General features: G+C 31.7%; 13 protein-coding genes across 18 annotated transcripts; 7 read left to right on the top strand and 6 right to left on the bottom strand.

Annotated features, from left to right (window-relative positions):
• Positions 1 to 15,513: 15,513 nt before the first annotated feature.
• LOC119687163 (titin homolog) lies at positions 15,514 to 26,316 on the bottom strand. Its single transcript, XM_038101371.1, has 4 exons — positions 26,145 to 26,316; positions 18,673 to 24,327; positions 18,008 to 18,610; positions 15,514 to 17,944 (listed from the first exon to the last, which is right to left on the bottom strand). The coding sequence occupies exons 2-4, from the start codon at positions 24,305 to 24,307 to the stop codon at positions 15,657 to 15,659; spliced, it is 8,526 nt and encodes a 2,841-aa protein (XP_037957299.1). The 5' UTR covers positions 24,308 to 24,327; positions 26,145 to 26,316; the 3' UTR covers positions 15,514 to 15,656.
• A 3,461-nt stretch (positions 26,317 to 29,777) lies between these two features.
• On the top strand, positions 29,778 to 45,168 carry LOC119689207. Of its 2 annotated transcripts, XM_038103985.1 has the most exons (4): positions 29,778 to 30,016; positions 43,622 to 43,862; positions 43,906 to 44,300; positions 44,685 to 45,168. In XM_038103985.1, the coding sequence occupies exons 3-4, from the start codon at positions 43,926 to 43,928 to the stop codon at positions 45,078 to 45,080; spliced, it is 771 nt and encodes a 256-aa protein (XP_037959913.1). In that variant the 5' UTR covers positions 29,778 to 30,016; positions 43,622 to 43,862; positions 43,906 to 43,925; the 3' UTR covers positions 45,081 to 45,168. The 2 variants fall into 2 exon arrangements, with proteins under 2 accessions (XP_037959913.1, XP_037959912.1); XM_038103984.1 differs by having other exon boundaries at positions 43,622 to 44,300.
• A 12,128-nt stretch (positions 45,169 to 57,296) lies between these two features.
• Positions 57,297 to 58,629, bottom strand: LOC119689985 (lysosomal aspartic protease-like). The gene is made up of 2 exons (XM_038104954.1): positions 58,601 to 58,629; positions 57,297 to 58,515 (listed from the first exon to the last, which is right to left on the bottom strand). Exon 2 carries the CDS (start codon positions 58,509 to 58,511, stop codon positions 57,378 to 57,380), a length of 1,134 nt encoding a protein of 377 aa, XP_037960882.1. The 5' UTR covers positions 58,512 to 58,515; positions 58,601 to 58,629; the 3' UTR covers positions 57,297 to 57,377.
• A 9,878-nt stretch (positions 58,630 to 68,507) lies between these two features.
• Positions 68,508 to 69,874, top strand: LOC119689165 (lysosomal aspartic protease-like). The gene is made up of 2 exons (XM_038103930.1): positions 68,508 to 68,575; positions 68,647 to 69,874. The coding sequence occupies exon 2, from the start codon at positions 68,651 to 68,653 to the stop codon at positions 69,779 to 69,781; it is 1,131 nt and encodes a 376-aa protein (XP_037959858.1). The 5' UTR covers positions 68,508 to 68,575; positions 68,647 to 68,650; the 3' UTR covers positions 69,782 to 69,874.
• Positions 69,875 to 78,412: 8,538 nt separating this feature from the next.
• Positions 78,413 to 79,845, top strand: LOC119662408 (lysosomal aspartic protease-like). The gene is made up of 2 exons (XM_038072013.1): positions 78,413 to 78,519; positions 78,620 to 79,845. Exon 2 carries the CDS (start codon positions 78,625 to 78,627, stop codon positions 79,771 to 79,773), a length of 1,149 nt encoding a protein of 382 aa, XP_037927941.1. The 5' UTR covers positions 78,413 to 78,519; positions 78,620 to 78,624; the 3' UTR covers positions 79,774 to 79,845.
• A 4,604-nt stretch (positions 79,846 to 84,449) lies between these two features.
• LOC119689642 (lysosomal aspartic protease-like) lies at positions 84,450 to 85,742 on the top strand. Its single transcript, XM_038104514.1, has one exon. It carries the CDS (start codon positions 84,515 to 84,517, stop codon positions 85,646 to 85,648), a length of 1,134 nt encoding a protein of 377 aa, XP_037960442.1. The 5' UTR covers positions 84,450 to 84,514; the 3' UTR covers positions 85,649 to 85,742.
• Positions 85,743 to 86,889: 1,147 nt separating this feature from the next.
• Positions 86,890 to 88,335, bottom strand: LOC119661878. Of its 2 annotated transcripts, none has more exons than XM_038071382.1 (4): positions 88,187 to 88,335; positions 87,468 to 87,600; positions 87,044 to 87,396; positions 86,890 to 86,988 (listed from the first exon to the last, which is right to left on the bottom strand). In XM_038071382.1, exons 2-4 carry the CDS (start codon positions 87,529 to 87,531, stop codon positions 86,938 to 86,940), a joined length of 468 nt encoding a protein of 155 aa, XP_037927310.1. In that variant the 5' UTR covers positions 87,532 to 87,600; positions 88,187 to 88,335; the 3' UTR covers positions 86,890 to 86,937. The 2 variants fall into 2 exon arrangements, with proteins under 2 accessions (XP_037927310.1, XP_037927312.1); XM_038071384.1 differs by having other exon boundaries at positions 87,468 to 87,534.
• A 2,387-nt stretch (positions 88,336 to 90,722) lies between these two features.
• LOC119687034 lies at positions 90,723 to 91,441 on the top strand. Its single transcript, XM_038101178.1, has 3 exons — positions 90,723 to 90,865; positions 90,926 to 91,247; positions 91,316 to 91,441. The coding sequence occupies exons 1-3, from the start codon at positions 90,825 to 90,827 to the stop codon at positions 91,337 to 91,339; spliced, it is 387 nt and encodes a 128-aa protein (XP_037957106.1). The 5' UTR covers positions 90,723 to 90,824; the 3' UTR covers positions 91,340 to 91,441.
• A 557-nt stretch (positions 91,442 to 91,998) lies between these two features.
• On the bottom strand, positions 91,999 to 102,875 carry LOC119687778 (putative uncharacterized protein DDB_G0282133). 3 transcript variants are annotated; one of them, XM_038102264.1, is made up of 8 exons: positions 102,794 to 102,875; positions 101,981 to 102,043; positions 100,422 to 101,189; positions 99,411 to 100,352; positions 98,094 to 99,353; positions 93,794 to 98,031; positions 92,682 to 93,714; positions 91,999 to 92,622 (listed from the first exon to the last, which is right to left on the bottom strand). In XM_038102264.1, the coding sequence occupies exons 2-8, from the start codon at positions 102,039 to 102,041 to the stop codon at positions 92,204 to 92,206; spliced, it is 8,721 nt and encodes a 2,906-aa protein (XP_037958192.1). In that variant the 5' UTR covers positions 102,042 to 102,043; positions 102,794 to 102,875; the 3' UTR covers positions 91,999 to 92,203. The 3 variants fall into 3 exon arrangements, with proteins under 3 accessions (XP_037958192.1, XP_037958193.1, XP_037958191.1); XM_038102265.1 differs by having other exon boundaries at positions 98,094 to 99,284; XM_038102263.1 differs by having other exon boundaries at positions 98,094 to 100,352.
• Positions 102,876 to 106,213: 3,338 nt separating this feature from the next.
• LOC119687998 (secretion-regulating guanine nucleotide exchange factor) lies at positions 106,214 to 108,684 on the bottom strand. 2 transcript variants are annotated; one of them, XM_038102591.1, is made up of 5 exons: positions 108,209 to 108,684; positions 107,875 to 108,126; positions 107,038 to 107,804; positions 106,836 to 106,960; positions 106,214 to 106,772 (listed from the first exon to the last, which is right to left on the bottom strand). In XM_038102591.1, the coding sequence occupies exons 1-4, from the start codon at positions 108,224 to 108,226 to the stop codon at positions 106,870 to 106,872; spliced, it is 1,128 nt and encodes a 375-aa protein (XP_037958519.1). In that variant the 5' UTR covers positions 108,227 to 108,684; the 3' UTR covers positions 106,214 to 106,772; positions 106,836 to 106,869. The 2 variants fall into 2 exon arrangements, with proteins under 2 accessions (XP_037958519.1, XP_037958518.1); XM_038102590.1 differs by lacking the exon at positions 106,214 to 106,772 and having other exon boundaries at positions 106,808 to 106,960.
• Positions 108,685 to 112,476: 3,792 nt separating this feature from the next.
• LOC119688238 lies at positions 112,477 to 113,343 on the top strand. Its single transcript, XM_038102918.1, has one exon. The coding sequence runs from the start codon at positions 112,477 to 112,479 to the stop codon at positions 113,341 to 113,343; it is 867 nt and encodes a 288-aa protein (XP_037958846.1).
• Positions 113,344 to 119,824: 6,481 nt separating this feature from the next.
• On the top strand, positions 119,825 to 121,945 carry LOC119690273. Its single transcript, XM_038105294.1, has 3 exons — positions 119,825 to 119,952; positions 120,038 to 120,238; positions 121,632 to 121,945. Exons 1-3 carry the CDS (start codon positions 119,863 to 119,865, stop codon positions 121,731 to 121,733), a joined length of 393 nt encoding a protein of 130 aa, XP_037961222.1. The 5' UTR covers positions 119,825 to 119,862; the 3' UTR covers positions 121,734 to 121,945.
• An 11,743-nt stretch (positions 121,946 to 133,688) lies between these two features.
• Positions 133,689 to 135,730, bottom strand: LOC119690272 (rutC family protein UK114). Its single transcript, XM_038105293.1, has 3 exons — positions 135,401 to 135,730; positions 134,767 to 134,996; positions 133,689 to 133,942 (listed from the first exon to the last, which is right to left on the bottom strand). Exons 1-3 carry the CDS (start codon positions 135,463 to 135,465, stop codon positions 133,824 to 133,826), a joined length of 414 nt encoding a protein of 137 aa, XP_037961221.1. The 5' UTR covers positions 135,466 to 135,730; the 3' UTR covers positions 133,689 to 133,823.
• Positions 135,731 to 144,179: the final 8,449 nt, after the last annotated feature.

The following is a 144,179-nucleotide window of genomic DNA, read 5'->3' as shown; positions in this document are numbered from 1 at the left end:
ATAAGCGAATACAAAAGAAATTAAGAAGATGATATGATATCTTTAATGCGTTTACTTCGAAATCAGTTTAACTGCTTTAAATAATGCGATAATACTTCTGCTGCCACCTCAGTAGTTCACAAGTATGTATTTGCATAGTTTTCATAGAGTTCATAGAGTTTCTTAGGTATACGAGTGTAAATGCTTTAAGATTACAAATATTATATTAACCAAGTGACTTACTCCGTAGGTGGCGTATATAGGACAGTTTGCTGGGTCACATTAAAAGCGAATTTCAACAAGATATTTGCGAAATCCATAGAAATTATTTTAAAATTACTTCTAAGACCTATAAAACAACGAAACTTTATGTAGAAAAGAAAATATTTAGAGTCAATGCAACTAGCAATAATGGTTAATTGATTACAGATTACCAATTAATGTGAAGTATTTCAAGTTCTGAATCGGAAGCTTTAAGCATGGACAAAAAAACTATTTAGACTTAACAACTTCATGAAGTTATACATTCTAGTATAATAGACGAATGAAAAATTAAAAGGTGTTAAAATGAAAGTCAATAAGACATTATTAAATCATTTCCTTATTTTTGAATTTTTGGATAATAATTTGTATATTTTGCTTATTAATACCATATATTTTAATTATAACAAATTTTGCAAAAATTTTGCTTAATATTTTGCGTCTCCACATATCATTAAATCCATGTTTAAATAAAATTGTTCCTTCAAATATGGTTGGTTGGTTGATTGCAGTGCCAAGCCAGCAGATAACCTTCCATTTTCCGCCAATAAACGTTTTTTTATGATTTTTCTAACGCATACCTCGAAAGGAACTCAAATATAGAAAGATGCAGACTAAATCTATCTCGTCGAATTAAGATAATTTAATAGATCTTTTGTCTGATAATCTGAGACGAAAGAAAGTACTTTTCAGATAGTCTATTTATATTCACCTGATGTGCACTCCAAATAAATTTTAAACCTTAACAAAACGTTAAGTGTTTTCACCTACAATTAACGTTTTCACTCCTTGTTATGCTAGATTAGAAACCCAACTGTGATGCCACTTATTTTCCATACCATGATTAATGCAATATGATTGAAAGCCGGTCTCTTTTTGTATATTAATAACTTGAACCCTTACGATTCATTGTTAGAAGGTGTTCTTCTTCTTAATATGTTATAATTTTCGATGTTTTCCACTATAACGAAAACATTTTGAAACTAAATTTTATAGCTACAAACTACAGAGTTCTTTCTTTTAATATACACATTTTTTTTTTTCAGAAATTTAATGAATTCTTCTCCCACCTCTGTTCCATTTGCAGCTACTGTGGCTTCCCTAATAGCAGCTGGAACTTACTTAAAAACTAAAATTAAAAAAACAGCAATTCAGCAACAACAAAATCCTTTAAAAGTACAAACATTGCCTGAGAACGTAGCGCTTTAAGTCCACAGCGTACAGCACTGCATAACCACACACACACACACACACACTCCTGTGCGCACTCACAATTATGTGCTAAAAAGTGAAAAATGTGCTCAAGTGTGAATGTTGCATTTGAAGTTTTCATTTTCATTTTTATTTTAATTTTTTAATTTTTTCACTTTTCTTTTAATTTATTTTTTCACTTTTATTGCTGCATAGTTTGTGTTTGTATATGTGGGGACGCGCATTTATGTGTATGTATGTGTGTATGTGAGCTTCTGTGTTGCCTGTTTGGGCTCGGGCACGCAATTTCATAGCGTTTGCCATTCAAAGAGATTTTTCGTGATTTGCGTTGTTCGTCATATAAACACACAGACATATTATTTGCATGTATGCTCACACCTCCCCTCAAGCACAAGCTGTTATAAAAATAAGATTCCAGCTTAACATAAGTATTAAGTATACGAGGAAGCAGCAACAAAGTGTGGACATGGAGCTATTAACATTTTCTTGATTGAATTGCAAATTTACAAGCTGACAATATTCTTACGTTCAGGAATTTCAGGTGTTTAAGTTGTTGTTTTTAACAACAACACAACGTTTGATGATAATCCCCTTATTAACACATGTATATGCATGAAGCCTGTCGTCACAGTAGTAAGCTTTGGTGTGGACATATGTTCTACGGAAGTCCTTTGTTATATTTTGTTCCGAAAAAGAAACGAAATTAAAATAAGAATCATTTTAAATTAATCAAAATAATTTCTTTATGTACATTAGTACCAGCGTATGATTATCTTATTTTTTTTTTTAAATTAATAGTTAAATAATGAAAAAAAAATAGTTTAAGTTTGAAATGCTATAACACAGGTTGATCGTGCAAGGGAGAGTACACACCTAAATATGTTCGATGCTTTTATTATTTACACTAGAAATAATAATATAATATCCCCTAATATCGTAATGATAAGAATAAGTTATTAAAGGTGTAAGATGACGCTTCGCTGATTGATCAACGCCATACATACATCTAATAGATCTGTAATATCAAATAAAAATCGTTATAAGTAATTAGTGAAGAAAGACCATTTCTTTACAATTAGGAGACTTTCTAAACTCAACAATAACGATTTGCTTTAATTTTTTTTTTATGAGATTTTGTAATTGAATAAAAAGGTTCGTATCTCAGGAACAAATTCTTAAATATTTTTTCTAAGAGTTATGGACCGATTTACTGTATGGCAGTATTAAAACTATACTACCAAAAATCGGTATATTCTAAACCAGTTGAGATATTAAAATCAAATTTTTCTTACATAAAATTTTTAAAATTGAATTTCTTTAGAATAAATTTTTAGTTCAGGCAGCTTACTGGAACTCTTTCAAATTTGGGTCCAAATATGGTAAGCTTTTGCACTTTATTGATTATCTCAAGAACTATAATAGTTAGATATATAAAATATGAAATATCAAGTTCTTGTTTTATATTGCTAAGGTTCAGAAAGTTTTATTATATGTCATTACATATCTTCTAGATATCTTTCATCTTCTTACGGATTTTAGCAAGCCTTTCGTTTATTAGTGTAAATATTGAGACCAAATTTCTCAAATTCCGGCTTAGAAGAAGAACTGTAGAAGATGATATAATGTTCTCGTTTAGAGCATCCTTATCACGTCCGTCGCATTTCCTGGAGGGCGGTAATATTAGCAACATATATTTTTTTTGTATGGATACACCTTCTCTGTAAAGAGTTCGGAGATTTCAGATGCATATTCTAAAATCATGTTTCTTATAACGTTTGCGTATGTCGTCAACAGTAAACGGTTTCCGTATCCGTGGCTGACTCTTCGTTTTCAGTCTCGAACCTCATATATGATGCATAACCTCATATATCCAGGGAAAGCGTTTAGTTGCACACATTAGTTCACTACGCACGGTTGATTGTAACTATCCGGAGGGGGCCACGTGGAGGCTGTGTGTCAACTTGGGAAGAACAGTGACAAGGATTGCGCTGGCACTTTACCTTGTATGTTCACTCCCTCCCCTCTATATTAATATTAAGATTAAGATTAAATAATGTATGGTTTCATTCATTTTTTACCGCTTTTTGTAATTTTATTGTATTTTGTGAAAGAATTTGGATGTTGTTATCGAATTTCTTAAGGCTTTAGGTTCTTATATGTGTATGAACTAAGAAAAGGAAAGATATACTATATACCTTCCCTTTTGTAGGATGGATTTACTATATGGAAGGTGATTGATTTGGATATTGAATTGAATCCATCATTAATAAAACTAAAGCTAAAAGAGTTTGAATGCTTCTATTGAAAAGAATATTCAAATATTTTTACTTAAGAATTTTTTTCTAACTGCTACTGCCTATTACTTATATAAGTCCACTACTGCATTTTTTCTGTAAATTTGGTGAATTCTTGGCAAAAAAAACTTGTAGGTTGCGCGAATCAAAAGGATGATTGCAAAAAAACCTATATACGATAAAAAGAAAAATTGTTGAACAAAAAATATTTACAAGATAATAACGTTTGGGTACACGAAAAACCAATCAAAAAAGCTAAAAAAATTTTGAAAAAATTAAGTTTCTGCAGAAAAATCAACTTTGAGCTATCACTACTTTTGAATGCATTTGGCACAACGACATATTATCAAAGGTTATTATGTTAAATGTACTAAGAGCTAATAGATGAATTCTTTGATATGCCATTTTTGAGATATTAGATTTTTATTAACACTATGATACATAACATTCAAAAAGTATTAAGTGTTGAAAATTTTTATTATTATTATTATTATTAAATAATAGGTTATAAATGCACCGTGACCTAAAAGATCTATTGTGCGTCTCAATGCCGAACTAAAACAATTCTAGATTATTTATAAATATAATACTGTGAGCTTAATTTTACCTATTTGATTTGGAACCAATATTCTGTTTCCAAGGTAGTTAAGTCTACGTCTTGCCTCCTCTGGGCAAGACTGAATTTACAGTGTTGTGCAAGTAGTTCAGTGTAGATTTTGATATCGTTTCTGTCGTAGTTAAAGATAGCGTCAACTTTGATGTTTTCAGGATCAATAAATCTTCTTAACTGCCACATGTACTTCGTTTTGCCGTTCACATATTAAATAATTTGTTAAGGGTTCTGGATCAGTGAAAGGAGTACATGCACCCTTTTTTGCTAAGAAGTCCGCCATTTCGTGAGACAGAGTTGCGCGATGATAGAGATTTTTGGAAATAGGGCACCCTTCATTTTTATTTTTATTTTTATTTTTCGTTCAATTAATTTCAAAATTAATGGAAGATAAGTACTCTACATATTATACGTTTTAAGGAAGCTATTGTACTCATATAATATTTTAATGACAAGCTCGTTTACTCAATTCACAGTTGTTTAATGTCTATAAAAAGGGAAAACAATGTTTTGAATATTTTGTATAATATTTCCCACACATTAGTTAGGGATAATTTTCAATATTATCCTTTAGTGTAACACAATGACTCTGTTGAGTTCAATATAAGTTCTATTGGTTGCTATAATGTGCAGAAATCATAATTAGCACAGAAGTGGTGATTTATTGAGTTCCATTATTGACTTTTATAATAATTACTAACGTATATAATTTCAGCTATTTACACTTGTACACAGACGTTCACATCTACAACTGAACAAACAACGTACGCGGAGGTCAGATTTAAATTAAATTGAAACCTCAGAATTCAATCAATGAGTACGAGTTGCCCATATACACATATCTCAGTTTTTATTGAAACTATATATACCTCGTACCAGTTAAACTTTGTGTATTTGCGGTTTTTACTGCTATTATTTGCAGCTCTGCCTTTGCGTATAGATTTGTATCTGATGTATTTGAAAGCAAACCATATATCTAGAATATACACACGGACGTACGATGCAGAGAAACAATTGGGTAGACTTGCTTTGAAATAGATTAGGTTTGAAACTCCCAAACAAATATAATTTAGCAGCACATCCTTTGCGTTTGTGGGCTAATACGAGTATCTATGTGTTTGTATATGGTGTAGGCGTATGTGTGTATGTTAGTAGTTTTGTTACAAACGCATTCATTCATATTCGTTGCATACGAATATTTGCATCTGTAATTGTTTTGTATCTGAGCTTTATTTTATGCGGAGTGTTACTCGCATATCTCTATAAACAACAGTGGGCCTTGTGGAATTGTGCTTTCAAGCGCATTGAAGTACTGCTTATTAGTTTTGTTCGCCTTGTGATTATTTTGCAACAGAAGTTCATAGTTTTGCCACATATCAAAACAAGATATAATATTGCCTGTTGCAATATCAAGAATGATTACACGGACTAGCTCTTATCTACCACATAAATATATCGAATTGATATAATAGAAGCAACAAGTACCAAAAGCAGATATTTTACATGGCACACATTTTGTTATCACACATATACCATATAGTATTATTATGCTTAAGATAAAAAAGAGAGAAATATGAAACCAAAATGTTTCGAATGACATTGATGGTAAGTAACGAGTGTGTAAAAAAATCAAGTATATATTACAATTTCGATAGTTTATAGTATTATAAAATTTTCTATATTTTCTCTATATTTTCTCTATATTTATTTCATATTTTAAGTGCATAAAATTCAATTTAAATGTGTGTCTGTGTTGTGCCATTTGAACAAAAATCAAATATTGGCATGATAGTCGGCTCATGCACATTTTCACTGAGTGCACATTCAAGCAAATACAACAGATGCATTCGGCTCGTATTTGCATAATGCAGAAATCACGTACAGACTTTGCATTTCAAAGAAGTCTACATTATTAAATAAATATCTAGTATTTATTGTATCATATTTAGATATCGCTAGGATATTCGAAAGGTTTCTCTTGAACACGTATTTCGACTCTTACTGTTGGAATTATTGTTTTTATTTAACTGTATCTACTGCTATATGAGAGTATGAGTTTATTTTGGATTTCGATAAAGTGGTTTTCACTTTAAAATCAACATTAAACAAATATTTAATTTTAAGGTGATGTTTTTATTTAATACATATATATTATTAACTCATAAAGAAAATCATTAAGGTAAGAATTATGTGTGTTCTGTATAAATTACAATATCCGTAATCTTTTCTTTCAGAGTAACAAAAAAAGTATTCGCAATTTACGAAAGAAAACATGTGAAGCAACAACAATGCTCTGAAAATCTTCAGAGTTAGGATTTACTCGGAAAAAATGTTAAGTTGTAAATTTCAGTGTAATCAAATTCAAAAACCAAACTATTGTGAATGCTCATTGAAAATATATTGCAAAATTCCAGTCATCTATTAAAATCATATAAGCATTTTATTTACTAATAAATTCAAATACATATATAAATAAATTAATCTATATATATAAAATAAAAATGCTAACCATTGCTCTTCTATTATTCATTTTGTTTTTTTTTTATTCAAATATTCAAATTAATTAATTTTTAGTGTTTATAATTTTTATATTTCATATTGTATACAAACCAACAAAAAATATATATCATAAAAAAACCATTTGAAACATTATAAAAATGATGCCAATTTGCTTCAACCAGACTTAATGATGTTTTTTTACAACTCTGAAAGAAAAAATCACGGCTAATATTTGTGTAGTAACACAAACTAAATTATTTATTTAGTCCTTTTTTATTTTTATTATTTATTTATTATTTATAATAAAAATATTAGGTTAGGTTACACCAACGATCCCAAGGGATCCACTTAGACCAATTGTGTTACCGTATTATTAAAAAAAATCATTTAGAACCTTTGGCAAAACCTATGATGCTATTCAGAGGGAGGTCCTGAAGTTTGACAAGATCCTCAAAAAAGAAAGCCCCTAAAGTATTAAGGCGGCGACCTGGTATATGCAGGACAAAAGCAAAACAGATAGGAAGCACTTTCATTGTTCTCATAATAAACATTTTATTTTTCTACATAATCACCTTTTAGCTCGATACATTTAGTCCAGCGTTTTTCTAATTTTCTTATTCCCTCCAAACAATAAGTTTTCTCAAAGCTCTCAAAATACGCGTTTGTTTCGGTAATGACTTCTTCATTCGGCTCAAATCTCTTACCGCCCAGCTATTTCTTTAGGTTTGGAAACTGAAAATAGTCGCAGGGGGCTAAATCTGTGGAATATGCTGGATGGAGTAGCAATTCATGTCCCAATTTGTGGATTTTGGCCAGTAATGCTTATCAGCACACGAAATTCATTTTTTTCCATTTTTATAAAAATTCACGAGGTTGTCTGCTTTGAATGGCTATCAAACACCAACAGAACAACGTAGATTGTTCAAAATTAGAAAGTTGCCCACTGGTAGATTACAGCTGAAGGCAGCACTGTTGCATTTGGAGTAACAGCGCAGAAAATTCAAAAAGTCACTGACTTATCAAACCACTCTCGTATATATATACAAAATACACATAGTTATTTGTATTTATATATTTTTGTATATGTGAAACTGTGAAATTTATGTCTGATGCAAACTTTTACTTAACATATGCTCTGCTCATTAGGTTTGCAACGTCACTAGAGGCTAATCTACACAGTCAAATGTTCCAGTGGACATATGTGAGAGAAAGTTCTTTTTTGCAAGAGAAAGCTTTTTAAAAATTTTGAACAAATTTTATGCTTACTTTAGACATCTGTGAGAGTAAGTTCTTTTTTACAAGAGAAAGCTTTTTAAAAATTTTGAACAAATTTTATGCTTACTTTAGACATCTGTGAGAGAAAGCTCTATTTTGCAAGAGAGAGCTTTTTAAAAATTGTGAACAAATTTTGTGTTTACTTTAGACATCTGTAAGACTTATTAAACTTCAAATAAATATAAATATACATTAAAATATATTGTATAAAAAAATCCTAACTTCTGAATTTTAAAATTTTAATTCATTAGTTAATTATACCTCAATTAATTTGAAATTTTATATCGAAATAAAAACTTTTCAATATACATAATATGTGAGTACAAAGTTGAAAAAAGTATAAAAGTATGTACTGTGTTCATTTTCGGTTTTAACAGTAGTTAAAAACCTTCAAAGTTATTTTTCATGTTAACATTGGTATAATTTCCCTTGGCAGTTAAAAAAATTTGATATATACTTTATATGCTAGTATGAATACATATTTATTTTTTTTTTATGCAAACGAAAACTTTCATTGATTTCTGGAATAATAAAATGAAAAACCTAAACATTTACATGTTTTTAAAAATATTTTTATTACTTTGACTGACTGACTGAAGAAGGATAAACAACAAATAAAGTTTGTGTAATTTAAATAATAGAAAACGTTACATATTATTTTAAAAAACTTTATCGCTATTATGTTATTTTATGGTATAAACTTTTTATAGAACATTTTTTTCTATATAGAATTAAACCATGATTTTATAAACTTTTCTAATCTAAACAACACTAATTCTCTAATTGGATTCCAAACATAATTTTATATATTAATATATATAAAAAAAATATATATATATACATATATATATATATATATATAAAATCATGTGTACATATATATATATTTATTATTTCACTATAAATAACCCTAATTCTATGATGATAAAGCCAACTAAATTCAAAACCATCACAACTTTATAGAGAAAAGGATATATAAGAATAAAGTTTATGTAATTTAAATAATAGAAAATGTTAAATATTATTTTAGAAAACTTTATCGCTAATATGTTATTTTATGGTATAAACTTTTTATAGAACATTTTTTTCTATATAGAATTTAACCATGATTTTATAAACTTTTCTAATCTAAACAATACTTATTCTCTAATTAGATTCCAAACAAAATTTTATATTTTAATATATATAAAAAAAAAAATATATATACATATATATATATATATAAAATTATGTGTATGTATATATATATTTATTATTTCACTATAAATAACCCTAATTCTATGATGATAAAGCCAACTAAATTCAAAACTATCACAACTTTATAGAGAAAAGGATATATACGAATAAAGTTTATGTAATTTAAATAATAGAAAATGTTAAATATTATTTTAGAAAACTTTATCGGTAATATGTTATTTTATTGTATGAACTTTTAATAGAACATATTTTTCTATAAGGCAAATAATTTCGTAAAGTTCAATTAGAATTAAAACATGATTTTATAAACTTTTCTAATCTAAACAATCCTAATTCTATAATTGGATTCAAAACATAATTTTATATTTTAATATATATAAAAAAAAATATATATTTATACATATATATATATATAAAATAATAATTCACTATAAATAACCCTAATTCTATGATAAAAAAGTCAACTAAATTTAAAACTATCACAACTTTATAGAAAAAAGGATGTATATATATATATACACATAAAGAAAACTTTTTATAGTCCATAAAAATAAAAATAAATACAAAAACTATATAAACAGTTTTTTATTTAAAAAGGTTACGATAATAGCCTTTAAGTTATTAATAAATAAATCATAATTATTATATTTTTTCAACTGACCTATAATTGAGTGCGCCAAAAATAATTGTGTGTTCTCATGATGGCATATCTCTTCTCAGAAAGGTTAACGTGCACATCTTACATATCCTTGGAAAATGCCAAGCTCTTTTATACTGGTTGATTAATTGATTGCAGTGGCAGGTCAGCAGATATCTTTTCGCTGTCCATAATGAATGATTTTTCCATATTTGCAGGAAACCTTAATATAATAAGCATAATATAATAATATAACAAATACAAAACACATCGCATTGATTTGAGAAAGTGATCTTTTATATTTTGCGATGAATAATTGTTAGACTGTTAAAAAAGTATTTCCCTAAAAACCTGTTACTTCTGGCTACCAAAAATGGGTATTTAGAGGCAAAATGCATAATTATTTATTTTTCCTTTAAGTTTTCATAATTTTTAGCACTGCTACTATTGATTTCCTGAACTCCTTCTAGAATATAGGGCCTCCAGTGTAATTTCTATAGTAAGCATGAAAAGAGAAGAGTTTTTGATCCTGTCTCGAACCCTGCCTAAATAATAAAAACTTGAAAAATATGTTGGTTTACTGGATACTCGTATTACTGTAGATTCAGATAAAGTGGTCGACAATTTCACTAAAGAAATTTAATTAAAAATTACTTTTATTATTTAGTTTTGAATTTATAAATCCTGCAATTCAAAAAATTTGGTTTCGCGGCTCTTTTCAAGCAAAACACACACACAATTATTTGTTACTCATACGCACCGTTGTACAATTTGAGACCTCATATTGTATATTATTTTTTTTAGATTTGAATCATTTTACTTCTTCATGAACAATATTAAACCTATATGTTAAAGAAAAATATTGCAAAAAAGTAAAATTTTTTCGTATAACCCGCAATATCTCAAAAGGAGTTCATACAGCAAATTAATATGTTGGTTTAATCACTGTGGGATTTTAATAACATATTCCCGCCCATTGCACCGGAACAACACCTTAACTGCTTAAATTAAATAAAAAAAATTATGTTTAATGTTTGTTTTGATATAAACATAAAAGTAACAGAGATTTTTCAAAATATACAAAAAATAAAAAATAAGTAAATAAATGAAAATAAAAATAAAGGTTCCTATTCAGTTGTTCGCTTCCTTGCCAGTAGTCCCTTTTTCCGTAAAACATTTCCGTAATAATTTATTGGTGGCGCTTAAGTAACTTGCTGTTTCCTTTTCTTTTTGAGATTTTTTTTAAAGATACTTTTTATTCACTTTATTACTTTTCTATTGACTGCGGTTTCATTGTTTTCTTCAGTTCAAGAAAACGAAAAAGAGTAGAAATGCAAATTTATGTTCAAAGTGGGATTTTCTTTGTGGAATATTTATTTTTGAGTACAAATCGTTAGGATACCAAACGCATGGAATATGCCATTTATACTTCGAATAGGTTTGTTTGTAAGATTCCACATGAATGAAATGTTTTTAGAATGTTTTGTAGTCGTAGCTACGTAGCAGTTTAAAACCGTATCTCTCTCTAAATTTGTAATAAATTGGTCCAGAGTGTATATTATCTCTTGTTTATTTTTTTGATATGTAAATTTATTTGAGCACTTTTATTTATATATTTGTTATGTGTAATTATTATTAAATAAAAATATGCTTGGTGGTTTTTGGTTTTTTCTTTTTTTATTTTTCTTTATATTCTATTATTTTTCCTTTTATTTCTTTTTCACACTTTCTTTAAGTTTTACTTCATTGATTTTGTAGTGTTAATTTTCTTTATTATTTTTAGCTTAATTCTTTTTATTGAAAAATATTATTCAACTAAAATAATTCAGGGTTCGAATAGCAAAGAAAAGACAAGGATAAAATTTTTATTTAATTTATTGAAATTTGGCTGACCATACAACATGCACTTTCGGCATAAAAACGCGTCACTCTTGCCAAGAAAAAATTGACATTGATTTTTTTTAATTTATTATTTAAAAAAGAGGTTCTTCAATTTTTAGTAGAATTCATTTATGCACACACAAAGTGTCCTACATTTAATCAATACAAATATAATAGGTTATTTGTTAGGATAAAGGGAAAAAAATTCATAACAGAAATTTTTTAGTTATCAGTTTCAAATAAGATGCAAGTAAAAAAGCACCCCTCCCCCCCCAAAAAAAAAACTATCTCTATCAATAACACAATACATAAAAAACAGCAAATCCGAAGATAATAATGTAACCAAAAACAGAAAAGAACCAGAAGAAGAAATTTTGGTAATACATAGTTTTCTTATTTGAACATAAAAAAATCCTAAAAAGTCAAGCAACAAGTAAAGATAATACATATCCAATAACAACTATGGGAAAAAATTCTGGGAAAAAAAAGCCTTGATGTAAAAATTCTTCACCGGAAGAAAAATTACAAATGTATAACACTGCTAGAAATCCTTCATATATGTTAATTGATGTACCAGATGGTCAACAATTGAATCACAAGAGAGATATTGAAGACTTAGCTCAAATTTATACATCATTAATTAAAAATGTGATGTTAAGTATATACCTACTTATTTCTATTTGTACAATTTTTAAAAATTTGTTTTCATTCTGACTGCGACAAGACTGGTTGCCATTCTTATTAAAAATTATTTTCCTCTTTTTCATACTTTTTTTGTTGTATTATTTATGTGACTATTGACATTTTTTATATTAAAAAAAATATTATTTTTTCTTTACACTAAATAAAGCATAACACAGAAGATGGTATACGAAATGTATCGAAATATCTCTTAATAAAATATACGAGGGTCATTGTATTTTAAGCCTTAGTAAAACTGATTGTTGTCATGTATTATCTGACAATGTAATGTTTCCATACGAAAATTAACGCGCGAAAATTTTCGTACGATTTAGATGATTTATTACGACTTTCGACGTCGGACGTAGATCATCGGGACAAGAGTGTATCGATCAACTTACTTTCACATTTGGCGACGAAGTAAAATGTTCATCCTTTGCCCCTGCGAAACGCTGATACTCGTACCATGACTTTAATCATTGCTGCAGTGTGCTAACTGACCTCACTGAAATTCGTGAAGATCGTCCAAAATCAGCTATTCAGATGTTGTGCCAGAAAACATTGATGCTGTACAAAAACTGATACGAGTCATGCAAGATCGTCATACAACTGTGACGATACTGTGAGCTTGAGATTAAGGCGAAACCCTAGATATTAGTTCCACCAGCATACATAAAATATTGCACGATAATTTAGCCGTGAGAAAGGTTGGTTCCGTTGGAACCCCCAACAATTGACAAAATCTAAAAAAAATGCTCTCGTGTCGATTGGTGCATACAAATGCAGAAGAAATAGAATGATGGAGGGCGGTATTTCAAAAGACATATATAATATTGTAATGTGACGAATCATGGATATAAGCGTATGAATTGGAACGCAAACAGCAGTTGACTGTATGGGCGTTTCAGAGGAAATTGAAGGAAATTCAGCAAGAGTTGTTTCAAATAATTTTTTATCTTAGTGCCCAAATAAGTAAATTACTTTAATATAACTCATCTCTATTTAAAAGTAAGTTACACTTTAATGTGATATAAAATTATTTCTAAATTAAAGGAAATTTAATAATTTTATACAAAATAAAAATTTTTTAAAGTCCTAATAGTTTAATTTCTTTTTCTAATATGTTAAAAGATTTTATGAAAAAAGGTTTCAAGTTGACTTTTTTTTCGGTATATCTGTGATTATTGAAAATAGGTTCCTTAAAATCGTATTCTTTGAGCCCACGAAATCAAATAAATTCGTTCTAATACGAGACCCCATATAGAACATATTTCGAATCAATGTATTTTAAATTTAGACAAAGAAATGAAACAAAAATTGTGTAGAAATTGTGGTGTTTATTAAAATAAAAGTTAAGAAATTGACGTACAATCAAAAGATGCCACCAGTCAAAAAATCTGTAATTATAACTTTTAAATAACCTATATACAATTATTTAGGTAACCATAGATTTAAGAGTGATAAATTACGCTTTTATGTTGAAAATAATATCTGAAATTAATTAAGGACTTTGAAGTTAATGTGTAGTCGCTTTAAAATGTATAAACCGAAGATACACAAACTTAAACTGCATGCTTTGCACGAATATTAAGAGGATACCAGCGCACTCCATTATGCACAACAACTGTTAGGATAAAGGATTTTGTAGAGAACCACACGGAATGCTGACACACTATATTTTTGCTCTCCTTCTATCTAATGCAATAAATTAGAAATAATGTGTATCACCTAAAAAGCTACTTACTGTCGGCAACCAAAAGGAAATGGAATCGTATCTTCACTTCACAAAGCTCACCATAAAGCCATATCCGCCACTTTTCCTTAGCCAAATGTGTTCGCTTAATAAAAATATGTAATACTTGTATGTAATTCCAGTGTTTAAAGTTTTAATATTTACCAGAAAGAAAATAATGAAGTACATTTTTGCAAAAAAAAAAAAAATTATATGTAATGAATATTAAAATGTATATCTAAAATATGTAAACTTCAGAATAATGACATTTTCTGTCTAATCCACTACAGCAGAAATATGACAAATAAATCATAGTTACTCCAGTCATCATAATTACAATATCTATGAACACAAAGGTTTTTTTAAACATTTTAATATTAATTTTAATTGCAGTTTTTTTTTAATATACTTAACACACATGTGGTCCCGGTTAGGTTAACATTGAATTGAGTTTTTTTTTAACAAAAAAAAATCTTTCAGATTTTTGCTTCTTTCGTTTTAGAACTATTAATTAAAATCGTCTTCTATTATTCTACAAATCGCGTTTTTTTTTGAATGCCAGTATTTTTTATTATATGAATTATACAAATCAACACCCGCGGCCTTTTAAATCCGGACTCTGCTCTTGGTTTCACTAACGGCAGAATCATGCAGTATTATCCGATCGCCTAATTGCCACCAAATGAAAAGTCCCGTTTGGTTTACAGAGCTCTCAACTAGACAATTGAAGCTCGTATTTTAATTTTACAGGCAACTAGACTCGGTCTTATCTGTAATATCTACCTATAGTACAAGTTTAACAGCGCTCGAAGAAAAGAGCCTATTGTGTCTATATCCCGGCTTGTCTAGAACCAGGTTTAAGTTTTTGTGAGCCCTCATCTTTAACACAATAAGCGGTATATTTAACATTAGCATTGGCCAGACTCTCGCCACTATAAATGCTTCTGGTTGGTTCTACATTGAGCATTCTACTACCCATTATTTCGAGATTGAGGATTGAAGAAGAATTATTGAAGAGGATTCGATCCTCTCTCCACTTTACTTCACCAAACCTTAATCATCTAATCACAAGGTACGTATACAGAAATTCATTTGAGGGATAAAACAACTTAAAATTCACATAAAAACATTTAATTGAAAAAAATTAGTAATTTCTAGTCTAAAATAGTAAAAAAAATTTTTTAGAAATGTTGAACTTGTATAAAAAATTAACCCAAGGTTTTTTTTTTATCAAAATAGAAGCTTTATTAAAACACATTCTAACAAGAGTAAATTTCGGGTTTGTAAATTTTGATTCAATTTTAAAATTTTGATGATTTAGAAAAATGATAAAAAGTTAAAGAAATAATTTGAAATTTTAGTGCCTAATATTAGTTTTTTTTATTTTCCTAAAGTACTTTAATTGAGTATTTGCGCAGCTTTCTTTAGTGCCCAATACTTAGCAGTATCACAAAACGTATCGAACATTTCCACAATTGCCGGTTTTGGAGGTTGTATTCCACTCAAATGCAATTTGTAGCCCGCAGTTGCAAACACCGCCGCATATAAGAACGCACTCACATACCAATAATATTGAGGCGTCGGTGTAACGACCATCGGGCTAGGATCGTAAACAGGCATATCAAATATATCACGCTTGGCGTAAACCAACATGTAACGTACTACTGCCAACTCTGGATTCGTAATTCGTATAGTAACTTTTTTATTGCCAGGATCTTTTATTGCTTCCACATAGTCAGGATCAAAGATGAAATTTGTTAGCCCGACAATAGTAAATGATGATCCTAGCATTGATTTACCCCAACCAGCTTTTGTGTTTTCAATATCTGGTTCCAAATCCTTGGTTAAAATTATGTCATCGATCATTGAATCATCATCTGATTCATCTTCATCTTCCTCTTGATTTTTGATCTCGTTATCCTTCTCCTTTTGGCTATCACTTTGGCCATCACCTTGTCCATCATCTTGACCATCACCTTGGCCATCACATTGGCTATCACCTTGGCTATAGCCGTGGCTATCACCTTGTCCATCACCGTGGCCATCACCTTGGCCGTCTTTTTGGCTGTCTTTTCTGGCATCCTTTTTGGTCTCTTTTTGGCTCTTCTCTTGAGTCTCCTTTTGGCTTTTCTTTTGACTTTCGGTTTCATTTTCATTTTGCTCTTCGTTTTCTTTTTGGCTTTTATCTGCATTTGCATTTTCACTTTCATCGTCACTTTCTATTATGGATTCTAACCAAGGAAATCCATTGTGTAGAAGATTGTGGTAGTTGGAGACATGAGTATTATAATAACCAAGTTTATGTTCAAATAGTTCCTTATTCTTTTGGAAAGTCATTTCCTGAGGGGTATTCAGACTATAATTAACTCTAAAAATAAAATTGGGAGCCCGGTCTCTGTCGTTCTCAAAATTAATATGCACTATTTTTTGTACCTTGCTCAGAAGTACTGATTCCAAGCCGACATAATCATGTTCAACTAATACAAAATGCAATAAAAACAGCACATGTGGTTTAAGTCTGTTGTACTCATGATGCTTTAATATCTCCCAAACTCTCTGTAACTTTGGAACGTCATCTATATCAGATAGAAGTCGCGTCTGATCAATTTTACCATCGTATCCTTTATATTGTGCTGGATAAGGATTGAGACGAATATCGCAATTATACGAGTAGGCTGCTGCTACAAACATAACCCATTTACAATCAGCAGCATATATATCTGCTTCCAATTTTAATCTAAGTAAAGCAATTTTTTCTAGATATTCTGTGTCATGATTTGGTAAGGATTCAATTATTTTCTTGCTAACGAAAGCCTTTGGTAAAATAACTTCTGGAACCGGCTCTGGTTCTGGTTGAACTAGAAGTATTGGTTCAGCTTCCATTTTTTTTGGTTCGATTTCGTAAATCTTCTGTTTGAATCTTACGAACTTTTTCTTATGTATTGTAGACAAGCGTGTCTTGTCAGGTTTTTGTTGGGACTCCAAACTATTAACAGAACGAGAAGGTTTCAAAATACCTGGCCTTGCTTTGACAACATTGGAAGAATGCGATTTATCGGTTTTTAATCCATAGTATTTCTTTGTTGATCCAATATTAACTGATCCATTAACAACTGATATTCTGTTGTTTTGATTAGAATTAAGATGGAAACGTTTCTTCTTTTGCATAGAAATGCCTTTAGCATTCAATGAGCTTAAGTCTACGTTTGCATTCAACATAAAATTTGTCTTACGTGGTGATGTTTTCGGACCCTGACTCGATAATTGACGTCGTGGACTTTGACTTGCAGTTTTAGATTTAGTTGAGGATATTTGTGCTTTCTGCTTTATTTCAACTGTTTGACTCCATTTAACGGTTTTAGTTTTACAAGCTACAGTAGTCTTCACATTATCATTATCTAATATCCGTTTCGTTGCACAAATTGGCGTAGTAGGTTTACTTTTCAAATTTTCATTTTTAGCACGATTGTACGGTGGAAATTTTTTTCCAACAGATGTGTTCCTATCAAGTGGTGGACGAGGTTTCGGAATCAAAGATTTACGATTGATATTTACCTTATTTGTCACTGCAGCTGCTCGTGCTGCTGAGACATTAATACGAGGTGACGCATTGGGATGTATCCCTTTAGGAATTGAACCTTTAGCGCTTGTTTGCTTTTGTGCTTGCTTTAATTTATTCTCTGTGACTAAATATAAAAAATTTAAATAAATTAAAAGACATTTAAGTTTTCATTGAAATATAAGTTCACCTTTTGATATGCCTGGCTTTTGTTTAACTAAATCAGGTTTAGTATTCGATTTTGGAAGTCGCCCTGGAACATATGGCTTTTTAACTGCACCATATGTTGGAAGCTCTGCCAAAGATTTTTGAAAACCTGCCCGATCTCTTAAAGGAATAACTGGCTTTGCATATTGAAACGGTTGCCTTCGCGTCTTATTAATAGAGGCTGCTTGTATGTTTGAGATAGGTTTTGTGGTTTTGCGTTCTAATTTTGAATCAGGCTCAGCAACAGCATCCTTTTTATCCATTTCTGGTTTTTGTACATCTGTATCATTTTTGACTGAATCACTGGGTTCTATTATGCCTTCATCAATATCAACCAAACCGTCAACACTGGGAGAAGATTTCACGAAAGTTGTAGTTGAAATAGAACGCTTACCAAAAGTTTCTTCAACTTCTGAACCATCTAATTTATTGGTAATTTTTTCGTCAGATTTATTGATCCCATCACCGTCAGGTGTCCCATTTCGTAATTCAATAGGAATATAATCAAGTTCCATATTCAGCTCACGGAGAGCATCAAACACTGCTTTTGTAATGTCGTCCTCTTCCTGTTTCTTGGTTTTCAAGCCTGCAAAGAAATCGCATTACAGATAATATGTATAGAAAATATAAATAAATCTTAATGCTTACCTATATCACCTGCTGCAGATGCTTGCGATGGCCCTTCGAGAGACTTTTTTAGCAGGTCATCAGAACCCGTGTCATTCGATTCACTATCCATTTTTTTGATTATTTTCGTGAAAGTGGATAATCGTCTTGAACTCGATTGTTTGCCATGCAATGAAGTACTAGAATGTTTATCTTTCTGTTTAGAATGTTTTGATTTCAATGAACTACTGCGTGATGGTGAGTCTGAACTCTCGTCTCTATATTCAATGATTTCTTTAGATTTCGCGAAAGTCACAACACGTTTTGCTGCAAGTGGCTTAGCTGTATTATTTAGCCGAATCGCTGGTTTTCTAAAGACTTCCTTTGAAGGTTTATTCATGTCTTTAGGTGCATTCAGGTTTGTTTTTTTTAAAGTGGGCTTTGAACTAGAACTTGCAACTATATTTGATTGAATTGTGGTCTTACGAGTCAATGCTACTTTAGATCCCTGCGCAGATATTTTTAAATCACGAAATGAATCACACAATTTTTTTTTCTCACATTCATCTTGTTTCCGCTGCATAGGTGGTAATTTAGTTTCATTCAAAGCAATATCTTGCAATGGTTCGTCCGTTTTACTTTTTAAATTCTCACTTGAATTGTCTGGTTTTGTAACAATAACTGCTTCGCTATCAGTATCCTTTGTGACCAGAGGTTCTTCAATCTTCTCTTCAGTTTCAGCGATACTCGTCATGAAACCGTCATGAATAGATGATTGCTTTGCACTTAATACCGTACAGGACTCTACTTTCTTGCTGTTTACTTCATCTCCTGATGTGACCGATTGCTGTGGTTGTAATGAATGGGAAGAACTTTCTTTCATCAATTCACTTTCCAAGGTTTTATAATTTGTTGTAACTGCTTGCTGAGGTTCCGTCAAACCACCTTTCATTAAGTTTGGTTTTCTTTCAGTTTCTGAACGCTTACCACTCAATGATAACTCTGATTTCTTATTTCCCGGCATAGCTGAAGATGGTTTCACTGAAGACTTTTGGAATGGCCCCGGTTGCTTTTCAACTTTCTGGTTAGATTCTATTTTCACTTTAAGTTTACTATAACTAACTGCACGCTTTGGAATAATTACCTTTTTAGATTCAATGCGTTTATTAGTAAGACCTGCTGCAATTCCTGGAGTAGATTTCATCACGGTTTTCTGTATTTGCTTTTGTACTTTCTGTTCAGTTACAATTTTTAATTTTGGTTTAGTATCAGTAGCTGCCCGCTTTGGAATATGTATCTTTTCAGACTCAATAGTCCGTTTGTTTGATGGAGTTGTTAAAGATCGTTGCAGAGGTTTCATGACATAATCTTGCAACGGATTTGCAACAGATTTTTTCTGTTTGCGTTCAGTTTCAAGTTTGTCTTTCAATTCAGTAGAACTGCTTACCCGCTTTGGAATATCTACCTTTTTAGTTTGGGAAGTTACCGGAGATTTTTGTGGAGATTCCACTAAAGAATCTGGTAGTGGCTCATCAAGTTCTTTCTCTGTTTCCGGCTCAGTTTCTGTTTTAACCTTTGGTTTAGTAGAAGAAAGTGTCTGTTCTAAACTTTTCTCTTTGCGTTCAGTTTCAAGTTTGCCTCTTAGTTTAGTGAAACTGCTTACCTGCTTTGGAATATCTATCTTCTTAATTTGGGAAGTTACCGGAGATTTTTGTGAAGATTTCACTAATGAATCTGGTAGTGGCTCATCCGGGTCTTTCTCTGTTTCCAGCTCAGTTTCTGTTTTAACCTTTGGTTTAGTAGAAGAAAGTGTCTGTTCTAAACTTTTCTCTTTCCGTTCAGTTTCAAGTTTGCCTCTTAGTTTAGTAGAACTGCTTGCCCGCTTTGGAATATCTATCTTTTTAATTTGGGAAGTTACCGGAGATTTTTGTGAAGATTTCACTAATGAATCTGGTAGTGGCTCATCAAGTTCTTTCTCTGTTTCCGGCTCAGTTTCAGTTTTAACCTTTGGTTTAGTAGAAGCTAGTGTCTGTTCTAAACCTTTCTCTTTGCGTTCAGTTTCAAGTTTGCGTTTTAGTTTAGTAGAACTGCTTACCCGCTTTGAAATATCTATCTTTTTAGTTTGGGAAGTTACCGGAGATTTTTGTGGAGACTCCACTAAAGAATCTGCTAGTGGCTCATCAAGTTCTTTCTCTGTTTCCGGCTCAGTTTCAGTTTTAACCTTTGGTTTAGTAGAAGAAAGTGTCTGTTCTAAACTTTTCTCTTTGCGTTCAGTTTCAAGTTTGCGTTTCAGTTTAGTAGAACTGCTTACCCGCTTTGAAATATCTATCTTTTTATTTTGGGAAGTTACCGGAGATTTTTGTGGAGATTTCACTAAAGAATCTGGTAGTGGCTCATTACGTTCTTTCTCTGTTTCCGGCTCAGTTTCTGTTTTAACCTTTGGTTTAGTAGAAGCTAGTGTCTGTTGTAAACTTTTCTCTTTGCGTTCAGTTTCAAGTTTGCGTTTTAGTTTAGTAGAACTGCTTGCCGCCTTTGGAATATCTATCTTTTTAGTTTGGGAAGTTACCGGAGATTTTTGTGGAGATTTCACTAATGAATCTTGTTGTGGCTCATCAAGTTCTTTCTCTGTTTCCAGCTCAGTTTCTGTTTTAACCTTTGGTTTAGTAGAAGAAAGTGTCTGTTCTAAACTTTTCTCTTTGCGTTCAGTTTCAAGTTTGCGTTTCAGTTTAGTAGAACTGCTTACCCGCTTTGAAATATCTATCTTTTTATTTTGGGAAGTTACCGGAGATTTTTGTGGAGACTCCACTAAAGAATCTGGTAGTGGCTCATCACGTTCTTTCTCTGTTTCCGGCTCAGTTTCTGTTTTAACCTTTGGTTTAGTAGAAGCTAGTGTCTGTTGTAAACTTTTCTCTTTGCGTTCAGTTTCAGGTTTGTGTTTTAGTTTAGTAAAACTGCTTGCCCGCTTTGAAATATCTATCTTTTTAGTTTGAGAAGTTACCGGAGATTTTTGTGGAGATTCCGCTAAAGAATCTGGTAGTGGCTCATCAAGTTGTTTCTCTGTTTCCGGCTCAGTTTCTGTTTTAACCTTTGGTTTAGTAGAAGCGAGTGTCTGATTTGAAATTTCTACCTTTTTTGGTTCAATTAACTTTCTGCTCATAGAAAATCTTGTGAACCGTTGCAAAGGAGACTGTTTTTGTTCGATTTTTTTTATTTCTTTTTGTTTAGTCTGAGTAATAACCCGCTTAGGAAATACTTCCTTTTGACAATCAACATCCTTTGACTTTTCAGAAATTGCGGTAGACTCTTGTGGAGATTCTGGCTGCTTTTCTTTTTTCCGTTCGATTTTTTCTTTAAATCTAGTACACGTCGCTGCCCGCTTTGGAATTACTATCTTTTTAGACTCCATAGCCTTTCCGCATGCAGGAGCTGTAGTAGATCGCTTTGGACACACCACAGAAAGATCTTGCAATGGCTCATTGGATTGCTTTCCCGCTTTTTGTTTTCTTTCATTTATTTCTTTCTGTTTAGTGGAAGCACCACTTCCTAACTCCTTAGAAATTGATCCCTTGTCGGATTGAATAGTTATTTTACTTGCGGAAGTTGTTGCAGATTCTTGCAGAGATTCCATCAGGGAATTTTGCGGTGACTCATCTAATTGTTTTTTATCTTTTTGTTCAGTTTTCCGTTTTATTACATAAGTGTCAGCTCGCTTTGGCATTTGCTTTACTGAACCAGCCGCAGTTTTTGGCAGTGGTTCCAGTATAGGATCTTGTAGTGGTTTATTAAGTTTCTTTTCTTGTTTTTGTTCAGTTTTTCCTTTAAATTTAGTGTATGTAACTGCGCGTTTTGGTAATATTACCTTTTTGGAATCTGTACCCTTTCCACCCACAGGACTTGTAGTTGATCTCGGTGGAAGTTTTACAAAACATTCATTCACTGCTTCATCTCTCTGTTTAGTCTTTATAATCTCCTTCTGTTTAGTGGTAGTAACTGTAGCCTTTCGAATCACTACATTTTTAGACTCGATTTGTTTGTTTTCAGAAGTTGCTGTAGATTGTTCTGGAGACTCCATAAATTGTTTTTTATCAGATTTTTGTTCAGCTATTGTTTTTCCTTTGCGACCTTGCAATGGTTCTTCAGCTTGCTTTTTCTCTGCTTGTTTAGTGACTGACATCCTTGGAGTTACTACTTTTTTGGATTCGACATTCTTTTTGTTTGTAGAAATTACTACTTTATCAAGTTGCTTTTTTTCTTTCTGTTCAGTGATTTCTTTTAATTTAGCATTTACCGGCTTTGTAGCTATTCCAGGTTTAGCATCAATATCTTTCATGTTTATGTCACCTTTTGTGTTTACTTGCGAATATTTAGTTTTTTCTATTAGTGTAGTAGCCGTAACCGCTCGATTAAGAATTGCCTTTTTGGATTCAATATTCTTTATATATGCTTGAGCTGCAGCAGAGGTGGAAGGTAGTTCTAATAAAGGTTCTTCTAATGGCTCATTCGGTTGCTCATCTTCTGTCAGTTTAGATTTCTCTTTATTAATATTGGAATTAGCTTGCTGTGAACGTACTACTTTCTTCAACTCAATATCCTTTTTGTTTGATTGAGCTGTTGTGGATCCTTGTGAAGGCACCACCGCACGACTGGTGGCTGGTTCCTCAGCTTGCTTCTTTTCTGCCTGCTTGGTTGAGCCTTTCATAACATTAGCATTTGCTTGCACTGGATTAACCAATTTTTTGGAACCAATATTCTTTTTGTTTACTGAAGTAGCTTGTAAAGGTTCCATCAAAGGATCTTGCAATGGTTTATCAGGTTGCATGGTTGACCCTTTCTTAACATTAGCATTTGCTTGCACTGGATTAACCAGTTTCTTGAAACCAATATTGTTCTTGTTTGCTGAAATAGCTTGTGTAGTTTCCATTAAAGGATCTTGTGATGGTTTGTCAGGCTGCTTTTCTTTTGTAACTTTAGTTTGCCTTTTGTTAGTATTAGGATTTGTTCGCTGTAGCTGAACTGTTTTCTTGGACACAATATTATTTTTGTTTGCCTGAGTTGCTGTAGATTCCTGAGAAAGGTCTATCAATGGACCTTGCACTATTTCAACAGGTTGCTTTTCTTTAGTTAGTTTAGTTTGCCATTTTTTAGTATAAACATTGGCACGCTGCGAAGTACCTGCATTTTTCAATTCAATAATCCTTTTCCTTGCGGGAGCTGCTGTAGATCCTTGTGGTGTTTCCTTTAAAGGACCCTCTAATGGTTCGTCAGCTTGCTTTTCTTCTATCTGTTTGAATTGTTCTTTTTTAGTATTTTCGTTGACGCGTATTGGATCAACTACTTTCTTAGGGCCAATATTTATTTTGTTAGCTGGAGTTACTGAAGATCCTCCTGGACGTTCCATCAAAGGATCTTGCAACGGTTCTTCAGGTTGTTTTTCTTCGGTGCATTTAGTTTGCACTTTTTTAATATTAACATTTGTTTGTTGTGGATAAACCACTTTCTTTGATCCAATATTAGTTTTTTTTGCTATAGTTGTTGCAGATTCTTGCACAGCTTGAACTGCAGAGTCTTCTTCTGCTTTTTCTTTCAATGTTGGAGATATGTTTGGTTTTGTTTGTGATTGAGAAGTGTCTGTTGGTTTTCCACCAAGGGACTTACCTTTTTTCTCTTTTTGATCCATTATTGCATGTTCTCCTCAAACTGTAAATAATATATAAAATTAAATTTTTTTACTTATTTTACTTATCTTTTTAGCGCTTCTTATTTAGATGTTGACTGCATCAGAAAAAAAATTATTATGACACAAAATTTTCTTCTCATACATAAGTAAATTTTTTAAATCTTCTAAGCCAACTATTTAAATATATCTATTTTGCTTTTGTCTAAATTTTGACAAGTTCTAAAAAAAATTTTTTTCATAATATATACTTGTTATACATTGGCATTCTTCATGAATGAGGAAAAAAATTTTTTTTTGCTATATACCCCATAAACGTTTTAATACATATATATATATATATGTATATATATATTCTTGCGAATATTCTATCACAAAAGCTTGGCATGGTTTATCTGGTTGCTTTTCATCTGTCCGTTCGGTTTTTTCTTCAAGTCTAGTGTATGTTACGTTTTGGAACTACTATGTTTTTAGACTTTATAAGCTTAGATATATCTTATATGCATTGAAACAGCACCTTTTAGTGCGAATATTGAAAACCTCATTCTATTAATAAATAAAGATTTCAAGCTAATAATGAGATATATGATAGTCTACCAGTTATTGTTTTTCTAATAGGATTCATAGTTTTATGCATGGCAATATTTACTATTCCCGTTTAAGTTTCTAGTAATTATTTATATCAGTAATGGTAACACAAAATAAAATGTATCTACATTGGCCTGTCTCCGCCAACTTCCAGAATAAAAAGTACAAACCAAATATGTGTCAAAATTTAAACATTACTTTAATTATCTGACAGCAGCAATTTACCCAAGGGCAAGGACATCCGATATCGAAATGAAACATTGATACTTTTTACTAATACCTTACTCATATAAAAGTATCGAATACTATAAATACTTGCTTAGCAAAAAAATGACGGGTATTTACTCGTATTTACTCGTAACGACATATCATTATGCAGACCTCGCATTAACCCATAAATAGCCAAAACCTTATATTAACATATAATCAGAATAAACTTCAACTGGCGGTAATCTGTAATTTATGTGTTATGAAAATAATATAACATTAATGAGTAGTTGCATATTAATGTGTAGATTAGGAGATCAACCCCCTCTTACCCCTTCCTCTTCTACCCCTTCACTATGTCTCTCACAAATCAAACTACAGATAATAGAAAAATAATGTCAAAAAAAAAATATTTATAAAAAATCCCATCGCTATAGTGAAAAATTGTCTACGCGACTGGTTATGAGTCGTGGAACCATTTGATGACATTAATTTTGAAAGAAAAATTGACATAAAATTCTACATTGAAAAATTTTCTAAAATGTCAAAAAATTTGTAAAAAATGTTTTTTATAAAATTTTATGTCATTTTTTTACGCGAAATAAATGTTAATACTAGACTCTATTTTGTGTAAAAAAACACAATTATTTTTTCTATTTTGCAAAGCTTCAAGAACACAGCATTATTTTAAATAAGTTTAATCACGAAAAAAGGTATTATAATTTTTACAACCAAAAAAGCCTGAGTACCGAATTTGCACAAACAAAGCTCTTAACAAAAAAAATAGAATTATCTTAACACGTCCGATTAATGAATATCGAAGAAATCACGAATGAATTTGTTTGAAATCAAGGAAGTAGGAAAAGAAGACTTCCGCGGAAGTAAAGAGTACAAGATATAGAAGTAAATATGTTAAGTCTGCAGATTGCAGATAAAAATCGTTAGACTATAGACATCAATACTAGTTTCAGAACTAGGTGCTCGGATCATATAAATAATATATATAAAAAAAATTGGCTAATATATAAAAGGCTTCACCACTTACCTTTGAAAAAATTCTATTGGTGTTCTATTGGTATTGCGTTCTCAATAATTCTTCAGTAAAGTTTAAATAACAACAATTATGTATACTCGCGTTTTAAGTTCTGTTGCACTAAGTTTTAATAATAAAAAGCTTTAACTAAGCGTAAGTAAAACTGCTTCTATTATATTTAACTTTCAACTGAATCTATCAAAATTTTATTTATAAGCTAGATTTTTAAAAAAAATTAATTTAATTTCCGATTACTAAGATTGCCTGGAAGAATATGATTTGATTTAAAAGTGCAACAAACTTAAGAATGACAGCTACAGTGACAATACTTTCCATATTTAGTCAAAACAGTGTTGCTCACGAGTAAATGTCAAAATTAGTACCTTTTAAGAGCACATTACACTAAATATTAGTATATACACAAATAAAATAATACCTTTTGAATTAAGACACAACCAAAGAGTATCAAAATCGTAGCATTCGTGATAGATTAGAAAGATATCGCGGGCCGAACAAATATTAACCAATGACCGCAAGAGGCCCATGGGTCGTGGTCCGTGCGGTGGAGAGCACTTATTTAGATGCATACAGCGAGTGTAATAGATATTTCATTATCTTATTGTAATTAGTGTTCACTTAGATTTCATTATCTCAGTAATAGATATTGCATTACCTTATTGTAATTAGAGTTCATTTAGATGCATACACCGCATTAGATATTTCATTATCAAATTGTAATTAGTGTTTAATTAGGCGCATAAACTGTAATATAAAATCATGAGAAAATATATAAAAGAGACAGAAGTTATACTGAAAAAAGTAGTAATTTGCATGTACTTACACTTATATATATACTTATATATATATACTTATATTCTACTCCATTTACTATAACTGGCAGTTCTGAATATTGAAGTCTCAAGCAATATACTCTTTTAGTGTTTAAAATTTTACAGTCTAAATCAAGTATTTAGCTTGGAAAAAGAATCATTGTCTCTTCGAGAAATATATAGAATAAAACAAACAATCCGAGGTGCGCTCAAGGATAGATCAAGACAAGAGCCTACTATAGTTGCGGTGTATAGTATTCCCTACATAATAATAATAATAATACAACAGTTATATTAGATGGATTCATCATAATTTTTTTTTTGTTCTCTTTTTTTTTCTTGTGTCAAAATATATAAAATTGCAGTCTGATTTTCTTTAAGTGATTAAATTTGTAAATTTGAATTTGTTATAGTAAATCTTTTGCAAACCACATAAAAACTTTCGCTGAGCCGTACTCGACATTATGCTTCCTACTTTACATTCAACTCAATTAGTAACCATTTTCACTTCTGTGCCCTTTTCCGCCATTCTCTGAAATTTTTTGCCCAACTTTCTTTTGTAATTTTCAAAACATTCGCTTTTAATGGATGATTCAATTCTCTTATGCAAATTAGCAACACTGATTATGCAAATTTTTCATTTCCTCTGATTTTTTCTTTTTTTTTGTTTATTTTTGAGTTTTTTTTTCATTGTTTTTATATAATTCGTTTTTCGTCTTTATGTGTGTGCTTCCCCATTTTTTTCCACAATTTTATTTTTTTTTTGCTGCACTAATTTAATTCATCTTTTGTTCTCTCTCATCTCCTCTTTCAATGTTTTTTTTCCTCTACTGTAACGAAATCGTCACCGTAATTTTTGTTTCAATTTAACACAAATAATGTGCATCCTTATTCAATTGTAAAATTCATTTAGTTCTACTTGATCCTTTGCACTGAATCTTTTCCTCAGCTTCTGAGTTTTCCTTCTTCTGCCTTTAGTTTTACAGTTTCTGTAAGTTTTGGAAATTTTGCTTCATTGTTCAAGTCTTTAAATTTCCATTTTCCTAAGTCAATGTGCAGTTGAACACTAGTGTCTAAGCTTGCTCTCCCTTCATTTCCCCGAATACTGCAACTCCATTTTTTTCCGCATTTTAAAAATATATTTATAGCATACGTTGAAGTGCCCCATTTTCGTCACTTTTCTGACACAAATTATATATTTCTATAATCATTTTCTTGAATACTAATAAAAAAACTATCAGAACTATGACATTCGGAGACTGGGCATACATACGATTATATGTTAAACTGTAGATTCTGCGAAGGGAATGAGGTGTCAGTCACTCATCTGCTGTTAGAGATGAGTGCCCTGCACTATTACACATACGGAAGAGACAATAAAACTCTGTATAGTAAGTCCTATACTACTTTTTATTGACGCAACAGTGCTGACAGACCTACTCTGAACCCTAAAGGGGGCACAATAGATCCGACGGTCGCAGTGTCACATCCCCTAAGAATAATAATACATGACATTCGGAAAATGTCAATTCACTTTGATTTTTTATCAAAATGCTGCTACAATACAGTATTCAGGTCAGTTAGATAGAATTAAAAATCTTATAAAATAAATATTTTCATATATATTAAAAAAATACTGAAAAAGAATGATAATAAATTATCTTAAAGTCAACAAGTCCAACAGAAAAAAAAACAAAAACTCCAAAATAATAATAAACTACTGAAATATATTATATATAAATATTATATATATATTATGTATAACAAATTTTAAAAAGAACCAAATTACTTGGAACAAGAAAAACCTTTTTTGGACAAACCAAAATCGTCTGGTAAAGCGTGTGCGTTAAAATGTTATAATGTTAATAAAAATTATTTGAAATAAATCAAAAAAGAAAAATAAGAAAATAAGAAAAAAATATCTTCATATATTTTAAAAAAAACTGAAAAAGAATGACAAGAGATTATCTAAAAGTCAACAAGTCAAACAAAAAAAAATACAACCACTCCTAAGTAATACTGAAATATATTACATTAATAATATATGAATATTTACTTCGCTACTCAAGTAATTTAAAATTAAAAATAATTTTGTATGCAATAATATTAAAGATTTCTTATATATACAATGAAAACTAACAGAAATCCCACTTGGTTGAACAAATTTTAAAAAGAACCAAATTACTTGGAACAAGAAAAACCTTTTTGGACAAACCAAAAACGTCTGGTGAAGTGTGTGCGTTAAAGACTGTTGTCACAGTATTTAGCAATATTTACAAACAATTTAATTATTGTAAATAATTTAAAATATATTATTCTGGTGTATTGTTATGGGAATATAATTTTAGTATACAATAGAACTGTTTCACGAGTTATCTGTTTCACTCAGATGAAAGCATCTGAGAGACCGTAACATCCCTTTCGAAACTCAAAAATGCTACACTGACTTTACTCGTACAAAACCTTTATGAAACACTTCGTTCAAAGAGGTTCCAGAAGTCTTAAGGCGGTACTACATGTACGCACAACAAGTATACGGACCAGGTATATCATGCTTTAGTGTAAACATAGTAACAAATAAGCTCATTAAATTGCATGGCGTTTATTACATCAAAATATTTGCGACGGTGTAATCTCTGTAAAATCAACTGTCAAGAAATAAATTTATATTATATCGAAACTATAAACGTCATTGAAAAAAAAAATTGTTATTACTATCGGTTTTTATCGATTGGTTTCTGCATTACTTCATTTTGACACATCTACATCTACCATTTACCTATCACCTATTTTGTGATTAGAGTATCTTTGGTTTCGAATAAAAGCTATTAAACAAAAAAAAATTATAATAGTAAAATAATAATAATAACGTAAAACTATAAACAATTACTGAGAAGTTTTGAGATACCGGTGATTAATCGCTAAGATAGAAAAAATACAGGTACTAATTTTTGGATCATTGCCGTTTAACGCATAAGATGAGAGAACTAGTAGTTGTGCTATCAGTATTAATGAGATAACTACATTTAACAATTGAAGCTCTGATCTAAATTGGTAAGTACCCATTTAGTAATGCAATTACTGTTTATAAATTTAAATAGAAATAAATAACGGCTTACGGTTAGGTATAAGTATATTTATAGGATTTTTATATATTAATATATAAACATACTTAATTATAATCCGCGCCTTTTTGCTATATTGCAACAGATTTTTTAATAGGTCTGAAGTGTGAGCAAAGGAATTATTGCTCTAACTGTGGTGGTGGTCTGTAGATTACGATAGTAGTCCAAGATTTATTATAGAACTTTAAGATTTATGGTGGTGGTTTTTTCACTTACGAAACTTTTCCTTAGCGAAAGTCACACAGATTTAAAAAATTTCTTATGATTTGCAAGGTATGGTCCAGATTCACCAACAGTGCAAGTTTACTTAAAAAAATAATTAGAAAAGTACTGTATGTGTTTACTATATACAAACTAGAAGTACAGAATACAAAATTCGTTTCGATATATGACTCAAATAAGAATATTGAATATTTATCATATCAAAAAATAGATGAGGTTATTGTGTGTGCTCAATTTCTAGAGTATCTATAATACTGAATTCATTTGGGTTGAGGTTTTAGCGGTCGTTCCGTAACAGCACTTTGTTATATATATAGCATATATTTGTGATCAAGGAATAGTACTACGTATTTCTTGAATTAAATTGTGTATATATTTTATGTATAAGTTGATAATATTTTAATTTTTTCATTTCTAATTTTAAAACATGGTTTATGTTCCACGTGTTTAAATAATTTTTAAACTGAATAAATATTGAACGTGTAGTCCGGTTAGTAGCCCAAGTAAAAGTGAACGATCACACTCTTGTGGAGTGGAAGCCAAACGGGACTTTTCCAGACAAACAAGATGATGTTCCGTTTAGTAGCAGTCATGCTTTCGAATAATATCGGATGATTACTCCGTTAAGCGCAGGGCCGGATTCAAAAGAAGCAGGTTTTAACTCATATATTGCAATCCGTATGTTTCTATTAGGTAATTTAGATTAGGAACTGCATTAAGCACTAAAAAGTATTTAACAATATAATACGCTTACGAGTTTACGATTACGACACATGACGAGTTGTCCTAATCCGGAGTGGGCAACGTTTCAGTTGCTGTAATCTTTCAGTCGGGTATTTACATTTTTTAAAGTATATTTTAACAAGTTTTTATATTTTATTTATAACAGTTATTTAATTAAACTTTTTTTTTTTTGTTGCTAAAAATAATTTATTATATTTATTTTTAGTTAGTTTTTATAAATGCAAAACTTAATTATAGTGAATTTTTTGTCATTATTTTTTTATTTTATTTTATTATTATTTTCTTTCTTATTTCCTTTTTTCTTTTTATTTTTTAAAATAAAATAGGCTTAAAAATTGTTAAAAAACTGAATCATTTTAAGTCATAAAAGCAAAATAAAATAAAATCATAGAAATACTGTTGAATTACTGATCAGCTTATAAGTTAGTTAGTATATTATTCAATCGCTCATTCAATCAGGCAGTCAGTTAGGCAATCGTTCATTTATTCAGGATATTCTACAAATAAGTGCACCAAAGGATTCCTCCTGATTTGGTCGTTTTTTAATGCACTTCTCCGCATATATTCATGCGATTATTGATTGCTGGTGCTTCAGCACCGCTCAGGACAGGAAGGGTGTGGAATCAAATTAAAAATGCCCATATGTTCATATCCTGTTTGAATTTTCAACTCGTAACAAATACATTTCCGCCATGCAAACAAAAAGTTTTATTTCACATTTTTTAATTTCGTCCTCAGCCCGTTCATTTGCTAATTAATTTACAGAAAACATTCACATTCACATTCACATTCACATTCATTCATAGTTTGTGTTTGTTTGCCGAGTCTGCATTTCATTCTGTAAATGATTTATGGCATTTGTGACATGTTTTTGTCACATTTTGCACATTTATTCAGTTTTCATTTTGAAACAAGCAGTTTAATTAAAATTGATTAAATGTTTCATTAAAAGGTAAAAATTGAATTTGCAATATTTTCAATGCTTTAGCGTTGAATCGTAAGAGCGTACGAGCGTACGATAAAGGACCCTTACCCCCATAACGCCCCATAACGACGTCCGGCGTCGCATTGTGAGCCTTTTTTGTGTGAATGCCATTTATACTTATAATTTGCTCATGGAAATTTCTCAGGGAATCTACTTAAAATTTTAGTATTATTATGACATGGCCAATATGCAGCAACTAATTGAGATGCCAGCACAACAGTCTCGAGGAAGGCACAAGTGGGCCAACTACTATTGAAAGCAATGAAGCCTACAAGGCCATCGGCAAAATGAAAGGATACGGCTACGTGTTCAATAAAATTTTTAAGCTTTTAATGTTTAAGTTAAGGAAAATTTTCATATTAATTAAGTGAGTAATTTACAGTTCATTATCACAGCTAAAGATATTATTTACTGCATTTAAATTGAAGAATAGATGAAATACCTGCCCACAGTTGAAAAATTTTTAATATCAATTTCAGTTTCACTTTGAAACTAATTAATGAATAAGTGAGTAATTTACAGTTCATTATCACAGCTAAAGATATTATTTACTGCATTTAAATTGAAGAGTAGATGAAAAAATTTTTAATATCAATTTCAATTTTCAATTTTCACTTTAAAACTAATTAATGATTTCTTTATATAATTAGTGATAATAATGCGTTTATTATAAATTTTAAAAATGCTACTCTTAGCTAAGTGAATGCCATATAGTTTTATATGAATGCCATATAGTCTTTGGAGACACCTCTTGGTGTCTACACAGTTCAAGCGCTTGTCTGCAGATATTAATCCAATTCAATAGTTGGTACTGATACTATCAAATATAAGTTATTTCTAGTCCTTGGAGACACCTATTGGTGTCTACACAATTCAAGCGCTTATCTGCAGATATTAATCCAATTCAATAGTTGGTACTGATACTACTAAATATAAGTTATTTCTAGTCCTTGGAGACACCTTTTGGTGTCTACACCAATCCAATTCAATTTAAGCGCTTACCTTCAGATATAACTCCATATAGAAAGGTGTTAAACAAGTCCAGCATGCATTTGATCACCAGAGCTTTAAGCCGTGAAAAACAAAGAATTACCAAGTACAGATTGAAATTAATATTTATTCCAAAATGCTGATAAATGTGACACAACTACCATCAGCAACTGTTGGGAAATCAGATATAATAGACATTGTTCACAATGTCCTCTAATAATGCAATTTAATATTAAATTTCGTTAAGTATTAAACAGCATTCAATAGCTTTATGAGACATTTCGATATTATTAGAGAACTATAAGCCTCTCTGTATATTTCAATCCTTATAATCTGTTTCGTACTATGCTGAAGTTTACCACGATAATCTCTTATCCCGTGAGATTGTAAATTTCATAGCAAAAAGGAGATCCTGCAGAGAAAATGTACTCATCGTGCTGGTATAATATTCTACAAATGTGTCCACATTTTTACATACATTGACGATAACAACTTTATTGGTAGAATATCAGAACTCATTATAGTTTTAACTTAATATTAACTCATTTGGCTTTCTAACAAAAAAAATAAATTAAATTATTATTAATATAGGATATGATACTACGATCGTTGAGTCTATTGTGTCCCGTTTTTGGTTTAAAGTAAATCTCTAAGCCCTGTTACTTTGCTAAAAGATAGTATAGAACCAACGTTACAAAGTTTTATTACCTCTTCCGTAAGAATAAACATTACCAGGAGTCTATTCGTAGAATAGACTATGCATTAGCGCAGGGCATGCTAACACTATGTGTGGCGGATTCTTTATTCTCTTCACAGAATCTATACCTTTCATCCGTATAAATTCCCAGTCTTGTAAGGTTTAGTTTACAGTGTCCTGTGATGATTCTAAGTTTTCTTAGTTTCTTTTAATAAGTCTCTATAGACTTATATAGTGGTATCTACTATTGTTATAGGTACCAATAATTGATTTGTATTGTGTTAATTCAGGTAAGTTATGCCAGTAATCTTTTTTGTTCAGGTTCTCTTTCACTTTTATGAAAGAAAGGAGGGTACTGTCTCCTAATTAACACAAATAAAGAACCACATAATTCAATTACTTTTGAGAAGAAATTATAAATTTTGATTCAACATACATACTCCATTTCGTTATATTTTCATACCAAAGTCAAATACATGTGAAGTAACTGAATGAAATGATTTAAATATAAATTATTTTGTTATCTCTTCAAACAACTGATTTAAGAATATGTAGATTAAATAATTTGTCATTTTGCTCGACTTCTTTTTACGAGAACCAATCAAGCAAACTCTGCAGAAATTCACAATTCATTATGTGTCACACACATCAAAGTGAATATCGACACAGGCGCAAGGCATTTCGTATGTTGATAGAAGGAAGATTAAAAGTCCTGCCAAACAATACACTTTGGCTTATGCCTTCAAAGAAAAAAGTCCTTACACTTCGTTAAACAGTTTATTTCCGGTAAATTACATAAACTTTTAATATGTTTTTTTTTTTTGCTTCCTTTGTTAAAGGCAAATTTATTGTACACATTTCCCTTTATGAGGCGTACGGACTCATTGACTTCTTTCTTTCGTTTCTTTGGAAATATTGCAAAGGACATGCCAATTCCAAAGCAAATGCCTTCCTGTTGTTTGTGCACTTACGCATTGTTAATATTGGTATCGTATTATTTTTTATTATTTCATATGTAAACTAGTACAATTATTGGAATAAATTTTATTACTTTCAATTGGAAAATAATTTGAAAGGCCTGTACTAAATAAATAGTTTGCTTTTATTCGTTTTACCAACGGATATTAAAAATAAATTTCATATATAAAATTTACTATTTTAGATTTTTTCATTAAAGAAAAAAAAGATTGCATAATAAAAATGAGACAATGTTGAGGGGGAAAGGGGACCACATTGATAAAATTGTTTAAAACTAATATTATCTCAACAATTAAGATTTCAAAGCAAGCATTCAACAATAGACCTGATGTATCGTTCAGCACAAAAAATGGAAGAAGCCTCAGAACATAAAAGAAGTTTGTTCAGCAGTTTTTCTTGACATGTAGCATATACATAATCTATGAAGCACAGCGGATTAACTATAAAGTTTGAGTTTGCGTTATAAAATCGATTTTGTAAGATAAACACATTCTATCTTATACCTATAAAGATTTTTTCGAATTAAATAAGATCTATAATAGATTACTGTAAAAAAGTTTTTCTTAACCTGTGACCTATTTCCCACACACATGCGATCTTTCTTTAGGAAACTTATACTACGACAGCTTTTGCAGATGATACTATCTAGGTTAGGTTAGGTTAGGTTAGGTTACTGGGGCCGTCCGAAGACTCACTTAGACCATGAGGTCCATTGTGATACCCTAAGAATTTGACACCTGTCCCTATAACCACTTGGTATTGGCTACAAAGCCATTGACACGAGCTATGGAAATAGAATCTAGATGAATAGAAAAAGTGCGACCCTAAGTAGGATAGTCTATGTCTTGCGAAGGCAGGACACTGTAGCAGAAGGTGTGTTGGTGATACTATCTAACTATATGTGAAAAAATACGACAGATATTCTCCTGCAAAGGCTGTAAATCAAGTTTGAAAGTGTAATTAACCAGCTTAGTAGATGTGACAAATCAAATTTAATAGCAGCAAATCAATTCATGTAGATGTTACTAAACTGACAACTATGTCAATAGTAGATGAGAACTATGCAACTATATACATACTCCAACCACAGATAGAAATAGAAATAGAAATAAACAGGGTACTAGCTCCCACTGGAGCAGAGCACTGCGACCAGATTGATCTTTTGTGCCGTAACTGACCCTAATTGAACAGAAGACATTCCGCTTTCCGAATGAAGGCCAGAATGTCGTCCGTTGAGGACCTCCTAATGTCAGAAGGAGAGAGCAGCTCTCCTCCCAGTGATTTCCTCCTTGCCCAGATCAAGGCTGGGCGGTCACAGAGAATGTGGCTCGTAGTCTCGTCTGCCTCTAAGCATAGTCGACACTCTATCTCTTCGGACAGACCTATTTTGTTAAGGTGATAACGCAGTCCATGGTGACCCGTTAAATATCCCACCAGCAACCTCAAATCTGATCTGCTGAGGAGGGATGCCTTGCCATAACTATATGGATGAACCAGCTGTTTTGCCTGACGGTTACCTCGATTGTCACTCCAGTAGCGACCTCTCTCGGCTGAGATCCATTTATCAATTAGATAACTAGTTGTTGACCAACTTAGTCCACAATAGGGTTCTGGTCCACAGATTTTAGTTGCAGAACCTGCCCTTGCAAGGCTGTCGGCAGATTCATTTCCTTTTATACCTGTGTGTCCAGGCACCCAGCAAAGCGTCACCTTATTTCTGCTTGCCAGCTGTTGCAACATATCAAAGCAGTCTAATGAAAGTTTTGAGAAAAACCTCCAGGTGGATAGAGCTTTGATTGCCGCTTGACTATCTGAGTAAATACAGATGCGGGCGCCTTTCAACCCGTTGTTTAAGTTGATACGAGCGCAGACCTCGATGGCGTGAACCTCTGTTTGGAAGACAGTGGGCCATATACCCAGCGCCAGCGAGATTCTGGTGTTAGGACCAAATATTCCAGCACCAACACCTTCCGTGGTTTTTGAACCATCGGTAAACCATGATATCACTTCTGGTTCTGCTCCAGGGGTGCCATTTACCCAATCCAATCGATCGGGAATGAGGACTTCGAACTTTCTACCGAAGCGAAGTTCCATGTTCATGCGATCTGTCCTATCGCAGATCTCTATGCCAGGAACTAGTCTGCAGATAGAGTTTTGACTGTCAAGACTTCCGTGCATATTGATACCAGAGTGTAGCCTAGCTTCACTCAGGGCTGCCGTCTTTTTAATGAAGAGGTGCAGAGGGGTAAAACCCACTATGGACTCCATAGCTGATGTGGGACATGTTCTGATAGTTCCCGTCATAGCGATACATGCGAGTCTTTGCAGTTTATTGCATTTGAGTATTGCAGCTTTTTGTTGTGCCTTATTCCACCAAACAAGAGCTGCATAGGATACAATTGGTCTGACCATTGTACGGTAGATCCATGAGAGAATTCTGGGACTAAGGCCCCAGGTCCTACCATATGCGTTCCTGCATGTCCACATTACCCTTGTGGCTTTGCCAATTACATTATCCAGGTGAGTGTTCCAATTAAGACGCTTATCTAGGGTGATTCCTAGATATTTAACTTCGTCGGAACATTCAATAGCCGTATCTTTTATAGATAGGGACCCTAAGTTCAGTTTATACCTTCTGGAAAATGGTACAATTACTGCTTTTTTTGGGTTAATACTTAGGCCTTCTTTTATACACCAGCTCGAAACTTTGTGTAAGGCCGCCTGCATTACGTCAGTAACTGTGGCCTCATATTTACCGCAAACTATGATTGCCAAGTCATCTGCATAACCTATGGCATGGTAGCCAGATTGTTCCAGTTTGACTAGTAGATCGTCTACTACCAACGTCCATAACAATGGTGAGAGAACCCCACCCTGGGGGCAACCCCGTACTGCACTAATGCTAACGGTGGTATTACCTAACTTGGTAGATATGTTCCTGTCACGTAGCATCCTATCTATCCACGTTATTGTACAGGAGTCTATATCTTTCCGGGCCAATGCACTGGATATGGACTCATAAGATGTATTGTCAAAAGCACCTTCTACATCCAGAAATGCACATAAGGCAATTTCTTTAGATTGAAAGGTGCTTTGAATTTTGCTGACCAAGTGATACAGCGCGACCTCCGTAGATTTGCCTTTTGAGTAGGCATATTGTGTGGGGTGGAGTGGAACCGTTTGTCCCATTTTTTCCCGTATGTGCAGATCAATTAGCCTTTCGACAGTTTTTAATAAGAAGGAAGTAAGACTAATTGGTCTGTAGGACTTTGGCTGGTCCATGGGTTTATTACCCAATTTGGGAATAAAGATCACATTTACATCTCTCCAGGAGTGAGGGATGTAACCCATAATGAAACATGCCCTAAAGAGTTTGATTAATGGGTCTAGAATGATATCAGTACAATTCTGCAATAAAGCAGGAAAGATACCGTCGCCACCAGGCGCCTTGAATGGTAGGAATGAGCTGATCGCCCATTTCACCTTGTCCTTGTCAAAGATAACACCAGAAAGTGCGTATTCCTGACGTGTAGGAGCAGTTACTTCTCTGTTTGATTTTGATGTTGATGCTCCGATTAAAGAGCCAGGGAAGTGTGTTTGCAACAGAAACTCAAGGGTATCTTCACGACCAGTGGTGAAGGATCCCTCGGGTTTTTTTAAAAGGCCTACTTCGTTATTTTTGACCTTAGTTAATGCCTTGTGTAGTCTGGCAGCCTCGGGCAGCTTCTCAATACTTTCACAGTGGCTTCGCCAGCTAGTCCGTTTGGACTGTCTGATTGATTGATTGTAGTCTGTGAGTGCAATTTTATATTCTTCCCACCTACCTGAGCGTTTTGCTCTATTGAATAAGCTCCTTACTAATTTGCGCTTATTAGCTAGTTGCGAGTTCCACCAAGGAACCTTACCCAAAATTGTGGCATTGCCTGCAACCGTGCTGTTATGAAAGGAGGTTAGTAATACCTCACCTAAGTGGTTAGCGGCTAACTCTAACTCTTCTACAGTTTGTAAAGGCCTAGCTATGGAAAAGTTTGCGGAACACACTAAGTCCCTGTACCTATGCCAGTCGGTTTTTCTGGGTCGGTAAACTTTTTCCTGCTGTGCGGATATACCGGGAATTTCAAACCTAATATGTTGATGGTCAGAGAGGGACACTTCGTCCGACACATGCCAATTCCATATAGATTCCTCAATACCTCTGGTGCATAGAGTGAGATCTAGTACCTCTTCTCTAATTGCGTTAATAAATGTGGGTTTATTACCTTTGTTAGCTATATTCAAACCTGCTGATATGATATATTCTAATAGGTACTCACCCCTTTTGTTAATATCGCTGCTCCCCCACACCGTATGGTGAGCATTTGCATCGCAGCCCAAGATTAGCTGCCGACCAGTGGACCTGCAGAAGCTAATCAGCTGCTGGACTTCCGTTGGTGGAACTGCATTTTCATCACCTGGGAAGTAGGCAGAGGCCACGACAATGTCTGTCACCCCTCCTAATGTTGGAACTTCGACAAGGACCGCTGCTAGGTCTCTAGAAATAAAGTTATTTAACGGAAGATGTTTTACGTCTCCACCGATTAAGATAGCTGCACGCGGCACTGCTATCGATCGGTCATAAACCAGCTTACCTGATTTAGAGTTAAGACCCCGAATGTGGCCACCGAACACCCACGGCTCTTGAATAAGTCCTAGAGCAATGTTGTTGGTTTGGGCAATTCTGCACAGGGTGGCTGATGCTCCTTTTGCATGGTGCAGATTTGCCTGGAGCACTTTTAAAGTGCTCATTAGGTCTCGTTAAGAGACTTACGGACGAGACTTTCACGTTTGTCTCGTCGAGAACCCTTGTTTCTGGCACCCTTTGATTGCTCCAGTAAACATTTACTGAGTAAGGGTGGTTTAAAGATAGCGGTCCTAGGTTTACCTGCTACCGTAATCGGGCCCGTGGAGGGCATTGTGGACTTATTTCCTGAGGTGGGAATCTGAACAGCACGCCCACTAGCAGTGCCAACCGCCTTGCTAGTAGATGGACGTGCGTCTAGTTCCTCTTCCACAGGAATAGTCACCGTTGGGTAACTGTCCGTAAGGGATGTTGCCGGAGTCGAGGATGACTGGGTGGTTTTGTCATCCTTAACCACCTTTGAAGCTTTATCCATGGGTTGAGAAAGAGCGGGGGTGGTACCCTTAAGCATCAGTCTCAGGTGACCGAACCGGTATGCAATCCTACCTTTTAGTTCGGACAGCGACCTCATGGATTCGTCATCAATGACGAAAACAAGATGCAGCATCTGATCCTGCGTCAGTCTGCGTATCACTTTCCACCGTTTGGTGGAGAATTTGTTTTGAGAACCAATGGTAGCCAAAACTTTTTCGTTTGACAAAGTCAAACTTTGGGGAAAATAGCCACGAACTACATGAGTTCGTGGGAAATCCTTTTCCTCAACCACGTTAATGGCGAGCCCGCATTTGGCCCCTATGTGACCAGAAAATCGCTTGACCCACTCTGCGGTTTTGGCATCACTGCAGATGATAAGTAGCCACCCCGTTCTGGGCAAACACCCTTCGAACTCCGGCTGCATATTTTCACATTGGTGCTCTATGGCAACATCAATAATCGCCTCCTGGAGACGTGTTATTTGCTCTGTAGAGAGCGAAGTGCCAGCTGGATCAGCCGACGTGAAGCCTAAACGTACGCCTTTAACAGCTAGGCTGTACGATGGCTTGGCAAGTCCCACATGGCCTACCTTAGGTTTTTTAACGGTGGTCAAACCGGGAGATTGTTCCTCCGATCTGCCCCGCTTAATCGCAGTCGAAGACTGCGTGGCGATTTTTAGAGCTTCTGCTCTGCTAAGACCTGATGCCATAGCCGCCTTGAACCTTCTTTTCTCACTTCTTTTGAGGTGAGTGAATTTAGGAGACTCCAAAGTGAGGTTACCAACTTTGGAGCCAACGACAGTTAGACCGGACTTCTGAGAGACCACACTGTCGTTGTCGGACTCGCAAGAATCAGCAGCTTCGGAATTTGAAGACAATACTTCAATTATTTCCTGTCGCCTATCTTGAGGTCGCGACGAAGATTGACCTGGTACGATCACCGTTTCCGCGAGCGGAGAAAAAGACGGTGGCCCATCCGGATCCATCTTGATGCACACAGTAGCGCTGTCAAGATGGGTGGTGGCTTCCAGCCCAGTGGCCGGCACGTACACGGGTGAGTGTTCCGTAAAGGAATCATTTGGAGATGCCGTTAGAGTGACATCAAGCTCATCAATGTTATTTGAATTTTTATCCATGAAAAATTAGTTTAATGTTCGGGAAGAGAGGTCACCCACGACATAGCCCGTTTATCGTGGGAAGTCTAATTTAAACTGGAGGTCGACAGGTATCCAGAGTTCGCATATTAAGGACCAACTATCCATGGCCATTCATCCCTCGGCATATGCTGTTCCACCTTGGATTTGAGCTTTAATTTAAGACGCTTTTGCTTGCGTCCGCCCGATTACAATTAGCCAGCATCCATAGTTGAGACATGACCATACTATGGATCTGTTTCTAGCCGCCCCCACGTAGAGGATGTAATCACACTACCGACAGTATACAACAGTTACGGCACATACACAAAGTACGTGTTTATCCCCCTGTGTATCTGACGGCGGACGGCCTACTCCAACCACAGATAATCACTAATATTTTGAAATGTTACCATTCAATCGCTATTCTAATATATATAACCAAAATATATATTTAGGTATTGCGTCAAGCAATACTCCGAGGGAAGGAGCGTGTCACGATGAAGCGAAAAAGCATGTCACGAATCTGACATAAAATTTCCGAAATTATAATTAAAATTAAGTTAAAATAAAACCGTATTAGCGAATTCTACAGTTAATCTTAACATACGGAGTTCAACTTAAGGGTTATGTTAGCTCAAAAACTCTGTATATCAGTCAATGTTTTCCAAAATTCTTATGACATGCAATTAATGTTACATAGCATTGTAGTAGATTAGATCTACTTACTATAAAGATACAGGTATCAATAAAATTGTAAGCTAAATCTTCAAATTTGCTAATCTCTCACAATAGGAGTCTTAAAAGTCAAATTAATGAATAAGCTAAAAAATATCTCCATATATCCTGGACCCTAGAACTTTAGAACTAAGTCGGGCAACAGTAAATGGAGACATATTTTAATATTAGTTTGTATGTGTAAATCAATTAAATATTTGTAAACTTTAATTGTTTTTGCGTGTATTATAAAATTATTCGAATGAAAGCATCAAAGAGTTTCCGTCTATATAAAAAATATCTTTTGTAATATAATTTAACAAAAAAAGATGCTCAAATCGAGAATATGATTTTAATCGCTGCATGCACATAAACGCATGTCTTTAACTAGCCAATGTCAATGCTGTTATATTAGAACAAAATTTTTTTTATTATAGATAGAACACAACAATGTCTCCATTTAAAATGGAGAGCTCGAAATATCAAAGATAGGAAGCGCTATCTATTTCTCTCTTGCAACAGCGCAAGTGGCTACAAAACACTAAAGGCCATGTTATGTAGAGTGTCTCGGGCACGGCATGAGTAAAATTGTTGTTGTTGTTGTCAATGGAAATTATAAAATTGAGATTAAGAGCAAAAACAATATGTCGGTTCAAATTCCAGCAAGAGAGCCGACGTATTTGTGCATGCTAACAGCACTAAGGCAAAGCAGTGTTGTTTAATAATAAATTTCAGAATTTGCGCTTTTTAAGAGCAAATTCCTACAATTTCAGTATGTTTCGAAAAAAAAAATGGCCGGCACCAACTCAACCTATTTTATGAACAGCTAATAAACTAATTATTACACTTTACAATTATTATAAGATAATATTATAACAAATCAACATTATTACAGCCTCTATGAGTTTTTTCTTGATGGTTATTTTTGGTGACAAATTAAAAGTGAGCATATCCACATTTCCTTTTAAATTCAGGCACAACCAGTACAAAAATTGTAGTAAAAGTGCGAAGTTGGCAATACTGATGTGACAGTCTACATAAATTGGCTCGAATGAGCCAATTTTGTCGTGTCCGAGAAGCTCTACATTACAAGGCCCTATGTGAAACAAGGTACACAATATTTACATCAATTATTCAGATTTTCAGGGATCGTATTTATGATACTGTCAAAAGTCGTTGTATCGTCAAAAGCAAGTTTTTGTTCGTAGCGAATAAATTGTTAAATATATATAGGATATTTCGAAAAATAAAAAGAGAACATAATAATAGTGAATAATATTCTATATTAAACGTTTTCACATAAAAGGTTATGAGTAATTTATATGAACCTAATATCTGACAACCATTAAAACTTTAGGAACAGCGCAGGAACACTTCCTGCTGTACTTCGTGAATACTTGCTGTACTAAAAAATAATTTAGTGTGAAAATCTAATTTAGTGTAAACATCTAATTTAGTGTAAAAAATAATTAAATGAACCGATATATATTAATATATTCAAATATAATAAAGTATTAACACGTGATTATAAAATTTGTTTAATTAACGTATGATTAGAAGAACTCTCATAAAGTGAACAATTTGCTTAGCGCTTTATTTGTAAATTTTCTGACACTATTTTAGTACATATTTATAAAACAATTTTTTTTAATATACGACCTATAGTAAATAATAAGTACTCGTATATATCTGTATCTTAATCGATAAACTATTTCAAGTGTTGCTAGATGCTATGTTAATTTAAAGTTCCTTAAAGCTTTCATAAAGCTGATAACTCTTTTTATCATAATTATATGTTGGTGATTTTGTTATTATAATTAACTTAATTAACTTAAAGTTATAACATCATCATCTAGTATATATTTTATGAACATAAAACAGTTTTAATTAATTTGAACATATTTTTCTTACTTTAAGTGTTACAAAAAGCTCAAATCTGTGGAAGCCAGTTATACCAGAAGAGTACATTTGATTGTTAATAGCTCAGTTTATTCCAAAAACGATTGAAAATAGAAAGGCCATTAAAAAGGCACTCATTTCAATATATATCAACATTACAAGTTTCATCAGTATTAAAGCCATTTAAATTGAAAACTGAGTTCGACAGATCTTCTATAAAAAAATTGAGGGCGAAAAAACCACGCCTAATCCAAACTGTGTAAGTTATTTATTAAGAACACCAAAGTTAATGAAAAATATAGCAATTTTAGAAAAGAAAACTATGGATAATCCACGGGGATTGAACGAAAAAGACTTTTTAATCAGAGATAATATAAACGCAGTAAATAATGCTGCTGATTATTTGATGGAAATAAAAGATGCGCCTATTATAAAAACTAAAAAGCGCGGACGTCCGAAAAAGGAACGATTGCATGAAGTATTTCCAAATGAACCACAGCGAAATTTTAAATTTAAAAGTGTACCAATAGCTCCATATAAATATCAAGGACACCAAAAAAAAATAGTACAATCCTCATATGAAACACCTGGTCCATCGAATCAGCAACAATCACGAGAAATCTTCGAATCCAAGCAAAATAATAATGTGAATAAAAGAGTGGAAGGGAATGATAAATTATGTGAATTTTTACCTAAGGAAACAAGTGAAAAATATCATCTTTTAAAACTTGAGATTGAGCCAGTTGTACCACCTGATGGATATCCAAAAAAATTACTTGCATCACATAAAGCATGTGAAGAACCTGGTCCTTCGAATCACCAACAATCACGAGAAATCTTTGTATCCAAGCAAATAAATTATATGAATAAAAGACTGGAAAAAGTTCAAAATGTTCAAAAAGATCGCCTTGTAAAACTTGAGATTGAACCAGTTGTATCACCTAATGTGCATAAAAGAAAATTACTTGAAGTGCATAAAGCTTGTGAAAAACCTAGACAATCGAATCAGCAACAATCACGAGAAATCATCGAATCCAAGCAAATTAATTATGTGAATAAAAGACTGAAAGGGAAAGATGAGGAAGCAGTTCAAAAAGATCGAGTTTTAAAAATTGAAATTGAACCAGTAGTTCCACCCGATGGACATCCGAGAAAATTAGGTAAATTACATAAAGTATGTGAAAAACCTGGTCCAACAAATCAGCAACAATCACGTCGCATACCTCGCAATATCTTTAAATACAAACAAATTAATGATATGAAAGAAAGTTTGGATAATAAAGATAAATTATGCATTAAGGAACCAAGTTCAACAACTTTATCCAAGGACGCAAACGAAACACCTGTAACAATCACAATTATTAACATTAATGATATTTTGAATAATAAAATAATCCTCGACGATGGATCTGATTATAAATATAACGATGAGTCGGATGATGAATTTGACGATGAATATGACAATGATTCCTTTTAGACACCGATTACTTGATAACCATAAGCCGCATTTTTACAAAAAATAAACTATCTACTAACAAATAAGAATAAATATATTTTTACAATACAAAAATTTGTGCCATTATATCACATATAACTTCATATAACTTATATCACATATATATCATGAGAATAATCATTAATTAAATTTGTTAATTATAATTAAAATAAATTTTCAAAATGTTTCATTATTAAAGGATTTAAATAATAGATTGGTTTATCACTTTTAACTAAAAATAAAGTTCACCAAGTGCTCAACTTATCTACCATAAAAGAAATAAAGCTACAGGTGAGAATCGTAAACCCCTAGGATTGCTAAATATACGAGACCCCAATTTATAAAGAGATTAACTGAAGCGTTTAACAATATTTTTCAAAACAGAACGGAAAGATAGCGCCGGAAAGTAACAGATAAACTTTGTAGATTAATAAAATTTCCAACATATTTTTAACATAACGGCGGTGCCGGAATTCCTTCTGGTTAGCTCATATGCTAATTCATTCCCTTTGATATTGTAATATAGTTGGAAATTTCTAATGTAACTTGGATATTATTATGTTGAGGCTAGTTCAGTCAGTGCACCTGAGCACTTTTACTCTCTATTAACTACTAGGTTTCTGCAAAACCCCTCTTTGCGCTTTGACTAGATTATTCTTTATCATTTCATCACACTAAGCAATAATTTACCTCAGATCTGTACATCTCCCCGAGGAGCCTGTAACCATTCTTAGATTGAATAACGCGGTGTTGGTGTTGGATATTGTTGACATTAGTTTATAACATAAAAATTTATTTTTTTTTGGTTTTTGTTTTTTTTTTTTAATTACTCATAGACATATTTATTAATTTACATTAAGAGAGTATTATTTCACAATACTAATAGTCTTTAGTATAGGCTAAAATAAAGTTAGTCTATAGCCACATCCAAACATTTCAACAATTTAAGTTTAAGCAGCCACTGTTAGGAAATCTCGTAGTTTGGATTTCATGGGAATAGACTTGAAACCAGATTTATTCTATGCTTTACCTTAAGTCTATGTATAATAGAACAGTTTGTTCTCCTGTTAGCCCTTTTTTTTCTTGCAATAAAAACTTCGACACACTTTTCCACTATTTGCTTTATTTAATAATATTTTCTCAAACATTAAAATCTCTTTTTTGCATTGAATCTCGGTCGTTGTTATTCTCATATAATCGAGGACTCTGTTCGATTGGAGGTATTTTCAGATGTTCATATTATAGCTTCAGAGCTGTCACATCTTCAGCACATACAGCAACTTTTGTTTTTTACTTCCTTATAAGCTTCATAATAGAGCAAATATTAAAAGACATAATCCAAATGTCTTTTAATATTTATTATTATTTATTATTGATTCAAAGAAATTCGTACATTACTCACATAAAATTGTAGTGTACTCCAAATCTAAATTGACAATAAATTATTTGTTGTACTCAGCCTTTGGTACAAAGCTTCAAGTATTCCCCGCTAAACACAAGCGGGGATACAAGCGTTGATGGGAATACTCCATGGCTTTATGTATCATCGTTATTTGTTGAACAATAACTTAATTTAATTGATAGCTTTAACATAATTAATACAGTTAATATAAAATGTTAATAATAAAAAGTAAACAAAAACTATTTGAACAACTAAAGTTGATTGCCTTTCAAATTAATTAAAAATAATTCCGAAGTTACAGAATATCTTAGAGTTTAATTGCGAATTTGTAAAATTGACTTGTTGAGTTTCGCAAACTAATACGAAAAACAAAAACATCTGAAGAATTTATAATTGCAATTAAAAAAGTTTAAAAAGTACTAAACTTATTAAAAGTCTCTGTAGGAATCAAAATAAAAAAGAAAGCAGAACTTAACTGAAATATGGAAACAATGGCAATTAGCACGTAGAGATACAAGGTGCGTATAAGTGTATATTTTAATTGTTTGCTCACTACTGAGGTGAGACGTTAAGTGGTGTGGAAACCTTATCGAAAACGTGAAATGCATGCAACTTTGAAACAATCAAAATACTTTCAACCATCAAACAAGCAATAAAAAACTTCATCTTTACTTGCCCTCAGCTCAGTCAACACTCAATAAAAATGGAATGCGTCGGAGATAGATGTCCAGAAGCGTTCCCATTAATTACTTTTTAACGCAATTTACTTTTGTTTCAAAATTTATTTAATATAAAATTCCTTTTCCAATTACATACAAAAATTTCTAATAACTAAAATTTTTTGGCTCTTAGCTGCGTATTTAATAACTTTTGAAATTTCCATCTCTTTTGAAGGTTTCATTGTCAAGCAAAGTATTATCCTGTTTCCTTCCTGCAGCTTTGTGTTTGGAGTAACTTTGACGTACATTTTTTTAATTCCTTAAAAAAATCAGACAACTCCTAAGTAATAAAAAATGTTTTTATTTCTTCAGAACTTTTCAATTTTATTTTGTATCGCCACTGCTATGTTATTTTACATTTATTTATTTTAAAATTTATTTAAATTGAACGAAAGTAACAAGATCTGTTTTTATTCTTATGTTATTAATAACAAAAAGGAGAGAGTAAAATATAATTAAGTAAAGTTTTATTGCAATATTATTTTAATTCAATTAAAAACTCAAATATATAAATATATTATATATATGTATAGTACATCACAAAAGTAACTCAAAAGTAGCAATAGTACAAAACTGGCAACTGAGATTTGACGGTATACATAACATGCCTTCATCGTTATGACAACAAAGAGAAAAAACTGTAGTTGTCATACAACTGTCTAGATAACATAGGTTTTATGACTTTTATAACGCACACGATAAAAGCCCACATGGCTCTAAGCTACTGAAAACAGATTGATCATTACATATATATATTTATAAAGAATAACATAGGTTTTATGACTTTTATAACGCACATGATAAAAGCCCAAATATCACTTTAATTTTACATGAACACTTAAGTGTACATATATAGTTAAATTGGCTCTAAGCTGCTGAAAATATTGATCATCACATATATATATTTATAAAGCATAATATTCACCGATTTGTAAGTTTCACGCATTTAGTGATTATCTAGTACTATCCAAACTTCTTGTTTACTCAAATTTTTATCTTTCCTAAATTTGGACAAATATTGATCATATATATTTATATAAGCATATATACATAAGCATATACACATATATATATATAGTAACATATATAAGATATATAGTTCTGTGTTCAAACTTTTTACTCAAACTTTTTAGTCCCCTAAAAGATGCAAACTTTATGACTTATTGATGATCCATATTGTTCTGACTTACGTGATAAGATACTATTTACGTGATGAGGATCACTGTGATCATAGTTCCATTGAATTTTAGTTTGTTGTTAATGTAACAGATATACTTTGCTTTAGTTGAGCTGTCAAGGAAAAAGATAATGATATTTTGAATAAGGTGACTATCACTACCTTTATTAATGAAACAAAAATCTGTCATTAAATAATTCGAAAATATTTGTATAAATCTTGTAATAAATATGCTTTGCAATTTTTATCAAAAAAGTTCTAGAACTTTCAAACGTTCAAAGGTTCTAATAACCTACAAAGAATACATTTGCTTTCTTTTTTTGATGAAGAACTATAAAATTACGATTTCTTCCGATATCTACTAATATATCATTTTGGATTAAAATTTACATTAAGAGAATATTATATTATAATACTAATAGTCTTTAGTATAGACTACAATAAAGTTTGTCTATACCTACATTCATCATTAGTCACCTGTCAGGAAATCTCATAGTTTGGATTCCATGAGAATAGACTTGAAAGCAAATTTTTTCTACGCAATTATCTTTTGAACAGTTATTTTTCCTGGTAACCCGTTTTTTTTTTTTTGCAATAAAAACTTCAACAAACTTTGTTTTATTTAATAATATTTTCATAAAGATTAAAATATATTTTTTTCCCTGAATCTCACTTATTGTTAAGCTCATATAATCGAGTACTCTGTTCGTTTGGAGGTATTTCAAGATTTTCATATTGCAGCTTTAGAGCCACCATATCTCCAGTATATACAGCAACTTTTGTTTTTTACTTCATTATAAGCTTCTTTGATTAAAGTATATTAATGCATTAATTTTTATATCGCATATTAATGCATTAATTTTTATATCCCCTACCCTGTTTTCATATTAGTAAAATTAATGGATCCGGTGACGATAATATTTTCTCTGACACATTTTTTATGGCAGTAGAATTTTTAAGTGGAGTTCGATGCATTTTTATTCACTTATTATCATTTCAGTGTTAGCCTAAAAACGCGCTAGATTTTTTAACCTTTATATTAGGCAATAGGCGCAGGTATAATAAATATCACACCACAGATCGTATCAAATATCGTATTACAAATAAAGAAAATTGATTTTTGTTGATTTAAAATGTATTTTGACTGACTGTCATTAACGGAAAAAAAATTATGTTAAACATAAAATTTATAGCTTTATTCACATATGCTATCACTTTTCGCTAGAGGCCAACAGAAGTTGAGCTAATATTTTTTTAGCAGCTAGGTCAAGTGTTGCTGTTGCACAAAAACTTAAACCTGGTTTTAAACAAGCCTGGATATAGACACAATAGGTGTTCTAGTGTCTTTTTCTCTAGAGCCGGTTCACATATGGTACAGTCGATGCTACAGGTAAGTATCAAGTAAGACCCCATACTATCTTATAGACCAATGCTCTATTAATACAGACATTAATCTAGATACCTAACCTAGATTTGCTTGTGTGTACGAAATCAGACATTCTATATTTCATGTAAATTTCACATGTAGCCTGTAAACTAGCTGCTGAGGAGGTATGAGCCTGAAAAATGGTCATAAATTAGTCCTTAGTTGTGGCTGGCAGGAGCATGTATTACAACAGGAGTTTCTATAGAAGAGATGCCTAGCTCATCTGAGCGCTGAGTTCCTACTATATTGGAATGCCCGGGAGCCCAAACTAGTGCTACCTTGGACACTTCGGCTAGTACGAAAATACATTGCCTACCATATATAATAAAAATATATAATTTTATGTATTAAAATCTTTAAAGGCTACTTAACTTATTGAGAATTTACTGACTATTTATTAAATATTTATTTCAAAATTAAACACAATTTTTGACAAATTAGTTTAGAATTAAGAAATAATAGATTATGTATAATTATTGCAGTTATTATTCATACTATCTAATCTTAGAGTAATCATTCTCCGCACGGGGAGGTACGCAGATCTTAGATCAATCACTGAATAATCATGAAGCTTATAGGCAATACATATAGTAAATTAGTCAATGAGATGGGTGGGACCCTGTAGTACCCCCAGCTATCAAAGAGTAAAAGTGCCTAGTTGCGCTGACTCGAAAAAAGGATCAACATACATACATACATACATTTAATTATCGTATTAACAATTTTGAAGCTTTAAAAAAATGTCCACTAAATATGAATTCATACGCTTATACGTATATATATATAAATTTTGTTTCAAAATTTAACCGCTTCACTTCTTTGATAAAATTCTATCTTGAAAAGGATGAGTTTTACCTACTGAGCACATAAGCTTAAATACAGATGTACACTATTGTGTTCAATTTACTGTCAAAATTACTTCATTTCAACATCAAAGGAGGTAAACCAAGAAAAAATCACAAAAAGTTTTGCGCTTTGGGGGCAAATATGTTTGTGACAGCTCGCGAATATTTCATTTTATATACACCAGAAAATGTAGACACTTAAGTACTTGTTAAGAAAATAAAACACTACCAGGGAAAAAGTTAGGCAGAACGAACTTTTGGGATGATTGTGGTATACTCTACATCACTTGGGAGTCTTATAAAATTTTGCGATGCACAAATAGTATAACTCTCTAAACACTAAACATTTTATACGTATATCATGCACTTAATCGTAAGGTGTTTACACTTTTATACTTTAATATAGAAATTTTAGGTCCACAAACTTGGTTCTATTGGCTTAAATATCGTCTAAGTTTCTCTTTGAGCAGAAAAAAGTACATTCGTTTACTTAATAATAAAGTTAAAATTAGTTTAACTTACATATCTTGCCAAACTTTTAACTGAAGTACCTATAGTGTGGGTATTGAGCTTAAGAAATATAAAGGGTGCTGATTGCTGAAGGACTTATCTGCAACATTCTTCAGCGATTGGAAATGTTTAAATATATCGGCCAAGTCCTTAAAAATAATTTTCGGTACATATGTATTGAACTTTGCCAGGTTCTAGAAGACAAAAAAAATCAAAACTACATAAAGTAGATAGATGCTGAATTGATCAAAACGATTGTGGCAGCAAGTCACTGTACTCTCTGGCAATCGTGATAATGGAGTGTGTTTTGCTCTGAACGATAAACATTCGGTGTTAATATATATTTTTACTCATCTGTCAAAAAATTTACACTTAAAATAAATGCTGAAACACATGAAATACATTAAAGGTAATAATCAGGAACAAAGACTCTATAACAAATATCATTTCCTAAAAAAATATTTCGGCGACATTTATGTCTATAATGACTATAATAAATAATAATTATAGTTCAATTAATCTATAATAAAATTAATTAAAAAAGTAATTTCATTCAATTAGATAACTAATTTATTAACCTGATTACTGAGTTTGAATATTCGCTACAGTGATTACTACTGCAGCTGTGAGGAATAAGACAAAAATATATCATAACTAGTTTGTCCCTATCTAACACATTCGCAACGTCGATTAAATATTCTAGAGACTTACTGTCTAACCAATCTGAATCCGTTATCAAAAGTTCGGCTTCTCGTTAAAATTGTATCATAAACCTATATAGTTATAATGGTGGATTCTCTCAGATCTTTTTTCAAATAATTTTCATAGATCACATATCTTAAGTTAAATAACAAATATTTAGTATGCCTTCACATAAACTCGATATAAAAAACTCCATACATTTTACCGTTCATTGCAACGTAGTGTTGCAATATTACTAGTTTAGTCTAGTGTTCCCAGTTTATCCTACTGTGTCGATTTGGTGAAATATGTACCGAAAAGTGGGATCTGTATGCCTTCATGACAACTCTATTTAAGCAGCTTTATACATTTTTCAGTCCACTTCTACCTAGGGCTTTTCCGAGATAAATGTATGTTGATTTAGTGAAATGTATATATCCAAAACTTAGTAGTCTCTAATCTATATGTCTTCAAATTAATTTCATTTGAACAAAGAACTGCATTTCATGCTAACATTTAAGAGAATCCTGTATGTACAAGGTTAAAACGTACAATAGTCCTATTCCAGCCACAATAAGTCTTGACTTATAATAGTAATAAAAGTATTATATAAAGTGGAACGATTCTAATCATATTCCCGACATTAATACTTTACTTAATCAAAATTAATATTAAAATAAAGTTGGACATAACGAACTAAGGCTATGGTTCGATGATTCTGAATCTCCCACTTAAAAGTGTGATCAAACCAAATCACGTACCAAAACATGAACTAGTTAAACCAGTTTTTAAACTAAACTCATGTTTCAAATAATCAAAAACATGAACCTAGAAAATCAGCAATCAATTCCTCATCAAGTTTTACATTCGCACATCCGAGCAATTTCCATGAACTAAGTATGCCGGCCCGAAACATTGTAGCTCAAGCGGAAGGTGCTCATGTGTGAAATTTAAAACACAAAGTGCCGTGAAGGATATGTAAATTTTTTATTTACTAAGTTAAATAAAAGTAGATTGAGAGTGAATAAAAATTCATTCATATTCGCTTAGGAAGGAAGTGGATGTGTGTTGAGAAAGTGTTGCCAAGATTTGAATATGATTTTATTTAATTTTATAACTTTCTGTTCCAGACTTGTGTGTTTGAAATGTGAAATACGCGTTTTACACCGGCGAATGTTTCATTATATGTTTTTCTTCTCTCACTCGATAATAAATCAATTTTCCACCAATTTTGCGAAGTGTGAATTTTTAAAGAATTTTTTAAGTACATTTTCATGCAAATATGAACTCGTAAAAGAATAATATTAAAAGTTTTGAATTTTTTTTTTTTTGGTAGTTTTACTTTTTGTCCTTTAAATGCATTTTTAACATTAAATTCTGCGTTAAAAAGTCGTAAAAATGCCTTCGGAATAAAACAATTGATTACAGATCTTCATGAGAATGGAAACTCATTGCACATTAGAATGCTATTTAATAGCAAATAATGTTGTTGACATTTTTATTTATTTTTTTTTAATTATTAAGAAAAGGGATAGTGCACTTAGTCGGATTAGAGAGTGTTTCTCCAAGTCCGATTTCTTTAATGATAGACAGTTTACAGCCTATCTTTCCTAGTCTTGAATCCTTATGATCCATAAAATACCTTCCTAGGTGTTTCTGAAAATTAGCAACACTGTACAATTAAGACCGATACCTTTTTATGTGAGTGTATATTAAATAAACCTCTCATTGTAATTTTACTTTACAATCAGATTCCAATCTCCTCCATATATGGTTCTTTTAACGATCTTGAGATGTAAGAAATGAAATTTAATAAAAGAATAGAACTTAGGCAATAGGAAATTGTGATCGTCTTCAAGTTATAATTATATCTTAATACTGAAATAGAAAGAGTTAAACAAATTAAAGATACTTGAATATGTATGTTTGAATTTAAAACAAATATATATGTTATATTTTATATACTCGTATATATAAAATATAATTTTTTCCTGTGAAAATTATTCAGATGATTGAGATCGAGATTATGCAGATGTAGATTATTTTAACTATTAAAAGTAAAATAAAATTTCCTTAAGAAATATCTTTTGATATGAAAAATTGAAGAATAAAAATTGAACAATTGAAATGTAATATTTTACGTGAGGAATTTAGTGTGATAAGTCAAATAGTCATTTATCAGAGAGAATATAAAGTCGAAATTCTATTTACTGGAAGGAAAAATGTTAAACGAAGTGTTATGACTTCGTTTGATTCAATTTGATTAAACATTGCCAAATATGGAGTGGAATGGATTACAGACGGGGTACATATTTTTATTTCATCCAAACGAATTCTTTTATTTAAAATTTTTTTAAAACATTTTTGCTTATACGAGTATGCACGGATGTACTTCGATGCTTAATTGGCTATACTTTGATGTGTGCAGATTTTTTTTCAATCTCAATTTTACATCTTTTTGATTTCACAAAGATATTTTGTACACACACGCCGAGATTTTAAATTATTCAAAAAAAACAAAAACGACATATAATACACATATGATACATATATATGTTTTATATACATAAATTAATAGTTTGGAAATTAACATATTTTCTATTAATTTTCTATTGTTTTAGGTCTCATACCTCAAACCTCATACCACTCCTCAAATTTCTGAGTTAAGTAGCTGAAATTCACGAAAGCCAAAACTGTTTCAATTAGCCGGAAAGTCGATTGGATTCTACGTTATTCGTAATTTTGAAGAAATGTGCTTTCAGACGACTAACCAGATGCATTAGCTAATGACTTCTATTCTCTGTAAGATCTACAATGATTTGTGGCCAAAAATTTATGTAATCAATTGGAATGCCGAGATCCACAAAGTTGAATCCTGTTGCATAATTACGAACAAAGCAATCATGGTAGGTAAGTTCTTGAACAATGAACACATAATTCATATCAATTATCTACCTCAGTCATCAATCATATTCATCTTACGCGTCTCGTTGTTTGAAAAATTTAAAGTAATATCATGTTTCCACTGCAGCTAAGACATTAGCTTTTCATTATGTTATTGAAATCAATATTTGGTCATTTCAATTAGCATAAGCTGATTTACATATGATATAAGCTGATATAACATATGACAAATATTTCAAATTTTCATAATTTCCCTTGTGGGAAATTTATTTTTAAATGTTGCATTTGATATTTTTCGCCTTAAATCAGTTGATTTATGTATAATGAGCTCGTTTATATGAAAGCGCTTTGTATGGTAAATTATCTTTATTAGCGGCCTTAATGAGTAGTGGAAACATGGTATAACCATCAAAAGAAATCGTTTGAATACAATTCTGATTATCCAGAAATACATAATGCTGACATACACCGACATAAAAAAGGCAATACTGTTCGATAAGTATAAAAAATGTCTCAAAAACGATATTCATATATAAAAAACATATTCAATGATATATTGACTGAAGGATATAATATTTTGAATAAATGAGAACAAAAAACCAGTCTTATCAGATTTGAAACAGACTATAGATTAATCCTTTTACGAATATAAGCGCTTCACAGGAACAAGTGAAAAGCAGATGCTGCCCTAATAGATTGTATACATTCTATAAATTTTAATATAAATTATTAAATATTGATCAATTATTTTAATTAAATACTTTAATTAGAAATAATAATCAACTTGTGCGTGAAAAAATATTGAAATATTTTCGTTATATTTTGTTATTAAAATTTACTATTTAATCTTATTTTAATATTGTAAATATTTGATATTCGAGGAAATCTCGTTGAATAAGAAAAATATTTATCTATTCAAAAGTTTCTGTTAACATTCATCCAATTTTCCCTTTATTCGCGTAATTTCCGCTTCTTTACATGCAAGTGTTCCTAACGATTAACTTCTGTGAGGCTGGAATGAGTTTTCCAGCCTTTGTAGCTGCAGACACAGATGAGTGGGTTTATTTCCACTTAATTCATGGGTTTTACTTAACGCAAAATTATGGTGCAGTTTTTGTGCTCACTTTTGCTGCTTCTGTATGCTTTAATATAAACCGTAGATGCACTTGTCAAGTAGCACTAAAATATTATTACATTTTTACCTTGCAAATTTCCATTTATCTTAAACCATAAAAGATTTTCCTCAGTTGAATTTATTTTCAATTACGAAGCATCTTTCAAAGGTTTCCGTATTGTCTGCGAATGCAGCAGAAACCTATTAATTGTTGGTTTTTAAACAGAAACAAGAAACGAAGTTAACCTCGGCTTTTCTGAAACTAAAAGGTATGAAGTTTTGAGACTAAGGTATGAAGTTTTTCATACTAAAAGCATATTTAATTTTAAATAGTAGTGTTTAGTTTAAAGTTAGTCACATCAAAATTTAATCTGATAATAATATAATAACAAACTTCACTTCATAACGGAAAATTAGGTAAGTTGTATACAGAAAGATGCTGGTTACAAATTCTGAAGACGTTATTTACTAGAGACTAAGACTAGGCGATGCACTGTGATGTTTACTATTCAATACAGCACTTGAAAGGTGAACTTGTAATGCCCAAATAGAACAAAGAGGAAGAATATACACTAAGTGACTACAGATATACCCTCATGATATCACCAACACCTAAAATTCGACAAATATATATATTACAGGACATATCTCGACAAAAACAAATGCACTATGTATATAACATGGCAACTGCAACCGTTTTTTATACCATGTTTCTCCTGGTCTCATTTAGACAGTTTTGCTCATTAAAGCCGCTAACGAGAATAATTTACAATACAAAGAGCTTTCATATAAATGAGCTCATTATAAATAAATCAAGTGATTTAAATCGAAATATTGAATGTAATACTTAAAAATTAATTTTCCACAAGGAAAATTATGAGAATTTCCCAAACAATTGTTGGCTAGCAGTAATGAACCAGAAGAGGATGGATTAGACTTGTTGAGACTTTTAAGACCTATGCTGTTATAACCACATCAGATTTTGAACTAAATTTGTCAAGCTGTGAACAGAAATTTTAACTGAATTTTTATAATATATTGATAGTTTGAACAGGACCCCCAAATAACAATTATTAAAAATATTTTTAGGAAAAAAACCAACTTTAAAAAATTGTGTAAATTCTTATTTACCTAAGATAAAGCTTGTTATCTTAGTTTTTCTTTTAAAGAAGATAAAAAGAATTTATATATTCTTAAACTGCATAGTAAAAATTGGCCCAGCCTGCATATAAAAAAAACGATGCTTAACGAAAGCTTTGAATAAGTCAAAGATTAATTAATCCAGGCTTTAAACAATTCATAGACTTGTTTTCTCAGATTTTGAAAAAGCCAAATATTTAACATATTCTTTCAAATTTTAAACAAGTCAAATACATATTTCTCCACATTTTGAACAAATGTTCAAAATACTTATTATACTTCAATAATATGATACTTTATTTATAAATTTGTAGGTAATCTATAATTTGTAGATACACAATTTTCAATTAATTTAAAGTTTCTAAGCAACTGGAGCGAAACCAATACGATTATTGCCTAAATCAAATTCTGTGTAAAACTTTCCAATAAATACATCTCCCAGTACCCAGAAATCTGTACCCATATTGGTGATGGAGGACATGCAGTCACCATCAACAGTAACAATATACGCACTAGGTTCCAAACTAAATATTTTGCCGTTAATTTCGAAGTCAATATTTGGCAAACTATCAATATCATCACAGCTAACGTAGAAGTTACCGCCTTCTTCCAATTCGAAAGCGCCGATCGCCATATTTATAGCAAGATAACCATCATAAGGTGCAACAATAAGACTAGTGCCGGTATCGGCAATAGCTTGGCAGTCAGTACAAGCGGTGGTGCCATTAACAATAGCAGATGTTACTTCAAATTGCCAATAGGTTTCCGAAGAAACGGGCACATAAGTTAAATCACCAGTATATTTCGTTGAATCAGAACCACCAAAAATCAATTCACCGCCATTATCTTCAACATCATCACGAGACAAATAGAATGAGAACACATCATCATCCACTAATTTTTGTGACCACATATTATAGAATGGTGGGACTATATTATCAACTGCTAACGATTGATAGGCCATACCGAATATACCATCGAAATTCGAATTTTGGAATGAGGATGCCTCATTCATAGCTTCAGTGAATGTTTGACTTTTTATTGCCATATCACCCACAGTCACAGTATCAGCAGAGAGGAAACCACTTACACTGCCAGAACCATAAGAGAAGGACACACTTTTGCCATTAGCAACGTAAGTGCTTGAGTCATCGTGATTGTACTGATTGTGACTCTTGCAAACGAAATCCCAAATCCAGCAATGGCTTGATGGAATCCATAAATTACTGGAACCAGAATCGAATTGAACTAGAAACTCTTGTGGTGGTGTGCCAATTGTGATTTTACCATAATAGGCCATGTTTATTTGATTGAAGAGTTCTACTTTGCTGACTGCTCGTGTACTGGGCACATTGTATTTGGTGCGTAGTAAGGCCAACTCGGCACGTACATTGCGTGCAGTCTTTTGGAAGTTTTCCTGTTTGTACACTGGCACGCGTGATAAATCCGCGCTGACCAATGTCACAAAAGCAAATAGAGCTAGTATTTTGAACATTTCACTGTAAGTAAACAATAATTCAGAATTATTCTGAGTCCACCTAAAACAAAAAGTTGTATTTTTTGCTTAAATTAACTTTTTTTTACCTGACGCCTGCTAAGCTGTAGGGCGTTGATTCTGTTATAATTTCATTTCTAATATGAGTTTTGATTTATTTATACCAAACCTAAACAATATTTGGCACACTCTTGTTATCACAAGAAGTTCTTTTAGTGATTTTCCATAACTTATCTGCTGATATTGAATTTCTGCTCTATGGTATTAAATGTCACTTAAGCATTTCAACACTTGTTAATAGTAAAGGCCTTTCAATCAATTCTTTTTTTTTGCTCTATTGAAATGCCTTATTTTTAGAACGACTTTGACCCCAGTAAGAAAATTTTAAATTCTATTCAAAATTGGGGTTTGTTTTCATATTTTTTGATACTTGAAGTTCGTAGATATTTAATGGTTATCTTTCATATGATAGGAATTAGTAATCAAAAAGATTGATAAACTTTAATAGTGTTATTAGATAGATAATCGCTTGTTTTTATTTTTAATTGGTGAAGATAATAGTAATTGATATCATATTGCATATTAATAGATCAACTGAAAATATATATCAAACGACATGTTTAAATCCTTGAAATGGAGAAAATTGTAGTCTCGCTTAAAAAACTAGCACGTTTAGTACAGTAGATGATAGATCTTACATGCACTGATGGATCTTACATGTAGATGGATTATGTAATTGTTTAACGCAGTTTCGTGCTATATGGGTTAGAACGCTAAATTTAATATAGTAAACATAATGTTCCAAGAAACGCTCCATTGGGATAAAATCCGATGATATTAATTGAAGTTATATGTTGAGATACGACTCTTCTTCTTTATTAAAGGTCGAGGCCCATCAAACCCCTGCTGTTCTTTGGGTCACAGGAGCTGTTTAAAAAAATTTGATTCCATATTGAATGAAAGCATGAGTAAATTTACTCTTTCTGAGTAAATTTATGTGGTAGTTACAGGCACCACGAAACTCCCTTGTGGAGTTAATCGAAGTTGTAGGCAGCTAGATTCTTTGGTATCAGATTTTACCTCTAGTGGATGTTACATGTGAAAACCCATCTACTACCGGTTATACTCTAAAACAGTACATGGCACTGAATTTTAATGACAGGCATGGCTTACTTTGGGAATATTCAAAACATCATACCGCAAGAGATGATGTAGATGGATTGATCATAAGGTAGAAAATTATAGGTTAATGCTTTCATTTTTCATTATAAAGTACATCTGTTATTCAATATACGTAAAAATGTATGCATATATATATTCAAATACTATAATAAAACCAAACCAAAGAGTAACAAAACACCCATTTCCTATAACTTAGCTTCGCAATAATAATTACCAGTAGTTTTGCAAGAATAAAATAAAAGGAAATAATTTAGCCACAATAATGTGAGCCAAAAATTCAATTAATTATAATTAATAAAAATTTTTGTTGTTGCAATTTACTCATATTCGACAAAAATCTCTTTATTGACAACAATATTTTTTGGACGTTAATATACTAATATATACTTTTGTGACTACCAAGGTATATTAATATGCATAACATCCTGGTAATATCACTGATCTGGTAACGTTAATCCAAAAGTATTTATTGTTTTCATGCACAAAAAACATGATTGATTGAACATGATAATTGTCAATAATATTTAATACCCAGCGATAAAGTACTAATTTTAGGCAAAAAATTATTTTCATAAGTATCTTCAATGAATAGTTTTTTACTAATCAAGTAAATTGGCGCTGGAAATCCTTGAAATACTACTCCACTAGGTCGGTTTATATTATATTAAAAATTGATATGCTAATATTAGCCTCACTATATTTTTAACTATTGTATTATATTTTATACTACTTTCACTAGTAGTATAGCACTTGAATTTAACACTTAAGTGTTGTTCACAAACACTATTTCTATGATTTTTGTAAATTTAATATTAAGATTATTATTAATTTATTAATTAAATATATTTGAATTTATATACATTGCTGCATACAATCATTACAACTCCAACTATTGAGCGAAATAGAGATCAGTATGTTCTCGAGGTAAATTCTGCTTACCATAGAAGTCGACTAAAATTCTCAAAAATACTTTTAGAAGCTTTAGAGCCGAGATGTGTAAACGATGTCTTTAGTGAGAATAGTGATTGTTTTAAACGGCTATCACACCAACGAGAGAGACATCACGCATCGCGGGATCGGAACGACTCTATTATTAATGGAAAACTTTTACTATAGAGAAAGAAACCAATAAAATTAAATATCCTCAAGTAATGAAATATATATTATTATTATTATTATTATTTATTCCATACTCCTTTAGGAGCTTAAGGATACAACAAACGATTTCCAATTTTCTTTATTTTGTGAAATTTGTTGAAGTTTGTTAAACGATTTGTCAGTTTCAGTATTAATTGATCTTCACCATGTTGTCGTTGGCATGCCTCTACGCCAGGTTCCCTGGGGATTCCATGTTAGCGCTGCATACAGAATATCGTCAAAAGGCTTACGCAGCGTATGGCCTATTCACTCATATTTTCCCTTTAGAATTTCAATATTAATAGACGTTTGGTCAGTTTACCTCCACAGAGTTCTTCAGTTGATATCCTTCTGGCTATCATATCTTCAAGCAGCGGTCTCGCAAGCAGCAGGTAATGGAACCTAGGTAAAGGAACCAAGAAAAAGCAACAAATTTTCAGTTAATACTATAACTTTATTCTATATCTATATTCTATAGATTACAAAGTATATAAATCCTTCGTACAGCAATTATTTTTTTTTGAAAATTTTAGATCAAATAGGATTATATTTTCTTCTGCGGTAATCTAATTTTAATCATTAAAATATTTCAATAAAATATATTTAAAATTTATTTAAGAAATTATTATTATTACAATCAATCTGGAAATTATTCGCATCTGAAATTACAAGCTTTTTTTATTTTTATTATTTCAATTACAAAAAATTAATAAAAAAACTTATTAAAAAATGTCTTATTAGTTGAAATAATTAATTTATGGTTTCAAAAGTATTTTTTTATTAACTTTTCGTATATAAGAATTCGTACTCAGCCGACTCGGCGATAGATATTATTGGATTTTTGTGACATAAACTATAGCGAATAAATATTTCTGTTTTTTATAATTTATGTTTTATTTTAAAGAATTTAATTACATTTTTATTTTTATTTTTATTATTGTATTTAATAGATAGGTTTCGAACAGTAGTGAATTGTAACAACAAAATTTTTATTTATTGTTAATTACTTGAATTTTTGAATGACCATACAGCTGTTGTGAGTATTGCCAAATACCCTTCACCAGTAGTCTTGGATTATAAGTTTCTTATATTTAATTATTGGTAATTATTTATTTGAAACTGCAAGTACCAAGAGTTGAACTTGTACTATCACCAAATATTTAGCTCAGAGTCAGGGTTCATTAGACAACTGACCCAAAGCCGTACTTGACTTATGTGTTCCAACTTGGAATTTATTTTTTGTTGTTTTGCTATAAAAGTTATTTAACAAATTCACTTTCTGTGTTACATTAGGATGAAATCAATAATGATAAGTATTTGGCAATACTCCAATCAGCTGTATGGTCAAAAATTCAATTAATTAAAAATAATAAAAATTTTGTTCGTACAATTCGAATTCGAATAGTAAACCTTTCTATTTTAAGCATTTCACATCATTTACTTTTTTGTTTTAGTAAATAATTTGACTAATATAGTAATAGTAACACATTTAAATTTTTTTTTTCTTATAAAAACATTCCTTAACAATTTTTATATAGTAATGTACTAAAAATATATTTTATTATTAATTAATTATTTATTGTTATCTCAGCGCGACACACTTTCAGAGCAGACATCTTAATTACTTTATCTAATACGTCTTGTACTGATTAGAAATTATTTTTATTTATTAATTTATTTAAAAATTTTGAATGTATGTATATTATTATTATTTTTATTTTTACTTAACCTGCTACCTGTTAAATAAATATCTAAAAACGAAAATTGATTAAGGTTATTTTAATTATAGTTCAATATATTCTCTTTATAATAGCTGTTTGAGAAGTCATTCCATGACTTTTAAGTTTTTGTTAATTTGAAATTAATTTTTTCACATAGTCCCTCCATATAAAAAAATTGTAAGAGGTTCTTTGTGATTCTTAAAATCTTCTTAAATCTTCTTTGTTGTTTCAAAGTTTATTGGAATTCTTTCTAACAAGTTTTAAAACTTGTTAAATAAAAATGTAAATTTCTTCAAATCGAATAAACGCCGTCAATTGATTAAAAATTTGACAGAACTTTTTGACGCCCAATCTATATAATTTTAATCCTTCCAATTTGCATTTTCCATTTCGAATTAATTTCAAAATTAAAGTGAAACAAAATAAAGAAACATATATTTAAAATGCATATATCCTTTTCACCTGAACTACCAACATAATTTAAAGACTGCTATAATAACTCAGAGACTATCACCGTTAACTAGAGACAATTATCATCAACCACAGACTGTCACCACTTTTAGAGCAACATTTCTTCTGCTAACAGTTCCGATACAACCATAAATCTGATATACAACACATCAGTTGAGTTCAGGCTATACTTCATCGAATCTAAAAGCTACAGGAGAAATTTTTAACAACTGAAGACCTTCTAATTGGCCTCTAATTAATGGCCACTTCAGTTAGATATTGTAAAAATTTGTATTTTTTTAGTTCTTTAATCGATGTTGAACTCGGTTTTTAGAAAAATTTAGGTCTGATATATTTGATTGTCTTTTGGCGACCCTTGATTTAAAAGAATATTTTGGCATCAAAAAGGTTCTCACAGATTCCATCCAACAGTACAGCAAATAATAAATTATTTGCAAATATATATGAGTATTTTAAAAAATATTTTTAATATATATTTATATATAAAACAAAAAAAAAATATATTTATTAATTTACAATATTTCGATAAAGATTTTGATAAATAGTTTTTTTTTTCATACACATTCCTTATCACTTAAAACAAATAATAAAGGGGGCACGTTTATTGCTGATTTTAAATTACTTTCTTATAAACATATATAAGTCGTAAATATACATAGATCCGCATTTATTTGGGAAAATTTATTTAGTCGTTATCAAAAAACAAGACAAAGATAAATATGCGATAAATCTAATGAATGCAATTTATGTATATATTTTTACACAAACATCTGAACTCATTTTTTAATGTATTAAAAATGCATACTTGTTGCATTTTATTTGTATTTCCCATTTTTTGTTGTTATTATAGTTGAGATTAAGTGTGCAATATGACCTAATACCATGTGTCCACTGGCAGTTTTACTCATTTAAGCCAATAATGAAGATGATTTACCATACAAAGAGCTTTCATATAAATGAGCTCATTATAAATAAAACAACTGATTTAAGGCGAAAAATGTCGAACGCAACACCTAGAAATAAATTTCCCACAAGTGCAATCACTAAAATTTGTAACATTAGTCTTGTAAAATATAAAATAAAATGTAAAATATAATATGTCATATGTAAAATGTAAAGACACAAGATATTTAACATACATAAATCAGCTTTTGCCAATGGAAACAACAAAATCGTAATTTCATTAAAATAAGTAGTTTTAGTTACAGTGGAAATATGAAATAAATAGATATTTTAAACAATTTTATTTAGGTCAATCTAGTATTAGGTATCGGAAATCTAACATTCATGCAAGTATACATTGTGACCGAAAGGTTTTCGGAAATTCTCATTTAAAATTCGCGCGCTGTATATTTTTCGATATTTTAAGTTTATGTAGTTTGGCAGCAATTAGTCCAATTACTATGCCAAAAATGAGCGCGATCTGTCAGGACAGTTCGTTTACGGCAGCTGTTGAAACCAGTTCACCTCAGTAGTGCGTTGCGAAAAAAACAATGGAAAAAAATATTGAACAAAGAGTTTGCATCAAATTTTGTTTTTCGAACGAAATTTCGTGTGCAGAATCGTTGCGAATGCTACAAAAGGCTTATGGGGAATCAGTTTTATCGAAAACTCAAGTTTATGAGTGGTACAAAGCCTTTCAGGACTGTCGTACGACCGTCGAAGACATGCCGCGTTCTGGACGACCTTCGACCTCTACCACCGACGAAAACATTGAAAAGGCAAAGGAAATCGTGTTCAAAAATCCTCATGTGAGTGTTAGAGAGATAGCACGAGAGCTAGGCATCGGTCGTGAGATGGCTCGTTTGATTTTGGTGGACAATTTGTGTATGCGACGTGTCAACGCCCGGCTTGTTCCGATTCACCTCAATTTGTTCAACATTATCAACGATTTTAAGGCCAAACATTCAATAAATACCATCGAACAGCCACCGTATTCACCTGATCTTGCACCGTGTGACTTTTTCCTGTTTCCCAACCTCAAATTACCACTCAGAGGAACGCGTTTTGAATCCATAGAAGACGTAAAACAGAATTCGCAGAGGGAACTCAAAGCCATACCGGAAAGCGCCTATAAAAAATGTTTTGATGATTGGAAGAAACGTTGGCATTTGTGTATCGCTCTAATGGAGCATATTTTTGAAGGAGATAAAATAAATATTGATGAAGGTTAAGAATTTTGCGTTTTATTTAAAATTTCCCGAAAACTTTTCGGTCACAATGTATTGTAAACACTGTTCTCAAATTTAAAAATACCAGGTCTCATCAAGTATATTTCACGACTAACCAGTGACGTGTGTTTTAGGTGCAAAAATGTTTCCAGATCCTCAAAGCAGAACTTAATATTTTCAGTTTACATTTCAATTTACAGTAATATAAATTTTTAGTTTACTATAGAGTGGATGTTGATAACTTCTCTGCTAAGGTTAATAATGGTTATTAAGACACAAAAATAAAGTATTTTTGAAATTGATTTTAACCTCGTATAATGGTTTGGAACCTATGCAGAGATTTTATTCGCCTCTTTCGACTAAGCCAGCTCTACTTTAACTTTCTTCATGTCTCTCATAACTTAGTATTTGAAATTACAGATAACAGTTATGTAGTTTTATTAGAATAAGGTTTCGAGAGCTTTATAGTAATCCTAGATCAGTTTTGACTTGATTAACATATGAGTTTATTTTTTAAACTTATACAGAAAAATCCTTAAAATCTTTTGATAAAATTACTATTGCTATGTGTATATATCTATTCTATAGGCTTATATACATATATCCAAACTTTTTCTTTGTTTTGTGTTTATTGACTTATAATTAAACATATTTTCAAAAAATAGAAAATAAATATTTCAATATATAATGCATAAAATTTTTATAAAATAATAACAATAATTAAACAAATTGAAACATCAATAATACAAAAAGGACCTTTTTCAGCCCAGCCAACCTGTAGACAGACGGTATAGGTTTTTTAACACATAAATAATTGAATCCATTTCAAACCTACTGAATATGAAATATTCATTTTTGACTTCAACTGTTGAATGTACACATAACTTATATATAGATTATGTAAAGATTAAGTCGATTAAGTCTGTTTCCATTTACTGAAAAAGTAAGATTAAAGATGTATATAAAAACCCATAAAGAATCAACATCTTTAGCGTCTGAACACAGGATTATAGCACATTCACACTGTCTCATTTAGGCGGTTTTGCTCATTATAGGCACTAATAAGGATGATTTAACATACAAACAGCTGTCATATAATTGAGATCATTTTCAATAAATTAACTGATTTAAGACGAAACATGTCGAAGCAACACTTAAAATCAAATTTTCCATAAGAGAGATTTCCAAAATTTAAATATTTGTCATATGTTTTATATGTAAAATGTAAACAAATAAGCTACTTCATGTATAAATCAACTTATGCCAAGGGAAACGAGCAAATCTTAATTTCATTAACATAAGTAGTTTTAGCTGCAGTGGAAACATAATATAAAGTGAACAAAAACCAACGATAATTTTTTGCCCAACCTAATATAAAACCTTGATTTAGTTTATTTATGAAGTTAATGTATATATAATTACACGTCTTATAATGATTATTACTTAATATTTTCTTTATAACATCATCAAATATACATTTAGTTTTTATTGATTAGATTTATTTTTTGTATTAGGAATTAATACTACAGAGAAAATCAAGATCATATTTAGAATAGTGAAAACTATATTCTAAATAATATTTCCACTTAAAAGCCACCAATCTTGGGTATCAATTTTAACTAAAATCAAATTTTATTTTTATCATTATTTGGAGCAAATTATTCAATGATACGAAATTGGTCGGATACACTTTTTTAAGAAATAAAAATTGGCTAAAGATTTGTGTTCGCTTAAAGGAGTTCTCCCTGTTTCAAAATATACATATGTCATACATTTAATCATAACAAAATGTTTAACTATCAATGTTACTATCAAATTGCTGTGCAAGAACTTAATAGAGGATATAGAAATATTACAAGATGATCTAGACCACTGGAATAGCTTCTTGAACGCAACTAATGTTAACTTTAGCTTTAGAATGAAGCTTTAAATCCAATTCCGAAGCACAGCGTAATATGCTGCAATATAGGCTCAAATTCAAAATTCGCCGTCTAAAAGATCAATTAATATCTTCCTCAACACTTTCACTAACAGTAGAAGTGTATGCAACCGAGCTTCGGTTTCGATTATGTTATAGAAGGTTACAGTTAGGTTCAGAAAGCACGTGCTGACAGTTGTCAGCTCTTCCATACGGAGGTATATATTGTTCATTGTGATGCCCTCAAAAATTATGCCGGGAGAGGCGAGTTGCTAACCACCTTTATTATCCTTGTTAAAACATTTGGTTTTCCAGATGAAGTTGAGGAGTTCCGATAAGTTTAATTTCCTTATCTCTACCATGAACAGTGAAAAAGTGATCCACAAGACATTGAAATCGCCTTGTCTGCAATTCTGGACAGAGAAACAGGAAGTGGTTGATAGATTCTACCTTCTCTTCATCATGACAACTCCTGCATAATCCACTTGTTCGAACTCGCCACCATTGGAGCATAGACGCAACTTCATGATTCGCTTTTAACTAATTATTTTATAGAAGATCTACGTATATAAAAACCATTAAAATAATTACCATCCATATAACACTATATGTAGTGTACCATTTAAGCATGAAATAAATAATAAAATAAAATAATAAATGTTATTTGTGGTAATCACACATATTAACATCACTCAACCCAAATCTGAAATTTGACATTTTATAAACATATGTTTAGTATGATTGTATAGACAAAGATTTAAAAATAAAACTATTAGATTTTATAAAAAAGGGTGACTATTAAAGATTAACTTTCACGACATATATTGTATATATTGTATATATGTACTTTTCTACTCATGTATGCTTTCTATATTGAACGTATTCGAATTGAAGAGCTACTTTAGTTGTCGTCCGATAAGAATTTTATCGATAAGTTCACTAACACAATATCTTTACTGAGCTGTTAGCGAAGTCCCAACATCTGTGTCAAGCAAAACAAATTCCAAATATCTCAAGCTTTTGTTTTGTTTTCAAAAAGTTTATAAATATTGCAAATCTTTTTCTGGCGCACACTTCACTTCGATTTAATTTGAAGAACTAAATCAAATCGAATCCAATCAGTGCGATTAACTTATTGGCTTTTTATTTTGATTGATTTCAGAGTATGTACGGGTACAGCTAAATATGCACACACATAGATACTATATCTACTTTTGAGTGTTAGGTTTATTAAGTACAATTCCGATCAAAAGATTAACCCACTTAATATTAGGCAAAGCACTTCAAACAGTTTTGAGACAAAAACCGGCGAATTTGTGAGATAAGTTAACCGAAATCAGAATTCGCGTTAAGATAATGAAGTATGGGAAGTGATGTTTGCACGTCGGGTGACTATAAATTAGAGCAAGAGCATAGCAGCTAATAGTAATTGTGTCCGGACCGCCGACGCAAAAAGTAAACAAGGTTGGTATTCAACTTGAAAAACCCTCGCCTATTGAACTTTATAAAACATATTTATTTTCTTACTTTTACAGAAAAATGTTTAAATTTGTGGTTTTTCTCGCTATTGTAGCAGTTGTTACTGCTGACCTGGCTCGTATGCCAGTTTACAAACATGAAAACTTCAAGAAGACCTCCAAGCACATCCGTGCTGAACTGATTAACTTGCGCACCAAATACAATTTAGGCAAGCCACAATCCGGTGTCTTGGAGGAAATGTACAACTCCATGAACATGAATTATTATGGCAAGATCACAATTGGCACACCACCACAAGATTTTCTTGTTCTGTTCGATTCTGGTTCCTCCAATTTATGGGTTCCTTCTAGCCATTGCTGGTTCTGGGATGTCGTTTGCAAGAAGCACAATCAATACAATCACGATGACTCCAGCACTTACGTTGCAAACGGTGAATCCATCAGCATTTCTTATGGCTCTGGAAGCATGGGTGGTTTCCTCTCCACAGACACCGTCTCCGTTGCCGGTTTGGATATTAAATCACAAACATTTGCTGAAGCTATGAGCGAGGCATCAAACTTCATGGATTCTAACTTTGATGGTCTCTTCGGTATGGCTTACCAATCACTTGCTAACGATGATGTTGTGCCACCTTTCTACAATATGTGGTCACAAGGTTTGGTTGATTCTGATGTGTTTTCATTCTATTTGGCTCGCGATGGAACTGCAACTGAAGGCGGTGAATTGATTTTCGGTGGTTCTGACGCAACTAAATATGTCGGCGATTTAACCTATGTACCAGTCTCAAGTGAAGGCTATTGGCAATTCGAAGTCACTTCCGCCACCGTTAATAAGGAAAGCCTTTGCGACAACTGCCAAGCTATTGCTGATACCGGTACCAGTCTTATTGTCGCCCCATATGATGCCTATCTATCTGTGAACGCTGAGATCGGTGCTGTTGAAAATGATGATGGCAACTATGTTGTTGACTGTGATTCCGTCGATACCTTGCCAGATGTTTCATTCGTTATTGGTGGCACCACCTTCACTTTGGATTCTAGTGCATACATTGTTAATGTTGATGATAGCTGCATGTCTGCCTTCACCTACTTGGGCACAGACTTCTGGATTTTGGGTGATGTCTTCATTGGCAAATACTACACTGAATTTGATTTAGGCAACAACCGTGTTGGTTTCGCACCAGTCGCTTAATTTTTCATAACGTTACACCCTTCGATATTAAACCTCTAAACCAATAAGAAAAATAAGTAAAATGAATAAATATTAACAATAATCTTCAACATATATTGTGTTTAGATAAAAGAATGATTTATGTTGAGTGTAATTTTTTCCTTTTTTTATTTATAATCTCTTAGTATGAAAGTACTTTAAAAAATCTTTTCTATTGCATCGCATATAAATGGGGCAAACAACTGGACATTAAATTCGGTTAACATAGGAAGAAAGAATGGAATTGTCAAAAGTTTTGATATCAAATAAAATTAGACACAGGTTTGAGTTTTGAGGAACATCAACAGAGATGGGATAATATGGGACTGCATGAACCGACTTTAACTCTAAGTGAACTGTAAATGAAAACTTGGTGCATAACAATACAAAGTTGGACGGAAAATCCAAAACTCAAAATTTGTGATTAAAACCCTTGATCTAAATAATATCAAAAACAAATTTTCAAAATCAAAACTAATAGCTACATGTTTTAATTGCCTTAATTCTGCAATAAATATAAAAATAATAATGATATAAATACATCAACATCGCCCATTGAGTACATCGCCCATATTTACACTTTTCTGAGTTATCTGTACTAATCAGCTTGAAACATCTTAAAAACTTTCGCCATCAATGACATACTTATTGCTTGTGTCAACTTGCAAATTCAATAAAGTGTATTTTAGTCTCAAAATATATGAGGACAAATATATATAATGACCAAAATATTAAAACAAATAACATGTGTATCAAGAAAACTATCACATAACGTTGTTATATATCTATGAAAACTTTCAGAATTTCTTTTAGAACCAAAATGAGCGATTGTAATGAGCGATTGTAAAATAGAGATTTTTCCGAAATTATTGAAACTACTGTGCTTCTATTCCTTAGATTAGAATGCTGTTCTTCATTCAGAAGGGTTACAGTTCGCTACGTTCTGTGCAGTCTGCCTATCACGTGTATAATTAAATAAAACGAGATTGATATAATATTTATCAAAGACCACAACATGTTTTTAGTATTACGTTCTTGATTATACGGTCTTTACAAAAAATTTTTATATATTTATACGGTCTTTATTGTTTGCGTCGCTGGTTGGTGACCTGATTGACGATAAACATTATAAAGCTCACAGACAAAGCCCGTATTGTTATAGAGACCGTACCATTATTTTACTATCGTATATTATTATTATTTTCATCATATTATATATATTATCGCCTTAGATCTGCATATAGCGAATATTTTGCAAGGCATTTGCATAAATCTTGCTCCGTTAAAATAAGAATGTAGCTAAGTTATTTTAGTAATATAAAATCTACCAGCTTCTTTTTCCTTCTTCTTGATCGCCTTGATTCTTCTTCTTGAGTTAGTGCTATTACGGACTTTTACTCTACAATAGCTGAGGGGCTTATCTCTACCCCACACTAGGCTTTAACTAGGCTAAGAAATCATATCATTTATTTATCTTTTAGTTGATGACGGACCTTAAATCAGCATATCTTCCTGAGAGTCCAGAAGTGGACTTGAGGATTGTTAGGGCGGGGTTAATTAGCGTATCAACTTTAGTGAATAATTTTAGAGCTCTGTCTCTGATATATTTTTTCACTGAGTCAATCCGAAGATCTCTATATATGTCTGTTGATCTAATATACCATGGAATCTTTTTCCTAAAACAATGTTATGTATTAATATCACAAATTTCCAAGATATACTACCACACAACCCACAAGATAATTTTATAAATACTTTACTATTTCTGGTATACGAAAAAAAACTTATAAACACCGTCCAATATTGTGTTAATAAGCAGTTTTTAATATATGTTATCATCACACAATGCTAACCTGACAGTGCTATACATAGCTTGAGGCTGAATGTAGACTGAAGGAGAGGATTATCATGACTTTACCTGACAAGCAAACAGCACTTAAAGCCCTGCTTAACTTTAGCAGTCGTTACAGTCGTTTCGGCAGACACAATGATTTAACCATTTAGTGGGTTGAATACTCGGTTGTAATGTAGTATCTTGTGGACCTGAATTTGGCTTGCTTAAAAGTATTGTAAAACAAAATATTTAAGTTTGTATTCTATTTAAATAAAATAATAATTAACAAAATCAAATTACCTAAAATTAACTAAAAGAATACAGGTTTTCTTGTGACTCTGTGTCACAAGGCCTATAAAGTACTAATTGATGTGAATGCTGGTCGCACAACTTGTGCCAAATACCGCTTTTGTCTAGGCTTCGCTGACAACAGTTTATGTTCGCTTTATTCGGACAGGGCTTTTGTCCTGCCCTGTTAAGATCAAGACTTAAAAGTCTCAAGTCTGACATTGAACATAACTCAAATGTCAGCTGGTTCTTATCTCTTTCAAAATTTCTCCGTTTTCTTAAAACGAGCTGAAAAGTTTTGTAAAATATTGGCACAAAATTCACAGTATAATAAACTATCATGGATTGAGTGCTGTATATCACTCCCAAAATATGATTTCTGTAGGTTAAAGTTATGTCGAAACATCGAAAGATTTATACGGTATTTTTCGATGTTTTCCACCAATTCGGGTGAACAAAATCTCAGATTAAAGAGAATTGATTCTCATTGTATGTATGAGATTCAACGCAATGTGAACGATTTAAAAATGAGTTAATAAATGAGCTAAGTGAGTCGCCACTGGTCAACAGCCGTATAACCTATCCTAATCTAATCTAATAAATGTATTAAATTTATTATTTACCAAAAATAAAATATTGAATATTATAACAATATACAAAATATAAAATAAATAAATAATTATGAAAAGTAACTACGGTAAAAACATGAAATTATTTACTTAAAAGTATTAATGATTGCTGTTTTATTTGTAAGTTCACTTACAAGTGAATAGCGGGGTTTATCTTATCTCGTAATAGGAGGACTTAGAAATTATTGAAGAAACAAAAAGTGTTGTAATAATGCAAAAATAAATAAATCACTTATTTATCCATATATACATACGTACACACATATGTTTAGATATAGTTTTAAAATGTTATTTAACTATTTACTTTAACAATAAACGATAATATATTTTTAAAAATAAACTAGCAATCAATAACAATTATACGATGAGGAGATTAGTTCATATTAATCGCATAAACCCATTGAAAATGTGTTGAGAAATCAATTCCGTTTATTTTTCAATGTTGAATGACAAAGTTAATGATGTACTCATAATAGTTCTTATAGAAGTCTTATTAGGTTTATGTCTAGCGGATGCACTAAGTCCACCTATTAGGTTTGTACAATTCGAAATGACAATAGAAATTAAAGAAAAGTTGAATATAAGTTAAATCAAGAAATAAAAAATATATAAATATCGTGATAGATTATCAATTGGAGATGGAATAACACTAGTTAAAGAACTGAAGTAGTGTTCCATAACACACAAAAAATAATTCTAGGTTTAAAACTTCTTATATTCTAACTATTCTAATTAGGTCTGATTATGCGATTGTTTATTCTATAGTCTGTTAAACCAATCACATCATAAAATGAGTGTTAGAATGTTTAAATAAAATGCTTTTACTTACTTACTTAATTGGAATTTCAAGATGTGAGTCATCCGTGACCGGTTCGTGTAGCCTCCGCCAGCTAGTCCGATCAGTGACTGGTTGTCGCCAGTTGGTAGTACCGAGCGCTCCCAAATCGTTTGTCACCAGACTCTTACACCGAAGGTGCGGACGTTCTATACCACTTTTTCCACTTGTGGGTACCGAAGTAAATGACCAAGCCACTGAAACCGATAAATTTTTATGCACTTATGTCAATGTCGCCGTATAGCTCACATAGCTCATCGTTTAATCGAACTCGATACTAGTTGCTAACGCATGAGAAAACATAAATCTTACGAACGGATATACATATTTATTCTCTCCATCGCTTAAGAGTATATAAATAATAAAAAAACAATCATACAAATTTTTAAATTACTTTATAGACAACTATATTAAATAGTCTATACATTTTTATGTGAAACTGTTCGCCTAATAACTTCTGTTATTATAATATTAATTAAGAAGAATTATTAAATAAATAAATTTAAGTAACTAAGAATGTTTCTTTTCATTTGAAGAAAAGATCTGTGATGTCTTACGATACTCGTAGAGCAAAAATGCTTAACTACTAATTCAGATGTTTTGTATAGTAGTGGTACGAGTACTATAATGAACTATTCAAACCAATCGGTGGTGCCACTATACTTCGTGACATAAGGGAACTGTTACATCATTGGAACGTACATGTTATATGAATGATAAATGATAAGATTCCAAATGTAATTTTATCACCAGAATTAGTTGGAACAAGTGGATATATCTCTTTTCTTAGATCTAAAGAGATAAGAAATTGCTAAATTAAGTGTTAGCAGATATAATAAATATCGTAGCGAAAAGGTTGGATAGTTTTTATACGACAAGCTAAAGACAACATCATCATAGGTCGTCAAAATTGGTTGAAAGAATAAAAACTAAAATATATAAATATTTATAAACTCATGAACTTTAAACTTATAAACTTTCCAACAGACGACAAAATCGCACTAACTGTAAAATTTATATATAAATATTAATATACATAAAGCCGAACAGCATATTCAACGCAAAACCGATGACAACCAGGCACAGAGGTAGGCCAAGAACAAGATGGCATGAGAACGTGTATAGTGATATAAGAACGATTGGAGTACTGAACTGGAAGAAAGTAGCAGAAGATAGGGACAGATGGAGTCAGATCGTGAGGGAGGCCAAGGCTCATATTGGACTGTAGTGCCAAATTAGAAGAAGATTAATATATATAAATGTTCAAAACCTACCCTTCAACTGAAAGAGATTTGAAACTAAAAAGGCAAGACAATGGGCATTGGAAGCCATTGCTACTTTTAATTCTAGATACATAGTAGATAACCATCTGACAGGGTATCTAAGGCAGGTTAGCTTTGACTGTAAGAGGCGGTCGTGTTGTCATACCACAATTATGTGAATTTAAGTTAGCTAACTGTTTAAAATTTAATAATGACATGATAATGACATTCTTGATCGGGAAAGTAACCTATGGCTTTTACAAAATGAGCAATGTTTTTATTCCGCAAATTGGAGATAAAGACCAACATTTAAGAAGGTTCGAGCCTATTGTACATATATGTGATAAAATCTATACTTACAAAAAAAATGTGAGAGCCTTTCTCTGATCCACAACCACGACAATACTTATTAAAAAGAACATTTATTCGACAATAAATATACAATACATCAATTTGAATGAGATAACTGTGGATATTCGTCAAAAAAGTTTTTGCTTTTATGAAAAATGTGTTTTTCGTTCTATTCTCGTAAGTGCAATAGCTAATTTCCAGCCAGCAAGGATAGGCTTATTATACTATAGATATACACCACATACCATTAATAACTTTAATACAGTTTTTTATTTAGCAATCATTCCAGATAAGTAGCTATGAAAGAATAGCCATAAAATAATAAAATAAAATAAAATTTAATAAAAGAATTATTTGCGACATTCAAAAATGTTATCAAACAAAAAATTCTAATTAATAAACTATTGACCTACAACTTTACAAAAAGAAAAACTGATGATAGCAATAATATAAATTAATAAATAAAAAAATATTATTTCCTCAAAAAAACCCAATATTAGTAATTTTATAAAAATAAATCTAACGAAAAAATTTATTCTTGAAAACAAATTCTTAACCGAAATGATTGATTAAAATTTAATTAGAAAGTAAATTATTGAAATATTTTAAATATTATAATCACTGGCTGGCTTATTACCTATAGGAAAGATAGGTGTGCTTTATTAGTTATTTTGCTAGCTATGAATGGTCTGAATGGTCTTTATGTCTGCAATGTCGATGGCTTTTTATCGCAAATTTCCTTGACTTTATTTTTTCCAGTTAAAAAATAACACTAACTTTCTGTAATTAATAACTAGACGTGCACAACACAAATTATAGATCTATAAATTATAGATCTATAAATAAAACTATAATAAAATTGAAGAAACTAAATTATAAAAAGTAGTTCTGAAAATTTCGTGTGATATAAATATGCAATAAATTCACCAAAAAAGTGTGCTTCCAGGTTCCCGGACCGCATAGGACATACCTCCGTAGGTATTGCCAGGAAAAACGACGTCCTACTCGTACAGCTACAGCTGTCATAAGTCAAGCTATAGCAACGTGCTTAATTAAACTTTTGCTTTGAGCCAAGCTAAATCTTTGCGAGTTACCTCAGGTTAGTTCCGATTAAAACCCCACCAGCTCTAATCTATTCCTTATTCTCACATCGTATACCTATCTAATCCATATTCTCACTTATGTATGCGTATTTTATTATTTCTTTTATATCGTTCTCATTCCCCTTCTTATTTCTTATTATTCCTTATTCCCATATCATCTACCTATCTAATCCATATTCTAACCCTTGTGTTCGTATTTTATAATTTCTTTAGGTTTTCTGCTATATAGTGTACCGCTGAGACACGAAATCGCGTATTTGATAACTTAATCGCAAAGTACCACCGTATTATTTTCCACGAAACCTTGACTGAATTGTTTTAGTTTTTGTGCCATTCAACAAGATACTAAGCAGCAGTTAGTCATGCTTAAAACTAGTACATAATTTTTTTTATACAGTACTTTAAACAAAACCACATTATCTAAAATATATCATATATATGATAATGAACCTTACTTCCATATGATATATTCTGAAACCAAAACAAAAAAAGATTTTAGAAATAAAAGCTAGAATGTAGAATAAATACTAGTTTCAAAATAAGCTTCATATCTGTTAAACGGCATGTAGGAAAAGTGGTTTGAGAAACTGATGCCTCTTTGAAATAAATATAAGATCTATTATTATGCATATCTGTACTCGTTCATAATATATCAAGACTGTTTAGTAAGACATTTTTTTTTATTGTTCAAATTAACTGAAACTAATCCCCAACAAGCCCAAACTAAGTTTCTGGCAACAGAACTATCATAACTGTTTGGATAAAATCTAAATCGAAACTTGATTTCTTTAAAACCTGCAACGATACAAAAACATAATGTTTCAGAATGAAACAAAAGTAACAGTTAATCGACAAATAAAACTTTTTGTTCCCTTACTAATCCCCTTTTCTTTTTTGTAGATATTTATATATAATATTACTTGCTTCTGGATAATGCCATTATTTATACCAAGTTAGTATTCAAGGGTCTTTAATATACTATAAGTATGACAGTTCAAGATAATGCTCATATCCACATGTATATATTGTATGTATATTACATCGTCTATATAAGTAGATATAAATATATGAATTACTTTGTTAGCTGCGAAGCCATGGGCCGATATTAAGAGTAGCAGATATAGCACACATTCAACCAGTGTAAGCTTTATGAAACTAACAATCTAATTTGATTTTATCGTAGATTATTAAGATTTCCTAACAATACAAGTTTTTTTTAATATATTTAGATATATTAAGATATTAAAAATTATGTATTTATATTATAGAATATATTTCTATTATTATAATATCATAATATCACATTTCATATTTTATATATATATGTATATATATATATATGTATATGTATATATATTATATTTCAATATATATGTAATATATAGTTTCTATTAATATCACATAATTGTGCGATCACGTACATTTAACATTAGCAATTTCCAGTATGTAAATGCAGTTTTCTCTTCGCTCATCACACGGGAACAATTTGTTCGGAGATGGAAATTTTTGAGTGAATTTGATTTGCAATTGTGTACTTTAAACAAAAGCCATTTTCGGTTAGGGAACCCACTTTCATTCTCCTTCGCACCTTAATTCTTCGTATGCAAATACTTTCATTCTCCTTCGCACCTTAATTCTTCGTATGCAAATACTTTGTTCACAAACTCAATTTTTTCATGATCGTAAGAACATTTTTCGCTTTGCTCTTCGCATGCGAAAACATTATTCACTAACGAAAAAGCTTGAAGTGTATTTGTTTTGTGATTCGTGGGCGTACTTTTCCCTTCACACTCATGCCCATGCCCATCATAAAAATATATAAATAATGTAAACTCTTTTAGATTTTAGTAATTAAAGACTTATAGTAAAATAATCGTAGCGGATATGTCAAATTGACATTAAAATGTACAAAACATAACGTCTTATCTAATAAAATTGCTTCGCTATTATCATTACCTTCTGTATACTCTGACGTATAACGCGCAATGTCCTTAAGTATGTCAAGCAGTTGTTAATGACATTAAATTTTTTAGCAGATCTCTCAAAACTAAAAACCCAAAAACTGATTAACGATCACATTCAATTTCGTAGTAAAATCAAATAAAATATTCCTCATGAATGTCAGTACTGATTGCTAGATTATGGAGTAATCGATCGCACTTGTTAAGCTGCTCGAAATCGTCAGTATCAAAAGCGTTTGGAGTTGATAACGCTTAAATGTCCAAAATAAAGAGAAATTTCGATAAAAGTTTGTAAACAAAATAAAATCACAATTATTCATAATGATTAACAACAACAACAATAAATAAAAGGAAGATATTAAAGTTTGGCGATTTTTAGTATAAATAGAAGCCAAATGGCTTTATACCCATTAATTGTGTCTTTTTGGTTAGCACAATTAGAACAAAATTATAACTGGTAAGCAAATTTTCATTTCCTCAAAAAATCTAAATTTTTTAGCTTTGTTTTTTTATAATAAATATTAAAAAAAATACGTATGGCTTTCTTACGCTTTCAGCCAAAATGTACAAATTTGTGGTATTGCTTGCGGTGATCGCTGCAGTCAGCGCTGATCTTCACAGAGTTCCCATCTACAAACACGAAAACTTTGTCAAAACACACGAAAATGTGTTGGCTGAACTCTCCATGTTGAGTTCCAGATACAATGCTTTTCTTGGTACATCCCGCAGTGTTGAAGAACAACTCTCCAACAATATGAATATGCAATACTATGGTAAAATCACAATTGGAACGCCAGCCCAAGATTTTGTTGTGCTTTTTGATTCCGGTTCATCCAATTTATGGGTGCCATCTAACACCTGCTCAACCACAAACACTGCTTGCCAGGATCATAACCAATACGATTCTTCCGCTTCCACAACATATGTTTCTAATGGTGAAAGTTTCTCTATTGCCTACGGTACTGGCAGTTTGACTGGTTTCTTATCCACCGATACCGTGACTGTTGAGGGACTCTCAATTGTTGGTCAAACTTTTGGAGAAGCTGTTAACGAGCCCGGTACCACATTTGTCAATTCCAATTTTGATGGTATTTTCGGCATGGCTTATGAATCAATTGCCGTCGATAGCGTTGTACCACCTTTCTACAATATGTATTCACAAGGTTTAGTTGATGCTGATGTCTTCTCATTTTACTTGGCACGTGATGGATCTGCTACCGACGGTGGTGAATTGATTTTCGGTGGTTCTGACTCAACATACTATACTGGTGATTTAACTTATGTACCTGTCTCTGAACAAGGTTACTGGCAATTTACCATGGATTCAGCTTCCATTGATGGTAACTCAATGTGCGATAGCTGCCAAGCTATTGCCGACACTGGCACCAGTTTGATTGTAGCTCCATCCAGTGCTTATACTTACTTCAACGAATACATTGGTGGCTCCGCTAATTCAGATGGTCAATATTTTGTTGACTGTTCGACAGTCAGTGAATTGCCCGATCTTAGCTTTGTTATTGGTGGCACCACTTTCAATCTATCACCCAGCGATTATATTGTGGGTGTCCAAAATGATGGTGAAACTTATTGTATGTCCAGTATCACCTATTTGGGTACAGACTTTTGGATCTTGGGTGATGTTTTCATTGGTAGATACTATACCGAATTCGATTTGGGTAATAACCGCGTTGGTTTCGCCCCAGTTGCCTAATCTATTTAAACAATTTGCCTACGAATTTGTTTGATTTTTTATATGAATAAATTTAATTCAAAAACTTTTTAAGTGTCGTGAAATTAATTTTTAATTAATAATATAAATTAATTTGTTGCGATAAACATTATTAAATTTTGCTTTTGAAGTTTGTTTGAACTAATAGAATTATATCGTATGTTTAAATTTGAATAAGTTTAGAATTTTTAAATCAATTAATTATAATTAATAATTATTTAATAATTATTTACTGTGTAATAAAATTGAATCAAGCACATATCTCACAATATTGGGGTAGATATTGTTACTCATTAATAGAGTTAAATTTTGTCCTCCATGTACAGACAGATCCCCAGAGCATGTAGCGACCAGATTGTATTGTCTTTACCGGTTCGTATTGTTTCGTATCGTTCGTAACTTAATTTAAGGTTTGACAAATAAAAACAAAATCGTATGGGAAACAGTCCATTTTCAATATTTACCGAATTTCAATAATACTTCACCGAACCAAGAGATACAACCAAAAAACCGTTATTATAAATTTCAATATATTCTCATAATTAAATCGGTTCAAAATAATTTTTAAAAGTTATTTTATAATTTTTGCAGAAAATATATAAATGTATATAATAAATATATATGTTGTATATATTTTTGCTAAATTCTTTTCCTAAGTTTGTGTTTATCAAACCTTATTATCTTGCGAATAATTTTTATCGAACAGTAATGAATTGCAACAAAAATTTTCATTATTTTTAATTAATTGAATTTTTGACCATACAGCTGTTTCAAGCGCTGCCAAATATCGATAATCATTGTGTGTTCATGATATTATTTTTTATATATATTATTATTATTTTTATTAATATGGAATATGATACTACGACAGTCGAGCCTATTGTGCGCCCTTCTAGGTTTAGAGCGTGTCTTTAAGCCCTATTGCTTCGACAAACCTACTTTACAATGTTTTATTGCCTCTTCATGAGTTATACTTAATTATTCATACATAATTTTCAAAGACTGCAAGTACCAAAGGTTGAACTTGCCCTACCAAATTTAAAGTTCAGAGTCAGAATTTGAAAATATAAATTGTTTAAATTATCACTTAATTTCTTATATCGTTTATATCGTTTTCTTATTATTTAGATATGTTATTCCCATATCTAGGATGACTTTTTTTAATAAATTTTTTAATCCATAAATATATATGCAAATATTTATTTTTAATAACCTTTCTACTTCCAATGTTGGTTTAAATACTTTTGATAAATATTCACTATAACATTATAGGATGTGATTGTTTTGTTAAACCTTTTCAATATAATTTAATGGTTACATAGTCCTTTCAAACCTTTCAACTTTCAAATGACCCACTTCATCTATGAATTTCATAAATATTCATGCATGCCGTACTTTGAACAGCCGTGAAAATTTTTATTGATATAAATATAATAACACTTTAAAGACTTTATATATATTTCTTGCCGTCTTCTCAGAATATAGCAATTGATCTGCCTCTGAAGAGGCGGGAAAATAAATTACGACATAATGTGAATCCTACCAAGACAATAATACGAAATGTATGTGTTTGAAATATATATATATGAAATATATATATATATAAATATATGAAATAAAATAAATTAAAGTATTTGAAAAGGATAAATGTAATTCAATATTAAAAAATTTTCTTCTAAACGCCAAACCAGACCCACTAGATGAAATTCGCAGTTGTTTAGTTGACTTTATCGGGTTTTAACTTTCGAAGCACTGACTTTTAAACGCTAACTCATTGACTGATAAGGTGTCTATAAAAACAAATTTTAAATATTTATATAAACATATAATTTTATGGAAAAAACAAATTTCCATATACTTGGTCAACAATAGGGTTTATTTTTACATCATCAACATCATCGATCAATGGATATTTAAACTTTTTAATGGAACCGTTAATTCTCGTTCTAGTCTTAGCGTACTTTATCTCAGCCATCTTATGTTTCTTACTAAACTCGTGCCATATACGGTAAAACCCATATCTTATGTTGATAATACGATCGAAGGCAAAGGGTCCACTTAAATGTTCAAACCACTCGTACTTGCCTTCCCATTTTTTCCATAATAAGAAAAGAAGAAAACTAAGTGAAACTTTCTTTTAAACAAAAATATTTTAAGAGATAATTTTATATAAATAATAATAAAAAAAAATAGAATGATATATATTTTTAGATAACTTGTATGAGGATCAAACTGCTTTATCTGACGGCGCGGAAACACTCGTGCATCCAAAAAACGTAGATAATTCGGTGGAAATGTATCTATGAATATTATCGCTTAAATAATATTTATAATTATGAACATTTGATAAAAACCTGGGTTACAAATATCTTTCAAATAACTACAGCGTGTGCCTAATATCATTTATATAACTTGGAAGTAAATGTAAACCTTAAGTATTGTGTAATATTATTAGCATTACCACATAAAGTACGTAAATATTTATCAGAAGTCTTCTTTGAAACCACTTATTCTATAGTCTGATTCCTTAATTACTTTTTATAAGTTGATGATTATAATGCTTAAGTAAAATAAAAAAATTAAAAAATTATAAAGTTGGGTTTGTCTTCTCCACCATTCTTATACCTTACATATAAATGTCAATAAATCAATTTTCTAGTACAATCATAATATCTAGTATATGTAGTATTATCTAGTAATTATCTAGTATATAATTTTGGTATTATTTATTTATGATTTATATATATATTATTAAAGTGTTTTGTATTTATTGTGGCACAATTAGTAGAGTTATAAGCGATTATCTTAAGATGTTCCATTATAGATCGTTTAGCAACCGCTTAACGTGGTCAAATGGATTTAACTTACTACAAAAAAATTTTTTCTAAGGATTTTGCTCATAGAATTTCCTTTAGTGATGAGTCGCTGAAAATTTTCGCTTAGTAGATATATCAATAAAGCAATTTATAAGATTTCACATTTGAAGCAGTGAATGTCCACAAGTAATTGTCAAAAAACCATTGCATTACTGTCTAATGCGCCATTTGGTTTAGAAGTGTAATGATTAGCTGGTTAATTAAGTGAATCTCAATGAACAATCAAAGCTGTTCCTTCTAATAATTTGTCTTTCTTTTATTCTTATAATTATTTCTTTTCTTTAAAGTATCCACAATTTGAACAGTGAATAATAGCAGTAATTCACACTTTTTCTGCATAGATTCAAATACATCAGCGACAATAGAGAACTACAGTAAGCCTTGCATTAATAACGCGGTTCCTTTTAATGAGTTCTCAAAACCTGATTATGTGTTTCGAAACTCAAGTTCTTCGAGAAATAACTGATGACTTAAATGTCTACTATTTATTATTGGCAAGCTAAAGAAGTAGAGGTAGGTACTTCTCCAAACGATGGCAAGTGGAACATTACCTGGAATCCATAAGAACAAGCTCAGAGAAACTATAAGGCAGATAAAACCGTTTGCTTTCACATTATCATCAATATTTCTATGTTCGGAAATCCAGATAAGAGCGATATCAGCTAGTCGGTTAAGTTCGCCCATTTTCACTTTGCATTCACTCTGACTTTGATTTTATGATGAAGAGTTTTAGAGCTTTTATGGACGTTTTAAATTTAAAAACTGTGGTTTTGAAGTGAGTGATTTATGTCTCCAAAGTATGAGAAAGTATGCTCCTACACCATCCATGACTACTGATATATTGTAGTCTAATTGTTTCTTGACAAAAATATTGCGTGAAACATGAGTATCGAGTTGCTTTCGAAACATGAGTATGGAGTCAGATGATTTGATATTATCCCTGGGTGTATGATAGACTTATACTTTTCAATAATGATAAAGATGTGACATAAATAGTTAATGTCGTTTGCATGATTCTCAATTTTTTTTGTTTAAGAAAGCAATGTGGGTGATATGTGCTTTTAACAAGACAATTTTTTCGTCAGTGGACTGGTTTTATTAATTTCTCGGATCTACAGTGATCTGAGAGCCAACAGTTGAAATATGCATATATATTTGTATTTTATTTTATCTTTATTTACAAATATCGAAAATTAAAATATAATTTTATGGATTTAGTATTATTTAAGTTAATGGCATATACGTATAGATCTATAATATATCGTTTTCACTTTTTGTATGGAGGGTAATCATAATTTCTTATGCACATTTATATATGTATATAGAAGCTATTATGAATTTTGAGATAAAGAGTATACATACCACTATACATTATTTCTACTTGATTTATTATTAATTTATGTAACTTTCTTTCATGTGCACTACTATCCAGCGAAGTGCAGTGTCAATACTTGACTGCCTCACATACTTAAGTCTCCGGCACTGGCAATGACCGCTTAGTTCTAGATAAAAATATATATTTTTTTCTATATTATAATATAATTATAATTGCATTTGTGCAGTTTTGTAGAGAACTGACTTAGAGATATTAATTGCACACATTACCTACTTATCAGTTCAAGCGACTATTCACCTATTGCCAATCATCAGCCATAAGCTGCGCACTTAAGCTAACACACGACGATAACACGAAATGCCTTTGTTTAAATGAAGAACTCAAAAAAAAAAAAAAAACAAGAATAGTAATAAACGATCTATAAAAGGGTCACCTATTCGTAGGTAAGCCTCATTACAGAAAAGTCATTTGCTGTAAACAAATTTATTAAACTTAATAAACAGTTATAAAAATGCTGAAATTGTTAGTAGTTGCTTTGAGTGTAGCTTTGGTTGCAGAAGCCGCCCTGGTGCGTGTCCCACTGAAGAAATCAAATGTTGGCCAACAAAAACTGAGCAATCTACGTTCCGAGGTAGCGGTGTTGAGTAGTAAATATGGCACAAATACATTGGCAGTCACCCCAGAGCAATTATCCAATTATCAGGATATGTCATATTATGGCACGATTGGGATTGGTACACCCGCACAAACATTTACAGTAATTTTTGATACCGGCTCCTCAAATCTATGGGTACCATCAAGCTCTTGTCCAAGCAGTGATACTGCTTGCCAAAATCATAATAAATACGACGGTAGCGCTTCAAGCACCTACGTATATAATGGAGAAAGCTTCTCCATTGCTTATGGTACTGGCAGTTTATCAGGATATCTCGTACAAGATACTGTTACCATTGGAGACATGAGTATAACTGGACAAACGTTTGGTGCTGCTACTTCAGAACCAGGTTCTACATTTGTTGATGCAGTATTCGATGGCATATTCGGTTTGGCTTATCAATCAATAGCACAGGACAATGTTGTACCACCATTCTACAATATGTGGTCACAAAATCTTATTGACTCTAATGTATTTTCTGTTTATTTGGCTCGTGCTGGTTCAAGTTCTAATGGTGGTGAACTAATTTTTGGCGGTACTGACTCATCATACTACACTGGCGCTATGACTTATGTACCCATTTCTAGTGAATCCTACTGGGAATTCAGTGTTAACTCGATAGCCGTCAATGGTGTAACAGTTTGTGAGGGTTGTCAAGCAATTGCTGATACTGGCACTAGCTTGATTGCAGTACCTTATGGTGTATATGAATCTGTACAGAATGCCATTGGTGCTCAACCAAATGAGATGGGTGAATACTTCGTCGACTGCAGCTCAATTTCTAGCTTGCCTACTATGTATTTGAATATTGGAGGCACACAAATGAGCCTTGCGCCCTCTGACTATATTGTTGATACCGATGGTGGTTGTATGTCTGGATTTGAAACTATCGGAACATCATTCTGGATTTTGGGTGATGTGTTCCTTGGCAAATATTATGCTGAATTTGATATGGGTAATAGTCGTATTGGTTTTGCTCAAGCTGTTTAAATTTGATGTTAAGTTTCTTATATAAAATAATACGAACATATAGAATACGACTTGTGATTACTAATAATATGAAATAATTATAATTTCAAATAAATATTGGTTTCATTAGGTATTATTAAAGTATGTGTTTTATTGTTATAGCTTCGCCTTCAAGATTTTAAAAATATAAATACAAAATCTGTTAATCTGCTTCAAATATAGGCAAAACGACTTTTAACTGATTCATAACTACGTTCTTTTTATTTACTAACGATATGGTATTTTTACTTAAGGAAACGGCAAGCAACTCCTTACATCTGTTCAATTTTAATAATCCGAGTAAAAAGTGACAACTAAAAGATCTTTGCATATTGATAGAACAGACCATTATGGGTATATGGGTTTATCCTGTATCAAGATATCTCCTAAGAAAACACAATAAATGCAAATGTTATCTCTTTCGTCTAATAATCTAAAAAATTTTATCACTAAAAATGGGGGTCTGATTTCAAAAAATAAGGTGTCAAGACAAAGTTTTTCCAAAAAAAATCCAGTCATTAAGCTCATTAAATATACTTATATGCAATATATAATATATTTTAGAAGTTCGCTAATTGTCAAAGTTCGTGGAGTTCCGTGGCTACTCCTTGTTGCTGGTTATGTTAGGTTAGGTAAAGTTTATGAAGGAAACATTCTTCATCAATTAGCTAAGAAAGCTAAGAAAGTGGTTCCATAACTTCTCATAAAACTGTACAGAAGGACGGTGACATAGAATGGCATGTTAGAATCAACCTGAAGCATTTATAGAATAAAGTGAAATATCGCTGTGTGTATTAAGGAAGTGGCTAGCCAAAAACTAAAGCCTGGATCTGAACAAGCCTGAACATAGACACAACAGGTGTTCCGGTGTCTTGTCCTAGAGCACCGATAGATATATGCAGCAGAAGATTTTATACTATATTATAGAGATACTATAGGGCCTAATAGCTCGCTCTGTAAGACCGAGCACGACCTCATACCGTTCTATAGACCAATGCCCTGTAAAAACAGTTATTAATGTAGATACTTCTGATTTGCTTCAGTGTACCAAGTCAGAGATTTTACATTGGAAACAAAATGATCATGTAGCCCTTGACCTAGCTACTAAGAAAGCATGAGCGCATTCACGACCGACTTATTGTCTATAGTTTTTATCACTTTTTTGATAAAAGACATTATTAAATTAAGCAATACCAAATTAATAGTTAAAAAATAACTATTGATTTCTTTTAATTTTTATTTTTATTCAGTAGTTGACAAAATTGTTGTTTTTATCGCTTCGCTAAATAATTTTTCACAGTGTAATGTCTGGGTGGCGACTCCTGCAAAGTTGCACATTAGGTGGAATATAAGAATTTGAATTAATTGTATATTTACCTTATTGCCATATTGGTTTGATGCATTACGAAATTTTTTTCCACAACCCATTTGAGGTGATGGTGATGGTGATGGTGCACTTTTTTGCTTGCCAGACTTATCTTCATCATCGTATACATTTAAACCGCCTGGTCCAAAGTATTTTGAACGATTTTCTGTAGTGTTTTCAGCTTCTCTGAAGAATCCATCAAAAGAGCCACCCATTGCACAATTTTCGGCAGCTTTAAAATAACCACGACTGCCGTGTATTGGCCAACCGCTTGCTGCGTGCAAAGCGTAATCGACTACCTTGGTTGTTTCGCTTTTCTTGTCAGCAGCGCGCTGTTGAGACCTATACGGATTTGGTCTTGACCCTACATAAAAATATTAAGATAAAGATATAAAGATATTTAAATAAACAAATTGAAGACTATTACAAACTTACTGGGGGGTGTGGATGTTTGTGCATAGCGACCACTAAAATATTTCCTATTTGAATTCTCCATCATTGCCTGTATATTTTTGTGAGTAAGGTTTTTAATTGACCAATTTTTCGACAAATGGTGTAAACGTAATCTCTAAAATAAAATTTTATTTTAAATTTTATTATTAATTTTACATTTAATAATTTAAAAATATATATATTAATTAAACTATATATAAATTATTATAAATTATTATAAAAATTATATGATTTATTATAGGTTTGTTTATATACGACGTCTTACTATATATTACTACAATCAACGCCTCGGCAAAATAGACGGATCGTAAAGCGGCAACTATAAAAAAGTAAAGGAAATCAATGGCGTTGCCATGTAGTTTTTATCATGTACAAACAATATGCAACAAAAAAGAAATCTGTAATACATATGTATGTATGTTATGTATATATAACGGAATTAGCCAACATCTCCTTAAAGGACATAATGGCATTCTTAACTGCTACTCGTTTATAGAACTAAAGTGAGTATGTCACAATAATCCTTAAAGGATGCAGTGGCATGGTGACAATTTTCCAAGCCGTTTTAAAATCTAATCTAAAACTAATATATGTATATATATACCATATGTATATGTATTCATATATAGATACATGTTTATTAATATATAGATATATATATTCATATATAGATTTGGCACAAATTTCACACTTCAACAGACCTTAATAGCGAGCGACGTCGGTTAAGTTGTACGACCAAATTTAATGTGTAATACGCGCTTAATACCCGCATGTGTTCATTTTTTAATTACTTATATGATTATCTTTAATCTTATAATGTCCTTATAAGATAATATATAATTATTCTGATTTTGAATTTTATCATTTTTCTAAAAATTTTTTTAAATAGCTACATATTTTTATATATTTTATATTTACTGGCGACGTTAAAGCCAAGGAAAATTAGTTTTAAGAAAACTAGTTTTTATCGTTTAAATAGATTTTTTATGAAAGACGCCAAACTACAATCAAAAAAAATTCTAACACTAACTCTGAGCACAGACAAATAAATTATGAGGTGAGTAAGCACCAGCAGTAGCGCAACCATAGTTATTGTTAGTGTAAATGCTGTTAGTATGTTCGGTAGTAAAGACAGTACTTTGCCCTATAGTAACAATTATGGCATGAAGTAATGTTTAATATCTTATTATGTTTTTTATATTATTATATGCAATTAAATATCAAGTTCTTCTTTTTATTAATTTAATAAATCAAATAAAATTAAATCATTAATGAAATTTAATGTGATCATATAAAATTTATATTAAGTATTTAAAATTAGCAACTAAAAACTCGAGCACGCAACTTAATAATGAACTATTTAGTGTGTTCTTTAACTTTATACACTTTATCTTTAAACCTACCAGAGGAACAGTATATACATTAGTGTTTAATGCCTTAATACTTTTGTATGCCTTAATTGTTTTACAACTTCTGGCTGCTACGAAATCATAGCAGTCATTTTTTTTGTTCTGCATTCGGCAGCGTATAAATTCAACCCGCGGTCCTTGCAGTCTTAAAATATTACTTACGAATAATTATATATAAGAAATTTATATTCCAAACCGACTGGTGATGGATATTTGATAAAACTTAAAACTGCTACATAATTGATCATCCAAAAATTCAATTAATTAATAAATGTTAAATATCTTCTTTACAGAACAAATAGAGGCGGTAGAAAGCACCAAGTCACTTGCATTACTAACGACAGATAAACAAAAACACTGTGGACAGTGAACGGATTTATTCGTAAAATTTTTAGGTTGCTTACTGATTTCAAACAGGTTAATACGCTAACTTTGATATTCCTTAGAAAAACAATAAGAAAACAATCAAGAGGTTATTGTGCTGTATAAATACGCGATTACATGGCACAATCATCATACTTAAAAATCAAACCAAATCATATTGCTCAGATGATAAAATGTCCTCAAAAACGTCTTCAACTTTGTTGCAATATTAGAAATAAGAATCATTTGCAACACTGAATAACTGAGGTAAGTGTTGTCAAATTATTCGTAAAAAAAACGTGGTGAAGGCGAAGAATAAGATGATGAAGAAGAAAAAAAGTAAAAGAATTTGGCGTCACTTGGTTTAATCTGTTCTATAAGTCAAGCAGTGAAATAATTTCTATAATGTGAGTGTTATATACTAAATATTAAATTTAAAGTGAAACTATTTAGAGCAATTAGAGCATTTCAGTCTACAGACCCTTTGTGTGGATAAATTCTTAGTTTTTGTTCAGTTGCAATATTCGTTGATACTCGGACTGCTAAGGCGGTCGACGCCCGCACTACAAAAAACAAACACACATACCCCTATGTATAAAGAACACATATAGATTTAAGCATCTCACAAAACCTGAAATACCTTGTATACCAATATCCAGCACGTTTAACATCCGTTAATGTAATGTTAGGTCTAATAGATGCCTAACAGATCTTTTTGTATAAATCGGTTCATAAATTACAATAGGTCAATGGCATTTCTATAGTATAGACCAAGCCATATCTTTTAAAACTCATTTTAGTTTTCAGATTAAGATCAACTCAAGTGTTATGCACCATTTTATACTTTTATACATATTTTTTCAATGGAACAATTTCAGCTTTTATTGATACGACAATTAAGTTCTTAAAATTGTCCGATTGCAGTACTAGTCAACCGCTAAATTATTTTTATTGTAATTCGTGCATATATATTCGTACATATATTAAAAAGCGAACATTTTTTAAAAAAATCCTTTATATTTTCGATAAAAGGCTGATCACTTCATTTACAAGATCCCATTAAATCAAAATCATAGCATGAGCACTCAAACTATAATGGCTGAAAATATATCTTAGTAGTACATATAACTTAGCGCCTCAATTCGAAGGGCTTAAGTGCTCAAGCCTCGTCCCTGGCTACGTGCCAACAAATGGTTATACAAATATCAGTTAGTCATAAATACTTTAAAAATAGTTTTATCTTTACACACTAACTATATATACACTTAAGTAACTTAAATTATATTAAGTATTGTTTGATTAGTTTAGATTTCAATATAATTACCATCTAAACATTAAGCTCATTCCAGAAAATAATTTGTATTTCATATCTTTTTTGTTTGTAATTCTACTTTGTAGGCAAACCGATTTATTCCAAATTGAAAAAATTGAATGCGAAAGTATTAAACCCAAAAGAAAAACATATATATGGGTTGGTTATTCAACTATAAAAGGCTGGTATTGTAAGTGTTGTGACAAGAAAGTGTCCCGGCAATACTTTTTGCCACACAGCCGCTCATCATCTCACATGGAACACGAGAAAGTTTATTTGGAATATTTAAAGATCTAGTAAGAAAAGAAAGTAACAATTTTTTTTAAACAATTGATATATATATATTTCTTTCACAGTCCAAATGTTACTGATTATGGATCAGGCACCAAGGTCGTTGGTGTACCAAGATTTCTGGACTTCTTATGGAAAAAATGGGAAGACAAGTACGAGTGGTTTGAACATTTAAGTGGACCCTTTGCATACTGCTTTGCTTGCGATCGTATTATCAACATAAGGTATGGGTTTTACCGTATACGGCACGAGTTTAGTAAGAAACATAAGATGGCTGAGATAAAGTACGCTAAGACTAGAATGAGAATTAACAGTTCCATTGAAGAGTTTAAATATCCATTGATCGATGATGTTGATGATGTAAAAATAAACCCTATTGTTGACCAAGTATATGGAAATTTGTTTTTTACATAAAATTATATGTTTATATAAATATTTAAAATTTATTTTTATAGACACCTTATCAGTCAATGAGTTAGCGTTTAAAAGTCAGTGCTTCGGAAGTTAAAACCCGATAAAGTCAACTAAACAACTGCGAGTTTCATCTAGTGGGTCTGGTTTGGCGTTTAGAAGAAAACTTTTTAATATTGAATTACATTTATCCTTTTCAAATACTTTAATTTACTTTATTTAAAACATTAATTAAACATTTCTATTAATATAAATAAAATTATATTTCAAATACATACATTTCGTATTATTGTCTTGGTAGGATTCACATTATGTCGTAATTTATTTTCCCGCCTCTTCAGAGACAGATCAGAGTGGCTATCTTCTGAGGAGGCGGCAAGAAATATATATAAAGTCTTTAAAGTGTTATTATATTTATATCAATTAAAATGATCCATTAGACTATAAAATGAACACTTATAACATATAAGTAACTGTTGTTGTATTTGGTAGTTTTGAGAGAGTGAAAATGAATATAGATCATTCTTTTACAAGTCGGACACCTTTGTGACAATTAAGATCGTTTATATTTTAGTACTAATATAAAACATTAAATACGCTAAAATACCAAGCTAAAGGACTAGAAAAATAACAAGGGCCGTTAATAAATTTCAAGATCTTTTATTACATAATTACTTAGTCAAAAACTATATTTTTAAGTAAGTATAACATATGTGTGACGCGCTGGTTAAATACAAATATGTATATGTTATATTGCTTATATCTTTGATCGCAATTACTTTTAAAGTATTAATAGACTTCTAGCACGCATAATTACAGATACTTAAAAATATGTTTTTGTCATTCTAAATTTTCTTTACATTAAGATTCTATTAGATCTATCCATTTAATTTTTATACATAGAATTAAAGTACAATAATTAATTTTGAAATCTATTGAGCAGATTTTGGTAATGATGTACAATCATCACGTTTTTGCTCAGTTTCATCACAAACTCCAGACATGTTGCAATCACCACCATTCACTGAGGAAGTCTGAGCAGTTGATGTACTAGCATTTAAGTGCTGAAGTGTGTTAGCCATTCCATTGTCTTCAGGAGCGCACATGACACTATTTGCAGCATTCTCTGAGGTAATAACAGCATGATCTGTTGACGAAATTGGAGATGAATGCTGCGAGTTGCTGGTCTTATTGTTATCTTTAGCACCGGACATAACACTGTTTCTAGTAGTTGCTGAGGTGATGACATCGCAAGCAGTTGTGGAAGTTGAGTGCAAATTTTGAAGTATGTTACCAATATTGTTGTCGCCAGCTCCAAACACAATACCGCTTGTGACATTTAGTGATGAATCTGAAAAAATTGCTGAAGATTATTAGTCTTGTGATTAGCTTCTGAAAGATACACATTACCATTTTCAGTATTCATCGATGTTATAACGCCGTGACGTAAATGTTGAAAAGTATTAGCTATTATTGGACGAAAGTGTTGAAGAGTGTTAGCCAAGTTATTATCTCCCGCTGCAAACGCGATACTATTTCCAACATTCCCTGATGTGAGGAGACTATGAGTAGTTGAAGAAACTGGGTGTTGATGCTGCAATATGTTGCCTAAATTAGTATCTTCAACACTGAAAGCAAGACCATTTCCAACATTTGCTGAAGTAATGGCCTCACAAGAATTTGAGACAGCTGATCGCAAGTCCTGAAGAGTGTTTGTTCTATTGTTATCTTGATTACTGTACACAAGACTATTTCCAATATTTTCTGAGGCAACTGAATGCAAATTATGAAATGTGTTGACCAGATTGTTACCGCTAGCACCGGGATTGACTGCATTCAATGGACCAATGATACCACAAATACTTGACGAGATTGTGTGTGTATTTTGTAGATTACTGGATATATTATATTCAACATTACCACTAAATATTATATTATTTCCCATGGCCGCTTGTGTAATTACACCACGCGCCGTTGCAGTTTGTGAACGTACGTTCTGAAAATCATTAACTATGATGTCCGTAACTCCAGCACTAAACACAAAATTATTTCTTACAGTTGTAGGGCCAACGCCTCCAAGTTCGGTTAATGAAGCTTGATGAGACAGCGGTAAATTTTCAATCATGTTATTACTTTCAAAATGGCGCTCAAATGCCATATTAGTTCTATTAGATGATGATAGACCTGCTCTAAAATTAGTTGACGGTTGCGGATATAACTGCTGCAACGAGGTATCTATTATGTTACTTTCAGGACGACCACCAAAATTTAAATTGCTTCCTGCAATTGAGGAGCGAATGACAGGAAGATCACTTGATAATTCTGGGTGGGCCCTCTGAAAGCAATCAATTATATTGTTACCTTCAACATGGGTACTTTTCTCTTCAGACCAGTTGACTGTTGATAAACTTTGACTGCCGAAGATTCTGCTACCAACATTCAGCTATAACAAGTGAAGTGATATTAAGAAATTATTTGGTAATACTTTTGACAGCCAATTGGTTTACACAAATAACACTTACCTGAGAGTCATTACGGGTAATGTTAGGATCAAGCTCAACATAATTACTATTCAAACAGTCATTCGATGATTGTAGCAAGACACTTTCAATTGAATTAAAATTTTTGCAGAATGTTTGATTTAAAGGTTGTGGTGTCACATTTTGATTTCGATGGAAGCCACTATGCAAAGGCTGATTTGACACCTGCGGTACGATTGTTTGACTGGGGTTGAATCCATAATTTGAGGATTGACTTGACAATTGCGGTACAACGTTTTGACTGCGGTTGAAGCCATTATCTAAAGATTGAATGAGCAATTGCGATACAAAATTTTGGCTGCGGTTGAAGGCATTATCTAAAGATTGACTGAACAATTGCGATACATTTTGACTGGCGTTGAAGTCATTATTTAAGGATTGACTTGACAATTGCGGCACGACATTTTGACTGGTGTTTAATCCATTATTCAAGGATTGATTAGAGAATTGTGGTACGACATTTTGATTAATGTTAAAGCCAATATGTAAAGATTGGCTTAACATTTGCGGAACAACATTTTGAATGGGGTTGAAGGCGTTATTCAAGGATTGATTAGAGAGTTGCGGTACGACATTTTGACTAGTATTAAAGCCATTATGTGAAGATTGATTTGACAATTGCGGCACGACATTTTGACTGGTGTTTAATCCATTATTTAAGAATTGATTGTAGAGTTGTGGTACGACATTTTGACTAGTGTTAAAGCCATTATGTGAAAATTGACTTGACAATTGCGGTACGACATTTTGACTGGAGTTGAAGCCGTTATTCAATGATTGATTGGAGAGCTGTGGTATGACATTTTGACTGGTAGTGAAGCCATTGTGTAATGAATGATTTGACAATTGCGGTACGACATTTTGACTGGTGTTAAAAAGATTATTCATGGATTGACTTGACAATTCCTGAACGATATTTTGACTGGTGTTAAAGCCGTTGTGTAATGAATAATTTGATGAGCGCAGTAGATCATTTTGACTAGTGTTGAAGCCATTATTTGAAGATTGATTTGACAATTGCGGTACATTTTGATTGGTGTTGAATCCATTATTTAAGAATTGATTGGAGAGTTGTGGTACAACATTTTGACTAGTATTAAAGCCATTATGTAAAGATTGACTTAACATTTGCGGAACAACGTTTTGAATGGGGTTGAAGCCGTTATTCAAGGATTGATTAAAAAGTTGTGGTACGACATTTTGACTGGTGTTAAAGCCATTATTTGAAGATTGATTTGACAATTGCGGCACGACATTTTGACTGATGTTTAATCCATTATTTAAGGATTGATTATAGAGTTGTGGTACGACATTTTGACTAGTGTTAAAGCCATTATGTGAAAATTGACTTGACAAATGCGGTACGACATTTTGACTGGAGTTGAAGCCGCTATTCAATGATTGATTGGAGAGCTGTGGTACGACATCTTGACTGAAGTTGAAGCCGTTATTCAATGATTGATTGGAGAGCTGTGGTACGACATTTTGACTGGTGGTGAAGCCATTGTGTAATGAATGATTTGACAATTGCGGTACGACATTTTGACTGGTGTTAAAAACATTATTCATGGATTGACTTGACAATTGCTGAACGATATTTTGACTGGTGTTAAAGCCGTTGTGTAATGAATAATTTGATGAGCGCAGTAGATCATTTTGACTAGTGTTGAAGCCATTATTTGAAGATTGATTTGACAATTGCGGTACATTTTGATTGGTGTTGAATCCATTATTTAAGAATTGATTGGAGAGTTGTGGTACGACATTTTGACTAGTGTTAAAGCCATTATGTGAAAATTGACTTGACAATTGCGGTACGACATTTTGACTGGAGTTGAAGCCGTTATTCAATGATTGATTGGAGAGCTGTGGTACGACATTTTGACTGGTGGTGAAGCCATTGTGTAATGAATGATTTGACAATTGCGGTACGACATTTTGACTGGTGTTAAAAACATTATTCATGGATTGACTTGACAATTGCTGAACGATATTTTGACTGGTGTTAAAGCCATTGTGTAATGAATGATTTGATGAGCGCAGCAGATCATTTTGACTAGTGTTGAAGCCGTTATTTGAAGATTGATTTGACAATTGCGGTACATTTTGACTGGTGTTGAATCCATTATTTAAGAATTGATTGGAGAGTTGTGGTACGACATTTTGACTAGTATTAAAGCCATTATGTGAAAATTGACTTGACAATTGCGGTACGACATTTTGACTGAAGTTGAAGCCGTTATTCAATGATTGATTGGAGAGCTGTGGTACGACATTTTGACTGGTGGTGAAGCCATTATGTATCGAATGATTTGACAATTGCGGTACGATATTTTGACTGGTGTTAATGACATTATTCAAGGATTGACTTGACATTTGCTGAACGATATTTTGACTGGTGTTAAAGCCATTGTGTAATGAATGATTTGATAAATGCGGTTGATCATTTTGACTAGTGTTGAAGCCATTATTTAAAGATTGATTTGACAAGTGCGATGCGACACTTTGATGTGCATTAAAATTATTATTTAACAACAGATTCGATGCCTGCGGTGAAATATTTTGATTAAAATTGAAACCATTCTGTGACGTCTGATTCGACAGTTGGGGCAACACATTCTGATTTAGATCAACGCCGTTATGTAAGGATTGATTTAACAATTGCTGAAAGACATTTTGATGCATATCAAAATCATTATGTACCGACTGATTTGACGGTTGCGACAGAACATTCTGATTCATATTGAAGCCATCTTGTACAGAGTGATTAGACGACTGCTGCAAAATGTTTTGATGTGAATTGGATCCGTTATGTAAATTATGATGTGGCAAAACAGTTTGATTTTGATTACAACCGTTAAGTAAAGAATAATTAGATGAATGATCGGAATACAAGGAGTGGTGTGGTAGAACATTTTGATTAGGATTAAAAGCATTATGTAAAGAATGGTTTGATGGATGTGATAATAGATTTTGATTTGCGTTTAGACTATTGTGTAAAGACTGATTTGGTAACAGTGGTGGATACTGATTCTGATTCTGATTAAAATAATTATTTGAAAGATTTGATGATTGTTGTGAAGTAGTTCGATTTGCATTGAAATAATTTTGCAAAGAGTCATTCGAACGTTGTGGCGGGATATTTTGATTACTATTGAAACTATTGTATAAACACGGGTTCGACGACTGGGAGAAAGTATTCTGATTTAAGTTCAAACTATGGAGAGACGGCTGTGGTGAAATATTTTGATTTTGATTACAGTTATTATGAAAAGACTGATGGTTTAAGACATTTTGGTTTGTATTAAAACTATTTTGTTCAGAATGATATGAAGATGGTGGTACAACAGTTTGATTTATATTGAAACTGTTGTGTAAAGAGTGATTCGAGGATTGAGATGAAACGTTTTGATTTGGATGAGAATCATTATGAAAACGTTGATTTGACGATAGTGGTAAAGGCATTGGATTAGAATTAAACTCATTATGTGAAAATGGATGGGACGGCTGAGATGATATAGTTTGTGTTGGATCAAAACTATTATTTACGTTCAAATGTTGCAGAGGAAAACGTCTATCAAAATTATTATTCGATGAATTAACTGGTTCATTTGGATTCATATTGAAATTATTCAACTGGTTAAAATTCGAATTAGGAAACTGTTGTTTGTAGTTTGATTCTTGTGAAATATGTGATTGCATTTGGTTATGCATTCGATTATTATTATTATTAAAGTTCGGATTAACGCCAGAACCAAACCGAAAACTATTTTGATTCGAAACGAAACCATGAGGGCTGTTATTAACGGCCTCTATGTTTGCCCGCGAATCCAAACTAACCATAGATTGTGTGGTATTAACTTTTGGTACATTTCGAGTTGCTGAAATATTTTGAAGGCTAGCAACCTGGCGGGGACATACGAAATTAACATCAACATAACCTGAACTACATGGTGTATTCACATTTTGGTTGATGTATGTTGATGTTTGCGAATGATCAGTTGAATTGCAATTGTTGCGCAGATTTTGTGTCGTCTTTTGTGACTGAGTGTCGTCAGAAATCGGTACATTAAGTAACGTTGAAGTATTGGAACGTGAAGTTTTGTTCTTCTCATTTAACTCTGTATCTTCTTTGGCTTCATTAAATCGCATTCTCATGTAGTTGTCTACAATACTTGCACAATCAACTTCTCGACCAAGATCACGTTTCGCAGAAACATCTATTGAGAAAATGAAAATAAATTTTATTTAATATTTTTATTTAAAAAAGAATACTGTTTACCTATATTTCTTAGTAACTTCCGAACAGCTTCTGTCAGATTATGGCAGCGCTTTGAACTACTTGGTTTTGAAGACGTTTCTTTTTTAATATTTTTTTTAGCACCAAGTAACAACAGCTCATGCTCTGGAACGCAATCTTTTTTAGATATTTGACGAGGTAATAGAACCCAATTCTTACAAGGCACATGTGTCACTTTAGCAAACTCCTCTAATATTATCGACCGCTCGTATCCAACTGCGTTATCCATTAGGGGTTCACTCCTCGCATCAATAAATACAGATGCAATTACACCATCCTCCGATTTATCTGTATCAGTGTTTTGATTCTGACTACTACTTTTTTGTTGAGGTTCTGGTTCTGGAGTCTTCTTATTCGTATCGTTATTTGCAGCATTGGCGCGTGATTGCTGTTCATAAGGCACTTTTATGTTTGGTGTTACCTGTTGTTTTATTGGTGTACTTTCGTGAGCGCTAACATCATTCCAAGACAAGTTTTTCTGTGTATAGGCACTGTTTGGAGGATAGAAATGTTGTTGCTGTGTTTGCAAACCTTCAAAACTAGATGCCTGGCTTGAACTTAATTTTTGGGTTCTTAAGTGGTGCTCATGATCTGTAGGTTTTAAATTTGGGCAGTTTTGCTGCTTATTAGCATTGAGTTGACTAGTATGCGGTTGATGTCCAGCCACTGGTGCAGAATGACCTGTAGTAGAATTATCATGTTGCAAAAATAGAGTACTGCTACAATCCGGGAAATTTCCAATATGTTGCGACGATGAGTAATGTTCATGTGCAAAGGAGTAAGGATTGTTAGGTTTATGTTGCTGATATTGACCAGCATGTATATTAGGGTGTTGAGGAGATATGAATAATCTATTACCGTAAGAATTAAATACATTTTCATGACCTTGCTGTTCACTGCGTACTTCATGTCCTTCTGAATTCAACGGATACGATTGATATTCACTTTGAATAGCTTGATTTTGGTTCAGATTAGAAATAAAGTTTTGTTCACTACCCTGTTCCATCATTTTATCGGTACCCAGCATATGTAAGGACTGCTGAGTTTCATAGCATGATTCATTACCTAATGAATTCCTCATACACGTTTGGCTGTCACGAACGACACTTGGGTTTGAATTAAGAACATAAGTCGTATTATTGTTTGCCTTATTAGGTTTTTCAGCATTCGGTTCTGCAAATGAGGAAGACGTATGATACAGCGTATTGAATTCTTGAACTAATTGTGAAGGATTAAGACGAGCTATTGGATATTTAAGATGCAACCTCATAGTATCAAATGGACTGAGAATTGGCATACCTTTTTGATTGGCCTTAGTTGAATATGACTGATGCTCTTGAGTAGTTTCCGCATTGGCAGGTTGTTTTGATGATTGGCTTGCTTTCGTAGTAGCATTCTGCTGTGCTGTCTCATCAGTATTTTGCTGTGCTGTCTCATCAGTGTTTTGCTGTGCTGTCTCATCAGTATTTTGCCGTGCTGTCTCATCAGTGTTTTGCTGTGCTGTCTCATCAGTGTTTTGCTGTGCTGTCTCATAAGTGTTTTGCTGTGCTGTCTCATCAGTGTTTTGTATAGCTCCTATAAACAATTGATGCTTTCGTTTGCCATCTTTAGCCGGGTTAGCATCAGGTACCAAAAACCAGTCAATTTTATCTCTTGTTGAATCTCTCTCCAAATGTTTCTTTATTACTGAGCGCTCATAACCGATAGCATTTCGTTGCAAGGAATCATGTTGTTCACCAAAACTTACTGAATTAACTGAATATTGCTCAAACGGCTCACCATCGAATTCAGGAAAACTGTACTCCTTATTGCTATCTGGCGTCTTATTAGTACTGCATTGGGGAGCCTGTGATGGTTGAGAGGATGGCTTTCCTAAATTATTCATAAACTCGAGAGGCTCGTTATGTATTGGAATTAACAATGGTGACTTGTGCTTTTGCCCAGCATATGGATGATGAAGACGATAACCTTTATTAGCAGTACTCGCACGTTCTCTCATATCATCAGCTGTCATAAAGTGTGAACCATACTTAAAATCACTTTTTTTAAAAACATCTTCATTCCAAGCGGCAAAACAATCCCTACAAGCTGTTAACGAGTGTTCAGTAGCTCCAACATCAGAGATACTATTGGAAGTCCTACCTGAATGTGGTGATGTATCACGGCTACTTCCAGCATTGCTTGCAGCAATAAAAATATTGCTCTCTAAATCTCTTGGCGATGTTGCAGTACTTTGAGCACCTGAAATATTAAAAAGTTTTAATAATTTTTCTTAAATCATATTATGTTAATTAGGTTCTGAATAAATACCAGTAAACTGTTGATTTGTGATAAGGCGCTGGTGACTACTATCGTTATGACACTCAGTAATACTTGTTTGACCATTATTAGAATTACTTTGCATTGCGACAGCGTTGGACTCATCTTGTGTATTAGTCTTAGGGAATCTAAAATTTCCACCACCGTAAGAAGTACGATAACCAGAAGTCTGTGAACCATTTATATTGATGCTCGTTGAACTTCTTGGAAAACGTTTTGATTTCATAATATTTGCTAGACCAAACTGATTGTTAGCATTAGAAAATTGGGGTCTGTCATTTCGATAACGTTCATAAGGTTTAGGAAATGGTTTCCTTTCAAATTCAACCTTTGAAGAATTTTCACGAAGAACATTGCAATTTTTATTAGTACGCAAAATTCGATTCGGTATATTATCAACTTCATTTTGTTGCCGTTGATAAACACTGCTATCTAAGTTTTTATGCAGAGGATTGTATCCGACTGATCCAATTGATGTTTCGGGTCTGTGCCTATCCCCTGCATTTTTATTCGCAAACGAAGGCTGACTGCGTTCATTCTTGTTAGTACCATACTTTGCCTTCTTAAAACGCGCCAAACCAGAAACAAAGGGATTTTCACCATTTTGTTGCATTTTATCACAATAACGTTCAAATTCCGTACGAACGGTAGATGAATTCTTACCCCAAAACGACGTTGCTATATTATTAGCATCAGGATGAACACTAGCATTGGAACCAGTCGCCGGGGAATTGTGTTCCATACCTGCGCGTATTAGACCTAATATAAAAAATTATATGCAAATTTCATTATAATAATTTACCATAAAAATATTGTGGTTTATATAGAAGAATCCGAATAGCGTCTATTTGTGATATTTTTACAAATAGACGCTCACACAAATTACTAGTACATAAATCCGCCGATCTATTACTAATGTAGTAAAGCAAAGCAAGTGTTATGGCACTATGTATGTGTTATCGATACAAAAGTGAACAATGAACAAAGCGCCGTTAGGTTCAGTGGTTCAATGTGGGGCTTGGTAACACTTTCATCGAGACATTGAAATTGATTAACCAAGAGTATTAATGTAGATATATGTCAAAATTTTTGCAAACACTCTCATCTTCTCGCTAACACATATATTTTTGATTGTAGACTTAATTGAAAAATAATACATATACGTATCGATTTTCATAACAATATTCGATGTATTCAATGGCTCAATGCTACTTACACATTATCGAAGAAATGCTTTTTATGAACATAGAAGTTATAAAATAGGCTTTTACCGATATTCTGACAGACTGTTACTTTGGACATTGAAATTCATAGTATTATACTTTATGGAAACCGATGCATTCAGAGCCAAAGTTGCTGACTAGTGAGCGCGCGGTCGATCCCGCGATTTTGCAATTATAAAAGTGTACGCAAAAATCGGACCACTTCTGGACCACACTAAACCACATATTATGCCAATTACCATGCATATATATATATATATATATATATATATATATATAAATATATGATAAAAAAAAATATTATATTTTATATATGCAAAAACTTACTTTCAAGTGCAATCGCCACAGTCTCGATTAACTTTTGTGTAGTTGCCAAGGTCTGCTCCATTACTGTTAGAAATATATAAGTACCGTCTTTGAAAATGTAATTAGATTTTTTTTTTTTTTCTGAATAAAAATATCCTTACTAATTTGCCGAAACGAACTCAACTGTGTAAAATTTTTATCTGATAATTTTAGATAGTAAGTTTTTAGACATTTTATATCAAAATGTCAAAAGTAAATCGATTTAAATTATTCCTTCAAATACACATATGTATACTTACATAAATACATATACATGTGTATTTATTCTAAGTATATATATAAGACTAGAATTTTGCTCTATTTGACAGTCAATGCCATATATATAACATATATATAATATAATTATAATTATATACAAATATATATATAATACCATTATAATTATAATTATATCTTTATTTGTATATAAATATGTATATAATTAGAAGTGTCATAAGCCGTCCTCGGATAACTATATAAAAATTTCAGAAAAGGTTAAAATATTTCAAAAATTTTATATTTTTTATTTTTTTTTTTTCAAACGTTACTTTAAAAGAATTTAATGGAATCGCGCTGAAGAACACGGACTCCGCATATATTTTTGTTATATATTGCGGACTCCGCAAAGTTGCTAACATTGAAACTCTTACTAACGAAATGTTATTCTTAAAGGATATATATATATATATATATATACATATATTTATATAGATATATACATATTTATATAGATATATACATATATATCTATATATGTTCCATATAATTATCTATTGAATACTATTCGGCACTTACTTGGTAATATTCAAAGTCAAGTTCTTTACTAAATTTCAAGACACCGCTTTTTAAATTGTGAATAAAAATGTGTGCTTTCCCTTCAGAAAAAACTTTAGACTGAAATATTATAGATTTTTATTTGTATAAGTGAAAAGATATTTTTGACAGTTAAAATTTTTTGTTTGGATTTGATAATTATTGTACATATTTGCTTCCGATTTACACGATGTCAATGGGTTTTAGTTTTTGATGAAAAACTAATACCCCGCAGAGTATAAAACTGTCTTTATGATTAACAGTCACAAAATTCGTTTAAATATTCTTAATAAAACTAACTAACTGAAAGTTACTAAAGTTAAATATAATTACTGTTTTTTAACACATAACACAAGTCTGTCTGAAGACCACTTTTTGTTAAGACATATTAAACGGACTTAATGTGACGATATAAACATATCCAGCAGTTTATAGTGGCATCGATACCAAAAGAATCACAATATCATCGATACTTTAATCAGCTTTATGGAACCAATGTGTGAAATTTATCGCTTTATGCTATATGCTACTTCCTTTTTATATAATATTAATTTAATTATCATTTTAAAATCAATATAATAATAAAATATATACATATATTATTCACATATATAAATACCTTTTAATTAAATTTCTTAATTTTTAGTTGATACTTTTGGACGCTTTGTAACAGCGTTAAAAATTCCCCTACAAAATTATATTGTTTCCACCACGCAAATATATTGATTCCACCACGCAAATATATTGATTCCACCACACAATTATATTGTTTCCAACACGCAAATATATTGATGTCACCACACAATTATATTGTTTCAATCCCACAATTATATTGATTCCATCTTACAATTGTATTGTGTGATCAGTACAAACTAATCAAAAAAGTCTCAATAAAACATCGATGGCTAAAGTATCGATGCAGTATCGCGGATGTACCGGTAATTTTGTCTACTGCGTAGTTTTACACACTGTCTTCATTAGCTTTATAATTAACACATACAAATTCCAAATACATATAAGCAATCGTACATAAAATTTTAACATACTCTAGCCATTTTAGACGCCAAGTTAGAAAATCTGATTCCCGACCATTAACACCTTTTTCGAATTCTATCCAGAGTCTACACTTATATAGACAGACTTTGACTGACAAGTTTTTGCCAACACTACTATTCCTTTTATAACACACATGAAATTCGCACATGAAATTCGAAAATAATGCATAAATGCATTCGAACATAAAAATTTTGCCAAAGTCTAACGAATTTAGATTGTCTAGTTATAAAAAATGCTTTAAAATGCAATACACCAATTTTTACTTTGAAATCCATTTACTTCAAGTCAAATATATTCGAATCTGTTCTTTTAGATTGAACACTTCAAATATTCGAATATTTTCGAGATATTCGAAAAACTTAAAAGCAAATCTGCTTTGTATTTCTTTTTATTCTTATTTGTATTTTATTCTTTTTTCTATTTTTTATTCTATTATACTCTATTTATTTTTATTTTGTTTCACACAAACATATTTTTTGCTTTATGCTTCATTTCATCTTTGTTTTCTTTTATGCAAATGTTCGAAGATGGTGTTCGAATAGATATTAATGACTCGTTGTATTCAAGCGAAATAGTCAAGTAAAAGCTTATTCGAATACTAAAATGCTTGAAGTTTCGAACGGCTCGAATAATATTTAAAGCACTACGGTTTATATTTATTTATATTTATTTCTTTTCAGGTAGCCAAGCTGCCATTAGATCACTGATATGCAGTTTAGCCATATTAATTATAACTCAAAACTGCCACGCTGCTCTCAATGACTTAGCTAGGATTGTTAAGGTTAAACTCATTTGGGTTCCCGGTCATAGGGATATCGCGGGCAATTGCAGGGCGGATGAACTTGCCAAAGCAGAGGCTCTTGTCCCTGAGTTTCACTTCTCAGATGTTGGCATGCTACTAGCTACAGTCAAACTGGCAATTAAACAAAAATACCTGAGCATAGCGAAGCAATACCATACTGATGAACAACACTGTCACATATCTAGGTTGACTTGGTCAAATTTAGACAAGAAACGAACTAGTCAATTGCTTCAACCTGCTCAGCACCACGGTATCTTTGCTGACGTGCCACTGTGAAGCAGGAAGGCATGATATGAGACTTGGTCGCCCCTGCAATGATTTTTATCAAGACTGTGGCTCTGAAGATGATGCGGAGACCGTGCTCCATCTCATGCGTTAGTGTTCTTCTTTAGCTAAGATAAGATCAAAAATCTTCGGGGCCCCTTTTCTCACCGACCTGACCTAGCTATCATCCTGTAATATTAGGGACCTAGTCAAGTTTATAGAACTCAAAGGTTGATTTTCCTTTACCTAATGGTGGAATCGTGCCCTTTTTCGACGTTGGTTGTATACTAATTTCAAGTTATGTAAGTACTAATACTATTCCTGTAGTATTACAATGGGTCATTATTTATGCTCAAGTGGGCTTGTTTTTTTTTTTGGAAACAAGGCCGGCACTCCAACCTAGAAAATTTAAATTACCTAAAGCGCAACATCAGTGTATATAAAAAATATATTTAAATAAAAAAATCGTGATTTAACTTCGAATGTGATCTTATCGTCTTAATAACTGCCGACCATAAACTACATCAATGACTAAAATATCCAAAACGTCCATACAATAATACTGAGGAAGTGTCGAATTAATTAATTTCAGAGAGCTTGCAGAAGACTGTGGATCTCCGACTTAATCAGATTTGTAAAATGTATATAACAATAGACCTTAATAAAGCACTCTGCCCGTTAGGTTTCGTATTTACTAACCTTGGACTGAAAGTACATTTGTTAAGCTCTTTTGCTTTAATCCCACAGGTTCTTGAAAAACGACAAGTATAAAGCTAAGGATAAAAGGAATATATTAAGAGGTCCAGCTTCATATAAAGCATTTATCATGCTAGCAAAATTGTTTATTCTACCTAAGAGATAGACTACATCTTATGTGATGACTTGAGTGATCGAATTAATTGATAACTGATTGTAGCTAATAGAGGGTCTGATAGAACATTTATAGCAGTCAGCTTTGCACAATTCCTTCGTTCAGATCGTTTTCCTAAACTTTGTCTATAAAAAAAGGCAGCGCGATTCGTTATTTTAAAATAAGAAGTTTCAAAATGTAGGTCCACCACTTCATTGCTAAAACTTCATGCACCGATTTTATTAATAGTATGCTTTATATAAATAATATTCAATTTAAATATAACAATTAATTATAACAATAACAATAACAATTAATTAAATAATTAATTAATTAATTAATTAATTATAATTACAAAAAATGTTAATACTTATAAAGAATATTTACAAAAGTAAAAATATATTTTATCTTTTATTTAAAATTAGGTGGTTATTTAATTTATGATGCCTACTTTAGCAAAACACAAGCTTCAAGTTGTATAAATCAACCGGCCACACCATATATCCCCAGCAGGTCCAATCCACAAAAAAAAACTCCATATGACGCACAGAATATGTGCTTTTATGTTGTTGTTGTTGTTGTAACCTGCTGGGCCCGGAGTTGTCGAATTGAATTGCTGTGGAACGTAGACCCGTAATTTAATAGCTTCTTTTTCTTGTCAACCTTATCCTTAGATTATATGGCCTTTTCCTTTACATATCCATATCACAGAAAAAGACGGATGCCATATTCCTTTAGAGCCTTAGAAGTTTGACTAGTCTATTAATTTTTTTTAATGGCGAAATTCTTAATGCAATACATAATATAGGAGTTTTATATATTAAATAAACGAATTCCTCGCTTCTCTGTTGGATGTGTCTACAACCTGAAGTTACTCGTTTTTCAAGTCACCGAAGTCTAGCTAACCCAACCAACAGAGGACTCGGAGCGTGCTTCACTTCAATTGCTATCAATAAATAGATATTTTTTTGCACTTATAATTAATTAAGCTGAAAGCAAAAACTTTCATTATAATAATACCATTTATTTTAATAACATTAATACACACATACAAGCAACAAAATAATATAAATAAACTCATTTTAATTACGTAGCTTCACAGATAGCAAAGCAAAATCCCGCACCGGTGCCAGCAACTTTACATGTTGAGCCCAACTCCACTAAAGTGGCAGCATCTCTGCAATACAAATACATATTAAAATCGATTAAATATACATATACCGCTTCCGCTCTACCGCTTCCGCTAAAACTTACATATTCTCAGTGTTATTATTGCCGCAATTGCCGTGTTCGTTCCAGCCCCAAGTGTAGACGGCACCGCAAGTTGTACGCAGTAGACAGTGTTCAGCACCGAAGTGCAAACGCGCCGGCACAACTTCACCTGGCAATTGCAATGCAATTGGCGTAACACTCTTATCTGTAAAACCGCCAGTACCAAGTTGTCCGTAACAGTTGCGTCCCCATAAGTAGACGCAGTTGTTCTTCAACAACACAGCATTGTGCGTCCAGCCAACAATTATTTGCTTGATTTCGTCCTCAAATTGAAAACTGTTTGCTTGACCAAATTTATTATTTCCTAAGCTTATAACACGTCTACCGCTCCAATCACCTTTGTGGTTCACTTCCTGTATTTTCAGCAACAAATGGTTTTGTCCACTGGCTATGTCGGTGATGCGCAAATCTTTGCTATTGTACAGCGCAAGCTTCATAACTTTGGCATGATTTAGCATCATAGTTGTAACACTCAACTCCTCAGGCGGCTGTTGCAGTGTCAAATTGCCAAATACAAAAATCTTATAGTTCTGCGTCAGTACCACACAATGACGCATACCGAAACTTATGCGTTGCGACTTCTCGCCACGAGGTAATGAGACGTTCATAGGCTTAGAGATAACCGCATATTCACGCTGACAAATGCCCAGTTGCTGATATGAATTTGAGCCCCATACATAAAGTTCTTTGGTTACAGTTACACAGCCACTTATATCCCAGCCGCAAGCAATATACTCCACAGGCACATCCTAAACATCCAAAATTGCATCTTATATATCAGTAGATCAAATGCTCGAGATTAACAACAAATTAGCTTACCTGAAAAGCATCACTTGGTATGCATTCAAATCTATTATGGCACTCTTTTAACGAATCCAAGCCCAATTGTCCACGATTGTTCCAGCCGCATGCATGCACACGCCCATACGTATCCAACACCAAAACATGACCGCCTCCGCCACGTATACAACGTACACCGCTCGCACTAAATGAGTGTTTAGTTAACAATTGCGGCGACATGCAAAGTTCCGACTCAAAGCCAAGGCCCAGTTGGCCATGCGAATTTGCACCCTGCAATAATAGCAATCGAAAGCATTTAATGGCACACCCATTATCCGTAATAAATGCAAAGCAAACACAAATCGACACTTACCCAAACGTACACTGACATTTAATTGAATGTTTAATAAATTAGTCACAACCACTGGTTGCTAATACCACGACCAGCACGACTCGACCAGGTGCTGCTAGGGCAATCTCTTCTTCTTCGATTGTTTTCGCTTGTGGCGCGTCCTGACTTTTCTGCTGCTCATGGGCAACTGCCCGCAATTGGCGTGCTCCACTGATTTTATAAAACGTAATTCGCTAAAAAATGTCGTTTGTATGTTTCACTTTTTATTTTATTTACGTTTATTTGTAAAGAATCGCTTGCTCATTTCTCGTGCTGCCTGCCAAACGTGGTGGTGCAAGTTCCAATTTCCAACCAGCGAGCAACGAGCAGCGAACAGCTGATTGCCGTGACAGTTGCGCACAGGGTGCTTTATGTCAGTGATGAGTGATTAACGGTGCGCCTAAAAGTATGACGTAGCTTAGGCGAGATGCGTGCGACATGCAATCGCATAAACAAAAGATTTAAATTAACAACTTTACTAAATAATAATTACTTTAAAAAAATTAAAAAAAAATTTAGCCACACATTTCAAGCTGTTAAAAAAATATATAAAAAAGTGTAATTAATACTTTTTATATGAAATCTCTAAAGTTTGCACACGCTTAGTCGAGGTGCCATTTATTGCGTCCCCTCTAATGTCAGCCTGTGAAGATTAATTTTTATGTGCATTTGTGCATTGCAATTATATGCAAATTTGCAACCTTTGCGAAGTTGAAATCAATAATTGTCATGAAAGTTTAGGTTTGTAATAAAATTTTCATTTCATTTCTGCAATTGTGCATTTGTGCATTTTTGCTGTTTTTATTTTATTTACTTCCGTTTGAATAGAATATTTGTGGTAGCGAATTCAAGGACTACCTACCTGAGTGCCATGCAGTCATACATAATTATAAATTATTTTTTTTACTATTTGATTTACATATGCACATTATATATTTTGTGGTAAATTTTTGAATATAAATTTAATAATATTACTTTTGTCTTTATATATAAAGACTTCTTATTAAAAAAAATTATTCCTACGAATATATATGAAAAAATATGCAGCCAATGTAATTTTAATAGTACAACCTATTGCCACTACTGTACATTTACAGTCACGGCGACAAATATGTATGCATTTTTTAAACAAATCAATTTAATAATAGTAATAATGATAATACTCTGCCCTGGCAATAGTTGTATATAGTGTTTCATAAACGTAAATTACGTTATTTATAATATTACAATTATATAATAATTATAAAATTATTAAAAATAGTTTATAAGTTTTTATTTGCTTCACATAAGCCTCTAAATTAGTACATTCAAGGTTAATGCTGTTTTCGATTGCAAATTTGAATTCAACCTAAAATTACTCTTGGTTTTTCAGTTATCATAGCCCAATCGAACGTTTTTAGAGTAATATAACATTTTTATAAGTGTGTTAGCAAACATTTATACTTTTCATAAATATATAAATTAAATCAAATCACACTCTATTTGTCAAGTCATATAAAATAGCTGTAAATTTCAAAGTAATTCTGTTACTCTGGGCAAATATCGCGAGTGTTATAAATTAATCCCGAGCGTTATACAGAATTACCAATCGAAAATGAAAATTGTACTAACACCGAATCTCGATTAAAAAAGCTACCCCAGATTTAGCAAAACGAAAACAACATAAGTTTGCAGTGTGAACATTCGAAAGCGTATGTAAATTAATCGCACGCGTTTAGGGTGATCCCAACATTATTTGACATTTACACATATATTTGAAATGTTGCGAGTCAACAAATTCTTGTATAATATTTTTGACAGCATCGCGGCTAAGTCGAAAATTTTCTTTAAAGTATACATAACATTTTTTATAAACGAGCTTCTTATTCCGTATAATTTTCAAAAACATTGTCTGCGAAATCCTTCACCCTACGCTTTTTTATTTCACTGATATTTATAAGATTATTGAATATTTTGAAATCATCTGAAGAATAAAACTCAGACAATGAGCCTATTTACACTATCATGAACGTGAGATGAACTTGACGACAACATGAACTGTCAGTTCAATTCACACTATCATGAACTCTCATGAGCGTGAAATTTGTTTTGTTTTGTTTAAACGTATAAAATGCTTGTGTGTAGCATTTTATACGAGCACAGTAAGACAACAGAAATTAAGAGTATTCAGCACTAAAAGATAAACATAAACATAACATTGCATATGTATATTTCATTGCGTCAAATTCATGAATTAACATCACACTCTCTTCCCTCTTGATGAGAGCATCTATAAGTAACCGGTTTTCAAGTTCATGTTCATGTTCATGATAATGTAAATTGGCCCAATAAGTAACCGGTTTTCAAGTTCATGTTCATGTTCATGATAGTGTAAATAGGCCCATAGATTTTATTTTGATGCGTTTTTTCTTGATGTATTCTTTGATTAAAAGTGACAGCGTCTGGTTGAACATAATTTTTTTTTCTTACGCCAAGAAAAACAAGAATTGATTATGTCGTCGGAAGAAGAAGATTATGATATTTTCTCCAACATAAAAGATATTGAAAAAAGTAAGTACAAATAAAACAAAATTGCTTGTATATTTTAAATTTGTTAACTTTGCAAACAGATATTGAAGAACAAGTTAAGTTAGCATTTGCGAATATGGATGAAGATTCAGACACATCTATGAGTTTAGTGATTTAGTGATTAGTCAATTTGGTGGCTCTATTGTAGACACAGCCTACGCCTAAGCTTTCTTCCTCCAATTACCGGTTCAAATACCTGCGGAAGAGAGCTCTAAATCACATTTGCTTAATGAGCCTACAATAGCACCTATTGGCAATGGTGATTTTTCGTCTTATCGCCACGTTGAGATCATTGTTGCTTGTTACGGTGGAACTAAGAGATTTTGCTTAGGCTACACCATTTGGTTTGGCAGAAGCAAGGTTAGACAGATATATGTCATTTTTAGACAAAATTTGGCAGTTTTGGGATATGTTCACCCGCGAAACTGATCCTAATTTTATATATTTTATTATTTTATTCTTTTGTCACATTATTTTAATTGAATTTTCAACTATTAACTATTTTCAACAAGTAAACACAACATTTCAAATATTTAAAATGCAATATGCATTTCATATATCAAATAATATAAAATAAGTGTTGATTTAAGTGTAATTTTATTAATCTGGCAAAATATCTGGATAAACTCGAGTGTTATATATTTTGTTTAAGGTTAACCAAACGAAAATAAAAATTGTACCAAAAATATATTTCGGATAAAAAGCAGAAATTTAATACTTTAACATCATAATATACCAGGGGTAAAATATAGATATATCATACAAAGTATTGAGCTCAAATTAATTACTTTAACCATTTAGCAATTTAGCGATTTAGCAGTATGCCAATTAAAAATATCAAAAAAGACATTAATTTTCTACACTTACAGTGGCGTCCACAAAAAAAAAATTTGCTACTTTTAAAAGCTCCATAATTTTTTATATTTCTTCAAATTTGTTACATACTCAAAAGTAATATGTACGCTAATATTAATTATTTTTTTATATAGATACAATATTATATTGATTATAATTATTTTATTCCATATAATAAGCAAATTGCCTAAAAGTATGCAATTACTAAATTACTTGCACATGACCAAAGTGGCTTCTATTTGTTGTTGGCAAGCCGAAGAAGACAGAGGTAAGTATTTACTCTGACGGTTTCCAGGAGAATGTAAATGTATACCCCTACGGACACATTTTGGAAAGCACCAAACGTGCCGAATCGTCTGCTTTCTCATTTTCTTCCATGTTTCTATGTCCAGGAACCCAGGGTTCAAGAAGCTGAGTGATATCAGCTAGCCGGTTTAGTTTTCCATTGCAGTGAAATCTTAGAAAATCAAGCTTCATACAATTAGCACAAGTGCCTGTGCCGATGTTTATCGTGGACATATTTTCTAGAGATTCACAAATGTAGGCACGGCTCACTGCACTATAACTCTATGTAGCATGTCTATTCCAAACACAAGCACAAAGTCTAAAATAAAAAAAATAAAAAATGACATTAAAAATCGTTCAAGTTACCTGGGATTTTTGAGTATGAAAGTATTTAAAATTATTCATGGCAATAAAATATAATTAATACTAAAAGTTTATTTGTAAAAAAAATTTTTTTTTCTTTTGCGTATCGTGCGTTCACAAAAAAAAGTTCACAAAAAACAAAAAAAATGGAATATCCGGAAGTCTGCAAGACGTACACAATGCCCAACGAGATTAACTCGATGCATTATTCCAGAAATGGAGATTTGTTGGGTGTTGTTACGGATAATTTTTTTGCAGTTATGAAAGGATGTAATGATAATCTGACATTCACCAAAACCTGCAATGGATTGGGCGCAGACAACTTGCAATTCACCCATGAGAATAAATTGCTCTTCACAACGAAAGAGAAATTTGTCGGTGCACGTATACTTGACATGGAAATCGGTATATTCATTACAAAATTCAGTTATGCAAAGAACTTTCGCAGTCTTTCCATAAGTAGCGAACCATTCGTCTTTGCCACCACAGCGGATAATGAGAAAATCAACGTTTGGGATGAACGTAGCGCTACAGCTATCGATTCGGTGAAGATGCAAGGAAATGGCGTAGTGAAATGCTTTCCACGTAGCACCACTATATTTGTAGTCACTACGTCCGGCATTTTTTTATATGACAGAAGAAATCTAACTAAAAATGCGTTCGCTGCTTATGATATTCCGGGCTATAGCGCAAATTGTCATGTTGATATCGCTGTCAACTGTGAAAACATCTTAGTCGCCGATCAGAAAAACGTGACTTTGTTTGAATTGGAAAATATGAAACCTGTCCGCAAGTATGGACCTTTTACTGGTTCTGACAGCGAAAAATTTGGTTGCTGCTTTAACATAAATGGACAATTGCTCCTTGTGGGTAATGCCGAGAGCATTATTCATGTATACGATGCAAAGTCGAATAATCGTTTATATACTCTAACTCACGTTAATCCAGTTCATTCAACCGTAAGTAATATTCTTGTCAATGGTCTTTATATGAAGATGTCTTCCTCGGCCGGGAAGCAATTGGATATTTGGCAGATACCAGAATGATAGCAAACGAAGTTTGCCAAAAAAAGTTTGTCAAATTTTATAAAATTTGAACATTGATTTTGCTTTTCAGAACACAACGAAATTATAATCAAAACAATATTTTTTAATTAAATTTCAAATCGATGTGCTTTCATTGACTTCTTGTTAACTCTCACCTATGATTGAACTGTTATAAGCTGTATATATTATATTTATTACACTTAATTGTCTAATAAAGTAACGCGTTATCTCCGTGTTCTGTGTAACTCCAATAATCTTTCGATATTTTAATCCATTTCTTTGTTTTCATTAAAAATTTTGTTAATTCTTATACAATTTTCAAGGATCATTTGGGGAAGAGACCTATTGCTCCCCTATCCAAAACCATCAATAATACTCAAGTTCATTATATGTAGAATGTTCGGTTGAAACAACAAACCATCGGAGTCGCAGTATATAGCCCTCCACACTTCATTAATATAATTAATTTATATTAATAAAATTTATTATTAATATTCATATTTTAATTTTATAAATATTATTTATTAATAAATAATAACTTCAACGATAAACCTTTGTTGCGACAATAATGTACAAAAATATGTCTAAATACAAGCCGGTAAGTCAGATTCCAAAACCTGACAGATTACTTTCATTTTTATCGCGATTTTTCAGCAGTAAAACCATGGAAATCTGAAAAATTGTATATTAAATTTCTTGACATGATATAGACTCACATATACATACAAATAAATCAAACAACACTTGCCGTGCCTAATAGATCCTATAGCATCCACGACTTCTTTCCTGTCGTAGGTTTTAATCTATTCTCTGGTTCTTGTTCCTGTAGCCTTTATTTTGGGATTATTCTGAGTGTACTCAGAGTACAGAAAAAAAATCCTCTTCTTCCTTATGTGTCTTACAAGTAGGCAACAATATAACCCCCTACTGTTGAGTCAAAGACACAGAAGAAACACAACAATCTTTTGCCACCAAAATTCACTGTTCTTTGCTTGGTGAATATATATATATATATATAACGTGACCAGAGAGATAAGAAGAAAGAAGTATGGTTGGATTGGACATACACTGCGTAAGCCTTATGAAGATATCGCGCATGCTGCAGAGGCAGACCAGCAATGACCTGGAGAAGGATAGTTCAACTGGAGACGGGCAAATTGTTTAACGAGTTAAGAGCAATAGCACACTTTTGTAGACTTCTTAAGCTCCTAATGGAGTATGGAAATAATAATAATACTTTAATATTAAATTATGTTTAATAATATATAGTAATATTATACTAATCCTTACTTTTGTTAATGTAGTTGAGCTAAGTAAAAACTTAAATGTATAAGTACTTATATATATACAGTGGCGTCGCTAGGCGTCAGCGAAGTCGGCGACCGCAGACGGCCTCGCGCCCACAGGGGCCTCGCAAAAAGTTACCGACTGTGGATTCTAAGCACTTAATAAATATTTTGAACAATTTGATTTGATAATGGCATTAACCATATTCGAAATATTTCCGAATGTTTATATAGTAACCAGATTCATGTTCACAGTTCCAGTCAGTATAACTTCAACGGAAAGAAGCTTCTCAAATTTAAAATTGATTAAGACATACTAGAAAAGTATGATGATCCAAGTAAGACTATCTGCATTCCAAATTCTATAAACTGAAGCGAAAATAGCAGCTATGATATAATTTTAAAAAAAATTGAGTGAAGCTAAATGTAGGAAAATTCATTTATTTTAATTTGTGTTTATTTTAATTTGATTAACAATAAAACTTTCAATCATGCTTTGTCATATTAGTGAATGTAACTTATTTACTTTTACAACTGGGTTGTACCAAACGAAAAAAAAAGTACCAATTTTGGTACTAAAGTACCATAAGTGGCAACCGTGCTCGCAATTCTATATATATACATTTGTATATATACATTTGTATATATGCTTATATATATATACATATATAATATATATATATATATATATATATATATAGATCAATCACTATTCAATAATCATGAAGCTTATGAGAGATATACAAATTAGTCAATGAGATGGGTGGGACCCTGTAGTACCCCCAGCTATCAAAGAGTAAAAGTGCCGAGTTGCGCTAACTCGAAAAAAGAATCAACATCAACATATATATATATATATATACATACATATGAAATATAATATATAATTGAATATATTCAACAATATCATACCGGAGATAATTGTATTGCTGGTGTGTAATATCGATGTCCTGTGCGATCGCATCGAATTGAAAAGTGAAAACCGCATATTTTTATCACATTCATAAGCTCATAATTAACAAAATTGTTTACACGATTGTTGTTGCATAATTAATTTTAAGTACAACATAAAAATGTTAAGTTAACTTTATTTTTTTTTTGCCTTCATAATTATGACAACATCAAAACAGAATCAGCATGGGTTCGGTTGCATATTGATATTCATCGCCTCGGCTCAACTTGCCTTGCCTTGCCACATTTGAAATGAACCGAGAGTATTAACCACAGAAACCACAGTTGAACGATGGCCACGATGCCGTTCCAACGCCTACACACAACCACGACAATACATATGTTGCCAAAATCTTGCAAATAAATACTCCAAATATAGGACAATGCCTTTACGCTCAGGTTGTGACTGTAGCTGTGACTGTGACTACGGCCACGGCTGCAATAATGGCCATAACTGTGTCACTGGCGCGAAGGATGACTTGGAGGAAGATGAAGACGGCAAGCGCACGTTCATGTCAATTCCTTTCATTATGTTTGCATATGTGGAAATTATGATATTGTAAATATGTAAGCGCAACTAATTAATTTCGACATTATAATGATGTAGTGAACAACCACAACAAAGCATCGATGACCCTTTGAGCACCTACAAGCGTTAAACCGAAGGTGCCCAACAACAGCTATAACAGCTATAAACGGAGTATCCTTTTAGTTGATTAGCCAGCCAGCCAGTCATCCACTCATCCAGTCCTCCGGTCCGCCGGCCCTTCGCTCGCTTTCTGCTGGAGAAAGTGAGTATAATTTATGCAAATCAAAATAACTTTTTTTTTTCATGAATTTATAAATTCTTGGTTCAGTTTGCCGCGCGTATTTAAAATTTTTTGTTTTTTCTCCTCTTCTCTCCTCTTCTTCCTGGCATTGATTTTTTTACTGCCATCCGTAAATCCGCAACGTAACACAATACTAAGCGGCGTTCGCGTAACGCTGGAACCCAATCGCAGTCAAATTTATATTAAATTAAATTTTATCAAAATATGCTAATCTCGGCTCTGTGTCAGATGCACAAACACTGGACATAAACGTTATTTAAATCCAAAAAAACGGCAACACCACCAACACCAGCAACAACACAAGCAACAGCAACAACAACAACAGCAACAACACTTGTGCAAACTTGAAAGTTGCTGGCGTTTACGTGTGGATTGCGCGTGTACGCATTAATTGCCTCCAGTAGCGCATTTGAAGCGCTTCCAGATCAAAAACTTTCCATCAACTCTTTATAATGGCGTGAATAGATAAATCACTCTGGAGTCATTCAAAAAGAGTCTATATGTATGTGACTTCGTACTTGAGTTCTGGGCAATAGAAGGTTGATAAAATGCACACAAGCGAGGAGGTACGTTTCTATTATTGAATTTTAATTATAATTAATTTTAAATTATAGTCATTACGGTACTAAGGACGTGTGCGAGTTAGGTTAAGTCGATGCTAAACCAAATGGGAGATTTTTTGGGATTTTTTGTACTGCACACATTTAGCCATTTATCAACACGTATCGACACATCACTGCATTATCGGCACAAATTAGAATATCCCTCTTTTAGAACGCAACTTACCCTAACTCGCACACGTCCTGAATGTCATCCTTTATAGTTAGAATAATGAACTTTTAAAATTTCGCAGACACAAATGGTGTTTCGAACAAATAATAGGTCTGTTCCACGAGCTACTCATAGTAAATTTGAGTAAACACTGTGTTTACACAAGCGCGTTTCACCAGCAAATTTTCAAGTATTTTTGTGTAAATTTTACTTCTGTTTTACTCATGTTTTACTACGAGTAGCTCGTGGAACAGACCTAATTTTTGGTATTCGATTTCTAAATGAGAAACATATGATTTGCTTAATTTGGGGCAGTATGCACACTTACCCTATTAAATTAATTTTATTTTAAAGAAATTAAGCCAATTTGGCCGTCTGAACATAGTACAACTTTTAAAAATAAATTGCCCAGAAGGGAAATTATCAAAATTTGAAATACTTGACATATGTTTTATACATAAAATGTAAACAAACAACAGCTGAGCTGTAAATAAAAGCACTGAGGATGTAAGTATTTAATAAGAACTTTGTTATTGTATATGTAATTGATATATAAAATATATAAGAAAGGATTTAATATGTCAATTATATATTTAATTTTTTTGTATAATATATTATTAAGTGAAGTTCATTTAAGCGTATAAAAGTTCTAACAACTGCTGAAATGAGCTCATTATAATGTAATTAATTTAATATATCAATTATATATTTAATTTTTTTATGTAAGACAATATTAATGGAAGTTTACAAAAGTTCTATTAGCTGCATAAATGAGCTCATTATAATGTGAACGTTTACTTATTAATATAAATGAGCAAGTGCCTAAATGAAACAGTGTGAATGTACTATTATTAAAGTCAAATATATATTAAATAATTATAATTTTTGCTACACACTGGTGTAAACTGTTATTACTGTATTTAATATGAGTTGGAAAAATTGAAAAATATTTCCATAACCTAAACTATTTTGAAATTGTTATTTTTTAATGTATATGTATGTATATATATAACTACATTGGTCAATATTTAACTCTACAGAAGTAATCAGTCACTGGAAGAGCGGATTACTTGCATAACTTTTTATAATCATCTCAGTAGTGACTTTACTGAATGCATATATGTATGTATACTCTTAATAAAATATAACCGAATTCCTTATACTAAAAAACCTCTACTGTGTTGTATAACATATAAATTTCAGAGTCCTTATATAGTTTTTTTTTATGTTTATTTTTGATTTTAATATTAATTAATGATTTTGCGTTAACGCATTTTGTCGTCTTTTTTGCAAAGTCACAGCCTAAAGTTACAGCCTGTAAAGCATCAAGTCTCGTGTCATAATTAAATTATTATTTATAATTTTTTGAGATTATGTGTATGAAGGCTCTTCAGGTGAAGTTGCCGTTTTCTGCTTATGGCATTCCCTGACGGTTGACTGGTAAATAATTCCGACATATTTGATAGTGAATCATTTTAATTGCACACCTTCAATATCTTTACACATACTTAATATTATATCAATTTTATTACTGACACAGTCCAAAAATTACTATATACATATATGGAAATTAAATCAATAGCTGTTTTTAATGGCTCTTGAAAATAAATATTTGGCAATGACCGAAACAGCTGTGTCTTAAGTCCAAAAATACATTTGATTAAAAATTTGAGATTTCCACATTTTAAAATTTCTCTCTATTAAGCGGATTTGATTTTCCGGTGCAGCGGAGTACCTCGGTCACTAAATGGAAGACATTTAGCTATTTTAATATTGATCGAAAATGTCTCTCAGTGAGTACTTCTTTATAAAAGACAATGATAGGAGCTATGTTAGCCAATCTCAATCAGATCACCATAAGTAAGTAGTTTTTGCTGCAATGGATACTTGATATTAGACAAACTAAGCTTTTACAGACGAGACTAGATACTGTGTGAGGAACCTCTGCTCCGCATCATTATTGAAATGTGTTGTTTCCCATAAGAACCACATTATACAGACGATTAAATGAACGTAGAATGGATCACCTGATTGCTTACAGCATAACGTAAAGTATTCAGTCTTTACGTTCTCTACGTTACTAATGTTAATATTGTTAATATCAACAATTTTTTGGTTAAGGTTTAGTTTTGACTAATTCAAAGGATCGAAATTAAAGAACTATTAAAAAACGCAAATATAGTTAGATATATTAAGTCGCAAAGGCTACAATGGATTGTTGATATAGTAAGAATGGGACCGGAGAGAAAGCCGAGCAGCATATATAACACAAAGCCGATGACAACCAGGCACAGAGGTAGGCCAAGAACAAAATGGGATGAGAACGTGTATAATGATGCAAAAAGGATTGAACACTGACCTGGAAGAGAGTAGCAAAAGATCAGGACAGATAGAGGGAGTTGGTGAGCAAGGCTAAGGATCACTCAAGACTGTAGTGACAAATAAGAAGAAGCAGCTGTAATTAATTAATACAAATACATAATAAAAAAAAAGAAAAATATTTATTTCATATATAAAAGAGTAATCTATGAATTTAAAATATTATTTAATTAAACTCAAAATAAATTGAAATTGGTTTTATGATTTTATTAGTATAATTTTGTATATATAATTATAAATTGCATATATTTTGTTTAATAAAATTCTTATACGTTTAAGTGATTCGTAAAAGAAAACAAAAAATGGAAAGTGAAGGGTCAGAATTTAATAATTTATTGAACGCCAAGGTGGGAACAAACGAGCATATCATCAAGGTAATTGCGGAGGCAGGTGTGAGTATTATACTGTATTTCCGAACATATGTATATATTAAGAAATATTGAAAAATATATATTTTTTATACCATATTGTACTAAGTTGACATTAATGGAGGTATGGAATGCACTTTGTCTTAATCCGTGGTTTGTTAATAACATGGATTTAACATCATTGCGCAACTTATCACCTGGATTTGACTTTAAATCGTTAGGCGGTGACTCTGAGAGCGGTACGGATGCGATTGCATCGAAGTCTGAAAAATATCACGAAGTTCTTAATAATATTGTCACTAGTTGTGAAGTAAGTAAATTTCAATTGTCTTTAAAATATATTATATTTTACCTGAATGAATAATTTTTTTTGTATGTATGTATGTACTTAAAAATGTGATTATAGTGAATATCGCTCTGTGTTTCCCAATTTGTTTCGTACTATACATCCCATCTGAACACTTTCTAACTTTTTAGTCCCTCTGCCGTGTATTAGCAAAGTCTCAACTGATATGGAAGTAGAAATTATGGTTCCTTATATTGTAGTTAGAAACTAATGTTATAGTTAATCATAAGTAATATTACGATAAACTATATCCATCTTAATATTAAAAAAAAATTTAAGTAAATTCAATATGGATACAATTTTGTGATATCGCGGTTCTGATGTAATTCTTACAGTCTAACTGAACGATATGAGAATGGATTACGGCCATGTTATATAAAGTGCCATGGGTGGCCTTATCACTTGAGGGTGTTTTTTTTTCAATGGGAGAAAAGCTCGAAAGCCTAGTTTGTGGAAGATTTCAATCGCCCTAAAAACGGAAAGCTCTTTTAGAAACCACCGTTAGGTAATAGGTCCAAAAGAAGGATGCTAAGCAAAAGTTTAAATCGTTAGTCTGGTCATCATATCATTAACCATATACGTGTTTGTGGAAGTATCTCTTCCCGTCATCGAAGTTGTTCAGCAACTCTCAATTTAACCGAACTAAACATGAAGGGCACCAAGTTGCCGGTCGATACTGGTTCGTCTACTCCGCTTCTAATTCTCTCTAGTGTCCGAATCTTGGACAAGCAGGACATGTTCTGCTTTCTCTTTTAATTGCGGGCAAGTAGGACACCAGGAAAGCAGTGTTTTTTAGTAATAAATGTTAAAATTTGTGTCTTTTAGTACAAAGATGTTAACATGCATTTTCGTCATAGCTCTAAGGAGCCAATTTCAACGACCCCATGACACTCTACATAACATGACCCTGAACAATATGTCCGTTGTGATGTCATAAAGAACTTTCTGACTATTTGGACATTTTATTTTCCTATTCTGGGCCTATTTAATGAATATTTTAGAGAAATCGGATAGATATTAAAAAAAATATCTTAAAACGGTAGCTTTCTAGTGAACATTACAGAATAGATAAGAAGTTTTTTTCTTTTCACTATTTTTTATTTCTTGTAAGAGAATATCTGTTACTAAAGATATTCTATTGGGGAGTGAATAGTTAATTTAATCAATCAATCGATTTTCTCTATTTTAATTGATTGACTGCCTCATATCATTCGCATTTTTTGGTAAATAGCTTTCTATGTAATTTTCTCAGGTAATCGGTCTATTAAGTGTTACTTAGCTCCTTACATGATCTCTCTTTCATTTCTTGACCAATTATTCAACTTTGAACTTTAATTCATCTATTAAAATTTTTTAGCTGCCTGAAAATGTTGTGATTGATAAGCTGGTCGAATTATCCTTACTCAATGACGTTCTTCTTGCCGAAATGAATAAAGACATCCAACCAGATATGTCTTAACATGTGCAAATGTGATACTGAAGGACAAGTTAAATTTAAAACAAGTAATTTAAAATAAATCATCTAAGCAAAATTCATTATGTATTAAAATGTATATCACTAAGTCTCATTGCACTCTAACTTTTACATTTTCTTAACTCCATAACCAATGAGATTCATTATAAAAAATAGAAAAAATAAATTTTTTTAAATAAATCTACATGGATCCATTCCATAATCCCTAAATGGAATGTATTATATTTGTCTTTTTTTTTAATTTTAATATTGTTTTTCTATTCACACTAATGCCTCTATCCAAGTATAGATAATACTTTACATAGTAGAAATAAAACGTAAGACATGTAATTAAAGGTAGCGGGTACTACCATATATTGGATAGATGGATGATGTTTGCACATATATTTTTTAAGGGCTATTTAAATTAAACAATCGAAACTATATATGACGATTGGTGTATAAAGAAGTAATATTTGACATCTCTAAAAAATTTCATACTATATATAATAATTTGTTTCGATATAAATACACAATTCGAAGAACTTTTATTTTAAATATCCGTAATAAGAGTTTATATCTGAATTGTATGTATTCTAACTTAAAAAATAAGGCCATCCTTAGCTACAAAACTTGAATGGAATCACAATTAGCCACTGATTAATTTCATAAACTTTATAACCTATCATTATTTAATATGCAAGTGACCGAGAGTTCTATCTGATATTTTTTGTGGCCTCTTGTCAAAAAAGGACCATATATCAAGCGCTCATATATTCTGCTGATTTTGTCCAGTTTTTATATGGAGCAGGGTAACTATTCTTGGAAAATTTTTTTTGAAGTACTCTGGAAAACTCTGCTCAGCACTAAAAACTCTGTTACATTTGATTTAAACTTACACTTACGCGTAAGCTGAGTGAACTATGCAGAACGTTCTTCATTTTAATGGTAGATAAAATAGAATATATTAAGTATTAAACCTTTCAGTGACGTAGAATACTACGATCAATATATATATCATCTATACTGCAATAAATCTTAAACGAACAGAAGTCATTCTGACTGTAATTAATTTTTAAAGGACTCAATAATATCCATTGAAATATTCAAATCACGTAGTACATTTCCAGTAGTCTGATCTTCTTTAAAATAAAGATAGCATATAAGATGGTTCTAGACTTGATAAGATAGTAGCGGAGTCAATAATTTTCATTTAAGTATCTTCCTTTTAGTTCAGAGTAATATCTGGTAATTACATGTAATATTTTCAGTAGCCTTACTGTCTTCAATATAGAAATATCATGGAAAAAAGTTTTCATCTTGTAAAGATAGTAGCAGAGTAAATAATTCCCGGTAAAATATCCTTCTCTTAGCTTAGACTAATGCCTGTAATCACAAAGAATATTTTCAGTAATGTTAATCTCTTAGCTAGGATAGCATACTTAACAGTTATTCCTTTAAAATTAAAAGGATGAACTAGTATCTTTGCAATTATCTATAATGTTGTACGAGTAGAAATCGTTAATTAGTCTTAGTGGTAGATCAGTTCATGTCTCAAAAGGCCCGAGTTCATAGAACTACATAGCTGTACCCATGCATTAGACTTTCTATGCGTCGAAGTTCACAATAATAGAAGATATTGCTTTAAAATGTTTTAAGTGTGTGTTTTGTTGTGCCGTTTTAAGCAAAAACACCAATTTCGACCAATTTACAAAATATAATAGGATATATAGAAAAAAGTTTATTATCCGTGGGATAATTATTTTTTTCACCAGCTACAGACTACGAGGCATTAAGGACGAAGACACGAAAGAGACACACTGAGCAAATTTATGCTCAAACAAGGATGCACAATACACATTTGCATCCAAAATCTTCGATTGGTGACCTTTAGGGCTCACGTGATTAAGGTGTGCATATCAATTATTATTATTAAATTTGGGGATTTTGCACTACGAATTGAAGACCTATTGTTCTCTTTTTATAGACTGAAAGTATTTATTTATTTTAGTCTAATTGTCTCAATAATTTGTAGTACTCTATCTATTTTATCGAGTCTTATTTCTATATCTGACGCAAGATCCCCACTTAGGTGTTACTTTCGTTAATCCAAAAGTGCTGGGGAAGTTCCCTACACCTGCTTTGATTTATGTTAAGAATTAAACAAAAATGTATATAAAGTGAATGTACCTTTTTCCTTGATTGAGTACCCTTAAGTATTTTTGGCGACGAATTGTTTTTAAAAGTCATGAAATCTTTGTTTATAAAAAATCAAATAATTAAGATTGCACGATATAGCCATATTGGTTTGCCATTCGATTTTTCCCTTATAAATGTACTTGGTTGAATTTCATTTCTTTTACTTTAATCAATAGACCAACTGTGGAAAAAATGCTTTTCGTGATCTTGGCACCGTCAATTTACACCACCAACAGACACCGAATACCTTTTAAGCAGTCCCTTATGGCAAGTAGAAATGATAAATCATAGCGAACAATAAAACGACAGACAAATTTGAAAATTTAAATTTCAATAAAATTTTATTAAAATACTATATTTATTATATGTGAAATCCAAATCCACAAGTCCATGATAAATAACGATTTCACAGCCACGTGTGTACATCATTAATATGAGGCCCGCGAAAAAACGTGCGCCACAGCGCCACTACTTGCGGACAATTTGATCGTTTATTTATTTTAAAATTATGTTTTGCTTTTTATATTTTTTTTATTAATTTTTATATTCTTCATAATAATAACCAACAAAATATTACCGTTTGCAGTGGCATGATCTTCAACTGCAACAGCACAACTCATAGTCATGGCACAGTAGAAAGAAAGGCAGAAGCCACGCTCTCTACTCAAAGCACAAAACCGATTTATTTAAGAATTTTGATAAAATTTTAACGGAAACGTGTCTGAACTCCTCTCAACTAAAAAAGTGCCCAGTAAAGTTGAATACTACAAACCGGTAACGCTTGGTATATTTTCACTTGCCAAGATTTGCTTAGAATAAGGGATACACAGTTTGTCCTAGGTCTGATGACAGTAATCTTAAAAATAATACAAAGTATTTATTATTTTAATTTTTTGATCAATTACATTTCATCAATCTTGATTTGGTGACCAGAGTTCCAGTCAACTGAGCTCAACAGACTGCAACTCCGTCACTATTATAGGCCCATCAACTTTCGACTTTAACAAAATATTCATTCAAGATCTTTCTTTTCAACACTGTCAACATTTAACACAGATCGTATTAGATGTCGACGCAGTTCAATTTTTCTCTAATCTGGGTTCCCGGTCATATCATATAGGGATATTTTCGGCAATTGCAAAGCAGATGAGCTAGCCAGACCGGGTGCTTCCGGAAACCACACGGAATACCCAAACAATCTGGGCATTTCGTTGATATCATGCAAATTGGTATTGAGTTCTTGCTGTGCCGAACTTTTTAACAAAAATTGGGAAGACTCTGCGATATGCAGGTATCTCTATGCAATATGGCCACAGACCAACAATAGAAAATCGAAATCTCTTTTAGAGATGCCCCGCAGAGATATCAGTCTTGTAGTACATTGTATTTTAGGTAGTCATTTTATTTTAGGTAATCATGCTAGGAGACCGAATCTCCCTTTCAAACATTTTTGCCGCAGTTGTGGTGAGAATGACGAAAGTGCCTCCCACCTGCTTTGTTTCTGTCCGGCACATACGCAGCGTCGCCTTAAATTTTTGGGGGATTTCTTTTTTGAAGATCTTGGCGAGCTTCGAGACCTCCTTTATTATTATATTATATATAATATTATAATGCTCGATATTATTAATTAATTATAATTAATTATAAATAAATTAACTGATTTGAGGCAATAAATGTCAAATGCAACCATTAAAAATAGATTTCTCACAAGAAAAATTGCAAAAATTTGAATTATTTGTGATATGTTTTTTATGTAAAATGTAAACAAACATGTCATTTCACATGCACAAATCAGTTTCTGTCAATGGAAACGACCGAATCTTAATTTCATTAACACGAGCAGTTTTAGCTGCAGTGGATATATGATGAGTAACTTAAAATTTTGTAGATGTGTAAATTACGTTTTTAACATTATAAAATATGAAATAAACTATGAAATATATGCTAAAAATATTTAATTTTAATTAAATTATATTATATATTTTTTTTCTTTAATTTTTATATAACATCTTAAATATTAAAAACTTCTGCAGTTCAAATTATAAAAATGAAGTAAACCTATGAAATGAAGTTATTAATCTAAAATTAGTGAAATTATAAATTTCCTTTGCACCTTAAAGACCGTTGTTAATTATAGAGAATTGAAATTTCAACAACTCATGCAACTGATAAAAGAGGTACTTACATCTATTGGCCTTCGATGTCCGATGGAATGGAAACACTTGCATGCTCATTATTCATGTACGCCGCATCGCAGTACAAGTGCAGTCATGACGTTGATTGTTGTACAAATCGCCTGAAATAAATCTTAAGTGAAATTGACTCAGTTGAGTTGGATAAATAAATTGGATTAAATCATTTAAACCGAAAATCACGAATTTTCATTCTACATTTGTGGGCTTGTTTTCCTCACATTTCTTATGAAAACAGGCGTTTGGCTTGTTTCCAATAATTTGGACAAAGTTCATGATATCGTGTGCAATGGATAAGACACGGTCAATACTGGTAGTTCAAAACCAAGTTACATTAAAAGAAATATTATGAAGTTTTGGAACGTAAAGAACCTTCAGTATTATTCAATTATTGTAAGTTTATCAACAATTTAAATAATAAACCTATTTTAAAGAGAGAGAAAAAGTAAGAAGTTAATTTGTGCAAGCATATATGGAGGTACCCTGAAATTTAATAACGAGGAGAGAAAAGGGTCCGCCAATATATTGCCATTAACAGAAAAAGTTCCTTATGCAATGCAAATTGGTAATGTATTAGTAAAAGGAATATGAAAAAAACACATTTTTGCTATTAATCCTCTTTTGACACTATCTGCGTGGACCCATGTTATATACGAGTATCTAAATATTTGACAATATTTTTATATGTATAATTATATATATATTTTTATGTTTAATTATAATTAAATAATTTGCCAAAAGAACTAAAGAACTTGTTTGTTAAAAATTATTAGATTTTGACATCAGCAGATTAACAAAGATTTCTTTTTTTAAAAATGTATATATACATACCATATATATAGCGACGCATAGGTATACTAAGCATAGTCGTTAATTCTTAGCTTAAAAAAATTATAGTATAAATTTATATAAATATCTCAATATACAAATACCCCAGTAATTTCGAGGGTTTCAACGTTCTAAGCGCCCTGGCTCCAGACTAATAAATCAAATGCAACTTCATGTAGAGACTTTTTTTTTAAACAAAATGGTCTCTTATTTGGTATTTGTGGACTTTCACTTTCCCAGGTGTGACAATTCTGTCTGTTGATATATTCACTAAAAGATAAATGAATCTCATCACCGGAGAAAAGTCGATACGAATGAAACTTCATTGTTTTTGTAGTAAATATTTGCAATTTCACCATGTTCAGCGGTTGTTAAGTGATTTTTGTTGCACAATGGAGAATCTTAAAATAAATAAAATGTACGACTTTAAAATAAATAAATGCCTTGTATGACAATATATGTATGTTAGTATTTAATATATAACACTAAATGTCACTTCTTTATGGATGTGTAGCATTTAGCAAAGCTTCAAACACTACTATTCGCCAGCTAGAAATTGCAGAAAAGCCAGGCTCTGAGAAGACTTTTCAAGGTACCATGGTGCATTAGGACATATGACATCCCCAAGGACCTCAAGATTGATCCGATCAAAAAACACATAAAGGATAGAGCCCTGAAATTTATAATTATAAATTATAAAACTGACAGACATACCAGCACCGCGTTATCAAATCTCAGAATAGTTACAGGCTTCTCGGAGAGGTATGCAGATCTCAGGTCAATTATTGCTTAGGCTGATGAAGTGATAAACAATAATCCAGTCAAGGCGTAAAGAGGGGTTTTGAAGATACCTCGAGTCAAATAGCTTCAACATAATATATATCACTAAAACTGTGTTTCGAATCAAGAATACAAAATAGTTAACGCTTTGTTTTATTGCATAAATCATATTTTATTATAAACAACTTTCTCAAATATCAAATAAAATATGTGTTCTAGAATATTGGCTGACTTCTGAAAAACGCTTTAAAAAGAACGAAGAAAAGCAAAAGATTACTAAGAAAACATTGAAGCGAATAATAAAAAACTTAGGGGAACCACAATCCAACCTGTCGCCACGATATCAATATCGCGAATTAAATTAAAGAAAAATGATAATAAAACCAAAAACAGATGAATAAATGTAAGAAATAAAAGTCTGCCATTGTAATTATATCCAGCTGTGTCTTGAGAAGCCAACTGTCCGAACTGTCTGTCCAATTGCCTAACTGTCTATGCAATCTATGCAATTACTCCAGTGAGGACGTTGAAGTGAAATCTATAGCTGCAATAAAGCCGCCTATCAGTGGATACGGAGAGAGTAGTAAGGAGTATAGTAACTATTTTTCAACTCCACAATTGCCTTGTCATTGTAATTATCGAATTGTGTTTACTGTAGTTTTTATTATTATTATAGATATATAGTTTTTTTTCTGTTATTTTTTTTTTTTGTTTTTGTATTATTATTGTATGTACCTCATTCAACCTAAACTGTTGGCTTCTTTTGTAAGGTGCACAATGTTTGTATCTGATTAGACGAAGTTACGAGCAAGCTAGTTAGTAGCAAGTATACTTTGTATATATACACAGTACACAGTAAAAGAGATACAATTTAGGAGGCCACAAAAAAATCTTCAAGCTCAAATGTTTTCTCATGATCATTTTGCATCCATTTAGATAATAAAGAAAGCAAACGTTAACAATTTTAAAAATGGATTATTAGGTTTATTAGATTCAAGTGAATCGTGAAGATGCAAGTCAAAGTTTGTTTTGTTTGGGCAGCGCGTCTATGTGTGCATAAGTATAACCAGTAAGTAACTTGTATCTACGAGTACATCAATTTGGCAAGACCATAGACTCATCTCTATTCAACCGAAAGTTGGAATGCAATACAAAGTACTCGTATTTCATTGTAATTTCTACGGTTATCAGTTTATTTACCTGTGGATAAAAAAATGTTTGTAGTTTTTAATCGATGCAACTGCAGCTGAAGCAGCAGGTTGCTACTTTTAGCTATTACAGTTATCAGTCGAAGGTTAGTAACAAATTCAGGCAATCAGATACTAAATTGCAGGTATTTAACATTGCTTATTGAATATTTACGTAGTTTAATAATAGTTTTAAGTTAACTTGATTCAACAGAAGTGAAAGTAATTTACACACAGTTTATGAACTCCATTATATTAGGTGTTCAATTCTAAGATACAAAACTCTTATTGGATGTTAAATTACCGGTAAGATAAAGAACTTGTCAAAAACTTTTATTCTCTGCTTAAACTTCTGCATTGAAGTTCTGCACTGAACTTGTATTCAAGCATCCAAAAGTTGTGCATTCAGCTAGATAGTATATTGATCAGAAAGAACCACAAATTCATCAAACGTAATGTTTTAGCTACCAAATTACGAAACTAATTGGCTGTCTTCATCCAAAATACTTAATTACCATTTCACAATATGTTTCTAATTCGTGATAATGTGCCAAAACCAAATATACGTTATGAGTTAATATTTTGAGTTTTAAGTTCCGTATATTATTGACCTTCTTCAGCCGAAATAGTTAAGTATCAATTGACAAAAGGTTGCTAATTTATGATTTTTTGAAGCTATGGACTACAACCATGAAAGACTGCTGCAGCTACAAATCTCAGCAACAGTCTAATATTTCCAATTTAAAACGATACATAAACAGTTCCTAGTCACAACAAACAAAGAAGTAAAACCAAAGATCATAGAGTAATATGTCCATGACATAAAAAATCATCCAAACACACTTGCAATGAACTTAATTTTACATATGCACACTTTCATAAAGCTGAGAAGAGAAATCTCCAAGGGCTTTTTAAAACAAGTGCTTAATTTATGCCATTTAACAAAAATGGATTTATATATATTACAGGATATAGTGATCTTCATATCTATCTAGAAAAGCTTATGCGAAATATTAGGTTAGGTTAAGTTATACCAGCAATCCCAAGGGATACAGCAGCAAGACCTATAGGCCCATTGTGTTACCGTATAATTGAAACCTGAAGGATTAGAACCACTTAGAACCTTTGGCAAATCTTATAATGATATTTAGAGAGAAGTCTTCAGTTTTCCAAGATCCTCAAAAAAGAAAGCCCCTAAAGTGATAAAGCGGCTGTAAAGAAAAAAGAAGATCGGAGACTCGTTGTTGTCTTTCATTGTCCTCTCCACAACTGCGGCAGATATGGTTGAAAGAAAGACTTAGTCTCCTAACATGGTTACAATGACCTTAAAGTAAACCTATTACAAGATTGATCTCTCTCTCTCTCTCTCTCTCTCTCTCTCTATCATCTCAATGGGAGACTTTTTTTATTGGAATGAGATCAAATTGCATGCAGATGCCTGCATATCGTTGAGTTTTCCCATCTTTTATTAAAAACTTCGGTACAGGAAGAACTAAGTGCTAGTTATCCGATATATTACTCAACATAATTCAAAAAAGAAAAAAAAATCAACTCAGCTAAATAACTATTTATGAAAATCAACCAAATAGTCATATACACAGACAGACCCAACAAAATCAATTCGGTAATAACACAGTTAACGTTAATTTGGATTTCACAAGATATTTCGCGCGAATCTCAGTTAAGATCCAGAGATGATTCTTTAGTCAAGGTAGGTAGTTAGGTGAATATAGCCATCGACTTACTAAACTAGCACATTAAACATGTAGGTCCTATTTACCCGTTTTAATACCACATAATCTCATTCAACCGTCGTTGAGTCGTTATATTGATGTATCAATATAAATATATAATACTAACTGCTGGGCTTATACCTATATAATATGTCACACTGGTTCACAAAATGCACCAATTATAAAGTTTCGCTTAATTTTTCTTAAAAATAAATATCATTTCATACATATCTATCCAAATTTAGGTTGCAAGTGCAATAACTAGCGGACGGGGATTACCAACAATTGTAGATTAAAAAGTGAACAGCAAAAGGTGAACTGAAGTTGATTGTTTTACTTATACAAAATGTGGAAACCTACACCTCGGAGCGTTGGTTACATTGTTTTGGGGGTGTCCAACTCAATGTTGCAGCATCTTAAACTACAATACACGACGACATTGTTTTATTGTACTTCGTTCACTAACAACGTTGGCTATTGTTATTTATGTTGCTGCACTTTGTATCAACAACAATTGCAGTCATCATTATTATTGTTGTTCCGGCAAACTGGCATTCCCAAATGGTTAACACAATTATACGTTGGTTCACATATGTAAATTTGTTCTGGAACAGTTTTGCGATTCCAGTCGGTGCATCATTCTCGGTGTGCCTAGTTAAGTTCAAATCTTATATGCATAAAAAACTACTTATGCCATTGTTGTTCTCGCCGTTAAGACCAAGTCCAGATGCGAAAAACACAATAAAATTTTATTTGAAAAAAAAACGAATAAAAAGTAGATACAGTCAAAAAATTTTGAGATTCATTTTTAGGTGGAATATTTTTACATTTTGATATTTCACGCTAGCCTATTTCAGCCTGGGAATCATAAAAACTCTGACAGCTAAGTTTATTTCCAAGTACAATAATATTAATTGTTATCAATACCCTATCATCAATACTGTTAACAGTAGTTATCTGTATGGACCTTAGACTCAATTTTGAATAAGCTCTACTTTTAATATTTGACATTTATTAGAAGAACTCACAAATGGATTACTTACACCCAGTATTAGTATTAATAATAATAATTATCTTATTTAGTTTACACTTTTTTATACGATTATTTCAAAGCAACTAATATCAACAAACAGAAGGACATTCGACGCAGATATATAGATATATAGACATTACCATTGATAGATAAATATATGGAGACGCAGTATTTAAAACATGTTAATTAGAATACAAATATTTTATATGGCCTTTTGCGTCTATTATTTTAAATTATTTTATTGTAGTTTTAAAAATATTTCGCCAAACTTAATATACCTCCCTGAGATCTAGAAGTTAGGACTTACTAATAGCTGCAAATTGAAAAAGAGCAGAAAACTAGTAATAGACGAAATCTTGGAACATCTTAAATGTAATGTGCAAAGTTGTTGCGAATACTCTTAAAATTTTTGTGGGGCCTCAACAATTTGGGAAGATAAAAAATATTTCTATCATGTGGAACTTTAAACACTGCTTAAAGCTAATATAGTTGATGTAGATGTACTTCTAAGATAAAACTTAAGCTCACGTAAAGTAACTACTCAATGTTTATATCAATTGATATAATAGTATAACCTAACTGTGGCTTTACCTATTATTATGCACCATAGACCATATAAACCATAGACGTGCTTAGGCTCCTTCCTTATTGACTTCAATTTGAGTACCACTCAGCCCTCAATTCATTCTTATTCCAAAGTAATCCCCGCTCCTCCCTTCTCCACTAAACGGTTTAATAATAAAAGTTAAATTTAAAAATAAAAAACTTAAAAGCAAATAGTTAAGTGCTCTTAATAGTTAAGGCAAAAATTTTTTATAAAAAGCTTATCATAAACAAAAATTAAATTTTTAATTAAAAGAAAATATTTTTGAATAAAGTATTAGTGTTGCTGTAAAGCTAGACTTTCTTTGTATAGTGACAAAGAAGCTTTATTAAATTTTAGAGGGGTTTTCGAATAACAAAGAAAGAAATAAAGGACAAACACAAAAATTTATTTTTAATTTTATATACGGACTATAAACTAATTAAATAAAATTCGATTATTTCCAAAGACCACTGATGAAGAGTACTTGGCAATACTCGAAACAGCGTTGTATGGTCAGCCAAACTTCAACAAAATTAAAAATAAATTTTTGTGTTTGTCCTTTATTTCTTTCTTTGTTATTCGAAAACCCCTAGAAAATATTTTTTTAATTTTTAATGAATTAAAAAAAATTTTGTTTTAATAAATGTAAAAAGAAAATTATTTGATTTATATTAAAATTATAAAATATAATTTTTTACATTTCAATTTGTTTAAAAAAATTTAAAAGTTGAATTTCAAAAAATTTTAATATATAAAATTATTTTTTATTTTATTTGAAATAAAATCTTTTAAAAACAAATAAAATTTTTTTAAAAAGTTTATTATTTAACTATTGACCAATTAGCCCGTAAAAAAACAAAATTATTATTAAACATTTTTTGGTCATTAAAACAATAAATTATTAAAAAATTTACTAAGTTTTTTTTTTTTAATTGATTAAAAATAAATATTTTTTTTAAAAATTAATTAAAAAGTTTTTAAATATGATTAAAAATCAAAATTTTTGTTTTTAAAAATAAATTAACTTTTTTAAAATTTTATTAGATATTAAAAATTTTTTTTTTAATATCTAATAAAAATATTTTAAAAACTTATTACAAACTAAAAAAATTTTATTCAAAATTTATAAAAAATATATTAAGAATTTTTATTAAAAATTTATTAAGAATTTTTATAAAAAATTTATTAAGAATTTTTATTAAAAATTTATTAAGAATTTTTATTAAAAATTTATTAAGAATTTTTATAAAAAAATCATTAAAAATGTTTATAAAAAATTCATGAAAAATTTTCATAAAAAATGCATTAAAAATTTTTTTTAAAAATATAATAAAAACTTAAAATTATTTTGTAAAAATTAATAAAAACTTTTTTTTAAACATTTAATAAAAATAAAAATTTTTATTTAAAAATTTATTAAAAATTGAAACAAATCTATTTATTTTTAATTGACATAATTATATTCATATACATTGAAAACTTATAACTTTGCAGCAGTTTTAAATGCTTGTTTACTGTCGTCAACAGCGTCTTTATCTCTAATCATGTCAACCTCCAGTCATTCTGAAACTGTTGATACGGCACCAGTCAGCGCAATACATTCAATTTCAACAAGTGCGTCCATAGGCAAGCGGGCAACTTGTACGCAACTACGTGCGGGGAAATCTTTTGAGAACACTATTAAAAGAAATTCATAACATGATTAGCGTATAAACAACGGAATAGAATCGAATCTCCCCTATAATATAGAGAGAGCGTGCGAGAGAGAGAGAGGGAGAGATCACATTTGAAAGAGTTCCTTTATTTTAAATGCTTTTTTTATGTGTGCAAAAAGAGCATAAAACAAATGTAATAAAATAATTTGTCTTATCATGTCGTAAAGCAAAAGTTCAATAAAAATAAAAAAAAAAAAAAACTTTAAGAAAAATTGTGAAGAAATAGGCAAACTAAAACATAATAGCACCGTCGTCAATATTAATTGCTGTGATAAGAACATTGGACATGTTAACAGCCCCAAATCTATGGCTAGCTTTTGGGTCAAAAATAAATGAATATTATAATTCGTAGCTTATCGTTAAAAACAAACAAAATATTAAAAAAAAAAAAATATATAGGTACATTCGGAAAATTTTACATTTATACTAAAAAACAACAAAAAAAAAATTTAAATAAAAATAAAAGGTAATGCACTTCTACAATAGCAAATTATGCACTAAAGGAGCGAAACTACAAACTGTTGCTACTTATAGGGCGAAAAATTATGTTATGTTAACATAACTATTAAAAATAGAAAATAAGTTATTATATGCATTATATAAAAACAATCACATTAAAAGGATGGTATAGCTAAATATATAAATATATATGAAAACATTAATAGTGAAATAAATTAACCGGCAAAGAAAAGTGCGCTACTGTGTATTTTAACAAGTCAACGCACAATTATACATACATATGTATATATTTGAGAGTGCAAACTTTACTAGTAGTGTTATGCTTACCTTTCTTGTAGACTTCGTTCACTGTACCGAAGTCATTGAGATCTTTTACGAAGATTGTATTCTTGACCACTTTATCAACGCCAGAGCCAGCAGCAACAAGCACAGCTTCCATATTCTTCAAGGCCATCTCAGTCTGCTCAGCGGCACCGCCTGCCACAAGTTGCATAGTGTTCTTATCCAAACCCAAACAACCAGACACATATACAGTGCGATCAGCAACAACGGCTTGACTAAAACAAAACAAAACAAAACAACAATAACAATTACAATAACAACAATACATATTTTACAATAATGCAAAATATAGCAACAAACATAACAACAATGTGAGTACAAATCTTTGCTCTGCTCAAATAAACAAAAATAATAACTTCAATGTTTTATTTTGACAACTGTCAATTAGTTAATATCAAAACCAAACTTCAAGCCACTCGTTGTTATTGTAATAAAACATATTTTTATCGCATTTTGTTGTTGCATTGCTGCTTACACCTTTTCTTCAGCATCAGATCAGCACAATAATGCCGGTATTACATATGCGAGTGTGTTTGTGTATGCATGTCCATGCTCTGCCACTTGCGTCTAGGAGAAGACATTTCCATATTGTATGCATATGAGCGAGCATCTTACTTACTTGTATGGCGCTACTGGCTTAGCTGCGTTGGTGGTGCAAATCAATTTTCTAATCAAAGTTGCCATTTTATTATATTTTATGCAAGTTAAAGTTGCTTTTAATATTCTTGATGTTGTTGTATTGCGTGAGGTCCACTTCACTTGTGTGCTTGCCTACCAACGATACACACCAACGTTTGCACTTGTCAGCTGTTGAGCGTTGACTGAACAAAAGTTCTGTGCTTATTTAATAAATGATTTCGCACAACCAAAGTATAGGTTGGCGTATGTTCGTCGTACTGCCGTCGTTGTTGTTATTGTTGTTATTTTTTAAACTGATCTCATTTATAGAAAAGTATGGGCTCTCTTTTGCTCTTCTTTTGTTTAAAAAGAACACAAGAAAAAAAAAATATTACTTGTGCACGTCATTTATTTTGTTGAAGTGTTGTTTTGTTTTTGTTTATTTGTAGTGTTCCCAACTGAAAGTTTTATTTACATTAACCCTAGTGGAGGTCAGTATTTTATTGATTGTTAAATATTTATGAATGCAGATAATCTCATTTCAAAGATGTACAAATAATAGTTTGAAAAAAAATTAACTGCAATAATAACAATTTTTATTTTAATAGTGATTAAAAAGATTATTAATTAATCAATATTCGTAAGACATTTATAACGCATTATTAAGGCCGTGTGTGAGTTTGAGTAAATTGATGAGAAATTGAGGGAAATAGTTAATTATGTCGGTATGGCAGCGAATATTGGTATTTACCAAAATTTCGAGTAGGCTAAATTACATAAAAATGAAGTTAAATAGATGACTAGTTATATACTATGTTCAGACAGTCAAATTTCTTTCAAGTAAATATGGAAAGTGTTCACATCGCCTCAAATTAAAAAAATCATATGTTTTTTGAATGTTAAAAATCACGTGCTTCAAACACTATTTGTATCTGTACAATTTTAAAAATTGATTATAACTATAAAGATTGGTAGTTTAATTAGCTTCAGTGGATTTCAGATATGCGGATTATTATTTTTCACTCTATTTTAAATTAATAACAGTTACAATTTTTCTTCACATTTAAATTTAAAAATTTTGGATAATAAATATTTTAAAAAATAATTAATAGGTGCTGAATGCACCTATTAATATAATTTACTAGCTATCATAGTTCTCTTTTTATGCAAGTATATCATTAGTTACATGTTATTTATAATTTAGTTAAGAGTTTATGGCATAATGTATTCATTTGCTGGATATATTAGGTCTGTTCAACGTTCTACTCGTAGTAACTTTACGTAACACAAATTTTCGAGTAAATAAGAGTATCTGAGAGAGCGTAACATCCCTGTCGAAATTTGAAAATGCTGCACAGAATTTACTCGTACATATTAGGTCTGTTCCACGAGCTACTCATAGTAAAACATGAGTAAAACAGAAATAAAATTTACACAAAAATACTTGAAAATTTGCTGGTGGAACGCGCTTGTGTATACACAGTGTTTATTCAAAGTTACTATGAGTAGCTCGTGGAACAGACCTATTATTTCAAGTAAAATTTATGTGATGTGTGAATCAGCTGTTTTGGTTTGAATTTAACTTTTTGTATTGTTCATTTGCGCGGTACTGATGTTCTCATCAGATTTTACACAAAGCTATTCCATGAAAATCTGTCTAAAAAATGTAATTAAGCACCTAAATTCTGTTACGCTCTCAATTTGTACTTCACTTGTGTTTTACTTTAGATTTACTACAATTACCTCGTGTAACAGACCTATTATTATATTAGGTAATATAGGTCGTGTGCGAGTTAGGCTAAGTTGCGTTCTAAATGAGGGAAATACTAAGTTGTGCCGATAATGTAGTGATGTGTCAATACGTGTTGATAAATGGCTAAATATGTGCAGTGCAAAAAATCCCAAAAAATCTCCCATTTGGTTTAGCATCAACTTAGCCTAACTCGCACACGTCCATAAAAAGTATTTGCCATTTCTTGTCACTAGATAGTGTTGGTGTTCATATTTCTGGCAACACTAATCAATGTCAGAGAACATATGTTTTAAAAGTGATTTTTCAGGCTATTAATGATATTAAATGACTAGATAACAAACTCTGTAATCGAGTAATATGGTAAAAATATTATGTGCCAACATCGAAGTATATGTGTATCTACTCGTGAAGTAGTCTTCAATACAAGTTATGTGAGTAAAATGCATCCATTAATAAAGTTTATATAAAAAAATAATTGTATGTACAATTTATATTGAATATTATATGAATTTATATAAATTAAAGCACATAAAAATTTTTGTTAACATAACCACTCATTATATACTTTTATTAAAAGTTATTAAAAACCCTTATTTAAGGTATATAGCAATCGAGTCATCTGGCTTCTTATGATAAAGTCCTTCAAGAAAGCCTATGGTATTAGGAAGCCTGCTAGCTTCTTCGCTTGCAAACCTCTGGAGGCATATACATTGAGCTTCTACTTGCTCTTTAGTTTTCTCAGTTAAGTTGTTAAGTCCTCAGTGAATATCGACACTACGAACGTACCATGGAGCGTCAATAATATTTCAAGAATATTATTTTGAGACCATTGAATTATGTTAATAACATATTGCACTGGGTGGCACAGCCACAAATTTGTGCATCATAAGACCTATTGGCTTTAGAATTTGTTTGCAAATTATATATTATAAATAATCCAGTTCATTCGTTTAGCGTTCCTATAATTTTAAATGTTTCATATTTTTAACACTATAATAAATTAATTATTATACTAATTATACAGTACTACCTCGTTGACGTGAACTTTGACTTATGTGAATGGTGAATCAAGTGAACATTTTTTATTCTGTATTTATTCTATATTCTAAGAAGTGAACAAAATTTTAAAAGGTAAAGAAAATTCTAAAATGAGATAAAAGATAATTAACTCACTTTTTTGAGCGCGTACTATATACGCGAGTAGAGTATATCTGGCTTGATCATAGAAAATGTTAATCACCTTGCAGAATAAAGAACATCAGCTATAATCTTTTTATTATTATTATGTTGGGAAAACTGCTTTGCAATCTAAAGATCTATTACGGCTCTTTTAAATGCAAATTTATCTATAAATTGTGGTATTAAACCTGCATTACAGAGTCTTATTTCTTTACCCGATATGAATTGTACATCTGGTACTTCTGTCATTTATGCATCAGTCTCGGGCAAACTTTCAGCAAGAGGTCTTGTTCTTTTTACTACAAAAAATATAACTTTCTTGGAAGCTCTTTTAGGGAAAGTTCCTAGTTTTGTGAACTAATGGTTAAACTGACAATGCCACTCAAAATTAATTTAAAGATTCTTAAATAATTCTTATTTATATACAATCGTTAAATTATTTTAGGTTAAAAGTCTTGGTAGCGATAGCCTTGGTAGCTTACTTTGTTTCTCTTTTTTTTTTTGAATGGGTGAAAAGCCTTTTCCTCCTTCCAAACTACAGACTGGTTTCGGGACTAATAGGTTGTTCTATTGCTATTGCGCGTTTTTCTCCAAATTCGGTACAGGAAAATCCAGGCTATCTTGGACACGTCATAGGATCCATATCGGATTGTTTTGGCTAAGGGCATTCAACTTTTCAAAGCTTTCCTTTAGTTTTTATTACTGTCTGGCTATCAGTTGAAAAGGCAATGCTATGGTTCTGATACTTTCTTTCAAGGTTAGGGTATACACACATTTTTCTCTATTATATAAATTTCTTCTTGAGAGATAGTTGTGTTTTTACTTAGCACTTTTGAGTACCTCAACTCCGGCCTAAGCATTTACATACATTATTTTTTTATTTTTGCAGATATTAGATTGTACAGATTGCAAGATTATTACAGACAATATTTTCTTGGGCAGTAATAGTTAACAGCAAAAACCAATTTAAATAGTCGTACGTATTTTATACTTCCGAATTAATATAGATGCAGATGTCACAAATTTTTTAAAACAACATCTTTCAAAACTTTTGTTATAAATTAGCAAATTAAATTTTATTAAATTAAGTCAATTTACATATTAAAAAATATTTTCCAACGCAAGTATCTGCTTTGGCGAAGACCTCCATTATTCTGTCTTTATTGATTGCTGCCTTCAAATATAATGTTTTATTTATATTCGATATGCCTTCATGTGCAATTTCATGTTAATTAAAAGGCATTAATTAAAATCTACCAACGTGCATAAAAATTATATTTTGCATTTTAATAACTTAATATAAATTCCAAAATCTCTGTATAAAAATAACCGTTATCCTTCTCGATTTCCTTTTTTATTCTTTTTTAGAGCTGAAGACTGCATCCAAAAAAAAAAGAAAAATGGGTCAGACGACGGACGCATCGGCTTTCTCTGTCGGTGCAACTCAAGTAGGCAGTCAAATTTTCGCTTGAAAATTCCTTTCTTCCGTTCTTAATTCAGTAGGATTAATAATATTTAAGTAAATAAATAAAAAAAATTAGAACAAAATGATTACAAACTTTAAAGTAAATATTTGATTAAGAGCGTCATGTGAAGATGTCGAGCATATTAAATGAAACGAAAGGAAACGAAGGAAAAAGATTCTTTGTAAACATCACGTCAACACAAAACCGCCCATGTGTGTACGCGCCCCAAAGATGCAGCATATCAGTGATGCATCACAAAACACTAATTATTTATTATTTGGCAATTGTGTACGTCAGTCAGATGCGGACGAAGGTACAACATCTTAACCACAGACTCACATGCGACTGCATACTTATTCGCATTTGGATATGCGTTGTGTGCATAAATACCGATAAAATTCCAAAATCCAAATAAAATAATTACATGTTAAGCATCATCAACGGGACTACAGCAGAAGAGACAGCCAAGTTCCAAAATTAAAAAAAAAAACAAAAAAAAAAATCAATTTCACCATCATGAAGTTGAAAAAGAGAGGAGATGTTTAACATTCGCAACGGTGTCGAGGGCAGTGGGCGTAGGTGCAACGAAAAATACAAAATTTCAAACACACCCTGAAATTCAAACGCAGCGATAAAAAAAAATGAACAACAAGGTACCTGTTCGCTAAATGAAAAATAAAGATACCCACCACGCACTTTTTATACACTGAAAACTATTCCCAGTGAAGTTAATTATGATAATACCACGATAGTAACTCTGCCTCATGACCCTCGACATTATTTTAAAAGGTGGGTTAAAAAGTTTTTGGTTTAAAGAAAGGAACAGATTACCCCGGACCAGGTTTAACTTTATTTATTAATGGACTCGTATTCTCCAACAACTTTGATAGAAACCCAACTCATTTCAAAAGTTTCAAAACTTTGCTATGGAACTATTTGCGGGATCGTCAAAATAGAGCGCTGTTACTGCGATCATTTCTTTGAATCTAATAATTTCTTCAGCAATCTTCGCGTGCTATGGTTGCGGGTGATTAAGACTTTCGCCTCAATTTGCATATTATATAATAACATGACTATCATTATTATCGATTTGCAATAACGTGAATTATCTAGATAGAATATGCTTCATACTCCATATAGGTACACACAGTCATTCCTAATTTTGTGAATGTTTAACATATTCTATAAGCTACTTATCTTGTAGTATCTGCTGTAGTACATGTCTAGTACTCAAAGAAAAGACACCAGAACATCTGTTGTGTCAATGGCTTGTATAGAACTATGCTTAAGCTATATTGTGGCCCATATGGGGTGACCCATTTTGAATAAGAGTTATTTTCGGGTAAACTTTTTATTGATTAAAAGTTTCTCAGTTAATATTAAATATGAGTCCTCCCTTTCTTTCGATATTTCTCATTTTTTAAACGAGGATTTTGTTTTCTGCCATTTAATTTGGAAATACTGTATATGTATACACATAATAAGTAAAAGTTAGGTTATGTTGAAATGGCGGTCTTGTGTCCAAAGTCCACTTGAGCTGAAATAATGACCCGTTGTGATACCATAGTTTAGCGTTATTCTAATCTAGATACCAGCGTATGAATAATGCTGAAAGGCATGACTCTCCCCTTCATAAAAAAGTGAACACACCTGACATGTCTACAAACATGGCCAAGCACAAGCAATTTTACAGAATGACTGCTTGGCTTAGGTGAGTAATAGTGAGTAGGTGAGTAGTACTGATGAATATTAACACATAAGGTTTAGTTTGCTTATCAGCTGAAGAATTAGAACCACGAAAAAAATCATTATAAGGTAAACTCAGTCCCTTCCTGGTTTGCAATGATGCTCCAGAAACAATATCGTAGTAATTTTGTTTTAAATTTTTGAATCGTTACGTCGAAAATGTTTTAAAGTCGGTTTTTGTTTTTTAATATTTTAACTTTTATTTCATTCTATACGTGTTTCGGGAAATTCGCCTTTGCCTTCATCAGGAGAATTCCTAATATCGTAGTGCTGAGCAGCTTACGCCTTCGTTCAAGCACCTGACTGGTAGGTTTTTTGTCCAGTTTCAATCAGATCGATCTTAAGATCTTAAGATCTGATAAAGGGGTTCGCCTGTTAATTTTGTTTAGTTATGCTCAGAAAAGATATGTAGCGGCTTCTCTGACTGGGTCATATTATGTGAATGGAAAAACGTGGCAGAGAAAGTTCGCATTTTCGTAGAAGTGACTAACGATTTAATACTATCACTAACACTATCAACAGGCAATAGCAACCCATTAATTTGGCTGGCTGGCAGAGGCTCCTGGGTGCAGCCAAAAACGACCCACGTCTATAATGGTCAACCAATTAAGTAAGTATGCTCAGATATTTTTGTTTGATTGCTCGTTTGCAACATGTTATATATACATCACTTTCTGGTATAGGAATTATCTCAAAAACGTTTCTTAAATCCATATTTAAACGTAGTTCTTACTAGGAATAAAAGTATTGCTTTTGCATAAATTTTGTTAATTATTTTTTGCACTGTACACTTTTAAAAACTAAAAAAAAAAATACACTAAATAAATAAAAAAATTTATAGATTTTTTGTATGTAAAAGTGCAACCAAAATTTTTGAATTCAACGGATCCATGTTTCCAGGCACACACGCATATTAGGCATGCTTCCACTTACATTTTTTACATATGTACCTTTTTTTTTTTGTTAATATTTTTTTTTTTTGTCTGAGTTTTGAAGAATTGCCCTGCAGCGCTGTTATGTCGCATTTTAGTGAATTAATTACTTTATATAAGGATCATAAAAGTGAGGCGGCCTAGTTTCTTTTTTTTGTTTTGGGCTTACGTATCGTTGTTGTATTCTTTCGGGCCGTAAAAAATAGCAAATCAACGGAGCGAAGAATCAACAATCAAAGCACCAAACGGCTAAAGGATGTTGGCAGGCGAGCTGGCGAGCAGGCGAGCAGGCGATCCGGGCAGCTCCATGCCTTCTGTTAACACTTGTGTAGAAAGAGTTTATGCGTGAGCGTGCCTTGACAGTGGAGAAATTATTTCATTTGAAAGAATAATATTAACGCGCATGACATGCGATGATCTTCATGATTATCTTTGTTGTCATCGTTGTCGTGATCGTCTTCATCTGGGTCTGCAATTTATTAAAGCGTAAAGGTAAGCTTGTAAGTATCATTTTAGGTTTTTATTTTAATTTTACCTTTTTTTTTGGCTTGTGTTTGGGTGCATGCAATATTGGTTCTTTAGACATTGCTGACAGACTGCCTGATTGGTTGTTGTGGGTGTAATCAAGTGAATTAAATGTGGCAATTTAAAACATCTGTGGTAGAATTGTAAAAATCATTTAAATCATTTGTTCTGTTACGTAGGCTTTTGTCCTATTCAAAGAGGTTAAGTAGAGTTTTTGTTAGTACTCTGCTTATATAAATTTTTCTCTTAAATCCCAAAATTTTTTTAGTTATTAAATACATAATTATGTTTAATTAAATACAATGACAGTAATGTTTGCATAATGAATATGTTGATTCCTGCACCATGATATTTTATAAACGTAACAACCCACAAAGTACTAACCATACTCTTGGTAAAGAAATACATTTAAACTCACTGCCAAAAATATATAATATTCCTAGTGGATCGAGCAAATACTTTTGCACAGAGTTTGCTAGCGGTCACACCTGTAAGGAACTTGAAATGTAAAAAAAAAACATCTTGGAGCTGATATAATCATAAAAGTAATAACGAATCTTATTTACTTACCAACTTACTTGCTTGTTTAACCATAATAATCCGTTACCGGGTTTCGGCCTGACGCAAAATGTGTATTCAGACGCCTCTGCTGCGAACGTGCCTTCTCCAATCTCGTACATAAAATTCGGTTAGTGCTCTCCTAACTTAATCACTCCACTCCACCAACCACCGCTTCAATTATCGCTGGAGCAACTTCATCCATGACCAAGAAAGCGAAACCACTGGATGTTAATAAGCCGCTGAGCTATGTCAATGTCGTTATAAAACTTATACAGCTTGTTTTTCATTCGGTTACGGTAGTCGTCACCAACTGGTAGAGGATAATAGATTTTACGAAGAACTTTTGTACGATAGTAGAACAAATCGAATTTATAATAATTAATTAATAATCTGTATAAATTTAAAGATAGATTTGTTTACAGCAATTGTTAGAAGTATTTGTAGTTTTTTATTTTCAAGTCTACAAGCTTTTAAAATTTATTAGTAGAAATTTTTTAAAATGTTTTTAAAAATCAGAATATGGAAGTGGATAGGCTATACGCTTAGACAACCGAGAGTAAATAGCGAGGCAAGCATAGGTATGAAATCCACAAGGTAGCAGAAGACCTGGCACGCCAG

The sequence above is a fragment of the Teleopsis dalmanni genome, chromosome X, assembly GCF_002237135.1.
Source record: "Teleopsis dalmanni isolate 2A chromosome X, ASM223713v2, whole genome shotgun sequence".
In the NCBI taxonomy this organism is placed as follows: Eukaryota; Metazoa; Arthropoda; class Insecta; order Diptera; family Diopsidae; genus Teleopsis; species Teleopsis dalmanni.
The sequence above is the reverse complement of the archived record's forward strand: the minus strand, read 5'-3'. Positions and strand labels throughout refer to the sequence as shown.

Excerpts from the sequence above, each read along its gene's own strand:
- LOC119688238 (XM_038102918.1), top strand. The coding sequence starts at position 112,477 with ATGCCCAACGAGATTAACTCGATGCATTATTCCAGAAATGGAGATTTG.
- LOC119689165 (XM_038103930.1), top strand. The coding sequence starts at position 68,651 with ATGTTTAAATTTGTGGTTTTTCTCGCTATTGTAGCAGTTGTTACTGCT.
- LOC119661878 (XM_038071382.1), bottom strand. The coding sequence starts at position 87,531 with ATGATGGAGAATTCAAATAGGAAATATTTTAGTGGTCGCTATGCACAA. Across the intron at positions 87,397-87,467 it reads ACAAACATCCACACCCCCCA|GGTCAAGACCAAATCCGTAT; the intron begins GTAAGTTTGTAA and ends ATTTTTATGTAG. Across the intron at positions 86,989-87,043 it reads CAAACCAATATGGCAATAAG|GAGTCGCCACCCAGACATTA; the intron begins GTAAATATACAA and ends GCAACTTTGCAG.
- LOC119687998 (XM_038102591.1), bottom strand. Across the intron at positions 107,805-107,874 it reads TACCAAGTGATGCTTTTCAG|GATGTGCCTGTGGAGTATAT; the intron begins GTAAGCTAATTT and ends TTGGATGTTTAG. Across the intron at positions 106,961-107,037 it reads AATAATAACACTGAGAATAT|AGATGCTGCCACTTTAGTGG; the intron begins GTAAGTTTTAGC and ends TTTGTATTGCAG.
- LOC119690272 (XM_038105293.1), bottom strand. The coding sequence starts at position 135,465 with ATGGCAACTTTGATTAGAAAATTGATTTGCACCACCAACGCAGCTAAG. Across the intron at positions 134,997-135,400 it reads AAGCCAGTAGCGCCATACAA|TCAAGCCGTTGTTGCTGATC; the intron begins GTAAGTAAGATG and ends GTTTTGTTTTAG. Across the intron at positions 133,943-134,766 it reads GAACGAAGTCTACAAGAAAG|TGTTCTCAAAAGATTTCCCC; the intron begins GTAAGCATAACA and ends TTCTTTTAATAG.
- LOC119687163 (XM_038101371.1), bottom strand. The coding sequence starts at position 24,307 with ATGGATCAAAAAGAGAAAAAAGGTAAGTCCCTTGGTGGAAAACCAACA. Across the intron at positions 18,611-18,672 it reads ATCTGCAGCAGGTGATATAG|GCTTGAAAACCAAGAAACAG; the intron begins GTAAGCATTAAG and ends ATTTCTTTGCAG. Across the intron at positions 17,945-18,007 it reads AAAGCCAGGCATATCAAAAG|TCACAGAGAATAAATTAAAG; the intron begins GTGAACTTATAT and ends TTTTATATTTAG.
- LOC119689985 (XM_038104954.1), bottom strand. The coding sequence starts at position 58,511 with ATGTTCAAAATACTAGCTCTATTTGCTTTTGTGACATTGGTCAGCGCG.
- LOC119687778 (XM_038102263.1), bottom strand. The coding sequence starts at position 102,041 with ATGGAGCAGACCTTGGCAACTACACAAAAGTTAATCGAGACTGTGGCG. Across the intron at positions 101,190-101,980 it reads TGTGGCGATTGCACTTGAAA|GTCTAATACGCGCAGGTATG; the intron begins GTAAGTTTTTGC and ends TTTTTATATTAG. Across the intron at positions 93,715-93,793 it reads TTACCCGTAATGACTCTCAG|CTGAATGTTGGTAGCAGAAT; the intron begins GTAAGTGTTATT and ends CACTTGTTATAG.
- LOC119689207 (XM_038103984.1), top strand. The coding sequence starts at position 43,893 with ATGAAAAATATAGCAATTTTAGAAAAGAAAACTATGGATAATCCACGG. Across the intron at positions 44,301-44,684 it reads TATGTGAATTTTTACCTAAG|GAAGCAGTTCAAAAAGATCG; the intron begins GAAACAAGTGAA and ends GGGAAAGATGAG.
- LOC119690273 (XM_038105294.1), top strand. The coding sequence starts at position 119,863 with ATGGAAAGTGAAGGGTCAGAATTTAATAATTTATTGAACGCCAAGGTG. Across the intron at positions 119,953-120,037 it reads AGGTAATTGCGGAGGCAGGT|TTGACATTAATGGAGGTATG; the intron begins GTGAGTATTATA and ends TATTGTACTAAG. Across the intron at positions 120,239-121,631 it reads ATATTGTCACTAGTTGTGAA|CTGCCTGAAAATGTTGTGAT; the intron begins GTAAGTAAATTT and ends AAAATTTTTTAG.
- LOC119689642 (XM_038104514.1), top strand. The coding sequence starts at position 84,515 with ATGCTGAAATTGTTAGTAGTTGCTTTGAGTGTAGCTTTGGTTGCAGAA.
- LOC119687034 (XM_038101178.1), top strand. The coding sequence starts at position 90,825 with ATGGAACACGAGAAAGTTTATTTGGAATATTTAAAGATCTA. Across the intron at positions 90,866-90,925 it reads TTGGAATATTTAAAGATCTA|TCCAAATGTTACTGATTATG; the intron begins GTAAGAAAAGAA and ends TTTCTTTCACAG. Across the intron at positions 91,248-91,315 it reads TAAACCCTATTGTTGACCAA|ACACCTTATCAGTCAATGAG; the intron begins GTATATGGAAAT and ends TTATTTTTATAG.
- LOC119662408 (XM_038072013.1), top strand. The coding sequence starts at position 78,625 with ATGTACAAATTTGTGGTATTGCTTGCGGTGATCGCTGCAGTCAGCGCT.